General features: G+C 42.9%; 3 protein-coding genes across 3 annotated transcripts in view; 2 read left to right on the forward strand and 1 right to left on the reverse strand.

Moving 5' to 3' along the window:
• Positions 1-1942, forward strand: part of chst2b (carbohydrate (N-acetylglucosamine-6-O) sulfotransferase 2b) — a 2551-nt gene extending 609 nt beyond the window's left edge. The window contains exon 1 of the mRNA XM_036554228.1: positions 1-1942. This exon is cut by the window's left edge and continues 609 nt beyond it. Coding sequence (XP_036410121.1) covers positions 14-1408 — 1395 coding nt within the window. The 5' untranslated portion in view covers positions 1-13 and the 3' untranslated portion in view covers positions 1409-1942.
• A 1996-nt stretch (positions 1943-3938) lies between these two features.
• Positions 3939-68472, reverse strand: LOC118772614 (sodium/hydrogen exchanger 9-like). Its single transcript, XM_036521110.1, has 16 exons — positions 68241-68472; positions 67010-67212; positions 57760-57837; positions 57489-57565; positions 51705-51820; positions 46648-46753; positions 44165-44291; positions 42495-42600; positions 40189-40277; positions 37219-37332; positions 35036-35147; positions 34144-34297; positions 12693-12741; positions 11482-11567; positions 4396-4501; positions 3939-4208 (listed from the first exon to the last, which is right to left on the reverse strand). Exons 1-16 carry the CDS (start codon positions 68386-68388, stop codon positions 4026-4028), a joined length of 1854 nt encoding a protein of 617 aa, XP_036377003.1. The 5' UTR covers positions 68389-68472; the 3' UTR covers positions 3939-4025.
• Positions 68473-70954: 2482 nt separating this feature from the next.
• dipk2ab (divergent protein kinase domain 2Ab) lies at positions 70955-94649 on the forward strand. Its single transcript, XM_036521942.1, has 4 exons — positions 70955-71384; positions 76903-77750; positions 88605-88908; positions 93433-94649. Exons 2-4 carry the CDS (start codon positions 77097-77099, stop codon positions 93762-93764), a joined length of 1290 nt encoding a protein of 429 aa, XP_036377835.1. The 5' UTR covers positions 70955-71384; positions 76903-77096; the 3' UTR covers positions 93765-94649.
• Positions 94650-144179: the final 49530 nt, after the last annotated feature.

Below are 144179 nucleotides of genomic sequence, written 5' to 3' on the forward strand. Positions count from 1 at the left end.
ACTTCTGTTATAAATGAGAAGCAAACAATATCAGCAACTGAAGTTAACAGCGCCCTGGGAAAAGGATGCTGGCTTTGGAAGAAAGCTCAAAACGTACAGGAATCACACCAAAATAATCGCGCAACCAGGTATCGTGATGAAAGTGTTACGCAGAAAGAGGATTGTCTTGTTCATTGCCTATTTTTTACTGTTGGTTTTGACTATGCTCAACCTGGCAAACTACAAATGGACTAAAGAACCACAACAGTGCAACCACCAAATGAGGAGCACTCCTTATCAAAGCAGATCCGACATCCGCTTCCTTTACAGACCCTCGCTGGCTAAGAAGAGGCAGCTCGTTTATGTTCTGACGACTTGGCGATCGGGGTCGTCCTTTTTCGGAGAGCTCTTCAACCAAAACCCCGAAGTGTTCTTCTTATACGAGCCGATGTGGCACATCTGGCAAAAGCTCTACCCCGGGGATGCGGTGTCTCTTCAGGGGGCGGCCAGAGACATGTTAAGCTCTTTGTATCGTTGTGATCTCTCCGTATTCCAGTTGTACAACAGCCCAGGTGGCAAGAATTTCACCTCCCTCGGGCTCTTTGGGGCCACGCTCAATAAAGTCATTTGCTCGTATCCCCTTTGCTCGGCTTACAGAAAAGATGTCGTGGGGATGGTGGATGACAAGGTGTGTAAAAAGTGCCCGCCTCAGAGCCTGCGGCTGCTGGAAGAGGAGTGCCTCAAATACAACACCGTAGTGATAAAAGGGGTGCGCATTTTGGACGTTAACGTTTTAGCCCCGCTGATGGAGGACCCTTCTCTAGACCTAAAGGTGATCCATCTAGTGAGAGACCCGAGGGCCGTGGCGAATTCCAGGATCAAGTCCAGGCACGGGTTGATACGCGAAAATTTACAAGTGGTCCGGAGCAGGGACCCAAAACTTCGCCGGATACCCTTCGTGGACCCCAATCACAAGGCTAACAAAAAAGACGGCTCAGACTACCACTCAATTGGAGCTATGGAAGTGATATGCGACCGGACCTCCAAAACTTTGAGAACTGCCTTAAACCCACCCAGCTGGCTAAAGGGAAAGTACCTGGCGGTGCGCTACGAAGATCTTGTGGAGAACCCAATCAAAACATTACGGCTCGTTTATCGCTTTGTTAATCTCACAGCTAACCACGATATAGAATCTTTCGCTCTAAACATGACCAGTGGTACGAGCTCTTCGTCCAAGCCGTTCATAGTGTCGTCCAGGAATGCGACACAAGCCGCCAGTGCATGGAGAACTCTGCTAAGTATTCAACAGATAAAACAAGTGGAGGACTATTGTCACCACTCGATGTCTTTGCTTGGATACGAGCGCGTACGAACAGCTGGAGAAGCAAAAGACCTGAGCAAATCTTTACTGACGGTTCCAAAACTGTGACAGTGTTGCTACCAAAGACAATGACTTTTTGTTGTTGATTTTTGTCATTGAGTACATTTCAGTTCTATCGTGGGAGTTTGCCGAGTTAAAAGCTTTATTTCAGAGTCAGTGTTTCGATGAATTTCACAAGTCACATTGGAATGTATATTTGTTTTTTTTTTTATGTGGCACTGTGGCATTTGCTGGAAACACTACGCTTGAAAACGGACCACTGGATGCGTTCGACAGTGCCATGGCTATTTACTAAAACTTGAATGATTAACTACAAAGTAGGAAACAATTGTGTAAATCATTTATTTTTTCCTGTGACACTTCAAAGTGGACATTTTTTGAGGGTAACATTTCATGTTCCGACCTGTTACCCGAGACATGGTTTGGTTATACATAAACAGTTACCATCTGTTTAAACGAACATTTTAAAGATCAAAAAAAAATTAAATGGGTAAGAACTCCTCCTTGAGCAAGTTATGTTATATTGTAAGTATTGGGTCAACTCTACCAGAGACAATCAATCATTAAAGTGGTCTGTAATAATTGGTTTGCAATGACTGTGCCTTTTTAATAGATGGCTGCTCTCACAATGCCTGAGCTTATGTTATATTCCATCTCAGCCATTTGTTTTACATCACACTGAATTTGACATATTAGCCCTCTACACATCTACAGTGTTGTAGTCACTTAAAACCGATTGGAAAGGATTTCACTGCACAAAATTGGATTTAATGTGACTAATGTTGCTCAAAAGCAGATTTATGAATGGGAAAAAAACCTAATTTTCTATCTATGTGGGTTTTGGACATTTTTTTGTCACATAAAAATGTAAATGTTTGTTATTTCACAAGTAAGCATTGTTTAATTCATTGTTAAATGTACACATTTTAAACACAGCCATTATTGGTGACCTATTCACCATGTATTACTATATTTGACACTGTAAAAACGAAACACCACCAACAGAACATACTTGGAATAGTCATTTTCACTTAACCGGTTTTTGAAGAAGAAAAAAAAAATCAAATCTTAAAACGAATTTGAACGAGAAGGAAACAAAATGTAGGAAAAGAACAGGAGAGAAATGCTTGCATGTCTAGTGCTGTCTGTCTGAGAAACAACGATAACGGTGAGTGTATATTCATCTTGAGTTTATCAACATTACAGTTCCATTTGGACTTGAAACCCAGGGAAATCGTATACAGGGGTTTTGCTCATGCTGTTGTGATGGGTCTGTGCACTAGAACTGAAGCGAGAGTGTGTAGGTTTGTGGGCCCACTGACACAGAGCTGCTTGTCTTGTGGAGTAGGAATGTTGATACCTGCTTGAGTTGCACATTCTTAAACTTGGAACAAAACAGAACATGCTAAACCTTGGTCAGAAAAGAGAACGAGCCCTGCATGGGAAGCGTGTGAAATTTTTCTGTGGTGTTGAGTGAATATTCTGACTTAAGTGGAAAAAAAAAGATCTTGAATATGAATACGCTTTCTCGTGGGATACACCAAGAATAACACTGTAGGATTACACTGTTAGATTTAAACTTGTGAATGTGATGGTTGTTGACTATGCATGTACTTTGCAGGGGGAATAAATATGTTATATTTTAGTCAAAATTCCATGCTTGTGCCAACAGAAGGTGAAATCTGAAGAAAATGAATTGGCTTGTTTTAGTGTACAAAGGGGGGGCTGTTTTTCCTACAAGCACCGAGTTTCAGTAACAACAATAGCTCTGTGCTTCTAATTATCAGAGGGAGTTTGGCCAGTTTACAGTAGGGGAGTTGCCTTTCTTTGAAAATCATAGATAGTTGGGAAGGATTTGCCATTGCCAGGAGATATAAACAAGGCTTTGCAATTTTTAAGTCCACATTTATAAAACTGAAAGATAAAAGTAATTTTCAGAGCCTTTTTTCTTATTCTTTTATATGCTAAATCCTCCTCTCCATTATGTTGAAATACATTGTTGAAGTACATGGCAAATGACTGCAGTGTATTCACAATGTAACTATACTGACATTTTTGGAAGTAAGGGAAAAAGCTGTAAAAATGAAATCATCTTTACAAAATGTACTGAACACATTTTTTTACAAACATACAAAGTGATTAAGTTGTTCACGCGTTTGTAAAATGAAAACTGAGCAAACAAAAATAGTTTTGACTGATGTATGCAGTGAAAATTCAGCTGATATCTGATGTGATGACTGCAAACGCTACAAACGCTCTGAGCAAACTCTGCTAATACTAATAAACTCTACTGTGTCAAAGTGTTCTTGTCCAACGTAAGACAGAAAATGAGAGGGGTCTCTAAATTCAGTCGAATAGGGTATGAATCATTTAACAGAATCTGAGACTTGAGCAATACATATTTATCAAGAATTCTAAGAGCATGATAATTCCTCAAGCAGTAAGTTGGAAAATACAACACATTCTTTATCATGACTATAGAAAAGTACAAAAAGGGAAACTGCAAAAAAAAAAAAAAATCCCTGTTGTACGTCATTCTCTTTTAAATAAATACTGTTATGTTTAATGTGAGGCGCTCCAGAGTAAAAAGGCTCCTAGATCTCCCCGGTGCACTGTGACCCCACCTCGTGCAAGGGCCGGTGTTCTTGATTTTTGGGGGAAGGTATTACTCCGTCCATGCAGGGGTTGCGCTGGCTCCCAGCCCCAGGTCTCCTTCCAACAGGTCGTCCTGGGGTGCAGATTCGGTGACCCTCTCGGCATCATCCCCTGCTGAAGCTCTGTCCTCCTCCGCTGCACCCAGCTTCACTGAACTGCAGTCTGCCTCTGAGTCGCCAAGCCGCTCCTGGTTCTAGAATCAATGAATTAGAACTGGGTTCACTTGTCATCACACAGCGACGCAACTAGCATCACTCCACATCTGCAAGGCATACACCCTTTCTCAGAGTGACTTCTACAACATACTGAGGTTACTTGTGGGTGTAGAAACTAACCCAATGTATAAAAGGTCCTACTGGAAGCTGGGATTGGAGACTAACCTCATACGCGTGGAAACTGGTCAGCAGTTTGGCCAGCGGCTTACACCACAGTGGCAGTGTGGAGGTCAGCGGGGGGCCAGAGTGTGTCAGTGCCGGCCTGATATACCTATGGTAACGTTAAGGAAGGAGGGATAGGGGAAGATATAGAGGTGGGAGGGAAGTGGAAGAGCCTCACACTCCAGCAGATACTGTCTAAGTATCAGATCAGCTGTAGGGCTGTGGCTTTTAAGTTTGCTTCATATTCTGAGTACTAGCCCGCAGAGAGAAGCATGCGTAGGATATTGGAATTAGGCACAGAAATTCTCCAAGAGAATATTTATATTAATTCCCACAATCAAAGCAGAACAAATTAGTGTCTGTATGTAATAACCTACCACCTCAAAGGGAATAATGTGCGTATGAAGTAATAATGGTTGATGCAATTATTATTTTTTTCATCACCACTGCCTGCTGATCAAAATAAACAGCGATATACCATTTACTGTATTACAGCAAATGCAATTTTAAAAACGTAAATGCTAAATCATGGAGTTACACAAGCCTCCTTTACGTAGTGTGATTTCAGGAACTGAAAGTGAAGTACGTTTAATCTTCAAAGGCAGAATTTCTAAAAATTTAATTTATAAAACAGGTTTTATGCCACAGCTGATACATCACAGGTAGAGTACATTTGTAGCTGTCAGACTGTGAACCCGGGAGCAGTAGGCATCAGAATGGACAGTGAGAGAGTAATTGTTTAACAGTCATTGCTGTGATAGTAAGTGTTTCCTCCTGATGACACAGACAGGTGTGAGGGCATGCTGGGGGTGGGTGGGGGGCTTTGGGGGGGGGGGGGGTGGGGGGGGCAGGAACTGAGAGTCTGTCTCCATTTAGAATCATTCAGAGTCAGTGCTCTCACTGAATGTGATTAGCTTCATATTCTTCATACACTGTTTACAGGAATTTATTCAAGCCCCCCCCCCCCCCCTCCCACCCCACAGCTTGAAGTGGACGTGGTGTGCTTTAACACATAAACTATAAGGCAATGGTACATTTGCACATCCAGTGTTGACATCACAGGTTCTGAGTACCAAGACGCAACGTTTGATTCTTTAAAAGCATTTTCTGAATAAACTGCAGAGTAGCTGAAGATGAAAAATGTATTCTAAACATAACACAAAATAAAAATGAAGACAGGAATGCTCTTTTCAGAGCCATATTCAAAACTGTCTGTGCTTTTCCAGTATAGCCTGAAATAAACTGAAGAGAATAGAATACTTTACTGTCTTCACAGTCACACAGTTGAATACGTAATAATGTGAAGAATGTGAGGACGAAGCTAACATCTTATATCATTACACTGCAAAAAATCCAAATCTCACCAAGCATATTTGTCTCTTTTCAAGTCAAAATATCTCTTTACACTTAATATAAGACACAGTCACCAAACAAGCAAAATTTCCTTGAGCTACAAGGGCTTGTTTTTAGACGGTGCATCTTGAATATCTTGTGTGGTGAAAGTGTCTTGAAAACAGCTTACTTTGAGTGGTATATCAAATTAAGCAAGCCTTTTTGACAAGTCAGAAGGTTTTTAAACTGCATGACACAAAAACACTTCCTAATACCAGTTAAAAATGGATCAAAATTAGTTTTTTTCCACCTAATTTTAAGATCCCTTTCAAGAAATCTTAACAAGTGTATTTCCACTAGTTCCATTGGCAGATTTTTTCACTTATTACTAGCAAAAACACCTTGTATTAATTATTTTATTTCTTATTTCTGAAGGGCTATTTTTTGCAGTGTGGTGCTGATGCTAAGTGCAGCAATTTCCCATGTGTACTAATTCTACTTGGATATTTTCTGTTAGGTCAAAGTGTGTGTGTGTATATTTGCCTCAGGTCAGCCAAAAATACTTGGCTCGGGTCAGTCAAGTATATTTGGGGCTCTATATATATTATAACCCCAAAAATACTTGGCTGACATGAGCCAGATATCCTAACTATGAATGCTGACATTTTGTGAAAAACATGCAGTTAATGTTTTGTTTTACATTGTTTGACTGATTGATATCTCTTATTGTTCTAATTATAAACACACATTCCTGAGAATGGGCTTTAACCAAATTCTGCTTAGCAAGCTCATGCCTTGTAAGACAGTATGTGTAACTGCACACCTATATAGCTAACTACATGTAGAGAATCACACACACGTGTGTGTGCATACATGTACATACACAGACCAACATATACGCACAATAATGGGTAATCACCCATGCACGCAGAATCACACACACACACACATAAATACAGTGGTGGGTAACTACTCAAGTAGGTCCATACAAGCATACACACAGACACACACAGAGTCACCAGTGGTTAATTGCTTGCCCTCCTACCCAACTATGTACATGGGATTGCGCACGCACACACACACACACACACACATACACACACAATGCTGGGTAACTGCTCACCCGCCTACCCAACGATGTGCACTGAATAATACATAGACATTGACACTTGTACAGGCCCTGGTCTGAACACTGGGAGCTGCGTGTATTTATTCCACTGTGCCTCAGCAATGAAACAGTCATAGGAAAGACATAATAGAGAAATTGTGCTTTTGCTGATCAGGCTGGGCCCTTTAAAGGGCAAAGCCAGCCGCAGTGCAATGATCTCTGGGAAATTTCCTCTGAAATGCAAGCGATGACTCTGTATCTGTGGAATGCGGCTGACTCAGTGGTTTCCAAATCATTAAAAAATGTAATTCATGTTTGAGCCCCAGGGTTCAGACTCCGTGCATGGACATTCCCCTCCGATGGTACATTTGGTCAGAGAAGTGCATATGTCTATTAAGTAGCTGAAACAAAGCTTGGCCATTGTTTCTGATGAGGATGCATTCTGGTAGACTGCCATAATTAAGTGGAAGACAAGATGTTGATGCCTGACACTTGAACTTGAGGTACTGTATAAAATGTTCTTTTAAGCGAAACCGCACTGAATGGATTCTACCTGACTCAATCTGACATCCTGTCCTCCTTTTCTTCCCCGAGTCAGGTCGTTTCCAAACAGTAATTGGGATAAAGATGGTGGGGAAGGCAACAATAAATCAGGCTTCACCTGCATGCTAGTAGAGATACGGCCACAATCCAGGCTCTGTCCTTATCCCCATGAAGGTCAAGGATAAAGCAAACTGGGCTGAGCCTGTCATTTTTCTTCCAATGATATCAGTTTTGGAGACGGAGAATTGTGTGGATGTGTGTGTGTGTGTGTGTGTGCATATGTGTGTGTGCGCACCTGAGCAGCATAATCAGTGTGTGTAACCATCTGAAAATCCACCTGTGACAATTTCATTTGTAAGCAAGGATGGGCCCCAGACGGTCTGGTGCTGCTGTGTGCAGTTAAACAACCCGTCCCTCTTATCGCTATGAAGCAAGCAGAAATCACTGGAACCCTGCCACATGCTAATAGGATTTCCTCGAGCAGGCTGGAAAACGGGAGACGGGGAGGGCCTGCTGGGAAGCCTTTTGGCACGGAGAAGTCAAAATCATTGGTGAGCGATGGCCGTCTCCGAGCTGGCGGCATCACCGCAGTGACATCTGGAAATACCGAAGGGGGTTAGGGGCGCTTCACACTTGAACTGGCCTCCTTCAGCTCCCCAGCTCCTGAAATAACCACGGCTGAAGGGTTGGCTAAAATGCACCATACCCTCCTGGTGCTGCATTCAGGGCAGGGTGGTAGGATGTGGGATTGTGGGTGCACATGCAGAAAAAGGCTCTGGGAAAGTACTCTCTTGGCAGAAGACCTGCCGTCTCAGCTGGTTATGTACCCATCTTAACCACCTTGCCAAGATCCTTCTTTCATTCTGAGACACCCAGAAGCTCCAGTAAAAGCAACTGCATCAGCTGTCTTACACAAAGTCATACGCTGCACTTGACAGAAACACCAGAGGTTGTTTTTTCACCTAGTTTAAGAGGCCAGGTTGCTTTGAAAGTACGGGTAGGATAGAGGAAACAACCGCTGTAAAGGTCAGAGAATCTCATACTGTTTGTTCGGACACTTGTGCTTCAAGTTTTGAAGCATGAGCGCCTCACAAACTTTGAACACTTAAACACTGCTTCACTATGGTAAAACCATTGGCTGTCAAACAGTTTACCCTGCAAAGTTACACAGCATTTTCTCAGAGATAAATGGTCAAAGCACAGTGCTTATTATTGTCAAGTCAGGATGAAAGAGATTTGTGAATGTGGGTGGGACGCTTCTCAGATTGCTGATTCACCAAACAAGTACAAAAGATTAACGAGGACTCTTTTCAACAAAAGAGTATCCTACTTAAAACTGGAAATACCAGTGGCAAAATGAAGAAATGTGGCATGCGGTCTCAAATTACACGCAAAGAAATCACTGCCCTCATCAAACACAGTCACTGCACTGAGGGCAATAATTACTGTTGCTTATAAAGACTTAACCATCTGCATGTTCCTTAGTATGGCCTTGAATTAAATTCAGTGTGTTGATGCTTGCTGCAGTTACTATGGTTACCTAGATCGAAATGCCCCGTGATATGAATGGGGCCAAATCAATATGAACAGATGGTGGAAATGCAAACCTTTGGAGAGCACATGGAGGAGGTGGCAGAGCAAGCGATTCTCACACTGTAATGGAAGAGGGACGTGTAGCACTGCTCTGCCCACGTCAATACACCTGCCATCGGCTCTCAGCTAACTCCCTGTCCCACTCATAGCCTCATGGGTGGCACTCTCTCCCACTCAATAGTTCTTGGCCGTTGTTCCTCGGTTCGCTGCTGAAACCCCCCTCCCACTCATTACTTATTTGCTGGTACTCTTTCTCACACATTAGCTCTTAACTGGTGTGATCTCTTTATTTATTGGTTGTTGGATAACATCATCTTTCTCTCACTGGCTCTTGACCGGTACCCTTTCTCACTCACTGGAGCTGTTATAATACAGCACCTCACTCATGGGGTGAGCAGAACTGGCTGCTCAGGCACTGAGCAGAATCTATTTCATATTCACTGGCTCGCCAATGGAGATCTGCATTGGTCAAGTGGTTCACATATTTAGATAAGCTGTACTCATTCCACCAGGGGCAGCCAACACAGTCACGAAGCATCACCTTCAACCAAAGCCAAAATATAAGAAATAAGAATGTGAAAATGTCACCGAATATTTGTGACCCAGGCAGAGATGACTTCTGATGGCATCAACAACTAAACCAAAAAAAGTAGAGAAAACCAAAATTGTGACTCTGGCTATCAGTAATGCAACAGCTAACATTAGCTTGTGTGGGACAGTGTTGTTTCCCTCTGCACTAATTGGCTGTCGAACCCAATCTGAAATCAAATCGAAGGTCACATCCTTGGCTCGGTCAAGGCAGACCACTGATGCAACTGCAGGCCAAGCAGCAACAGAAGGAAACTCTTTAATACTGACACTGACTGATGGAGAATTGAAAATCCAGGAGCACCACATTCACTAAGAATAATGATCAAATACTCCATCTCGCCTGGTACCCATCTGAGCCACTGGATGCAGCAATAAAGATCTTATGAAGGAGGCTCAAAAGTAGGGGTAGGCGACACACAGACCACCCCTCAGCTGACAGAATGTTCTGGAAACATTGTTGTGACATTTTGACAAACGTGATAACCCTGTGCAATATTGCAGCACGTGACATGGGTTGGGGGAATCAAGCACATTTTCTGCCCTTGCTCGTTAAAGTTGAAATTGTGGGCTAATAATGATATGTTCCTAGTCCTCAAAAGGGACAGCAAAATTGCTTTGTCCTTTCCACTTCCGGAACTCTGTTGTAAAGCGAATTAGCATGCCTTCTGTTCTGAGAATAGCCATAAAGCAGCAGTGCTTTGAACTGAATACATGTGCCTACATGGTCATCAAAATTCATGATACTCCCACTTGTGTTCCAATTGCTATGCAATATGAAATTTCCACCTTGAGAACATGAAAATCGTTTGGTCTGTAGCTCTTAAGTCTTACAAGTTGCCTGGTGTTCAGCCGTGCACAGCATCTGCAAGGGAACTGTCTCTCTGTCTGACCTCAACGCTACGGCAAGTCAAACACAGCAATTACCACCCTCACACTTTATGCCACTTACAAATGGCAAATTCACTGTCTGGAGTATGAGTCCCACCTGTGCATTAGTCATCATTGCCTTTAGAGATTTATTCCCGCTCTCAGAAAACACCATGTGACTGACGGAGCCAGATTTAGCAGTTTATTCATTTGGCAAGTTTTTCCTATTATTTCCATTTTCTCAAGTGACGGCATCATCTGTTCCTCTCTCAAATCGCCTCAAAGTAGAGGAAGAGGAAGGAGAGTGGACTCGCCCCGCTGTCGTGCTGTCGCGTACGGCGTCGGCAGTGAAATCAACACGGCCGCCTATCTGCCAGGCAGATGGCGCAACGACTATGAATAGAGTTCCTCAGAGAGGTTAAAAAAAGACGTACTTACAGGATCGGAGATATTTAAAGATTCGCATATTCCTTATTTATGAATGTAATTTTACACGTTCTGAGTGTATTAACCTCTCTGTTGTAACAGATGGCCGGGAATAATTCGGTAACTGGTCCAGATGACCTGTGCTTTAAAAGCCGACAGCCCTTGTGGCCCGGCCATTACAGCGGTCTAAATTAAGTTTGCTTCCACCCATGGTACATATAATTCAGCCTTTGAGGACAATGCTGTTGTTTTTCAGTCTCCAGATCAAGTTACAGTCTCTGTATACAAATGCACATCCCATGCTGAAAGAAAAAGCTGAAAAAAAAATCTGAAAAGGGTCTCTCCTGCTTTGGTGACATATACAGGGCATGTGAGGTTACCTTAGGCCTGATTCAATTTGTCCTGGAATACCACAGGGACCACAGACAGGGTCTTTACAGGAGTGAAGGCCTTCAATGTCACTATAAATGCAACAGTGAATGCATTTCGCTCAGCTGCTGGTGTCTGCTTTTATAACTCCTCTTTTCTAATGGAACTGACACTTTTCAAACGCATATTAGATGGCGTATGGTTTTATCCACTCCACATCGTTCCATCTCGTAGTGGGAAGGCTGTATGCCGAAGGATACTTTTTGTCCAGGTTGTGCCAGACTCCGGATGCGTGGGAGGCCAGGGTCGGAGGCGCATGCGTTGGTGTTGGTCCCTCGGCGACCGCCTGAGAAGCATGAGAGAGAGCCGCTGTAAGAGACAATCACACAGAGGCCTTCGGGAGGCGGGTGTCTCAAGACCCCAGGAATGGAAATGAGTGTAAGCCAACCCCCCCAGAGGTCAGTAAGTGAAATCTAACGACCTTCCCTGAGAGACACCCAGGGCTGTGCCATTGGTGAGAACCAGGGGTTCTCAGGCGGGTCTGTGGGCGCACAGGAGAAGGCCTCTGTGGGGTCGGGGACCCTGCCAACCCCCAGTGGACGCTCTTCAGGGGCACGGTTACACGGCCAATTTACATTTAAAAAGTCTCGATACAGGGGCTAAAAAGGCCCCTCTATCTCTACGTAGATATTAAACCTGCCGACTCAATGCAAGCCAAAGAGAGCAGGAAGAGCTGGGCTGGAAGGTTGTGCCATTGGTGAGAACCAGGGGTTCTCAGGCGGGTCTGTGGGCGCACAGGAGAAGGCCTCTGTGGGGTCGGGGACCCTGCCAACCCCCAGTGGACGCTCTTCAGGGGCACGGTTACACGGCCAATTTACATTTAAAAAGTCTCGACACAGGGGCTAAAAAGGCCCCTCTATCTCTACGTAGATATTAAACCTGCCGACTCAATGCAAGCCAAAGAGAGCAGGAAGAGCTGGGCTGGAAGGTTTATCTGTTTGTGTCAGGGTCAGAATGAACTATCAAACGAAATGGATTTTGGAACAAAATGGAACATGCTTAACATAGATCCATTGAGAAAAGTACCACAGTTTAAATCAACCAATGACAACAGAAAGATTTGACTTAATTCCTCTGTGCTTTCCTATCATGTCCCTTTACAAAATCATGAAAGTGAAACAAAATGAGGACGACAATTATGTAAACCCATTTTGAGAACTGTGCTTTTCTAAATGCTTGCAGTGTAAACAGTGTTTTATAGTACATACCATATTTACATATTTACCACAGGGTGAGTTATAGCACAGTAGCTGACAAAAAGCAATGCAAATTACAAAACACAAATTAAATAACGCAAATATGACAGGTGACGGTCACAGGGGCAAAAAGTACAGTGCTCCCAGTGAAATCAATGTAATGCCTACAGTAAGAGCACAAATTAATGTAACTACACTAGCAGGTGCGAGGTTACCTTATCGGAGGGCTCGCCCATTGTGTCTTCATCAGGATCTAGTCCCACTCTGCGGAAAGGCCAGGAAACAGATGGACGACGGAATCACTCACTCAGACACAAATCAATGCATTACAGAGAGAATGGGAAAAAGAGAGAGAGAGAGAGAGAGAGAGAGAGAGAGAGAGAGAGCTGGGGGGGCAAGAGGGGGAGATCCCTTCAAAGCCCTTTTACTTACACACATAAGCCTTTTACAGACACATAATGCTGGTTAATAATGTATAAACAAAACCTATAAATAAAATGGAAGGAAATAAACCCAATAAAATAGCATTACAACTGGTAACATCTGTAGCTGCCCGCTCAGACACACAGACAGGTATGGTGCATTGGGGAGGGAAACAGAGATAAGGAGAGAGAGAGAGAGGTTGATAGAGGGAGAAAGAGCTTTAGATTCTTCAGGCGTAGAAGTTTTTTGAAAGTAGTGGGGTGAGGTTGAGAATAAGGGGTGGGGTGCAACACCATTATGATACAAACAACATGAAAGATAGATTGAGAATACATTGAGGCATATTGCTTTTTTCATTAGAGAGGGGAGATGGAGAGAGAGACAGAGACATTAAAAGAGGAAGACTTCATGATGACCTCTCCACACCTCAGTGACACAGCCCTGTCGAAAAGGCACACTGAAGTATGAAGACGTCAAACTGAAAGCGTGACCTTTGGCGACTGTTAGCTGTTATCTGCAACCAAGGTCTTACACTGCTAGTGTACTGGTGGAAAAGGCCACGCATAAAACTTTTGCAAATTAAAAAAAAAAAAAAAAAAAAACACAAATTACTCTTGATATTTCTCAGAGCGTGATTATTCTCTTGTTCAGAGCGCGGCGGTTGGTTTGCTCTGAATGCACACTCGAGCGGCGGGGCGGGTACACTGGGAAATTGAAACAAATGAACTAGTGGCCTGCCTGAGACAGCCCAGTGAACTATCTCATTTGGAAATGAGAAAATTATCGCTCTCCTCCACAGTCTCTCTCCTCACTGCAGAGCTGCATCCAGACTTTCGCTCTCTCCCCCTCTCTCTCTCTCTCTCCCCCTCTCTCTTTCTCTCGCTCCCTCTCTAGGATGAGAGCGATTATGACATCACTACCAAAAACAAGATTATGACATCACTACCTCACCTCCACCTCAAGATTTTGGGATTCCACACCCCAATCCCGGCACCCAAAGGTTCCTTCTTACTCCCCCTGTCACTCCATTTCTATATCACAGCTTGCACTATCTGTTCTGAATACCACGGTGGCTTCAGGCTAGTCAGTACATTTGACAAGTTATCATTTATCAGCAATTTCTATAACTCATTACTGCTCCTATGAGACACCCCTCTAGCAAGGATCATGATTTAGAAAAATTAAGCTTGCATAAAACACCTCTGTAAGCAGGACTGCAAAAACACCACAGAGAGATGATTCACACTCAGCCTCTTCATTGGTGCAGTTTCATTGCAGGGTATGTTGTAATTTTACTACGGTGTATGTTGTATTGCACTCATGTACTGGATTCACTCATATATGCCTGCTCTGCTTATCACAGCACAGTGTAAGGGGGCTGATGAAGGTTGGAACGTGGTTAGCGGTGTCCTGCATGTAGGTTTTTCACGCCATTGTACCAGACGCACTTTGCACGAATGACTTGCTTTGTACCATGAGGGTTCAAAAACACTGGCTCCGCTGTGCTTCGCTGTGACAGTGGGCAGGAAGTGAGCTTGCTTGAGATGCTACACCAAGCGACATATTAGGAACCTCACAGCTTGGGTGGCCTTACAGCCGTGTACGAGGATGTCGTTCTGCGCGACACGCTATGACAACAGATAGAAGCCCTGTGGTTCGGTTTGAACCATTTCCTGCAGCAGGCACACCACTTGACTGTCGCGTATCTGTGTCCCAGCCAGCAGAATTGGGGCTGAAACGACAGCCGTCACACAGAAGCTGCGTCTGCGAAACCTGATCGTAACGCTGTGAGCTCTCCAGCTTACGCTCCCTGTGTAGGACAGCAAAATGAAGTCTGTTTATACGGGTGTGTATGTGTGTGTGTGTGTGTGTATGTGTGTGTGTGTGTGTGTAAGTGTATGTACGAGGGTGTGGGTTCTTTTGAGAAGCATCTAAATGTGATCAAATATATCACTGAAATCCCTCTAGGATCTCCCCACCAAGGTGCATCTCTTGCTTGCTTTATTCTAGAATCAACCTAATTTCATTGTCTGTTAGTCAGATAATCAACCTCAAAAGCCTAACAGACAGGGGCTTACAACAGGGGGTAAACCAGCTGCTGGTCAGGTGCGTGTAGGAGGAGGTAAGGGAGGGGCAGTGGGAGCAACATTGAAAGGAAATAGCAGGGGGCAGAGTGCGTTCGGCTGATTATCTTAGCATACTCTGAGACAAGCATGTACGGACACTACAGCTGGAGCGTAATTAACAATGTGTAGTGGAGGTGTGATTCACACACACCAAAGGAATATAATTAACAATGAACGATTCGCACATGCCCAAAGAGCTCTCACTGCCACTCCGCAACAAATTCAACACAAAGAGGAGTGGTACACAGTGTACTTGCATCACATGTGAGTGCACTGTGTTTCTAATAGCATGTCACCCTCTTCTGATCCCACAGAAGCTGATTCAGATCCTTGCTATGAGTAGTCCATCAAAATTACAGTCGCTTCGCAGACACTCTTGTCCAGTGGTACTTACAGAGGTTAAAATTTGATCCATTTATACCGGTGGATATTTACCGAGGCAATTGTGGCTTAAGGACCTTGCCCAAGAGTACAACAGCAGTGCCCCTGCAAGAAATCTAGCTAGCAACCTTTCAGTTACTAGCCCCCCTCCTCCTTACTACTACACCACACTGCTACCCAAGCATCAATCCAATGGTTAATTAAACATCAAATGCAAAATACAAATGCTTTTCTCTTTGTATAAAGACATGTCCCAGGCCCTGGTTGGCCTTGGTAACCAGGTACAGACACATGGTATGTATCTGCTTTCCAGAAAAATCATATGATTTATGACAAATCTCACTGTAAATAAAAAGGTTTGCCCATCATTCAGAGTAATGCCAAGAGAAAACGAGCTTGACTTCCATTCATTGGCAAGTGATTGTGGATGTTTAACTGCTGCTCAGCTGGGCCTCGCCACAGATCCATTGTCAGCTGTGTTCCCAGTGTAACAGGATGATGCAATTTTGATCTTAGTCTGATCTCAATCAATAGGAGTGTCCTCATTCTGCCTGAATGGAAAGGTAACGGCAGAGGGTGTTGGCATGACCCATTGTCACGCCAGTGAGAAACAGCAAAACGGTGCAACCTCAGTGGAAGCAAGCCTTGTCCGAGCTTTAGTGTTAATTGAAAGTTCTTGCCACACATATCAAGCTCTGCACAGAAGTGATTTCTGGTGTTTTCTTTTTTTCAGTAGAAATGATATTCATTCAGTTGTCTTTGTCCTGCCAGGTCTTTACTTGAAACACAAAAAACCAAGAAGGTTTCCCAGGCACAGTTTATCAGTTAATTAATATTTACACATGCAGATCTTTCTTATCTTCTAAGAACACTGAGAAAGTTATCCATGCATTCATATCTTCTTCTTCCGTCTGCTGTGCAATGCTCTGCACCAACTGCTGCAAGAGTCTTAATCAAAACAAGCGAGAAGACACACATTACCCCAAACGTAACCTCCTTACACTGCTACCAGCTCGTTTCAGAATAGATTTATAGATTACTTTTAAGGCTTTGGATGGTCTAGCCCTCCATTACATTGTTAAGTTACTAAGCCCCTATGTACCTCAGCGGCTTCTTAGATAATTAGATAAGGGTTTTCTCTCTGTGCCCAAAACCCTGTGTAAACACAAAGGGTGACCTTGCCTTCTCTGTATAGGTCTCTAGACTGAGGAATTAAGCCTAGGGAACATAAGGGCTGTGCAGACAGTTCCTGCTTTTATGTCACTTCTAAAACCGATCTTTTCAAACTTGCTTTATAGCTCTTCTTAATTATATTTTATTTCCTGGTCTTTTACTTCATGTTGAACACCTGCATGTAGCGGTTTTATTGTGGCTGCTTTTTGTTTTCTTCTCGTGTTCATCATTCACATTTTCTTGTTATCGCCCTTTGCTGGAGAGCACTGTGAGCGCCTCGTATGATAAGCACTGTGTACATAAAGTTTATTATTATTACTCCCTACATGCATTTTCATCTGGCCTGACATTCAATACTGATGTTTAGAATTTCAATGCTCTTCCAAGTCATTTATTTTTCTAAAATTTTCCTTTGTAAAGGAGAGCACACATGTCAAAAGCCCATGTTGACTGAAAACTGCTGAGAGAAACTGAGGCACCACCCAGTCATATTTTTCATCCCTTTTGGTGGAACATTTAGAGATGTGGGGAAGCATGTGTAATGTAATATTCATATGCTGTATATATGCGTATGCATGTGTGCGTGTGTGTGTGCGTGCGCACAATGTGTGCATGTGTGTGTATGTTAAATGTGTGTGGGTGTGTGTGTGTGTTAAATGTATGTGCATATGTCTGTGTGTGTGTGTGTGTGTGTGTGTGTATGCACGCATAATATGTGCGTGTATACACTCGCGTGTACCCGCTGCCCTTGATCTCTGAACGTTGCTGTTAGAGGCGTCCGAGCGAGGGGAGAGGAAACACAGAGTTCAGAGCACTTCTTTCTGAGTGCTGCTTTGAATAAAAGGGGAAGGGTAGGGCAGTGAACTGAATTTATCAGCCTGACAAACCCCGTGACAGAGGGAGAAAACAGCCGGGTCCGGATTAAAGGAAGGGTGTTCGGCCTCTAGACGATCAACATTTAGAAACACCTTTGCATCTGAGGGTTCCTTTAATGTTTAAATGATGTCAATAAGCTTCAAAATATTTTTTTTTTAATCTGCAACTGACGGCGTGCCTATAGCATATCAATAGATTACGTGTGTGCAAATGCCACCAAGTCATTTACCCACCCCAGGAGAAAAGCCTTTTTTCTGTCCAATGCATTGAGGTGTGACATCAGGAGGCTGCTTTGAAACGCTTAGCTGTAGATCAGATTCAGTGCACTGATGTAGCAGCCTTTGTAATTTCTCAGTCTTCTCTGGACAAAGCCAGGAAGACGGAACTGTGATACAGAGAGCGTGAGGTCGTCGTGTGGTGACAGTGAACTGACAGATTTTATCATCTGTATCGACCTCTGCAGCGCCTTTTGCCTGTGACTGTGACTGGTGGATTTTTTTTCTCATCTGGGTGCTGAGTTGTGCGATCATGTTCTGCTGTGACTGTACTACATCTATGTGTGTGTGTGTGTGTGTGTGTACATTAGGGAGCTACATTTATTGACATTAAATTATTTATCTGTGGCTCTTGAATATTTCCTTTGGTAAAGACACCTGCCTGGATTCTGCAAGAACTAGTGCAGTAAATTGATTTGATAACAGTATTACGGATCCTCAAGTACAGTGCTATTACACATCCTGTACAGCATACTGTACTATGGGGGATCCGAATACATTACCTGATAATGGCACCTGATAACATTCATTAAAGCACAGCTATGAATACCAATGCAACTCAACACAGAACCTCTAGAGTGTCAAACTCCCACTCAATAAAAGTCCTAGATAAAAAGGTTGTGATGTTGCCGCAGTGCGCAAATATTTAATTCTTTGCCAGGTTTAACGCGTAGCGGGTAACGCTGGATGGAAAATATCTAATCTCATGATATTTCTTGGATATAACATGACAAATAAATGTGTCATGATATTTCTATGTCATAGATGATACCGCTATGCATCGTGATATTTTGTTTAATGTTCTTTCCGCTGACCTTAAAGGCGGGGTTCTAAATTAAAACATCAAAGATAACATCAAACATCAGCCCTGCATCACATAAGCATGTGCTGAAAGAAAAAAAAAAAAGAGAGCCAGGCAAAAAATTCTACACTTTAACGTCAGGTCTATCTTCAGTCAATAAACTAGAAGGAAGATAACTGATATAAAACACCACCAAGAACAGCATGCTTACAGCTGTCCTCTCTTCTGTCATGCAATCAATAATAAGAGGGGTAGTGTGTTCAGTTTTTTTTTTTTTTTTAAGAGAGTGTATCTCATTCAAGCAAAAAGGAGTCACTGGGATTACATTTGAGATCCCAGACTTACACGTCACAATGCACAATATCACTCAAATTCACAGCCTGCACAAAACAGCACAGCAACCTGTGGAGGTGGATCAATCAATATACCTCCCTTACAGATTTACCATCATCTATATAGCAGTTTATATGGAGAACAAAGAGTGTGCACAAAAGTAAGGTATTTAGTTTCTAATATATATTCTACACACACGTCAGCACACACTACTCTTTCACTAGAACACAAAAAACTGAACAATATATTGATGTCAACGCATACAGCACTTTTTTCACCACAGAGTGTTAATGCTGTACTATGTAGTCAGTTCAAAAACAAACAAAGACACAAAGCACCCTCCCACAGCTGCACAGGAGGTGCCTGGGGCTGTCAGGGAATGTGAGCTTTAAACACAAGTGTTCACAGGGAAAACGGAATGTGTTATCACTCTTGCTCCCCCAACCCCCCGACTGAGACCCGCTATATCTGGTGGAAGCAGTCTGACAGTGGCATCAACAGCTGATCTGAAAGCCCTTCATTTCCTCTCCTGGACTGCTCACCTGGAGCACTCAACCCCAAGGACTGCTGAGAAGGCCCAGCTGAGAACATGCAAGCACACACACACACACACATGCACATAAGCACACACGCACACGCACACACACACACACACACATCCATATGTGCACATGGTTGCACACAGAGACTCCGTACATACAGGCCAAATTTGGTCCAATATTTTCTTTTCACACCTTTTGCATCAGAGCTGGTTATGTTATTCCTGCTCAGATCAAGTATAGAACAGCTGCATTACTCAGGACAGGAACAGACTGCAGTGAATAGTAAGGACAGCAGAAAAAATCATTGGTGCTCCCCTGCCCACCCTCCAGGACTTGTACTCTTCAAGAACCAAAACCACCTGACACAGGAGCAGTTTCTTTCCTCGTGCCATCACCCTCATAAATAGCTGAGCAGTATCGTCTGCTATGCCATTATTGTTGCTTGCACCACCACACTTGCACTTTATGTATATTTTTTGTCTTTTATATTATCTGTATATTGCTTGTACATTGTGTATTTTTTTCTGTAAATAAGATGTACATTGTCTCTCTATATTGTCTCTGTATATTCTGTATATTGTCTGTACTGCTGAGAGACACCAACGGCCAGAACCAAATTCCTTGTGTGTGCTAACATACTTGGCCAATAAATCTGATTATGATTCTGATTTTGATTAACATGGACTCATTTCTTTGACCCGTGTTGACTGTTAGTGTGTATAATAGAGTTGGATTTCATGACACTGAAGATGTTTGGTACTGGCAGTTCTGCTACGCAGCATCAGGGAGGCACTATTCTTTCCCAGTATGTGCCACCCAGGGAACTGCTGTGACCTATGCGTGGGGCTCAGCCAAGCAATTGCTGAGAACCATGAACACGGCATCAAATTAGATCAAACCTCACATGACCCAATCAGCTGCAATGAACCACGAACACAGCATCAGCATGGATCAAACTGCGCATCGCTCACTCAATCAACCGCAAAGAATCACGCAGAACATTATCTTGGACCAAACCACTGTCACTGCATGCCAGGAAACATAGCCCAAAATAAAAAAAAAAAAACACTCAAGAATAGAATGAATAGAACATAACATGAAGCCCAGGTCTCTACTGTTTCAGCTGCATCCAGGGAATCTCTGCGCCCATGAAATGAATCATTGTGGTTAAAGCCTTGCCTGGGGGTTTCACTTTATGATGGATGAAGGAGGACATTACAGAGAGGTTACAAAATTCTTCAAAATTCTCTACAGTTATAGTTGTTCTCTACATATATTTCTATAAATATTTCATGTTCTCAAAACTGTTAACACAATGCTCAAAACAGCTTGTTGATTCACCAAAACCGCACAAATCCTGGGAAAAATGAATCACTGTTTAATTTTTCTCAAAACCCTTAAACCACTGTGTGCAACTATTCCAAGAATATGTTTTCCTGTATTTATTCATACTGCAATTCCAGTTCACTTGTATGGAAAACACTTCACACACAACTCCAGCTTACAGCACAGTTCTCGTAATTAAATCGGCCGTGCTCATGTGAAATGACCTCATCCACACTTCACCTGTACAAAGTCAAAGCTTCTTAACTGTTCAATTATCTTTCAGAGATTTAGCATGAATACAAGAGGTAGCTCTTCATTGTTGAAAAACAATAGAACCCAATAGAACGGCAAGGGGAAGAGGAAGAGGCTGGGGAAGAGGAAGATGGATGCATCCTGAAGTGGAATGGAATGAGGATGAAACTAAGTGTTTTGCATTTTGTTTTTCATTTTGGGTTGAGTATTTCCTCTGTCTGAAGAAAAAAAAACATTTGGAAAAAAATATTTTCAAGACATGATACAGTAGTATTTATGTTCATTCTGCAACTGAAAACATATGAAGATTATCCATAACGTAAACACATATAAATCCTCACAACAGTGTTTTTTACTTACCATTGTAGGGTGAGATTGGTGTTCAGTGAGAGCTATTCATATGATGATATGTGTGTATTATTCGGATGCAAATATTTGCATCATGGTTTTGAAGCAGGTGTTTCATTTTGCACAGGATTTGTGAGGTTTTGTGAGTCAACAAACAGCTTTGTGCTAACAGTCTTGAGAACATGAAATATTGTTTCTATAAATATGTGTAAACAACTGAGAAAACAATTACAATTACAAGGACCACATTACAATTTACGACATGAAGGTACAGGATAACAGGGGACCTGGGAAATCTGAAATTTTATCATTCTCACACAAAAAACTGAAAAGTTATCTTCATAAAAGAACATAAGTGCATGAGCCATCACACAGAGGCGCTAGCTATTCATTTAATCCAATCACTCGGGAAGCTTATTGTGCCATGCAGCACTTTTTCTGTGGGTATTGTATCTAGAAACGTCAGCGACAATCAGAGTACAAACACAACGCTCTGCCCTCACTGTGATTTCCAGGTGATAAAATTACTGTTTCTCTGCAGTGTGACAATGCCATTGCCTCGGCTGTTTCCACAGAGAGTAAAAATGATACGCCCTCTTTGATTTAATTTCTAAAGCCATTTCATTTCAAGCTACTTTAGCTTAGGCAATTTTTCTCTTTCAATCCCATCCTCATTGGGAAAATGGGCTTCTTTTTGGTAGACTTAATGAGCGGCGCAGTACAAAAATGAAAGCAAAACGGAAAAACTAAGGGCGATTTCAATAATCACAATACACTTTGGAGTGACGGTATGTCCTAATGAGAAAATGACAAACGGTCAACAGTCACAGTTTTAGTTCCCCCAAATATTTTTGTGAGCAGCATGTCATGAATTTGCTGGCAGTAGCTGGCAGAGGAGACAAAGTGAATACGGGGGGTGGGGGGGGGGGCAGAGGCAGAGAGAAAGGAAGGTTCTATCCCGCTGGATAACTGTCATATCAGATGATACTACACCTTTAAAGCCCTCCTTAATACACAGGATATACAACAACTGTTTATCACCCTAGGCACACACCTGGCTCCCAGGGAAAGGTATTTGCAATGTTCAGCTCTGTCAGCTGAAACCTGTGGCCTCCACCTTTCCCTCCTCACACTCTTTCCCTTTTTCTTAGGAGTGATTCAAATGCACACGAACCTCGGGAAACTGTCATGGCAACTCGTTATCTGGATTGGCAAAACCTTAGACAAAGCAATTTTCCTATTATGACAGGGTAGATTTCCCTAAATCATACGCTACTGAAAGATACCAGTCATGGAACTGTTCTTTCACCATATAAAAAACTCAAGTTCAAAACCTACACAGCCGACAAGGCATGAATTATGTTTAGCATGACATATTGTATCCTCTGTAATTCACTCTGGATCGCTACAAGCACTGAGCCAAGCACTGACTTCTTTTTCCTTTTTTTCCCCCCTTCCATACTCAGGCCGTTTGAAATGAAGTCCATCTGCCCAGCTTTCTCTTAACCTCAAACACATTCTGAGCCACACTGCCACACATGGCTGTGCTAGGTGCCAGACTGGCCTAGAAGACAAGGCAGAGACTGTGTGAGGGCTAGCCCAGCCTGACTGTACACACACAACAACAGATGTCCATGCTCAGGCTTGCCAAGTCTTTTTTTTTTTCCGCTGTTCTGTCTGGAGGGTCTTGTATTCCAAGTTTCAAGGGCTCACACACACACAGATGCGCTCACATGCACGTGCACACACACACACGCGCACACGCACACACACACACACACACACACCACAGATGTGTACTCACGCACGCACACGCTCAACAAGAAGCACAAATACATTACCGAAACTTTGCCTGCTGTGAGTCATACAGAATTCTGTCATTGTTCTATTGGTAACAATGCACATTTCACAAAACCACTTTAACAATACACAGGATCCTGACGTACTGTGTCACTTGAGCAGACAACACACTTTGACTACTATAAAACCTGGAACAATCAAAGTGGAAGTCGAGGCAGTCTGCACAACACACAGTGCTGTATTTATCCCAAAGTCCTTAATGAGACAACTGTCAAAGCCAATACCTTCATCCAGATATGTATGTGAGAAAGAAAGCTAAATCCCAACCTCTTACGAGCACCCCTGACAAAGAATATGAGATTCAGCAGAGACATGAGTGGATGCCAGCGAAATAAACAGTGTGTGTAGCAATCGTGGGAACACTGTTTCGACAAACAGGAAGTTTACACCCCCAGAGAGCGCCTCGCTGGGGCCTGTAAATGATGGAGGCGTCTCGTTTCTAAAAGAGTGGGAGGAGGGATACGGGGGAGGGGGGGGGAGAGACCCACGTTCATCTGATGTCAGCCTCAGCTGTTGACATCATTTCATAAACTGTAAACAGTGAACACAGCATGTGCAGGAGACTCGACTGTGCTTTTCAATCACACAGTCAATTCACAGGTCCTCACAAATGCACTATGCCAACAGGCACGCACTGACCCCATTAGCGGCCGTTCTGACAATCAGAGTGGCACCGGCTGGAGACACCCTTAGTGGCCAACAGACAGGCTGGGTGGAACAGTATCTGGCGTGCATTTCCTGCGCAGTCAGAACGAATGCCATGCTCAAATGCAGCGGCTGTCATCTGGGACAACGAGATGTCACAATGACTTGCCGTTGCTGATGTCCATTTGGCGCCTGGTTCCTCGAATGGCTTAGTGCTCAGGTTGACGGGTGGCGCTGGTCTAAACACCCATGTCGTGTGGAGGCTGCGGGCTGTGTGTGTGTGTGTGTGTGTGTTTGGGGGGGGGGGGGTGATGTCAGCCTGCTGCTCTTCTTGCATGGAAGCACCTCGCTGCACATGTCTGCACGAGATGGCTGTCTGTCAGCAAGTCGCCCGATCTCTCCCCCGTCTCCTCAGACCCAACACAAGGTTTTGCACACACGCACACATTTTCTATCACTTACCAGACCCAGGGTGCAGTGAAGGAAGAAAAAAAAAAGAAAACGTGAGTAGATTTCAAAATCAGAGAACCATTGTTTAATCGGTGTTGACCGCACAATAACAGGTTCTGTATGGGGTGTAACCTCTGAGAAGGAACTGAGAAAGATCGACCACAGTGGCGTGTCACTGACTAGAAGAATCAGGGCTTAAAAACAGCTGAAGCAAGGTGAAATTCTAACTGTGTAACTGTGAATAATAATATGAAAATGTTAACAATTACGCTCATATGGAATATGCTTCTTGTGGGATTTCTCTGTCAGCGCTACTGTACCCACACTTAATGTGTTAGCCGGTGTACAGCTGCTCACTTCAGACTTCTGAGAATCACATAGTGTGAAAAAAAAAAAAAAATCAAGGTCTGGTAAACTGTGTAGGAATGACATGTTTCATTAGAGTACGAAAATGTGAAATGCAATCTGATTAAACCAAGTGAGGTGAAAAATACAGATTTACACCCTGTAATAGTGCAGTGTACCACTGTCAGATCTGCCGTGTTGTGAGGCAAGAGTGTGCAGTCCCTCTGCAACAAAAACCTAATTAAAGTCTCCCCCACCACAATCACTTCCATATGTAAAAAGAGCAGCTTGATGAATGTGACGTATTTGTTTTCTCTGTTATGGAAAACAATTAGATGATGTGTTGGCTGGACATTACAAGGACTTTGGAAGGAGAACTGCGGCCGTTTCCCTGCTCTCCTCCACATGCTGCCTTCTCTCCTCCGATCTGTACCCCTTCTTGCGCCCGTCTCCGCCCACTCCCCCTCAAATCCCCACCCCTCTCTGCTCCTTACTGTACCCACTACTCTCATATCCACACCCCTCCCTCTTCCTCAGTCCCCCTCCGCCCCCTCCCCATTCCCCCCTGAGAGTTCGTAGCCCTCCGTCCCAATGCACCCCTCAGGGCCCTGCTCCTCTCTCCTGCTTTCCGCTCGTCAATTCTAAAAACACAGAGCACTGAAATTACCAGCAGCTAAAAATAAGGGGGGATATAAATAAAGGTGCCCATCAAGACGGGAGTGATTGTGGAGAGAGGAGCGTGGGCGCTGCTGCGACTCCTCAGTGCTGCTGCAGTGAGCACTGGTGGTCTGTCTCTGTCCCATCTGCCACACACACACACACACACACACACACACAGACACACACACACACACACACACACAGACTTTGACACACACACACACACATAGACTTTGACACACACACACACACACACACACACACACACACACACACACACATACGTACGCACACAGAGGCATACACACACACATACATGTGCATACACAGACACACACACACACACACATAGACTTTGACACACAAACACACACACAAACACAGGGATGTACACACACATACACAAACATGCACACAGGCACAGACACACACAGAAACGTGCACACGCACACAAAAACAGGTGCACACACATACACACACACACACACACACACACATGCACACGCACACGCACAAACACATAAATCTGCTTTCCACTAGCAGGAGTGTCCTGTATGTGAGAAATGAATGACTGAATGAATGAATCCAGTCACACTTCATTTATACAGTGCCTTTCATCTCTTCCAATGATGTAAAAGTGCTTTACAGTGAGGGGTGTAGCCACTCCGCCACAGGGAGCTATTTCCCCATGCGAAACACGTTCGATTCAAAAAAATGAATTGTACCCCTCAGCAGATGACATCCCGAGATTATACTGGAGAGATACTGGACTGTCTCGCCGCTGTTTATAAGAGCTTCATCACGGGAAAGCACACGGGACAAATACGCCGCACATAATCTTTACAAAGTTATAGGCTCACGTCCTGCTGTGCTCACCTTTCACACCCATGTGAAATCTGAATTGCGATCCAGATGTTGTCTCGCTGTTTTTCCCTGGAGTGCTTTTTTCAGCCATGTCTGAACTGAGAAGCAGACACGGGCCTGTCTCTTATTCACACCCATGCACAGAGCATTTTTATAGCCCGCAGATACATGTCATACGGACACATGCCTCATACTGATGTTCTAATTAGCTTCCGCAGGCACAGCAAGAAGTGAACCCCACATAAACCCCACAAACTCACATATACCCACATAATGCTTACTTGCAACCACTCGGAAACATATGCATACATACAAGCAGGCACACACAGAGCAATAAGCACACATTCACATACAGACACACATGCATATGCACACACATTTTCTGTCTCACTTAAACAAACACACACTTCCTCATTCACATGCGCACAAATGCACACATACTCACACAGGCACACATTTAGACACACCCACACACACATATATACACACACACACACACACACACACACGGTCACACAGTCATTCCCTTCAGCAGGTGAGAGAGTGTAGTCGGGCATCTTCTGCTAATTGGCCACCATTTCAGAATTGACATCACGTACACTTAACAGCCTGACTCTTTTAGGGACGCTCTGGGCCAATCTTTTGCTGATAAAAAGCCAGCCCTCTACATCACAGGCAACAAACCAATTTACCCACATATTTACACGGTATTACGGCTAAAAGGTATCCATTCCCTACAAGGAAAAAAAAATAAAGTAAAAAAAAAAAACACTAGCAGTGAGTGTTCTTTGCTCGAGAGCCTGTGACAAAGTCATGGATAGATATCTGAGACTATTCACATGACCAGCAGAGAGGTGTCAATTACTAGTGCAGAATCATGGATCCAACTGAGACGCATGACGTGACTGGTGACTGGTGGACTTACTGGAACGATGCGGCATTTTCAAAAAGGTCAAGACTTATTTTACAAAGCCGTCCTCCCAAGATGTCACCATCGACAGGAAAGCGCAATCAACACATTGATGCAGCAGTTTCCAGGGAGAGGGCTTTGTTAGAGACTGCGTGTTGTGTCACTTCACTGCCTGTTACTGTCATTTAATCCTGAACAACACGAAACCAAAGACAAGGCAGAGCAAATCTGTCTCAACGTGTTATTTACTCCTTTCACGCAGGGGGTGTGTTGAGTATGCCTCTGTGTTACGTGGAGTTGATTTTGAAACTGCATGCCTCTATGAGACACTAACACTCCCTGCCACGGTGCTCTGTTTCGAATGTATCGGGAAGACGGTTAACAACGGCGTGACTATGTTTTCATTTTTCAAACGAATGAGCACTGCGAGCCGAGATAAATAGCCCTGACAGCAATGCATTAGCCAAACCCAAAGCAGGAAAAAAAATGGACTCCATCACTTAGTGCATAATCAATACAGACTTGCAGTGGACTGATATTAACCTCATCTCTGAGTTACTACATTCAGTCCCTCCACAAGCCTTTGAGAGTCACTATTTCTTCAAATTGATTTGACGATAGATGAGAATTAAATGAGCTCAGACCCACGGAATGCACAAGAAGTAAAAAAAAAGAAAGGCAGCTTGTTTTGATGAAATGGAGGGAGTGCGGTCACAGAACAATATTAGGCCCACAAGACCTCACTGGAGCGTAAGATTACATCTACAATAAACGGCCTCAAATTCTATCCAGCAGTATTACCACTGCATGTCATAAAAGGGCTTTTGTTTGACATACTGCTGTGGCGAAATTTTCTGGAAAAGACAAAATTTTTTGAAGGACATTATCTTCCTCATAAATATAAAAATAAAGACGGTTCATTTCCAAGTTTCATGACTGGGCCCATGAAAGATATTAGGGAGGAAAATAGCTTTGAGAATCTCATTAACTTACCCGGCACATCCCTCTAGCAAGAGTGCATTTCAACATTTCAAAGCCAACAGCACCGTAAATTGCTTTTCTAATGCACATTTTTCAAACTTTTTCTGGAAGGAAATCCGTCCGAATGGGCAGAATAAAACACCCAGTGGGGAGAGGGCCTGTAATTTAACCTGTTCAGGGGCAGATTTACTCGGCCCATTACCCTCCCACTGGAGATATGGGGGGTTTTGAGAAAAGGAGGCGGGGGGGGGGGGGGCATTACTTGCTCCTCCGCTCCTCTGATGGGATCTTTTCCTCCATCACAGATGGCGTGAGGCTTTTACGATTCTGTCCATCTTCACGGCTCTCGAATGGCATTCCCGCGTCCTTCAGACGGCGCGGTAATGGATGTTCTGGCTATGAGCGAGGGATGGGGAGAAGAGAGGGGTTTATGTTTGGAACGTGCGTCTAAAGCTCCCAGCAACCGCGGACCATCACCCCCTACGGAGTCTTTGGTCTACGTTGTTTTTACAGCCCCACTCCGTGCCGGTCAAACATTGAACTAATACGCAGGTGATCGAAACCAAGCCATTAAACTGAAAAGGGAGGGCCATCCGCTAGAACATGGTTATCCACCCACAGCATCATTCAGAGTAATGATTCTGATGCGAGATCTCTAGGCTCGACCTGCTTTTGTTGGAGAGCGCCGACGTCAGACCTGGAGCAGAAGTCGCTAGCCATCCATTTCGGCGCACTGGCTCTCCCGGCACATCCTCTCACCGTTGCCCGGTCTGAGGTGCTGAAAAAACAGGGCTCCACCGAGAACATCTCAGAGGCGCAGCCACGGCTCAACCCAATGGAAAATTCAACACACACGGGCAAAAAAAAAAAAAAAAATCAGACGCGCAAACAAACAAGCACAAAGGAATCGGTGTCCCGACTGCAGTGCCGGGGTGAGGGGCCCGGGGACAGCGAGGCTGGCAGGGGCTTCACAGAGAGGGGGAGCGGTGGTTTTGGGGAGGGGGGGGGGGATACTGAGCAGCACGGGGTAGCCAGTGGGGCATGAAGGAGGGGGGAATGACATAACGGGAGGAGCCACGAGCCAGCCCATCTGTCTGCTCAAGATGCGCAAACAAACACCCCGCTTGTTATGCTCGTTAGCCGCCGCGCGGACGTGTCTAGCAGGGGATGGTGCAGCGAACGGCCCTCTGGGTCCCCGGAGCTGGCGAGCGCACATGCGCCTTGTCATCATCATCATTATTGTTTCACTTAGTGCATGCCCTTTGGTGCCGGGGAGGCTTGCGTGACTGATGTTTTGCATATTCTCCATTTACACTGCTGAATGTTTATGGAAGAGATTCAAGCTAGGCACCTTGCTCAAGGGTAGAATGTAACTGGGTACAACCTCACTTAGTCCTAAAAAAGGATCTGAACCCTTCACACTATGGTGTCAAGTCAGATTCCATTATCACACTGCCACACCATATAAAAAAAATTATATATTGAGAATATACATTTTAGAGCATATATATTTTTAGCTCAGTCAATATATTAAAAATATGTAAATTATTGCCACTTTGGGATATTGCAGTATTTTTCTGCTTAGCATTAATATATTTTAAATGTGTTTGCAATATATTCTTGGGCTGAACATCTTTTTCGGTATATTACAATGCATTTGATTTTCATATGGGAGAGCTGCACTCATGTGATCCCCACACACATACTACCAAAAGCCTCAGTAATAATGTAAAAAGTGAAGTACAGAAAGAAAGAAAGTATAAGGAATGATTATTTATGGTGAGGTGCCATACTTTGAGCCCTGTTGGTAAGGATGGAGGAAAGGCAGATGGAGAGAGAGGGAGAGACAGGAGAAGGAGAGGCACAAAAAGAGTGATCAAGTAAAGCAGCAACGAGCTCCTGAAATAGTTTTCATTTCCACTGAGCTAAAATTCAATAAATGTCAAACAATTAGCAATCAAATGAAGAATAATGGCAAAGCAAGGACTGCACTAGTGATTTTTTAATTGTGTTTCGGTTTATTGCCATTTCCTCATTCGCCTGCTGCCTTTCCCCATCACTGGGTGTTTGCGGTGTCATCTTTTGCTTTCTGATTTCTATTAATTTTTTTCGCAACACTTTCACATCGCGTGCCGTGAAAGTCGCATGAAACCAAGAAACGAGAGGGAGAAAGGCAAAGGTGACACAGTGTTGTTAAATGGCATGACAAGTTAAAGCGTCAAGGCTTGTGATGCTTTTAAGTCAGAGGGAACAGAGAGTGACATTGCGGTGTGTGTGTATGTTGTTGAATCACCAAACCCCTTCTTCCCTAATAGGCTGACAATACCGCAGTGTGGCCGGGTGGGGTGACTCCTCTCTTATAACTGACAAATGCACCCTAGAGTGGTGCATTATGGGATCTTCCTTTTATTAGCCCCATTCTCTGTCTTCTGGCCCATTGTCACTCTCTTTGTTGGCACACAATATTGTTAGAGTGATTCGAGGTCTGCCATAATAACAATTTGAAAATCTCTGTTTTGACGCAGAATGAAGCCTGCAGATATATACAGACATATGTTTTCTGTTTAAAAATAAATCCTGTTTTTTTTCCAGCCCCCCCCCGAAACTAACAGGATCATCTCTTTTGCTGATCCTCCGAGCTTTTAACAATGAATCCTACCACAGTCTTCAGAGGGATCCATCACTGGTTGTGTGAGGGATAATTCATTGTGTTAAAAGTGTTACAGTAGAGATATTTCCTCCATGGAGCTGCTGGTGCTGCTGAACTCAGACACTGCAGTGAAGTTACACATTGTGGGACTATCTTGCAGTTGGCGAGGAGCTACTAGTTCACTGTGCAAATGAGCCTCTTCAAGGTGAAACGGTGCACAGGCACAGTAATGCACCAATGTAGCCATGACTGCGCAGGACCTAAATACACAGCTTCCAGCACAGATGACTAAATCACAACAAAGCACAGTGCTCTAAAGGTCTTCTGTCCCCTTTAGAGCACCAGTATCTACAGTAGCTCCTCAAAGACAACCTCTCTCTCTCTCTCCCTCTCCCTCTCTCTCTGTCTCACACTCTCTCCGTCTCACACATGCACAGACACACAATCACACACAGGCACTAAAGAGTCCCAAGTCATACCTGCTTTCTCACAATTTCAGAGCTTTTATTCCTATCTCCATTCCGACACTGACATATACGGTGCCGAGAGAATTGTAAAATTGTGTTTACCCCATTTAACTTTAAGACAGTGACACAAAAGCAGAGCATTGAGGAAAGCCAAATAAATAAAAAAAGAGTAGAGAAAAGTAAGCTATCTATTGCTGCAGTGCTCTATTATCAGCTCAAATTGAGTCTCAGAACTGTTGCCTGTTGCCTCTCTGTCACACCCAAATGCACAGAAGTCTTTGACAGGGGAAGAAAGATTTGGAAGGGCCCACTGCTCTGAGTGTGAGAGAAAAATGCAGCCTAATGAGGTTTAAAGAGGGGTAACACTGACAGGCACATACAGACACATATATATGAGTGTGCATGTGAGCACACACACGCACACACACACACACACACACACACACACACACACACACACACACAGATCCACATATGTAAAAGCACCACACACAAACACAATCACATTCATATACAGCCAAACACACACACACACACACACACACACACACACACACACACACACACACACACACGCACACACGCGCACACAGACAAATACAGATAAACATGTGCACATGTGAACAGCAAACTCTACGCACATACATACACAACAAACACAATCCTACACAACAGTAAGGAGCTCAAACTTCGTCGAGAGTCAGCCAGCCCGACACAGACCATGCATATCTCTTCTGATTAATAAATATATAAATAGACTCCTAATTACTGTCTTAGATTCTTGCCGCCCCCTCTGCACACCCCAATCATAATTATCTAACTGGCCTGAAATGATGTAATACGTTCAGATGTGCTTTTAATGTAATGACTGCTCTCTGCTCCCTGATCTAATCATAAAACACAGCTCAATTTTTTTGTTCAAATCTAATCTTTAATAGCTACTTTAAACCTGTAAAACACTGTCCCGTGTCCCCGCAGAGTGTTTAATTAGTCATTTAATTCAACAATGGAAAAAAAAAAGTGCTGCCATGGAGTACATTTCAGCCTTGGGTATCATCTTCAAACTTCTAAGCTCATACATACATGAAAATAAATCACACAATATACTTTAAATGGATGTAAAGTCATGCTACATAGTATAGTGTGTGTGGCCTCCAAGGTTATCTTAAGCCCAGATGTAGAAGCAAGGGTCGGTAACAAGGGATTGCCGTCGGAGAACATTTATTCCCTGTTGTTACAGGCTAACTGTTGGGTTGTGCAGGTCGCCAAACACAATAAAGTGGCCAATGGCCTCCTAAGGATAGTAGCAACTTATAGAGCAAGAAGGAAATAACACTGCTCATAGCATGGGATAGGGAACCTGCTCCCCTCTCAAATGACATGAGGCACCAACTGACACAATATCAAAATGTTGCAACACTTTAATTAGATGTCCCCGTCTGACAAACCTTAACTCTCCACTGGTGACTGTGCACCCCTTAAAATTTGGAAAAGCAGCCCCATAGTTTGCATGCTGCACCCCCCCCCCCCCCCCTCCCCCGTCCTTTCTGGCATCCTCACTGCAGAAGGGTGGAGGGACACTGAAATGAAATACCAAACTGGTGCGTGTCAGAACGTTACCTTGGAACACTACAATTTATTGCAATATATCAGAATACACGATAATTGTCAACACTGCATAAAAACTGCACCCATCAAGATGTATTTGCATGGATCATATCGCATGTAGGGCCTCTTGGCTCAGACATGAGCATGTTTGAAGAACAGCATGCGTAATGAGCTAGAGGAAAATGATTACACCGCTCAGCGTTCTCACCTTGGGCTCAGGCTAATTCTCACCATTTATTCCGACTCAGCCCAACACACAGACACGCTGCTCAAACATCATCCTAATAACTCCACTCAAAAAACGTTCTGCTCTCCGTATCATTACCATTATCAATGGAAGAAGAAAAAAACAAAGATTAAGGATGAGCTGTCGGGCCCTCCGTCTCAGCTGCAGACAGATGAGGGGTGTTTTCATCAGAGCCCACCTACAGGATGATCTGAGATAAGCGCTCGGGACCCTGCTGAGTGATGAGCTAAATATGCCTGTCTGTGCCGATCCCACTCAACGGAACACCCTTAGACCAGGGTGGTGCCGACAGTTTTCAATGAAAAAGCAACCCCCGCCCTTTCGGCTCAACTTACTTGCAATCAAATTAGAGGCTTTTTCTGGGGTGTTAGTCCTCTCCCTGGCCCACAGGAAGTCCTGCTGAGGTCTTATGACACAGTGATGATGACATTGTGCAAGATTATCCTCTTTTTATTACAGTTCACCCACCCTACCCCCACCCATTCTTTACTTAAATTCATCGCTCCATGTGATGTGCTTGTGTTCTCAATGCTGATTAGCCACATTCATATAACAGTTGCTGTGTCTTCATGAAAAGCTTTGCCAATGGGAATTCCACCCACAAACTACACAGTAATCCTTTCAGGACACTGGACGTCAGTAGTCTCATCTATTGCCTCCAGAAAACTTACCATCATTACTATGTTCTATGTACTATGTAAACACCCTGGGACACATTTTTGTTTCACCTACCCTCATGGTTATGAAGAGCACCTGTAGCATAATTTGCATACTGAATGTCCTAAGGCTATCCAAATAGCAAGTCCTCCAGAGCTTCATTTGAAAATATGAATCAAGCACAGAAGCCTTCATAGCTTACTGATGACCAGATTGGGTTGAAATTACTGCCGTTGGACAGGTAACAAATACATTTTGCACACACTGCCAAATTCATACTGTGTTTGTTTGCAAAGGCCCACCTTCACATGGCATAGGAGGAGATTGCAAACAACAAAAGACCCCCCAAAGAGATCAGAGACTCTTTAACCCAGAAGGAAATCAGTGCAGTCTGGTTAGTGATTACCGGTCTGTATTTGAGCCCTGTATTTGAGCCCTGTATTTGAGCCTAGACAGGTCACTGACCTGATGTTCAGCCAGGCCAGCATCGGAGAGGTCCCCCCTCCCAGCACCCAGACGGTGAAAAAGACCAGCAGCAGGGTGGTGGTCAGCATGGTCCGACGGGCCTCGGTGGAGGTGTCCCGCACCGCCAGGGCAAACGCCACCGCCCCTCGCAGACCTGACGGGGAAATTGTTCATCTGTCAGAAACACCTGAGCCACTTAGACTGAATAAAGGCAAGCAATAAACAAGCTGAACTGCCTTTGTGTCAGTGGTGCTATAAGCCAACTGCAGTGATTAGTGAAGAACACGTCTGTTCTAATTTGGTAATTTGTAACTACACAAATTCCTAACAAGTGATGCAGATCATGCAAAACATGCACAGCGAGTTATTTTGTTACAACAAAACATATTACTTGACTTCTTCCCTGCATATTTTTCTGAACAAAAGGAGTAGCAACTGTTGAAGACTCACTTTTCAGTTCATTTCCAGTACAGGTATAATACATTTCATACGATACACACATTCCATTCATTGCCTGGAGAGACATATGAGTTGCCTGCACTGGCGCTGAACTGTACAAGTGCACTGGAATTAACAGTAAAAGTATATGCGGTGCAGAGGACCTGAACATCTGCCAGATGCGGTTACTCTCAGGCATTTGCTGCGTTTGCCTCTTTTGAGCCGGGGAAACATTCTTTCCGTGCCTTCGCTAACATCAATAGCCGGAGGGAGTTTGGAATAATAGTATAATTAATGGCTTAATACGGGCGCTCGTTGTGGAACTATTAAACTTAATGGAATAAGAAGTGCGAGGCTGTGAGATGTGCCCCGCTTTGCCGGCCCTGGGGGGGGGGGTGTCGCAGGTGTGCACGTGCGCGGTGACCCGCGGCGCAGGGGGTAGTCTGTTCCGTACCTGCAAACGCCATCATGTGCTGGACGTTGGTGGGGATCTTGCTCCTGCGGCCCAGGTTGAGCAGGAAGGACAGCGGGTAGATGTTGCACGCCCTCGAGACGAGGACGGAGAGCTGTGGGGGGGGGGATTAAGCGCTTAAGGAGAAATGCGCTGCACGTTCGTTCCGGGACGGGGTGCCGTCTCTACCTCGCCCGCTGCCTTCCCGCCACCCGCACTTTGATGTTCCGCACGAGGGGGAACAGAATGCTAAGCGTCTGACAGGCTACATTTGCATACCCTGTACGCCGGCAGATCCGTGATAAAAAGGAGCCATTTCAGAGATGCACGGCAGGCAGCCCAACACCGAACTAACTGCAGATGCGTGCCCTTTGTCTTATTAATTTCCATGTTAGCTCCAACTGCATCTGCACTGGGGACTTAATGGATTTATCAAGCCTCCTCTGATTAGGGTAAACAATACGCGTTATGGTGGTGGCTAAGAGCCGGTCCGGCACTGTCTATGTGTGAAGAGCTCTGTTGGATCGTTGTCTTACGCCATTGCCGATGGCTGGTGGCTGATGAGAGGGGTGTGGCAGTACCATTGCCGTTTTATGTGTCTTTTTTCGAGTGCTTCTGAAAGGATCAGAGGAACGTGAATGGAGATTCCGACGTGTTCGCACACAGACATGTTCACTGCTCCTACTTCCAAACATATCCCGTGGCTTTAATGAGCAATATGCCGCTCCATAAAACAGACATTTTTTTATTTGTATCTCTGAAGTCCTGACTTGACCGTAACTAATTAGGGTCTCAAGAAAAAAAATGCTTGCTCTTTAAAAAAAGCACATCTGTAATGGGATGTACAGTTTAAGATCAGGTACAACATTGGGAACAGGAAAATGCTGCAGAAAAATACCAAGACATTAGATTATTACTAGAACGAGTCATTTTTTTCCAGATTTTTTTTTTTTGCTCTTTATTGCCAGATTTAGTTCTTGGTGAGGGGGATTTAATTTATCCTCACAGTATTCGTGTCGAACCCACATTTTTAGCAATTGAATTTTTTTTTTTTTATTAAGGCCTTTTGTAGTATTACAATAAGAAACAGAATCAGACGTAATACAAGTGTAAGCACAGCCAAATATTTGTCTCGTCGGCGGTACTTGTAATTTAATGAGCATTCTAACAAACATAAGGTCAAACTATCTAAAAAAACAGTAATTCCCCTCTGGCTTGGGAAGAAAAAAAGTGACTGAGATAATTGCTGACTGCCTGGGCATTGCTCTTGAAAATAAAGCCTTTTTGGAGGATGGCCACATTAGACTGTCAGGAGACAAAGTGGTACTATGCACACTATACAACAGCAATAAAGGCCAAAGGCAGGCAATTTTTCCTCACATAAAATTGAGCATTCTAGTGCAGCCTCAGCCAGCTGTCAGCCGAAACACCACTAGAGGACCTATTAATGCTGAAGAGTATAATGATGTCATGACAATGGAGTTACATTCTAAAAGTAAAATGGAATTGCTTCATAAATAAAGTTAAAGGTTTATGATGGATTAGCTAAACGGTTTGTCGGTTTAGGAATAAGCACACACTAAGGCACACATTAATGTCATCTGGTCACAGTATACATTCATACCCCCTTGCCTTTCCTAATCTCTTAAAGTAATAAATAACATTAGTGAAACAGTATAATAGTGTAACAGTATAATTTTGATACAACATCATAATAATGCCCAATGGTCCTTCAAAGGCCTAGGCCAAGATATTGATGTGTAAAATTAAAAAGATTACGACTGAAGATATGTCCATGTCTGTTTTATCTGGATTCCTATTACAATTCAAGTTCTTTATGATCAGAACACAAAGATGCAAAAAGTGATCTGAATAATTCTGAGAAATGTACAAACTGACTGTAAAGCTACTCCTCTGCTATTTACAATCAGGCTTTGCAGAATTAGAAACAAAAGACCAGGGAATTTCCAGAGGGATTATAACAAATGGAGAGAAGTGCAAAAAAATCACACTGAAATTAATTAAACAACACTTGAAACAGATTACATAATGTCAAGCCTTCTCTTTATGTATTATGCATACGCCTGAAAACAAGAGTTGCGGGGAAGGCTGGTGGTGTGCTCAGATCAGTGGATTGACTTCACAGCAGGACGCGAAAAATAATGCACGCGCCTCAGAAAGGATACAAAGGCCCCCGATATGAAGACACCTTTGAAGATGTGATTCTGAAATGTAAATAACGCCAGGCCCATGTAACAGAAAATGAAGTTTTCTCCAAGGAAGTTCAAGAATTCAAAGAGCTGCGGAGACAAGAAAAGAGATGAGCGGGCATCATGGAAAGGTTATTACGAACATGAAAGTGTTTTAACTTAACCGTTCAGGAAAAAAACAAAGCACGCATTAATAATGCTCCAGCTTTCCTGGCAGAACAAGCAGAGCTTCACTGAAGTGTGTATGTATGTGTGTTGGGAGAGGTTCATTTTAGAAACGGATATATGCTGTGAAATAAGTGGTCTTTTGTAAATTGTTAACAGCAATTTACAGTGCTAAGTCAACAAAAGAGTAAAAATACTAAAGAATCAGTGAGCAACTAGTACAAATTGAGATCACATGGCACGTATGCTACTGAAATCTCAAAAAACTAAGTCTTTCTTGCAATTGGGGTTAATGGCGATTAACAACAATAAAAACTCTTCTTTTGTATTTACAGGAGGCAGGCAAAGGAGAGTGAAGCATCATGATTCCCATATAGCTATGCCATGCTGTCAGTCACAGCCTTGTATGAGCCAATTATTTACAGCATGTGATAGCTCCTCCCACGCTGGGGTTCATGAAGCAGTATCTGTGTGGAAATGATGACCTTATCATCCACAGAACTGCCAGGGACAGAGTGTCTGACCACTTCCTGCAGCCTGTGCCATCTATAACGCATTCTCAGTGTGACTGCACATAACACTGACCACACTTCCCAAACACTGACCGTTACTTCACACAATCTATTTTTGTGACAATGAGAACTTTCAGGGACTGAGAGAGAGAGTGTTCCCTTCAGCAGAAAACCCCACCCTGGACAGTAATGCAGTGCCTCCCACAGAGATGCCCCCACCTTCTCTTTCCTCATCCCACTTTTTCATCTTTTCTCCATCCTTCATTCCAAAAGCCCAATGACAAAGTCCACTAGCATTTGCTGTGCGATAGCAACAGTGAAAATGCAGCATATCTGTTTAGGCCCTGAAACATGACCTTACAGTATCTACAGACAATAACAGAGGAGAGCCGTTTGTGAATCACACACTGTTCAGTTTCCCAGATGTATTTCTGTGATAAAGAAAGCAGGCCTGCTGCATCCAGTCCTAGAGCTGAGTAATAAATGCAAGCAAAGATCTCCCTTTTCCCCTCTTCTTTGAAGCAGAAAAAGTGTGACATTTCTCCAGTGTCCATCTGTGGATCATTTCATGCCAGATATCTGGGGACTCTCATGCCTGTACGAGCACAGCACAGTAGCACACTGGTAGAAATTACCTCCACCCGCATCCATAGCCAAAGTTAATCAACTCCATTTTGAAGTAAAGTAAACTTGAAAAAAAGTATAACTAGAGGAAATTTAAGTAAGCAGAAAAAATATTGAGCAATTTCTTATTAATGAGGTGCCATGAAAGCAGAGCAGTGATCGCCGGTGAGCTGCAAGAGGGTGAGAGCTTACTCACTCTCCATGTATTTCAAACCCATTTTAAACTGTTTCACATGGTTAATAAGACGATTAATATAGCATCACGTTTTTCTTGATTGCATCTAATCCGGTAATATTACTTTTGTGTGTGTGAAAATTTTATTACAATGAAACAAAAAGTGAGTGCAGGTTACACAGCGATCTCTGGTCTTGTGGTTGTAATCATAATTTATTTAATATAACACAATCACTTTGATACGATTAAAACTATTAATTGTAAAGATAATGCTCTCACATTGAAAATGATCAAGGGAAACGGAGCAAGCTACAGATTGGTGAGGACTAAACTTGGCAAGCTTGTTAATCATAAGGAAACAACGGATCATTTTAAGGGTGGGGTTAAAAGGCAAATTTAAAGGCCTTGCCTATCTGTAGCTCAATAGCTGTGACTGCAGTACATGAATAATGTATAAGGTCAATAATAATGCCATAAATTAGTTTATGTGAAAAGGGACATATATATATATATATATATATATATATATATATTTAAAATATGGGGCCTCAGTAGATTTTCAAAATGGGAATTTTGATTTGTGATTGTAATTTGTCTCCCCACACAAAAGAAGAATGTTAATGCCTCACTACACAGAACAAATGCAGGAAACCACACAGCATGAAATGCTTAATGGTGAAAGGGTAGAAAAGCAGGTGCTGAATACTTTGTATAACACTGCATTTGTCCATTTTGTGAAAAAGAAGCACTGCATGTTTCTGTTTAATAGACTCCCTTTCTGAGACTCAAAGCAATTTCTAATCTTAATGGTTAAATTCCCTTTAGTTCTTTTCTTTCCCTCAAAAAGTGAACAGTTAATCTATCAAGAAAATAATTGAAAAAGCTTTTTTTCCCCTTCTGAGAATGGAAAAAGGGAAAGAAATCCATTTCAGATTTTAACACTACTAATTTAATCACTGTTACTATTTATGAAAGAGTTGAGGAATAAATGTGCTTGGCCCAAGTTGTCAAAACTGAAGAAAATGCCAACAGGCATTAAACCTGTGTCTGTAGCAGGACTGATCTGAAATGCACACTTTATTTTTTTTTTGTCCATCAAAAAGCCTGAGACCCACTCAAAAGCAGCAGCCATGAAAGGGAACTTTGGGGACTGGCATAACAAAGGAGGAGGAAACCTGATCCCATTTCTCACAAACTGATAAAAATGTAGGTTACAGGAAGGAGAAGAAAAACAGGCAGTGTATCACCATGTGCTAGTCTTAAGCGCAGACATAGGGAGGTGCTGATGCTATCTATTGTGTAGGGCACGTTATGGTGAGCAGTACCGTTATCTTCAACCTGAATGCATTCAATACAGACATATACCTAAGTAAAGTGTTCATAAACATTTAAATCACCCTGGATTAGGGTATTCATCAAGCAAGTAAATAAAACATGTGCCTAAAAGCTTTTTGTGTGGAATTCGCCCACCTGTTTGGTTCTGGTTTTAGACTCCGTGGATAGGTTGTGGAAGGTGTACCGGGCTTGTGTGATCCCGCAAAAGAGCACAGCCACAATGCCTGTGGGCACAAAAACATGACATAAAGACGTAACTGAGCAGGGCTTTCCAGTACGGTCCAGCATGCACTGCGCTAAAGCGAGGCATACTGGATTCCGGGCCACAAAGTGGGTGACCTGGCACGTGTCAGGAAGTCAATTTTCATGAGTAGTACCAATGTGGGTGTAACCGTCTGTTTCAGCTTCTAAAATCACTGATACCCTGAAACACTGTGTTCCACAGCTGTGTGACTGTAAGTGCTGATGTGTTCAAATCCTCTAAGGGGGCGCCCCCACACCAGACATGGTACTTTCCTCCAGTAATGAATAAAAAATGTATATATCTACATATATCTGTTCTCTCTGTGGGCACTGATGAAAAAGACAGTCTAGCACAAAGTCTGAATTTCATGATATTAAAATAGTTGCTGCTTAAGACCTAAACTTCCATGAGTTTTTTTTCCTCAAAAAAAAAGGCACTGTTCTAAGGGCAGACACTGAAATAATGACTCAAATACACTTAACAGTGAGACCTAAAGAGAGAAAAGAAGAGGGCTGAATCAAAGAAGACTACTCATCTCACAGCTCTACCAGGAACACTCATTAAGCTCATGCTCCTTATCTACCTTAAAAAAAAGGAACGCTGATTAATAGAAAGGTGTAATTAAGCGAAGCTCCACGCTGTCTTATAAAATGTCACAGATACCTCCGTCAGAGCCGAACTCATTATGCCATCACTCAGGTCGACTGGCTGTTTTGACTGCACTCCACTCTCTGTTTTATTGTGTTAGTTTATAGACTGTGCACTACCTTGTAACAGACAAAGGTCAGGCCGCTTCGTTTTATTGGCTTTGGAGATCTCGTAAGCCGGGACAGGAAGGGGACGCAGGTAGAGTTTGTCACAGTGTTATCACTGTGAACAACAGTACCTCAAACCTGAGAGATATGATTTTCTGTTATGATTTAAAATATTTTATTTTTCAGCATGCCATGTGATAAAAATCCTAAAGAGGCTAAATTTTAACCCAGGAAAAGTGATGCTTTAGACATATTACACATATCTAAAGGAATCTACCTACCTAGTTTGTTAGGCTTTCAGTCTTACAGTAATATAAAATGTACATAAAATGTGATGTGTGTATATATATATATATATATATATATATATATATATATATATATATATATATATATATATATGCACTCCGTGGTTTTGCACTACAGTATATCTCTACATAAAGACTAATAAAGACCAATATGTTAGCTAGATGTTCCAACCATGCACCAAGAAGCTATTTTTTGTGATAATAACAACAACTCAATTAATCACAAGTAGTGATTAATCCATGATATAATAAATTCCCTCATGGTTCTGAAGGGGAATGAATCAAATGAAAGTGTACCTTGGAAAAAAAAAAAACATTTGTAGAAATAATAGCTTTTCTAAGCATTGGGTTGGAAATATTGATGGAGAAATGCATGGAAAAAGCAGTCCAAACTGGCAGTTTATTACAGGGGAATGGAGAGCTCTGTGGAGTCTTGCTTTCCTGTAGGCCAGAACCAACAATACATTGCAGTGAAGGGTCTGTGGGGGAATTCAATACCACTACTTACTGAAAACACACACACAAGGTGAGGGCCACATTAACCTGACTGATGTTGATGGAAATTGGAATGCCCCTAGCACTGATCTGCTGAAGTCCACCTGTTCCTAACCCTTACAACACACACACACAGACACACACACACACACACACACACACACACACACTCATACCCACACATACACTCATACCCACACATACACCCACACACAGACACACGCATGCAAGCACACACACACTCATACCCACAAATACAAACACACACACACACTCATACACTTGCAAGTGCACACACAAGCACACAAACACACAAGTACACGCACACACACATGCAGGCACACACATGCATGGACATGCACACACACAAGCCCCCCCACCCCCCCCCCACACACACACGCACGCACGCACGTACGCACGCACGCACGCGCACACACACAGACACACAGACACACACACACACACACACACACACACACACACACACACACACATTCAGTGCAGCAGGCTGAAAACTGATCATTGATCTTATACTCATTTAACAGCTTTACCAACTCCAGCATGCATAAGCCTGTGATTTGGAGCAGGCCGAGGTTCTGTTCGTATGGGGCAGAGCCGGGAGGGGAGATGAACACTCACCTGTCAGCCCACAGGCCTCTGCTGACAGGAAGGTGCTCCAGGACAGCAGGAAGAACAGCCCTGTCTCCAGCAGCGGGAACTCACACAGCCTGGTGAACTTTGTCATGTGAGCCCCGCTGGGTGGGTTAAGGCAATCTCACTGCACACATAACATCTGTCTGTATCCATCTGTGTTACTACAGTGTTAATATTCCTCTCCCGACAGAATATGAGAGGTGTTCTCCATATAAAACATAGACATGATATACTGTAGATATAAACATTTCAGCTTTGGAATCACAGCAGATGGGACGTTTAGAAGAGAAACGCACACAAAATCCTACATTTGCTGGACAGGGGCTGCACTGTTCTCTTTTTTTCCATGAAAGGGAATCAGTAGCTGCACAGTTACGTAAACAATGCATATGCTAACATTTCCATGCAACATTTCTCACATTTAGTGCAAAATCATCTGTGTTACAAAGTGATGAAAAGAACTGAACTTGTAACGAGAAATGCGTAGGTTTGGGTGCTGCCATTGCAACCTTGAGAAAGGTCCTTAATTTCAACTAAATGCAGAGCCATTCAAATGCTTTTAAATATTTATGCTTTTAAATGTTCACAGATATGCACATCTGTTAAGCGGATCATTGTAATAATTAGTGTATCATATCAGAATACTAATGCGCTGCACTTTTGAGAATTATGGCGTGTACACCCGGCTACACAGCTGTCTTGACATTTTTTTAATCTTTAAAGGAACCTAACAAATGTAACTCAATGCAAATTTTGAAAGTAATTTATGTCTGTGATCTTCTGTCACCATTGTCCCCCTTGAGACAATCTGAGACACAGTCTTTCCCCAGGGCCCTCACAGCCCACCTTATCGTTTCTGGGACTTTCTGTGATTCATAATTAACTCCAGATTTCACACTACCCCGGGTGGAGACGGAGCGCATTCTTGTAATCTAATGGCCAACTTTAAAAACCAAACAAAGGCACAACCAAATTCCTACAGTTCTTTTACGGCTAGCACAACTGTGGATTGAGAGAGAGAGAGAGAGAGAGAGAGAGAGAGAGAGAGAGAAGCAGAGAGGCACTGGGTCCAGCGTTATGAGCTATTGTTTGTTTTAGCATCGCAGTTCCCTCATTTCCTCCTGTTTTCTCTGTCTGTCGCACTTTGTCTTCGAATATTACCTGGCAATGCAGTCTGGCTTGAAAGCCTGAATATAAACAACCCTTGAGATCACGTTTGGCAGGGAAATTGTGCGCGAACATTCTATTGTCAAAGGTAACTGACAGGTCGTGAGTGCTTGCTGGACTAAGAAAAAAAAAAAACCCCTCCATAACAGCCCTCTGAAACAAGGATGAATAAGTTAGACAATGACTTGCTGGAAGATCTATAACAGTATGTACACTGTGCTTAAGAACTCATGAGTAATCTACTGGGTCATGAACAATAAAGAATAGACCATTATATTTCAATTCTCTGGATATTAGAAACAAATTGAGAGAACGTTACTAGACTATAGGCTGACTGTGCTTTCTGCATTAGTCATTAGCGAAATGAGAATGTTTTCTTTTTTCGAGTGTACCACTATTTTTACCATTGTTTAGTTGTTTAATAAGAGCAATGACAAATGGCAGCGCTTTTAACGTTGAACTGAAAGGGTGGAATGGCGAAAGGATATGAGGGCGGTCACGATGGTGAAGAAGAAGCCGATGGAGAGAGAGCCAATGAACACCGCCACGAAATGACCGATGGAGAGAAAGAAAGCGGAGACGTCGAAGGTGTGCAAACTGTAGGTCGATATGGCGCTGGAAAACAAAACAAAACAAAACGAAGCAAAGCAAAAAATCCAAACGTCAAAATAAATAGAGATTAATGTTATTTGTTGGGGGAAAAATACATCTGGAGAGGTTTACACTGAGATGGTTTGGAGTTGTGAAACTAATTAAAGCAAGTCTCAAGAACGGAAACCGAGCTTTGGGTGCCAGTGCATTGCAAAAAAGAGGTGATTAATCTTTTTCTGCTATTGCTGCGGTAAGCCTTTTTAATAGAAATTGATTAAACAGTTATTTGTTAAAAAAATAACAAGTATAAAGGATTTCAGATAAGGCCAAGATTTTCCCCCAGCTGTTCATTTATTCCCAGTGTTTTATTTGAAAGTGAAAGACTCATAAACTCATAAATATTTACTGTGTAGGAATGGAAGTTTGCCACACGGAAGCGTGGATGCCGTTTCGAGACAAGCTCTCGGAGGGAGAAATGAAAGAGGGGTTTGACGTACTGTGTTTCAACATCACGGGGGCTCTTTATCTGTACGGGGTGGTGTTCCCTACCTTGGGAAATGACAGGAGTTGTTTTTGAGATAACTTTTTTTCCCCACCCCCCCAGCCCCCATTTACTGACTTTGGTTTAAAACTCTTTCAAACTGATGTTAAACAGTTGAGTCTGCAAAAGGCAAGCCCGTATCCACCTTTGTACTGTCATCTGTTCTGACAGGGTGTCAGGTAACACAGAAATCCGGGGGGAGCGAACTTTACCACTGTGATTTGTTTTTTTTTTCCGATTCCAAAGAAAATACATTGCAAGATGACATATGAGGCCACGGGACGCGGAGTGATGGAGGAAACAAGATTTCATTTAAGAAGTATCACATGCGACACAATTTCTTCCGAGGCCCAGAAGCATTCAATTCACATTAAGCAGTACTTTAGTTTCTTTGCTGTGATAGACAGCGTGTGTCAATCTGCTCAGTTTTCATCACTATAACACTCGTGTTCCCACTGGGATAACTACAACACAAAATCTAGCCTAGATCCTTCCGTCAGGATGATTTCAAAAAACGTCTGGTGGGGCCTTTAAATTGACATAGCGGATAACCCCCCTCTCCACCCAAAATGTGTAATATTCAGTCATCCTGAGTGTTCAGGCTAGATACACTGCAGGCAAATGGATGGATACGGGGTAAAACCTGTGTAAACAGCCATGGACCCTTCTCTCTGCTGGGTGGGACAGAGAGCTTCTTCTGGGGTCACGATGCTCGTTTTTCTCATTGCATCTCAGCGGTGGCCTAAACGGTCGCACTCCAAGCCGACTGCGGTCAGGGATGACATTGAGGGAGATGCGCTCCCCGCGTAGGCGGCGAATGAAATGTAGCGGGGATTTAATGAGGCACACTTTCAGCTGCGCAGCCAGAGAGGCCCGGGGGGGGGGAGAGTCGGCTGCAGCACTGGCCCTCTGAAAAGGGTCAGCGCGTTCTTTCATTACAGCAAACGGGACAGCGCTCTGGGACTCCAGCAGAGTCAGGACAGGACATGTCACCGCAAGGCGCTGCTGACCTGGAGCTCATTAACACCACCCCCCCACCCCCCCACAGATGGCCCAGAGATGCCACATTAATAACACGCTGCATTGTGCGCATAACCAGGAAACGGACAACGCGCTGCTTGTGTTTCCCATCACGCTGTCTCTGTGGTGTCCACGTGTGTGGCTGCGCCGGTCGCCTCTCCTCTCTCCACTTTTCGCTCTCTCCATCTGCCGATCCCTTTCGCTTGCTCCACTTTGTTTGCTCAACGCGTCTCTGCTGTGGCGTAAATAAGATGGAGTCCAAGTGTGTGCCTGTCTGTGTGTGTGTGAGTGCGTGTGAAACAGTCAGAGAGAAAGAGATGGAGTCCAAGTGTGTGCCTGTCTGTGTGTGTGAGTGCGTGCGAAACAGGCAGAGAGAGAGAGACAGAGAGAGAGAGAGAGAGAGAGAGAGAGAGAGAGAGAGAGTGTGAGGGGGGAGAGAGACACACACACACAGACAGAGAGAGAGGAGGAGGGAGGGAAAAAGGGGGAGAGAGGGGGGGAGAGTGTATATATGTTTTGTAAGTGTGTGTGTGTGTGTGTGTGTGTGTGCGCGTGTGTGTGTGTGTAACACAGAGAATGCATGTGTGTTTTGTGTCATGCTGACAGGAATGCCGAGCTCTCTTAACTCGTGGCTCTAGTTTCATGATTACCAACCTCTACAAGGCCCTGCCCTTTGCCAGGGAGAAAGCAGCGTGTGTGTGGAGCGCACTTAGAGAGGCCGCTCGGAGCGCGACCTTCCACCACGACCACAGCAAGACATTCGATTTACCCCCGGCCCCAGCATTTCCCCGACATTGGCCCTGATGGAGCGTGACTCACTAGGTCAGGACGATGGCCACAGCGTCGTTCAGCACACTCTCCCCGAACAGCAGGATGTAGAGGTCGGAGTCCACACGCAGCTCTGTGAAAATGGCCAGCACGGTCACTACAACCACAAAGAAAAAGAAGAAAAATTAAAAATCACATTATTATTATTGGCATTTAGCCGATGGTCTTACCCAGAGCAATGTACATCACTTACAGTTTATTTATTTTGCAATGTTATCCATTTATACAGCTGGATATTTTACTGAGGCAATTGCGTATCCAAAGGTACAGCGGGGAATTGAGCCAGCAACCTTGCAGTTACGAGTCCCGCTCCTTACCCACCATGCTACACTGCTGCCCAAATAAATAAATAAATAAATAAATAAATAAAATCAAAATGAAATAAATGAGGGAGCCTCAACGTCAGTGTCATTCTGTGAACTTGAGTGAGGCAGAGGCATTCACTCCTTCCCTGGAGACACCCCCCGATAAATAGCAGTGGCGGTGAAGTACAGCCAGGCAGATTAGCAGAGAGAGAGATGTGGCAGCAGATTAAAACATCTAAAAGAAGAAGCAATTAAAAGTGTGAAGAAATCCAGGCAGAGTGCAGCGTGGGGTCCAATCTATACCTCGCAGCAGGGGCCGCTTGGCCGGGAGCAATCCTACCGGATTTGCTCTTTTAACTGTCGGGCTGATAAATACGTACATGCATTTCAACGTACATGAAAAATATACATTCTAACTCAGGTTCTACGACCATGTGCCTGGTGGAAGGTGTGGGATTTTTGTTATATACTCAAACCGTAAATAATTGAACGCTTCAGATCTGCAGGGCACTTTGCCTTTTGCAATTCAAACGCAGAACAAATGCGCTGTGCGGGTACTCGGCGCATGCCTCGGCAGAAGATTAAAGCCGCGCTGAGGCTCAGCTGAGAGCTGAGAAGCCGAGCCCCGCTGTGAGGGGAGAGCACTGGCCACATGTTTTTCGCAGCGGTTACGAAAGACCCAATTTAATTACAGCGTTCTGAACAAAACGTTTAATGACTGGCACATATACTTTCCTCCTTCCAGGACTCCTCTCTCTGCATTGCGCGCTCCCTCTACCTAAACTACCAGAATGCATTAAATCTATCAATGTTCTGGAAACAATGTGATGCATTGGGTGGGCAGCTGGGGTAGTGAGCTCTGGTTAATAAATAAATGTTTTTCCGAGGATTACCCAGAACTACACATAAAAGCAGCGGTGGGGCGGCAGTGTAACACAACGGTAAGGAGCAAGACCCGTAACCAAAAGGTTGCCAGTTCAGTTCCCCAGTGGGGCGCTGCTGTTGTACCCTTGGGAAAGGTACTTAACCTAGAATTGCCTCAGTGCAACATCCAGCTGTATGAATGGCAAACATGTAAAAATTGTAACCTATGTAATTCGCTCTGGATAAGAGCGTCTGCTAAATGCCAATACTGTAATGTAATGTTAAAGCATCTCTAAAGCCCTGACAAACACAGCCTACTCTAAAGCCAAGTCAGCTCACAGGGACCTTCAAAAGCGAGGAGAGAGGCCAGTTTCCTCCCCTTTTTATTTGAAAGGCTGCAGCAGCATTCCTCATTGGGTGGGACCAATAATGCATATTCCAGCAATGTCCTCATTCCACAATCAGCCATTTCTTTGACAGTGACTTCTGGAGACATAAGTGTTTCCCAACCCAACACAAATAACACAAAATGAATGGGAGACATGGGCTTAGGGACATGTTGGAGGGGCTGTCACTCTGAGCTGGAATGGCTGCCAGCGCTGAGTGTGAATGAACTAAAGCAGAGACAGAGCCATGCTCCCAGCTCTTTATGCGCATGGGGATTTTTACATTTAACCCCACTCTTGTTTTGGTATTAAAAATGAAATGCATCACCTTAAAGACAGGGGTGAGAAAAATGTGAAATGAATGATTAGTACCTCTGACTGGCAGCTTGGTTTTTGGTATAAAGTAAAATGATACTCCATTTAAAGAATGAATAATATGAAATACAATAAAAAATAAATCCAATGTTTATCAATGACCAAAAACCTCAAAATGAGAACTCACTGTTTGCCTAGTTGGCATTCAACAAAAGCTGGAGGATTGTGTTAATGGCTCTAGTATAGACATTATCCTGCCCAGGGCATGCATTTTTACATCAAGGTGCTTCAGACCTCAAAAATCTGCATACCAATTTGATGATATGGGTTATCCACACTCAGGGCATCGTTTCCATTATCGGCCAAAGACATTCAGGCCATTCCCTGAGTAGACAAATACACAGAGAGATCTCTCATCTATAGATTCCAGTTAATTCCACTTTTGCACAATTGAAATTCATGACGCGTACAGCCACAGATACAGCACAGAATACCCGGGCTAATTAATCATTAGGAATCTACAAGCTAACGACGTGCCCAGAGATTCATCATGGATTCAAGGCCTGAGACCTAACACAATTAAAATTCAATTTCAACTCCATTTTAATTCAGTTACATCATACCACAACATCAAACTTTGCTGGCATGAAGCGACCAAGCACTCCGTAGCTGGAGCCTATTGTCAGCTCTCCACTGTCCACTGATTCGTTGTTCCCTGCCAAAAACCCTTGTTATATCTGCCGGTATTTGAATTCCCACAGCTGACCAGGCTACTGTGCTGCATCTGCCCAGAGAGGATTCTCACCACAGCCGAGTCCCCAGTCAGGAGGCCAGACCTGCAGCCTGTCTGCTGTGAGCTTTCCACAGCCGCACTGATTCAAGGAGGGCTCTGGTGACTGCATGCTGTGCTCGGCTTGCACTGAAAATCCCCCCGTAACTCTGACAGCAGGGTTTGATGATCCTGTTCCCATGGCAACATCATCCGATGGCTGTCATAAATTCATCAGTTTCCACAGTAACACTATAAGGAGTGGAGAGTAGATCCTCTATTTTTCAGAGACACTGCATCTGAAGGATTTTGGCAAAATTTCACAGTGTGCAAAAAAATGTATAAAATTTCTTATGTACACAGGTCCTATGAAATATACACCTAAATTACTTCAGAACAAAGAATGCGGTATTTTTTTTCCATTACTCTGATGGTAATTTTCAGATGAAGGAGAGTTGGATTTGTTTATCTCATGTTTATAAGTAATAGCTATGCTTATGAAACCTTAACTTCGAAACCACCATCTAAATGCAGAACTTGTCACCGTGGGTCCAAGCCATTAAATGTCAATGTTTTCTTTTTTTTTTCTTGCTGTGCTACACCCCTGTATTCCCTCTGATTCTTGCCTCTGTGTTTTGCAATGCTAATGCAGCCCCATCTGTAGCAAAAACTGGAGGGACGCTGCACTCACTCTGCATTAGCGTCTCTGCAAAACCCAAAAGCTCAGGCCCGGCTCCCAGATTCAATTAAACCCCCGAGGGGTCAACTATTTCCTCCTGGCTTCAAGAGCAAACGCGTTCCTTAGGATCATTGCGCATTGTGAAACAGTGGCTTCCTGACCATGTTCCGAGAGTTCGCCCGCATTGGTTTGTGTGGACTCTGGTTCGGTCTCCACTTTGTGCTGTCTGTTCGGGAAGGGAAGGGTTACTGTAAATATCCCCTCCTGTCCATCACAGCATGGCGAAGGGCGGTGGGGGCACCGAGGGGGGATTGTACTGGTGACCACTCTCGCTGAATGGCTCCAGGAGGTGGAAAGAGCTGGAGATGTACGTCACGTGACCACCTCCAGCAGGGACCTCCTAATTCTACAGCCTTAAGAGCAACAGAATAAGGGAACACCAAAGCGACAGTCGCCTGTGTGCATCTGGCTGTATCGTTCTTGCTCCTTTGACTTGACTGCACAAGAACCCTTTTACACAAACTCTGCATGCACGACTCAGTAAATATGTGCTGTACTCCCCACAAGCAGATCACCTGTGTCAGATTACTCACCTGCAATTTTTCAGGAGGGGGATATGGAGAATGCATTACATGTTACATACGATCCACGCAGAGCGCCTTATTAGGAATTGTATTTGTTGTTCATCTTTAACCTGAGTTAGACTGCAGTGCGAGTACAGCATTCCTTTCCTTCGACACAGAATGACTACAGCAGGGGAATATTAATCATTCTTTCCTGCCTTGTTTGGCATTGTAAATATGAGGCCCTGAAAAGACAGAGCCGGTTCTCCTTCACCATCCAGTCAAGATCAAAATCAACAGGACACGGGAGTGATAGCCAGCTGCGAACGCTCCCCACAGAGAGCATTCACATTAGCAGGATAAGGCGCTGTTCCCGCCTTTATTTTTAGAGCTCTCTGACCTAACATGTTAGCTGATTATTACACCCATTAACAGAAAAAAAAACAAGAAAAGCCACACTGCTGTTGTTGCTCGGCGGTCTTAAGTGGCCTTCAGAACAGCTTCTAATCATTCCACAAAGGAAGCAGCTGGCTCTTGTGTGGCGCGTTACCAAGGAACAAAAAGAGGGTCTATTTAGGAAGCGGGTACAGAGAGTCTGCCCATCAGCTCTGCCCTGTTGGCTTCGCGCGTTTTGGCAAAAGTCACATGGGTTACACACAGGGTGCTGCTGTTTCGCACCTCAGCATAACACTGACCTTGCATGTTGTATTGAGATTCTGATGCGTTTAATTGTAAGAATTGCAAATAACTACAGTATGGAGCATAAGTGTTGGGGATCTAAGCTTCTAGCCAGAGGGTCATCGCTTTGGATCCCACTTAAAGACTGCTGTGCCCTTAAGTAAGGTACTTAAGCTAAATTGCTTCAGTTAATACTCAGATGTATTAATGTATTATATTTGAGCTGGCCTGCATAAAAACATATTTTAAGCAACTGAATAAAGTCACTCTGGTTAGTGGCATCTGTGGAGTTGCTGTGTGATAAAGGTAGGTTATGCTGCTGAACACGTCTGGGCATAGCAGGTTCAGAGTTTTACCAGGTGAGTGTGAACATGGTGTACCCCAGCAGGCTTGAACACAGCCTGTACATGCGAACATGTAGCAGACCTGAGAGAGCGCTGACGGTGCGCACTCAAGCGAGCGCGGTGCACGCGGTCTTGGAGGGAGTACCTGGATCAGTGGCTGACATCAGCGCCCCGAAGAGGAGGCAGTCTTTCAGGTGGAAATCCCCGTCTCTCGCCTGACCCAGGCGCACCATTAGCTTGACGAAGCCGTACATGCTGGCCCTGTGGGGAAGGACATGGTCAGCTCAGCCGGGAGTGGGCGGCCAGGTGGCCATTACTCACTCCCATTACCCAGAGGCCTGGGCAGCCCTCCGCACAGCGGGGTCTTCGCCCGAGCAGTCGGAGCGGAGCACCGGTCAGCAAGCGGAGTGAACCCACCAGGAATGCGACCTTTGGATGCCCTGGTGACCAGCGTGGAGCTGCCTGGCAATCCTGGGCAGGGAAGGGCCTGACTGCAGGGGGGGGGTAACTCTGCCCACAGTCAGCCCGCTCCAGGAAATGTCAGCTTGTGGCATAAATAGCGAGCAAGCTAACGCTACCTCCAAGCGAGAGTGACAGGTTTCTCCTCCGGGCAATGTAGACATGCTGTAAACAGGCCCTAATGATTAGGCCACAACATATTAAACCATAGCTTATTAAGAGCGAAATTCATTTTCAAACTGACAATTTCATTTGACTGCATTTTCTCAAACAGGACAAATGAGAAAACATTGTAAGTCTTCCATTTCTGATTTACTATAATTCAGGGTAATTCAATTTTATGTTGATGCTCTAGTTTGTATTGTAAATATTCACAAAACAGTGAACTCAGGACTTTTTAATTAGATCTCGGATCTAGCAATGGCATGAATAGACCTCTGAGTATGTGGGGACCATTACTAGAACAAAGAAAGCAATTTGTTGGATCAACACCGGGTATTAAATCACCTGTATATTCACATTTGTAAAACAACTTACTAAGCATATTCACTGAAGTTTCTAGTTTTTCTTGTTTCAGGTCCATGGTAACTTAATTATCTTGCTATACAAGCTGTGACATTAACCAACATGCTGTACAAGGACACATATACCCTACATGTGAGAAACAGGAATAAAACCAAAACAGAAACACACATTATAATAGATTATTCCTATTTGTACATGCTCTGATGAGAAGACAATGTTTGTATGTCTGCTCATACTGATAAAACAAAACAAAGCAAAAACAGATTCCCCCTTTTAGATGTTTCCTTAACTGTCATTGTTACATGGGGGGATCTTGAGGTCTCAGATATCAAAAAAGAAAATTAAATTGATGCATGTGACATTATCACAGACCTCTAAATTAATAGCCTGGCATATTACTGTTCACCAGAGACTCTGTCAAGGGTGCAGTGATTATAAATAAGTACCTCTGATAATAACCTCAAGTCATGACCACATCCTATATATAATCGCGGCACAGCCTATGAAATACTCAGATGTAATGGATATGACATCTTCACAATGATTTCCATATACTGCACTGACAGACTAGCTATTCTACCGTCGATATCCGATATATTTGAAGAAGTTTCCCTGTATAAAAATGGATATTAAAACAACCAGTCCCGGGCAGAGCGGTCCAGTAATGATCCACAGGCTTGTGTTCAAACTCCAGGGAGGCCCTCCCACTTGATTGACCTTGCTGCCACGGCAACGCCGTCACGCCCACGCCTCTGGGCTTGCAAAGCAAATCTGGGCTGAATTAAAGAAGAACTGGGCTGAGAGTGCATAACAAAAGTGTAATATTATTTTTAAAGGGTGGGAGGAATTTTAGTACTGCAGATGTCTTAAGTGTGTCTGCGTGTGTGAGCGTACACGTGCCTGGGTGTGTGCGCTTTCATTCGCACCTACTTGGGGGAAAGCATCTCACGTCTGCTAAACTGCATTCCAGTGAACATTTTGGCACCTGGAGCAGACCACTGTTTCTGCATTGCAGTATTTAAAAAAATGAGAGGTGGAGCCCAGGGAGTCTTGGTCGTTGCAGAAGATGATGAGACCAGTTAAAGGAGATTCTGACCATCGGTTACTGACCTGACAAAGTAATGGAGAGTTAAATGAGTTTTTTGGTGTATATATGTGTGTGGGTGTGTTGGGGAGGGGGTGGACCAAAACCTCTGAGGGAACATGCTTAACACCAGTGACCCTGCTGGCTAACTCTGCAGCACCTGTGGGGAACTCTGTAGGCTGGGGATGGGTAGGGCAGGACCAGCTGCTCTGTAAACTGAAAACCAGCACTGTCCGCTGATGTCACCGTTGTAGCGAAAGCTGAAAATGAAATGGCCTGATGAACTTGTGTTCCATTTCATCTAATTATATCTGAGCAAAATCTGTACTCTTTCTGCACAATCTGCAGGATGGCTTCACAGTGCAGACAGATCTTTCAAAGATGTTTTTCAAGATTATTTAGAGCATCTGTAAATGGCACATCATACATATATATATATATATATATATATATATACACACACACACACACACACACACACACACATAAATGTATGTCTGTATATATACACCTCTTAGATGTACCATGTATATATATAATTCTAAAACAATAGTTCCACAAATGAGGAAGCTGCTCCCACGCAGAACTCTTACTTGACAATATTTTCATACCAAGGTATGTGTCAACCGTGTGGGAGTGACATTTGAACATGTGTCAGTGTATTATTTTCAACTGACTACCTGATAGGTGATGGCTGCAATATTCATGTCGACATAAAACAAACAATTTTGCTATGAGTTCATTCCTATTCATCGAGAAATGGAAAGGTGGCAAGTATCTTGCAAAGATTATCAGCGCCACCTAGTGTGTGTTGTCGGCAGAGGAAGTAGGAAGCAGATATGAGAGCGTTTTGTAATAAGGCCCCAGTAAGAACGATTTGTTCCAAGGACAAAGCGTCTCATGGGTTTTAATGAAACTGCACATCAAGGATATGTTTCAAATACCAGTATCCTTCACAGTAGCAGTGAAACTAAAGCAATTAGCATAAACAAGAAAACAATTTCTGCTGATATAATGACCCTTTCAGCAGGAACAGAAATGTTACCGAACACTGAATTGTACAGAACCCAAACTGTCAGTTCTTTAAAAAAAAGGTACCATAATTGGCTGACACACTATCATACATCCCAAAGAGACCATTCTAGTTTCATTTTGAAGGCAGACGAGAGCAAACAGACACCACAAACATTCCTGTGACTAGCATTACCCCAGGGTCTGAGATATAAGCAAACAGCAAAGATGCAATCAGCAAAGATGCAATCTTTGGTTCATCTCAGGACTGCATTTAACAAAGCTCCTTTTTCTGTTGCTTACAAAAGAGAGATCCGTCCTGACTATTTCATCCTTCCAGTAGGTGTTTTTCCAGCTAGTCATTATTTCCACCTCCTGCTGCTTTAAGGCCACCTGCCAGCTTTCAAGCTCGGGGAAAAAAAAGTGAGGTCACGCCGTGGGAAAGGTATTTTAACTACGCTACCACGCTGAATATTTCCAGCAGAATTTGTTCCTCCTGCTCTGATATAATCATAGCGTGAGGAAATCCGGCAAAGAATCATCACCCAGTGCTGGATCATGCGCTCTTAATGCCGTTTCACATGTACACTGAACAGGGGTAAAGCTGCGTCCTCTGGCAGCAGCAGCAAAGTGTCATTTGCTCTGCAGTCACATTCAGTTTGAAACTTGCTTGGTGCCAAATTCGGTTATGCAATAAATGTTTGGTGTTTGCAACAATATGTATGTGTGCATACATGCCAATTATGGCATGAAGCACCACCAGCCCCCCCCCACCCCCCCACAAAACCAAAACACATTCTCTGCAATGGTTGTCAACTATCCTAACAGGTACATCTACAAGCCTACCTACTTAATCCCCGGCAGTTATTGCAGAATATGATTGCGGTGGAACAACAATCCCCGACTGGACTAAAAGGAAGTCATGAACAGTCATAGGCCGTGCGAGGCTCTGTGCCCCCCCCCCCTTTAAAAAAATGGCTGACGGAAACCAGGCAGGCTGGCTGGAGCTGCACACTCTGACTCAGGCTCAGATCCCAGTCTGCACAAAGTGTAGAACTGGACTGTCTGGCACATCTCCGGGGAGCCCATGTTCCAGAGGCGCTAGGCTTACAGCACAGTGCTCTCAATTGCAAAACTAGACATGCGAGAGTGAAATTTATACCGGCTTAAGGGATGCTAACCACACATCAACTCTGGCGCAAGAGCACGGATTTTAACTGAAGACTGAACTTGGGGATGATGAAATATCCAGACTGTTCAGAATTTTATTATTACACCAGCGTAATGCTCAAAGAATTTACAGTAAGCATGTTAAAGGTACCTTCAATGACCAAGGTATTCCGGGATCTAACTGAATTCTTTCACTGGAAAAGGGTACCTCCTGAAGCACAAAGTTCTCATTGCTGTGCCTCTTTCCACCACAGATGATTCTATATACTGACCAGCTATACAGCTCTGTTTGCTAAATATTCAAAGTTTTACCTCTGCCATTATTAAATGCAGCATTCAAAGCACAAAATGAAGTGTTCTAATTTGCTGGCCAAAAACAAGTATTAAAAAGGGGCACGATTAAAGACATCAACAGCTAGCAGAACAATGGGGTCAGCAGTGGAATCTCCCGGTATCTACTAGAGCATCCTTAATGCCAAAGTGTAGATCATGGAAGGGAAGCAGAAACTGAGAATCTGGTTAGTATATACAAAATCTGTACTTCTCTTTAGTATGTGAGCGCCTTCTTCTGGTCCATCATATTCCTGCAGTAACCATGTCTTCCACAGGTCTACTGGTAGGAATCCCTATGACTCTGCTGTTCCAACTTTGGGCGAGGCACACAAGTAATGTAAAAATCCAAATGCCAATAAGCAATGGCAATAAGCAATGCACATAATTCTGAAAAGCCTTGCCTAAAGCTGTCAGCAAAGAAAAAAAATATGAGGCTGCAACACCTACTGCCATACCTCAGTTCGAACTAGGGATAAACCCAAGCAATTACAGTGGGAAATGACAGGTGTGTATTAACAGTACTGCTGTAGGAGGTAGAACACATTTGAGGCATCCATCTTGTATCATTAGGAAGAGTCAGGGGAGAGACATTGTATGAGTGGTGATGTGCTGGAGAGGAGATGGGCAGACTCAGGCGCAGACCCCCGCTTTCAATGAGCGATGATAATGGCCCATAATGGATACAAAACTGAACTAAGATGCACAGCTCTTGGTGGACATCTCTTACAGGATGTGGAAGAGGAAGGTCAGCTGTGCATATTACCATTCTTGAGTACAGCTTCATCTTTGTCAAATAATAATAATTCAGTAAGTGTCCCATGGAGGGAGGGAAAACAACACGTGTGGGTTGAGCAAAGGGTTAAAGCCCTTCCAATTCTGCTTTCATGGACTCAACAGAAACAAAAACTGTTGTCCTTTTCCACTAAAGTGACATTTTCCCTTAAGGCATACTGGCAGTGGGTGACACAACCCAGCAGTTACTCTACTGTAAATGTAATGTTAGTGTCCAGGGGTGTATGCTGAAACACAATAGATAGTGCACTATGACACACTGGGTTTATTCTGACATGCAGCTGGACTCATCAGGAAATGGTTCAGTTTTTGAATAACAGTCTCTGTGATGATAACTTGAAGGTTATTATTGAATCCATTGGATGGCCTACCCAAAGCATTTTGGGGCATCCCACGACTGTAGGCAGAGAGGGAAAGCACTGCCTATTTTTCTGCGTATTAGTTTCAAGTAAACATCACTTGTAAAATGGAAAGTGTGTGTGTATGTGTGTGTGCGTGTGCGTGTGTGTATATGCGTGTGTGTGTGTGTAGAGAGGGCACACTTTAGTTACTCACCCAATAACCGCGCAGGTGATGATGGTCCCCAGGAAGGCAAAGGTTAACACTGAGCCAAAGTTACGGAAGAAATGTCTCTAGGATAGAGGAGAAGAATCACGGTGAGACTGACTGAAGGGACAGCAGATAACTGAAAAGGGTAAACACAACGCTTCAGACAATAGGCAGCAAAGCTTTGAGATTTCAAAGAGCAGAGCAATGCATCAAAAGATAATACGGCCATAAAATGGTTTGTACTCTGCCTGCTAGGAAATACATTACACGGTCTCACCTGGTTTAAGCTGTAAGCTCCGTGAAATATGATGGGCGGGAGAATCAGATTGAAGAAGACTTCTGGGTCAAAGGTCATCTGCCACAAGAGAGGAAAGGCTGTATGGATCGCAATGAATAATAAACAACTGCACAGGCTCCTGGTGTGAATGCCTCGTACCATGTGTCAGAATGCGATGGACAGTGATCCAGAAACATATTCTGGCAGTTCAAGGGTTCTATTTCCATAAGAAACCCATCTTTTATTAAAAAACACACCATACAGCAGTTGTGAATAATGCTTTTATCTATCTGGCTATAGTCTGGGTTCTGATGACCTTGAGTGTTATCTTCACCCCGTCTTTATATGTATTTTCATGGCTGGCATCAGAAATTTTTATCAAAACATATTCATCATGAGCGTCTCTTTAAATTCTTGTAACTGTTATCTTGCAACTTGAGCCATTACCTTTATAATATGTACAGTATATTACTGTATATACATCAGAAATGCTACCTTAAAGTTGAGGCGGTTTGTTTCCAACGATGAACCAACTCTGAAAGTTACAACATTTAAGTAATGCAACCGAAAAAGAGGTGAATATGAGGTGGATTATTTATAAGGCATTTGTTGTTCTGTGTTCATCATAGCATAACGGCAATATGTCATGCCGTGTGATTGCCACTCCAGTGCTATAAAAAAGTGAACAAGTGGGATCAATGATACAGCAAATCTAAAATACACTGTGGGAGAAAAAAAAGCTGGCAGTTGTGTAGTTCGTTTTGGGGTGGATACATTTTTCATTACAATTGATCCTGGGAATATTGTAGATTCATCTACGAGATCCAAGAATGGATGAGTTTCAATAAAGCATTCAAGCTCTCACGCTCAGCAAGTCATAGCTGTTCTAGAGCATGAAATTCTTGTATTTCTTGCAGAAATACAGTTTATATTCTTTGAGCATGAAATCATTTGAGTACAAGGGGCAATCTCAACGATATAGAGGATACTCCGCATTTATGCAAATTCAGACAGCCTAAAATTCAATCAAGTCTAAAATTCTCTGGCTATAATCTCAAAACCTTCATGTAACCCCTACTGCCATTGCTGCATTCAAACCTTTCCAAAAATGCAGTCATTTGATTCATACTGATAATGATCATCACTGAACATGCTTGAATTTGGAAGTATTGCCTATATAATTGGCACCTTTGTTTAATGCATTAATGTTTAATGCTCCATGAGGACGTTTAATGCACTTCCTCACTGTACGATCGGCCAATTAATTAAATACATATCAGTTGTATATTATGTAGGAATGGATTAATTGGCTAAATGTAACAACAGTGGGGTAGCAGAATCATGGCTTTAAGAGGCTGTCTTCAATCTCATATGCATTTTTACAGTGGCATATGTCAACAAGCCTCAGACAATAAGGAGGACAATAGATGTTTTGCATCTGGTGTCACATGAGATTTAATAAGCCACATAAAATATTTACAAAATGACAATTACATTGCCTTGTCATGCAGCAATTGCAAATAAACATGATGCACTCCAATTGTGTTTGTGTTTACATGCCGTTCATAAATATTCATGCTACGCTGTTACTTCATTCTTGGCCTTTCAGCATATCTCCCCCTCCATGTGCTTGTTACCATGGCAACCACTTCAAAACAGCTCATCTGACAGGCTTTTGTTTTAATGCGAAATTATTCAGCTGAGGATTTGAAAGTGTAAACCATGCAATCTGGAAGTTGCATAACACTCCAACAATACTTGACATTCCACAACTGTACGCTGACTTGGAAAAGTGAAACCTAAAGTCCTCATCTATAACAGCTCCTTTTGAAACAATGAAAACGAGTCAAGAGACTATTTGCAAAAGGCTCTGGGAGGAGAGGGCTGTGTCACCCTTGCAACACACACTTTCTACAAATGGTCTTGATGACTGGACAAATTTGCTGGTGATGCTGCACTTAGAAGTTATTTAAATGACACATGCTGTGCGTGACTGTGGAATGATGTAAGCAGCTGCACCTTGTATTTCGGTTCTAAAAGAAAGTTGTGTCCTGTTGAACTGGACCTGATCAACGGCATGAGCAGTTCCATCTTTTCTTAGCATAGCCTGAATGTGTAAAGTCATCCTATCTATTTTTATCAGGAGTATTTTAATGTTCAGTATCATTGTCTGGTATTGAAATCTAAGTACGTCAAATAAATAGCTGGGGAAATTGTTAAAGCAGAAAGATTATGTATTTTTCCTGTTCTTCCAATTCTAATGTCTGATTGACTTCCCTTGCCTAAGTGAAATGATTGTACATAAAGTCATAAATTCAAAATATTACTTACTACAGTGAACAGTGTTAACACATATTTGTCTTTATTTAATGCTATTTTTGCCACAGACAAATCCCCCTTGGGGATAGTAAGCTTTTCACTAATTCATTCAAGAACTGCTGTTATGAAACTGCTCAGACTCTGTGGTTTGACATCTGTTGGAAATCAAAAGTGCACACTAAAAAATAAATCATATCTCTACGAACAGAATTAGTGCAAATTTTATTTTTCTTAACACTGTGCTCTGACCTAACTGTTCAGGGGGAGAAGCCTCCCAGTGCTAAAAATGGATCCTTTTGTCATAACAATGTTATTCAATTCAATACAAATTACTTTTCACAATGACAATTATTCACATGGCAAACGGTGTTTCATATTTTTGTTGCCCCTGTGCAAGAAATGGAACAGAAACTAATAGCGCACAGCAAATTATGCAAACTGCAGCGGTTTTATTTTAGTAACTGCATAACAGAGTGCGTAAGGTTGGGGTGTGCTGTGTAGTCTAATTGCCTCTTCAACAGAGCAGCACTAAATTTAATCAGACCACAAATTTTAGTGTCCTGCTCCCCAATGAACAGTGTCTAATGGACTCGGTAATGCAATGAAGCCCTTATCGTTCTCAGCTAGAACCCATCTGTATCAAGGCATAATGACTTGAAGGCCATCTCCAACACACCAGCTTCAACTAATGGCCTTTGTGCTGGTCTCCATTGGATTGTTAATAAGACCTCTCCATTCTGTAAGGTTGGGGAGAGATTAGGCTATTAAGGGAAACTTACGTTCTCCCCGGGGACCGGTCCGGGGTTCATTGTCTTCACCCCTCTATAACAGAATAAATGAAGAATGCTTACTGGTGCAAAGTAATAGCTAGAGGAAATCTGAGCTTGCTAGAATGTGATGTAGAACAGGCCAATTGCAAATTTGCCCATTGAGAAAGACAGATAGGGGAGGCAGCACAAAAATAATTGAACCCATACAAAAGATGAGATCAGTTCTACCACAGGTCATGTTGCCATTTAGTACGCGACAACAGTGTGCGCAGTGTCCAGTTTTAGAAGACATGCACAATGTGGAAAACCCTCAGCGAAGACATGCATTGTTATACCATAAGACTGAAAGCAACTCTAACCACAAAACAATGCCCCCACTCTAATGTAGGGCCATTAGTTCATAATATCATTCAATGTTGGGGTGCCGCAGGTCAGGGAAAGTGATTGTCAGACATTTGCATCCTGTTACAATTATAATCAATGCTCTACAATCCCCAGACTATTCACTCCACTACTTGCATGGATTTCACACCAATTAAAGCTCAAACACTTCAGGGGGCATTCACTTATGCCAACCCAAATTGCAAATTACTTAATAGTGCTGCGCAGTGGCTGTAGCTGAGGTCAATTTAATCCCTTCTGATGCCAAGGATGGATTACAGATGGAATTCAAATCAATCTTCGTAGGGACTGTATTATACCAAGAATGAAATCTACTGCTAGAAATACAGAATATCAGGTCATGGATGAAATACTGGATTGTTATTCTTTTTTTTCCCCAAGCACTACCTCATGTGTTGTTGTAGCAGTGTGGTGCAGTAGTAAGGTACAAGGCTGTTAACCCTGTTGCTGGTCTGATACTCGGGTGGGGACTGCAGTTGTACACTTGGGCAAAGTACATAACCAAAATTGTCTCTGTAAATATTCAGCTGTTTAAATGGAGGAGGAAAGTACATAAATTGGTGTGGATAAGGATATCTGCTAGCATAATGTAATGTAAACTTGTTTAAAGACTCCCTGGAAACATCTCATTAGTTGGCTATGACAATAGTGGAAATTTTCTGAAGCAGCCCCATTAATGCTTTTCAATCTCCTGATTCTCACAGGTGCCGAATAACATAAGAAGCGCTCCTTTTGCCATGTGGGGTGGAAAACCTAGTACTGGAACCACAGATTCAAAATGTTTCAATATTGTTGCCAATGTAAAGAATAGAACAGAAACATAAACACATACCTGTCCACTGAGATGATGATGCTTAGGTTACTGATAGTTTCACTACTCTATTCTTGAAGGCCTACTTCAGTTATTTTTGGTCTTTAATATCACAAATAGCACATCATTTTTATTACAAGGCACATTTTCAGACATGATAATCTGTTTTCATTACTGAATTTCCACAACAAAGGAGAAAAACAGACAATCAGATCGAAACACTCTGCTGCTCACTGGAATTTGTATGGATGTTGAAAAGGTGTGCCTGTTTGATGTCAAATTTTGTCATTAGTAATTCAAAGCCTCCAATTCCAACTGGCAAAAAATACAATGAGACACCATGCATGGTACTGCAGAATTCTGATCTATAAATTGTATCAAAAGTCAAAGGTCATGGCAAATAATGAAAGAGGGCAATACTTTATAGGGGAATATTTTTAATTGTACGAACATGTTTAACATGAACCATTTTTTGAGGAAACGGTTGACATTCTGCAGCCTAACTCTTACCATCTGTCCAAAAATAATGATAAAAATAGAATAATTCACCAAAATACACATTTATACACCAACTACATACTGCTGGGGTTGATGAATTATGACCACTCTAAACCTGAATTAATTGTTTGACAGCCTTTTCATCTATAATCCACAGACCACTTAAAAATCACACACCCAAAGATCCCAAAGAGAAATGGTTGCTGGATATGATACAATCAAAGCATTATTCATTAGTACAAAATTGATTAAATATAGGGGTCAGAGATATGGGCATGTCTACCAGTGAGGTCATGTTCCTCAAATGAAACAGTATTTCTTCGTCTGTTCAAACAAAAAAAGTTTCCAGTTGAAAGAAGGAAATTCTTCCTTCTTTCAAATAACATTCAGTTATTGGAGCCATGGGGCGGCAGTGTAGCATAGTGGTTAAGGAGCTGGACTTATAACCGAAATGTTGCTGGTTCAATTCCCTGCCTAACCCACAATTGCCTCTGTAAATATCCAACCGTATAAATGAATAACATTGTAAAAAAAAAAAAAAAAAAAAACACGATGCAAGTCACTCTGGATAAGAGTGTCTGCTAAATGCCAGTAATGTAATGGGTCAATTTCTCCTGGTGTTTGACCATAAAATATCTGCTCCACTGATATAACCTACTGCTTTGTAGTGGGAAACATCCCCCTTTAATCCCAAAATTAAACATGAGCTGAATTTTCCACTAGCTTGTACAATACAACAGCTCCCTCTGCAAAGACTCAGGGCTGGTTGTCGTGGCTTTACTGAGTGTGGTCTGCTTTCCCTCAGTCTAACCCTGTGACAGGACAAGGATGACACACAGATCTGCACTGCCCCAATGGAGCTCAAACAGAAGCAGAGGAAAGTGGTGAGCACATTTTATGGCAAATGGAAAGTCTGTCATTTTTCACTCCTTCTGACTGTTCTCTTTCCCCTTGACCTTTCTGAGGTCAGCCTCAAAGCTCAGCCTTGCTGTGGTACCAGCTGAGAACAGTGTAATGACATTTAAGATGCCATGGATGACGAAAACCAACAGGTTCAGACACCAAGCAAGCAAGAGAGAGAGAGAGATCTGCCAGTAGGAGTTCCATTACTGGCATTTCGTCACAAGACATCCAATTTAAAGACCGTCCAAAAGGCACAAGACTTTCACCATAACTAACAGATTAAGAAAACTGTGGAAATTACAGTGAGGAAATGAAGATCAGATTTGGCAACAAAATAGGATGTGCTGAAAAACAGGGATGTTAAAGAGGTCTAAAGTCTGCCAGAGCTGTCATGATGCATGGGCTGGTGATCGAGGCCTGTGCCATACCAGAATTCTAGGTCTGACACCAATGTTTTTTGAGGTCAAGCCCACCCACCATCCATACATCTGCCGTTACTCTCATCTGATAAGCGGCAATGAAATTCCAAACAACTTCAAATGTATTAAATGTGTACCATTTCTGAGGATTTAACCTAAAATTTTGACAAAAAAACAAGAACATACAAATAACTTTACTGAATTGAATGATAACTAACAGTTACTGACAGCATATGTTCTGAGGTCAGCCAGCATTAAAACTTGTTATGTTAATGTAAATGTAATGCAAATGTTTTACAAGACATCATTGTTCAATGTTTGCATTCTTTTCTAGTGCTCAGATCAGTTTTAAGTAATGCTATTGAATAACAACAAAAATTATTATCAGCATTTACAGTGGTAATACTACAGAAAATAGTGAAGAATTTGTAAAACTGCACAACAGCTACCAAAGTATGAGGGATTCCTCCTCGTTGACTTTTATTAAATTAATGTTCTTTCAGTAATGTCAAGAGAAGGGCGATAAGCGTTTGATTTTGGCATAATAATAATTTCCTTCCAATAAAACCCTCAAATATTTGCAATAATGAATGGAACGGCTTGTAGGGTAGCTGTTTAATAGAACAATTGAACTGAGTTAATTTAACAAGCTACATAACTCCTACCACTCAGATCCACTTATTGCATGTTGATGAGAGGGAGAAATGGTTCCTAAAAAAGAAGATCCCAGGACAACATGCTCTTTATGGTTGTGTATAATTTATGTAGGCATAGCGCCTAATTTGCACTCCCTACCCTCAGTCCATTTTAACTTAGCTTGCAAAAAAGTACAACCGTACAGTGTGCTTTCAAAAAGGGCACATTGGATTATTGCCAAGGTGTTTCCTAACAACTGTTGTAACAATTACTAAACTGTGAGTACACTAACCACTAACACTGTAGAGTGAACGTAGACATTATACCTGAAAATAGGATTCTAATGAACGGCTAACTTGGCTACAGTGGGTTACTTGTACTGGCAAGAATTTGATGAACCAGTCAATTTACACGTTTAGTACATGTTGCCCAAATAGTTCTCAAATGTACAGGTACAGCACTAGGCCTAAACCAAAGTTTAGTTGAGGGAAAATGCTTGATGCACATCACATTAATATATACTTGATATGTGTCACATTGCATGCATGAATTAACTTTTGATTTAATACACTGATATATTATAGGTTGGTGTTTCTTCCGCTTGATCACAGCAGATCAACTGCCAGTCTATGCCAAGGTACAATCTGCAAACATGACTCATTCATTTTCAGACCCTAAGTAATCTGACAACAAATCTGTGTGAATACAACTTAACACTGGGATAAAACGCAAGAGAGAACAGCGGTAGATAACGTAACTATGTATGCATTTTTATAGCAAAGTTATAACAGTAAATATTGAGCAACAGTATTTTTGTACACCAGTTATGTATTGGCCAGCCAACATACTTAGCAGATCAATCTATGACAAATCTATCTACCAAATCACTGCACAGTCATTTTGCAAACTACAAACCAGATCTCTATGAGCACACATTTAGATTTCCAGGAATGAGCAGAGGATGTTTTTTTTTTTTGCATTATAACAGCCTGAAAAAAATCAATGTTTGATAGCTGGTAAAAAGACAGACTATTTCAGTGAAACAATATATTGATAGGGTTCTAGTGATGACATCGATACCTTTGGTGAAGATGGAGTGGGTAAACTGGTACAGGGACATTTTTTAAAATGTGGATGTAATATTGAAGTGGTACAAACAAAATGGAGAATGCCTACCTTTCAAATCAAATGTTATTTTAAGGACAAGCCATGTGTCTATGAGAGGTTATGCTAGTAAAATTAACCATATTACATACAAAAAACATTTATTGATCTGTATGTCTACTTTGGACATACAGATCAGTATGAGCAAAGGCCCTTCACTTGAAATATTTCATCCAGAACCATAAGTCGAGCAAAAAGAGATGAGAACGAAACTATATCGGCTGAGTAGTGAGATGAATACAAAGCTATCGTATTTCACACTTTTCACACTGATCACGAAGGTGTTGAATAGAACTACCTAAATTACATGCCATTGTTTTTCTGAAACTTTCAGCCAACTAAAACAACACAGGAAGAGTAAGTAAGGAAGAGGGACAACGCAGTGAGCTAAGTTGATAGTGACAGCATGATGAGGAGAAGCCAAGTCGAATGCAAGCCGAACAGTAGAATACAACGCAGCCTTCTGTTGCCTCACAGCTGTGGCTGTAATCTTTGTAGATTACACAGAAGCTGGTGAGGCAGAGTGATTTCCTCTTTTAAACTCTCGCAGGGACAAAACAGGAAGTGCACAGCCCTTTGTCCTGTCACTTGTGATGCTCTAAACCCCTCAGTTTCGCTATGTTCTTAAGTTTGAAAATTGTGAAAGATACGAGATGGATAAACCCAACAACCTGAAATTAAAAATCGTGTAAATATAACAGCTACCACACTACAGACATATACCACACACCTGGGTTGCATTTACTAAATTCTGACTCAGGTTCCTGGATCACAGTCAGACATTTTGAAAGAACTCGGTAAGAAGAACTACCCTGTAAAGACACTTCAAAGCAATGAGTGAGTTACCTGTTCCTCCAATAACCATGAAACTAATGGAGTGACTTTCTAAAAGTCAGTAGCAAAAAGGAAACTGTGTTTAAAACATACGTTCTGTCAAGGACAGAAAAAATATTGCACAAATACAGTAACAGAGTGCGCCTTGGAACAACTTCACCCAAATAAAATTAAAGTGTTGCAGGCCTTGTCTGGCCCCCGGTCTAGTAAAACATGACAAACTGTCCCCCAAAGACCCACTTGTAAACAAAAACGTTTGTAAAAGTCATGAAGCTGCCAGTAAGAAAACCACCAAAATTATATTTCAGCTTGTAGGAGCCCTTGGTTGTGAGTGTGTGTGTGTGTGTGTAACCTCCAGAACATGCACTGCCAAACGGACAACCGTTGACATGTGATGCTATGCAACTATATGTCACAGTGCTATATATTTGTTGCCTGAACTTAGGTGGAGATGGGGGTGGGGGTGGAGGGGGGGTTGAGTGGGAGTGGGTTACCTTATGCAGGATTGCGTTCATGAGAGATCCTTGGACACTGTGAGTGCTGACCTCTCCTGTGTGTTTGTACTGGTGGATGTGTGCTGAGATGTTGACCATCAGCAGGTGTGGGGTGTGGTTCAGATTCTCGCAGTGGTGAATCTCCTCAGTCTCGTTCCTCCACAGTTGAGTAGTATATCGCAGAATTAGACCCAGAATCAAACCTACATGTGATAAACAATGGATATTAACCATCACCCCTACAATCAATGTGCTTTAAACACCAAATGAACAGGGGTGGATTTTAGAATGAACGTCATCAGCCAGATTCACTTCTGGTCACTCTTCAGACAAACTTAGTCCACTTGCTTTGCCACTTGTTTTCAAATTTAAATAAAATACTTTTAAAATTTACTTTCTAATGAAAGAAAAAAAACATTTTACACTGTCTGGTCATTGATGAATCACACTTTATTGCTGTAAGACAACATGCATGCAGAAAAATGTCTTCAAAAAAAAAAAAAAAAACAATATTATGTTGTCATCATGTTGGAAAAATAACACTGTAGGAAGTGTACATATTTTGAAGTTAAAAACTGGGCTTCCTGCTCACACAGATGTAAGCTCAAGATAGATCTAAGACTAAATACCCAACCCCCTCCCTTTGACCAGGAGGCCAGGGATGTTGCTAGTGTCAATCTCTGTCAGGTGCAACGCATTCGTTGACAGTCCTACTTTAAAATTAAACCCCTGCATAATAAAACATATGAAAGGATCTTGGCTTTAGTTTCAGTTTCAGAAATTGTCTGAGGAAACTTGCAAGAAAATAGGAAGCACTGACACTTACAAAAACGGAAGTCTTGCCATTAAGCATACACAAGCAACAACACATAAAGTAATGCTCTTTCAGCTTTAGGTAACTGAATTAAATAACTAATCTAATTAGGAAGGCCATCGTATATTCCTGTGATCAATCTAGTTTCAATAATTTTTTTGTTCATTACTGAAAATTGTTCATCACTCACTTTTCATCACACAACCTCAAATGTCTCATTGTGAAGACGAAAACAAAAAACCCATAAAAGCAACAAAGACCGGTTTTGCACAATTTGTGTGTCATGTCCGTTTATTTTAAAAAGTGGCACAATTTCTTCCAACTACTTTGTATAAACGTGCAAGAAGCGAACATACGACGACCAGGAAAGATACTTTCACACGTCAAACTTAACTATGCAAAAAATATTTTTCTTACCATAAAGCATTGCTGCGCCAGTTTCGTGCATACATCTTATTTGACGTTGTCTAAACAACCACATTGTTAAAATGGTTAAAATCAACAATAAAGCTAGTGCGAGCAATTCAGTGCTCTCTTGTCGGTGTTTCTGTAGTCCTGTTAACATTTCTTTTTTTTTCAAAAAAAAGAAAAGAAATTATTTTAAAATGTTTGCATTAACAACGTCTCGACCAAAACCCCCATGCACCTCTTGTAGCATGCACCGCAGTATGATACACCCGCATCTATTGTAAATGCATTAGTTTCCTTTCAAATTTCAAGCCCGCAACAACCTGAGCGTGGGATGGTTGCAAAGGCTTTCGGGAGTTGTAGTCAGAGTGTACACGATTTTCCGGTATAAAAAGGACAACTAAAGACTGATCATGAGTTAAACTTTGAGCTTAAATATTAACATTTTCCACTGGGAACATTTTAAAAGCACAATGTGGAGCATAATATATGTTAAATAATAAACTGAGTACACAGATTACACTTCAAACAGAATTTCATTCGGTTGCAAAAAAATCCCAAACACAAAACCCATTCAATATGATGTTGAGAACATTGTAATGTTCCATGTCAATTCATATAAGTTATACATCATATGTGCTTACTTCAAGAAATTCAACAAGGAACCGGGAAACTATAAGAACGTCGAGTTTGAAACAGTAACACAGAGTACGATGTTTCTCAAAACAGAGAAAATGATTTCACACCGCGACCGTTGAGACTAGAGGTAGAATGCCTACTTCGAGTCACAGTACGCTAACAAGAATCCCAAGACAATGTTTCAATAAATAAAAGGTCACACAAAGTAGTGCATCGCCTAGAAAAGAATTTTATCCTCCTTAGTTTATATGTAGCTCTAAATGGCTACGCATCCGTCTTAAATGACAACATGCCTGAAATAACAAAAATAGATAGTAGTTTGCACAATTACGTGCTTGAAATGGAAAGGCGACGCTGTGTTAAAACACATTTTGACTTATTTGTTTAGGACTGAATCAAATCGCTTACAGCCTCTTAAGTGTAATTCGTTACTCTCAAAAAACATTTTCATAGAGCACCACTAGAGGTCACTAAGTGCATATAGGATAAAGTCAGAATGACGTGTTCTGCTTCTCAGATACAGTATTGGGAAAATACTAACAAACGTTTACTTCTTCTGATTAAATACATTATACATTTTGTCTTAAAGTATAAAACAAACATACAACATTAACCAAACTAAATGGTTCAAAGAGAAATGTGAGGTTAAAATCAGCTTTCTCAGAACTGAGTTGAGATTTAAACACCTTGAGAAATTCTAGATTTCTCTGCTTCGTGAAGAGGCGCCAATAGGCTGAAGCTATAGTAACAGCTTAGTAGAACCGTAAACCTCTTCACCTGAAAGTATATTGCCATCAAATATATCACCAGAATTGGATAATTCAAACATTTATTCAACATAATAACAATAATCTGAGATCAAGGGGATGCGGAGTTGGTACCTTTGCGTGAAAAAAAACTAAAATCTTGAAAAATACCTCGGGCTATATTTACCTAGGCAAATACCATGATCCATAATGTACCTAGCCCTATGATGTGTGACACATATTTAATGAGTTTGGTATAGGTAATTCCATCTTTTAAAGCTACGGGATCTAACTGGCCTGGGGCTGACAGGCTTATAAAATATTCATAGGTGATTCTCTCTGCATTCCCCCTCTGCCACAGATGTTACTATTTTTGCAGGACGGTCTCTCTTTATTTGGGAATCTGTCCAATTTTGCTTTTGCCACTCCCGGCTCTTCTCGCTCCATCCTTCTGGGATGTGCTCTGTGGCAGTGCTCGCACAGCCGGTCGGGTTGAATCGGAATGTCGTTCGGAAAAATGCGTACGAATTAAACCAGAAAAAAAGAAGGAACGACTTCTCTCGTGTCCCACCATGTAAGGCAAACGTTTGAGCTAGCTCTCTCATCCAAATGCCTTGCGATACAGAGCCACTGCTGTGGCATGCATGAAAGCTTGCCCAGGCAAATGTCTAAATAATTCGTGGTTATCACTGTGATTATTTAAAAGAATAAAGTGTAAATTCAGCTTCTCTTCTTGGCCGAGACACTCTAGAGACAAGATGAGGTATTCCAGATTGCACTTTACCAACTGCGACCACATCAGCAACAACCAGCGCAAAAACTAAATAAATAAAACCAAAACTTGACAACATCAACATTTATTACCTGCTTGAATGATCAAACATTGTGTATTGTGTCTTGACTAAACTAAAGTGAAAATTCTGTCTGAAATGCCTCAAAGTTATTCTTTTTAAAGGTGGTGGGTCTGAAACATTTTACAGTTATGCCAATTACTATTGCAGTGATGCTAACTGCATGGTTCAATTACAAGCTTTTGCTTCGCGTGCAGGTGGTCAGATAGCATACTATACATTCAAAGCAGCGCACTGCTTGTGCCCAAAATTTCCATGGGTTAAGAAAATGAAAATATAAAAAGCTTCAGAAACGGCATCAAAAAGTATTTTAATTTTCAAAACCAGTTTATTAAAGCTCGACCACTGACCTGCCAATTTAGCATTAGGAGGCGGAGTTGGATCCCCAACAATGATGAACATATCGCCTAGAAACCACTACCGTAAAGCAACTAGGAGGGTCGTGAATACTATTCGAGCGGTGTTGAAAAAGTCGGAGTAGGTTCCATTGTGGCGCTTTGGAGGAGTGAGCTTGAGAGACGGGAGGAAAAAAATGATCTCTACCCGCAGGAGGAGGACGAGAAATTGGAATGACAAAATGGAACATTAACGTGCAAAATAAATCATTTCTGCAAACCGGACCCAAACGGTGACTAATCGTCAGAAAACCCGGTGGATGAAGAGTTAAGAAACGACGTCGCAAATGTTGATTTCAATATAGCTACAAAGGAGCTCACAGTATGAACCCTCTTAGTAATTTTGACGATTTACACAGTCCGTGGATAGCCTGCCGTAATATAACAGGGTTGTTTTCATTTTAGTCGTTTCTGTTACAAAGTATTTAGCTAGCTTGTCAACTGTATTTTGAAGAACAGTTACACATTGTGAAGCGCCGTTGCGTTACTCCTCACGACGAAGAGTCAAGAAAGTCGAAACAGGTTTGTTGTGTAGATATTGTTTCTCGAGATCCCTTCTCGATAAACCCGTGGATCCAGTTACCACTTAAAAACATTCTTTATTTGTGTCAGATATTTTGCTTAATTATATTGATGATGCACTGAAGTGCACCTTTGCTACACATCCATGTGGAGGTGGAACTGGATGCTTTAGCAAAGGTGACGAAGTTGAGATTAACTGTTTTGTCCGTGTTAGGAAATAACATTATATAGCTAGAACTTTAACTCGTAATTTTTATTCATAAATATGGGCAATAGCTATGGTATATTTCTGCAGCGTCGTGTTAGAGTCGTGGTTTCGAATGTCGCTATTTGCAAAAACGAAAAAAGTTGCACTCAGGCAAGAAGCGAATATTTCAGTCTCAACATAATAAAATTACGTTTCGTATTTTCAAGAAACAGCTTTTAAATGTTTTGTAACGTAGCAGATATGTAGATAGGATTTGCAGTGCTAAACAGCATTACCGTGAACACCAAGGTTATGTTACCAATCAACATGTTTAAGTTGTAAGAGTGTCGTTTAAGACCAGAGTTGAAACTTATTCTTGATTGATTTTAATTGAAGTTCAGAATTATACCTGTTTTAGTTGTACAAGAAGGTCTGGGTTGCCCAGAACTCAACTGGCTTTGGCGAACGTGGTCACTGGTTTTGTTAAACGTATGCAGCAAGGAGACCTCGTTAATTTGTCTTAACAGGCAAACAGCCCCGAGTTAAGATAAGTAATATTGCATGCTTGCCATTTGATAGATACAACTATTTTAATGGGGGAAAAGGTCAGTGAATCTGTTTTGGTGCTTAATGAAGATTATGTAAAGTCGGAATTACCGTTATGTTGAGTTCAGCAGTCTATCAAACCAACAAAACGCATTCTGTGGCTTTGATAGTGGATATGCCTGGCCAAGACTCAGAGGTAACGCGCCTGCACATCCTCGCAATGGAGACGGTGTCATATTTCGTGGCCACAGTTTCCAGACATTTGAAACACAATGTAGTACCCTGGGTGTACCACCAATTCGACGCAGGATTGTGTGTGTGTGTGTGTGCGTGTGTATTGGGGGGGGGGGGGGGGGGTTGTCTCTTCGTTTACAGCAAAGGTTTAGACAATGGAAAGTTTTCACATGGAGCATGACACAGTTCTTCAGCTTTTCAATGAACAGTACTGTGTCTATTCACAGCCTCTGCCAGTGTCCCACATATCAAAGGTCAGGGCTGTGTTTCCTGTCCAGGTTCTGGGTCTCCAGCTTATGCCAGTGCCTCAGATGTGGATAAAAAGACTGGTTTGCCAGTTTCCTGTTTGAATTTCAGATGGATGGTTTGTGTAGGGGTGCATTTGTCCCTGGTTCCACACCAGCAACTTTTTTCACAACCGGACACCGAGGCCTTTTCTAATGGTCTGTAAGGCCTGTGAAAGCAGTCCACGCAGTAATGTTTTTAGTGAGCCTGTGATATAGGTGAAATTAATTGCTTTATGAAGAAAATAGAAGATTTGTTAGTTGGGCAGTGTCAATAGGAAATTAATACACTTGACTTTGGGGGCAATAATATGTAAAAAGATATGTGTTGTCTGTACAAGTAAAGCTATTTTTGCATAAATATTTTAAGCCAGACGAGCTTTGAAGGAATTTGTGCTGATGCCATGCTGCTGTGTTTATGAGGATGATACTTTATATTCCGTTTAAAATGCCAGTGAGCCATTTGGCATTGTCTTATGTTCTACAGCAAATGCTTCTCAATAATTATTGCAGAAAGCTTTCTTTAACCCTGGAACTGAGAATGTAAGCTTTTGTATCCAGCTACAGAACACTTTGAAAATGGTATTTCCTTGAGTTGCAGTTCTTCTCTATTGAATGTGGGGGTATGGATAGCATGGATACAGACATTATTGCACTCTGACAATATTGAGCACAGTGAGAATTGCATTCTGTTATCACAAAGAGTTTCTGGATTGGCAGGAGAATAGCATGCATTGCAAAGCTCAAAAATAAGTAATTGGACTGTTGGTAATTAGATTTAATACGGTTGGCCAAGCAGGGAAATATAATGAATTTGAATGTTTGTTTAATTTGAAGCAGCGACAGCCCACAACAAATTGACATTTATTGATATTCCCATTGAAAAGGCGAGTATTTTTTTTCAGTATGTGGCAAATTCAAAGTCTAATATTTACAGGGATGTCACTAATTGGTATTTGTAATTTGAGGACTTAATTTACCATTTTTTGTCAACAAATTGTAGCTTGACTGGTGTTTTCAGCATTTTTCTGTCCAGTTGTTGGGCTGAAGTGGTCTGGATGTGGTCGAAAGGTTTTGTGATCAAACATTGATTCCCCTAGCCGATAACGCTGAAAACTGTAATTCTTCATTCTTGCTCTTGCAGCACAATGTGAGTGAAGGTGGTGTGGACATGCTGTGGGATTGTTAGTTCTAAAAAAAAAAAGAAATGAAAAACACACTTTTCCTGGCTCTGGTAGGTTCTTCGTTTTGTGACTCAGCACAAGGTGATGCACTCAGAAGATTTGCTGGCATTAATTTAAGCATTTTTAGTTTGGCCGTGTTTCTATTTCTGCTCCTCTCCTCCCGGCATAATCACGATTCAAATCATCTCTCCCATTAACATGAGAATTTGTGTCCAGATTTGCATGTATTTGTTTACAATGCAGATTTGAATGGGTGAGCCGGGTTATGGCTGAGACTTAATATAGTTTGGTGGCGGCATGAAGGAGCGGGACAATGCAGACGTGGAGAGGACAAAAGACGATATTGTCTGAATCATCTCTACAGATGATGCTCTCAGAAAAGGGTCAAAGGCAAAGGGCTGAGTATTGGCAGTCGCTCCCAGCTTAAAGTTTACTTTGCCTATAACTGCAGCAAGTAGCTTTATAGCTGTTGTAACTGCATTAGCCGACCTCTTCCATTCACTTCCATTATTTGTTGACCAGGCTTTCCCATTTTGTGCTCAGGAAAAAGTCTTTTCCCTTCACCTTGGCACCACATCTGAGGCAATGAAAATTAATTTGGCACAGTTTTCAATGGCTGACCCTCATAGTAAAGATGAACTCTGGCAAAGACATCCATTCTCCAACCTTGGATAGGTGCCTGTCTCACCTAGCAAATAGGGAAGGGAGTTTCCAGGGATTGTGAGTATATAACAAACAGGAATGTGTTAGATGTATACATATTTTTGGTACAGTTATTATTTCACAGTTTCCCTAGATGTACAGGCTTGGCCTGCCCTCTAGGTCTGTATTATCCTCAGCTTCAAAGGGAAGAGGTTATTTTGAACTGTTTGCTATTTTAACTCTGTGACCCTTAGTCTCCCCATGAGTGATTGATGTGTCAAAAAAAAGTATGCAGTATTTTTGCCTCCAGTGGGCAAAAATCGGTGGGAGGTTAGATATGAGATGTGATGCAAGTATTCTCGCTTTGGGCAGGTGATAGCCATTAACACCTGGGGAGCAGTGCTGAACCTCAGCAGTGTTAGTGTGATCACCTGCTCTATGACATTTGTCTACAGCACTTGGCATGGTGTCTCCGCCTGCTGCGGTTTGCCATAGCTCACCTGAACAGCCGCACCGGGTTGCAGGTGAACCCAGGTTCCTGCCAGATGGTTGCACTCTGCCGGTGACTCTTCCGCTGAACATTAACTCCCATTGACGGCCTTTCATCTGGTGGGCCTGTGCGGCGGGCGAGCATGTGTGTCAGGTGCTAAATGACACTTGTACATACTTCATGCCATGTTCGGGCTGTTCAGCCGTTCCGCACGCGCCCAGTCATTCTCCGGCTTTCATCGGGCTTATTCGCCTCATTGTGAATGAGATTTGGTCCTCTCCCTGACACATTTTAATCAAGCATACAAAGTGAGTTGCGTTTTGTCTGCAAGCAGCCTTTCCAGCATATCAGATTTTGTGTAGAGGGGGAAAAAAAAAAATCAGTGTCAGTAGGCAGAAAGCGTTAACCATTTCCCACCATTCCATTTTGTAAAGACATGCTGAGGTAACTGAAATCATTTAAAATGGAAAAATTAAACCAAGTAGTATGATATTCATAATTGCTTGAATCAGTTTTTTTTTTTTTTTTGCCAGGCAGCAAGCTCTGCATTTTTGAAACGTTGAGATAAAAAGACCCAAGGGTCAAATTTTCAAATCTTTCAAAGTACATTAAGTTCATCTTGTATAATCAGCCCTATGCTTAAGGCTTTGCTTGGAGAACAAATATTCAAATGGTGGGAAGAGCTGTGGTCGTGAGTATACTTTTGCTGCCAGATTCTTAAACCACTCTCCTTTGAGGGGACTCCTGTCTTTCTAGCCCTGGCCAGTATTGATCCACATCTGGTGGATGTTCATTAAACACATGCGACATTTGCACACATACAACCCTCATACACTTTTCTTTGTGAGGAGGGCCTTCTACATTCATTGTTTTTAATTTGCATTACCTAATGAGCGTTAATGGGGAAAGGGTAATTTGCATGGTCCGGAGTAGTTCATTTATAAGGAACATAATGTTGAAAGTTTGTGGTGTGGGAGAGCAGGTGGTCATTATCTGGACGGCTCTTGGCTCCAGAGATGTTTGAGACATTTTGTGGCATTTTAATTCAGGCATTATAATGCTTGGCCATATCTGCTCCCAGCAGAACTCTCAAGCACTTATCATTCCCCCTGTCCCCGCTGCACCGAGTCCCTGCAGGACAGCAGAAGTACATGTGCCACACCTCATAAAGAGCCTACACTTCTTCTTTAATTCCTTTTTGTGACATGAGACCCTTTTCAAAAGGACAGCTTCAAAGTAAGAGTACAATCAACCAGAGCGGCTCTGATCAAAGGTTAAACTTCAGCCTGTGAAATTGCTTTTTCTTTTTTTTTTTTTTTTAACCGTATTGTGGACCCTCAGATTGAAGGTTATTGGATGAAAATGACTGGACTTTCATGGTGTCTTGTGCATTGTAGATTTGTTTTTGAAACAATATGGCAACAGAAATGTAATGAGATTACATAGCTTATATCTGGTAAATGAGTTCTTGCCAGTCGTGTTTACCCATACCGAGTTTGCGTGGCGTAAGCCGTGTCCACTTGTTGAAGTCTGTGACCGGCTGTCTTTAAATTTGCAGGCTGAAAGAATTGTGATTTCACAGAGTAAGCTGGGCATTGAGCTTCAGATCAGATTTTTTTTTTTTGGACAAGATCCATCTTGTTCCAGCTCAGAAAGAATTGAATTCTCTCAAATGACCCGAGCGATTCCAATTTGTAAAAGGATTTGAAAGGCCGTAAACGTGCCTTTTGTTTTAGGAGTGTGTGAATTGGCCCGTGTCTTTAAAGTACATGTTGGGCCAGTGGAAGGAGGGGGGGGGCGGTGTATGGTGGGGGAGAGCAAGAGAGATGCTTGCGGCTTTTGGTTATTCGTAAGCAGAAACCTGCCTGTTTTGGTGTTCTGACACCGAAGCCGATTTTATTCCCTTTTTGCATGCTGAATAAAGGTGTTCCATCTTTCCGCTTCTTTGCAGGCTCGATTGTGGAAGTCTCCTGTGGTGGGCATGCAGAGAACCTGAGAGCATGGGCCGCAGGGCATTCTGGGAGCTTGGCACTGGGACTCCCTTGACAAGTTGTAGACGATGACGGGGCACATTATGACGGCAGAGCAGTGAGGCCTGGCTGGACGTTACCCACAATCCCCCTCCTCCCTGTGTTATGTGAGACCATGCTGCGCTTCCTACCCCTCAAGCTGGGCCGTCTGTACCGCTGCCTGAAACTGCTGCTGGTGGTGGGCCTGTTCGTCATCCTGCTGATGAACACGCACAACCTCTTCGCCTCCTTCCAGAAGAACGAACTGACCGACCGACGCTTCATCAACCTCAACAAGTGCCCGGCCTGCTTCGGCACCAGCTGGTGCCGCAAGTTCATGAACGGGCAGGTCTCCTTCGAGACGTGGGGGCGGCTGCGCTTCCTGGACGTCTTCAATGTCAAAAACGTCTATTTTGCACAGTACGGGGAGCCGAGGGAAGGCACCAGGAGGATAGTTCTCAAGCGCCTGGGCTCCAACCAGGAGCTGGCCGACATCGACCAGAAGATCTGCAAGCGGGCCACCGGCCGCCCGCGCTGCGACCTCATACAGGCCATGTACAAGACGGAGTTTGCGCGTCTGAACGGGGACGTGCGGTTGCTGACCCCCGAAGTGGTGGAGGGGTGGTCCGACCTCGTGCAGTGCCCTTCCCAGAGGCTGCTGGACCGGGTGGTGAGGAGGTACGCCGAGACTAAAGACTCGGGGAGCTTCCTGCTCAAGAACCTAAAGGACACGGAACGCATGCAGCTGCTGATGACCTTGGCTTTCAATCCCGAGCCCTTAGTGCTACAGGTATGTTTGGATGTAATTCTCCCGGCCTCCTGTTTGACGAGAGGCCCGGAGCCTGTGATCTATGGTAGTTCTCAGCCCTGATCGTTTCGTTCGCACTTGAATTGCCCTTGATAATACCACCAGTAGAATGGAACCCGTTGGTTTGTGGTGCTCGGTAAATAGGCCAGCACAGCCTCTGTGAAATACGGGGGGGTGGCTCCCCCTCCTCTCCCTTTATCACGGTTTCTCTTTTGAGCCAGACGTGCCATTTCATAGGCAAGACATTAAATCTCCTGCAAAACCAACGTCGTTTTCGAAAATGTTTTGCCGTCCCTTTTGGAAAGGTTTAAGTGCCAGTGCCTCCTTTAAGCAGTGGGATTTATCTGTCGGCTCTGCATATTTAAGTGTGTATTTATGGCACTTTTAATTATTTATGCTCTGCATCTGTTAATGGTTGCTAAGAATTTTCTCCAGCCAGCTTCTTTTCTGAGAGATTGGAACAATCCTATGGAAATTGACTATGAAGTAGCTAGGTGATTGAATTTGTTCACATTGTGAAGAAAGAGGTGTGGTCGGTCCCTTGTAATTCCACAAGCCACTTACCACATTTAAAATATATGAATTATGATGAGCCATATTTTGCTTTAAGTTTACTTTTCAAAATGCCTGGGAGGTGCATTGTACAGCAATACAAGCAGATGCCTTTTGTACACAGTACGAATATGCTTGGTTTTGTTCAATGTACAGCGCTAAATTTACCCGTGGGAAACGCTGACATAATTTTAAAGTGTCCTGGTTGGTGTGTGTTACAGTTAAGGAAAAAAAAACTACAGCATTCTGTGAAGGTAATGATTCCAGATATATTTTGTCTTCATATTCAGATAACATAGTTCTGCCATGCATGGTGATATTATTTTATATTATGTGGGTTTTTTTTTGCCAATTCCCTAAGTAAACATACTATGAGTCGCCTCACTGGTACATACATTCTGTTCTTATTTACATGTAACATGCATTTCATGAAATTTAAATTGACCTTAAATATTGTGTTCGATATCCTAACGGACGTAATCACCTACAAAACTGTGTAGAAATGATAATTTCTGTTAAACACTACTTTCCACCAGCAATTCCAGCATCGACTCGCTGTTGACCAATCAATTCCAATTTCATTTGGAATTGACCTCTGCTCTCGAAGGGTCATCCAAACAAAAGGACAACTGTGTACAGACATTCAATATCTGAACTGACCTCTAATTTTTCAATCAGGGGCCCTGACACTCTGGGTGTTTTGGGAGACAAAGGCAAGATCAGCCCTTTAGAAGAGCAATCTATAAAATCTGATTAGCCCTGTGGTTTTTCTTCCCCCCCCCCGCCCCTCCACAAGCGCGTCAGGTTAATTCCATCAACACTTAAATGTCATTACGTCTGGGGCTCTGATGAATTGCCTCGTCCACCCCCCTCTGACTTTTTTTTTTTTTTTTCTTGACTTGGGAGTGTGTGTTTACGGGATTCATGAATTGTTTATTTCGTCCTGAACTTGTGAACCATGAGCACTGGGAGGTCTGGAACCTGCTGTGAAAGAGAGGGGAAGTGTGGGATTTCAGTTAAGGTAATGGTGCACATCCGGGGGGGCTGGGGGGGGGGGGGCTGGGAGTAACACCGGGAGAGTGTCTGAGTGCCTTTAGCTGTTCCTTGCGCTTCGGGGTGGGGGAAAGTGACGTTTTTTTTTTTTTTTACATGAAACAAGGGGAATTCGTGCGAGCCCATTAAGAATTAATCTGGTCCGTGGAGACGCGGTACAGAGAGAGGCTTGGCAGTGTTCTGGGAGGTGCCGTTTTCAAAAGTCCTTTGTCCTATTGTTTCGCTCGAAAAACGTTCCGCCGTCGGAGCCGAAATCGACCGCGTTCGTGACGGGTGGATCGGCAAAACTTGGCATCCCGCCGCACTGTCTCTTGTGGGCCGCACTTTGACTCCCACAGCTTTGGAATAATTTCCCTTTGAGGTGACTTAAAGACATTCAGCTTGATTTCTTTTTGCTGAGTGAAAGATTCATGCAAAAGCTGGAAATATTCAAGCAAAGTCAGCAGCAATAATTTTTATACCTCTCAGAATGAGAAACCTTTGTCCGTGGAAAACAATCCCTTGTGGTGTGTTATGGGTGGCCAACAGTGTTGTCAGTGTGAGCTCTTTGGAGTGCATTTTGTGACATAGGGACCACAAAAGCATGTTACCTTCAGGGGATCAATGTTTTTGTCAGACAAATTGAATGGAAACGCAGGAAAATCCTTGCTGATAGTTAATCAGATGTCTCTTTTTTTCCTGCCTGTCTTCCTGACTTCTCAGAAGCTCTGGTTTTAGCCAAAACTAGTCTAATGTAACAATGCAGTTCACTAATGCATTGCAAACAAATATATTAAAATAACACACGTTGTCCTTATTCATAAGCCTATACCATCTTCATTTGTCTGGTTTTCTTTGAAAAAACATGGTGCCTTGTCAAAAGACAACAAAAGTGTAAACTGACATGTGTCAGTTTATTTGGCATGTGTTTATTTGGTCAATATGAAATCACACCCAGAATAAGCTACACGTTTAAACATTTTGTTGGTTTCTGACCAGATGAAAATAAGGTGGTGCTTTGTGAAGTTGTGAACCCGCCCTCCAATCCCCAAAGTCCTCTTAACTTTTTATCCCGCGATTGACTTTCTGCTTACACATCTTGTACCACCTCTTTTTTTTGAGCTGTGGTCCCATCTGTTCAGTCAGGCTGAGAATAGAACATGACAAGCCTTTAAGGGTCATACCAGTTCAGGATACTTTCTCCAGACTAAATCTGCATGTGGAGCCGACCTCCTTCCACCCGACGTTGAGTTTGCTATCAGAGCCTGGTCATAAAAAGCCTGTAGTTTTTATTTGAGAAACGTGGAAAGATTCACAAAACCCCTTCTATAATCAATCTGAACACTGCCAAGACTTTTTTTGCTTTCAAAATACATGCAAGTCTGTGCAATCTTTTTTTATATACTGCCTGTAAAGTTGGTTTCATGAGTCTAGATTAAATTTCAAACGTATGTATGTAAAATGGGCATATGTCAAGGAATGGAAGTGTGCAAGAAGGAAGGATCTGAGAATTGGAACTGGTGTGTTTCGTGGTTGGACCACACATCATTGAGTTGCTGTTTTTGCGTGGCTATTGGCGTCATTATTTGATACGTACTTCAGGTGGTGCAGAGAGATTCATCAGTTGGCAATGTTTAATTATTTTCCCTTTAGAATCAGGATGAAGGCACATTGTACGTGTGAAATTGCTTGTGCTGCAGCACTTTGCCATAGCCGGGCACTTCAATACCCCCTCATTATTCTGGAGAGGGCTTTGTTTACAGACAGAATCCTGTTAGTACAAGACGGGGGGGTTATCTGTGGCTGTTTCCTCGACTTTGGCCTCTCTCCCTGATTGCAGGAGGGGGCCACTGGCCGCAGCAGAGCGTTCCCCATGAATGGGCCCAGCCGCTCGTGAACTCTAATCCACTCGGCACACAGACACCAGCTGTGTTTGCTTAGGTAAATGCCCGTGGCCGCTCTCGCCCGCTTTTGTCTGTCTGCCGCTGTCCGCCGCGTGGGAGTCTCCGAAGATGCTCTGCCGCTGCCGTCCTGGCGCTCTTAAAACCACGGACACCAGGGATGTGCAGGTCCACCACTGTCTGCAAACCTTTGGGTCTGTGTTAGATTTAGACTTTTGCAAGTCTGCTCTCCTGAGAGATGCATTTTCTCTTGGTTTTATATAACAGGGTTTGCGGACGAACTGAAGGTGTGTCAGGATCCAGGTAAAGGGTCTGGCGTGTTGTGCCGAGAAGAGGATCAAACGCAGTCATAACTAAGAAGAATCAAGTTCACTTTTTGCCTTGTTCAGCGTGCAATTTTTTAACCATGCATAATACTCATTCGTTACATTAGCCGAGTGAGTGATTTCCTCACTACAGCAGGACTTTACCGGATCAGTTAAGGTGAATTAAACTGGTTCAGTTATTTTAAAAGGTCATACACCGGTATTCAGGTGCCGTTTGAATCTGAAAACGAGGCCAGCGGGCTGAAACTTCCCAGGAAGGGACTTTTAATCATTCATCACAGCAGCTTGAAGCAGGCTGTGTTTCTATACTTGTGCCAGGCCCGGTTTTTAAGCAGGTTCCTTCAGCCCCGCTCTTTCTTCCCAGATCTCCCCCTCTCTCTCTCTCTCACACGGTGATCTCATGACTTCACCATTACACGGCCTAACCGCCTTCTTCCTCTGGCACCTTCCTGCGTCAGTCCTCTTCCTCCCGGTCCTCCCGGTGGAGTGGCTCAGACGCTGAAGCATCCGCATCCACGATTCAAGGGCTGCCTGCTGGGGTGGCTGCCAGGAAGAGGAGGCGAAAGTCCCCCACGGGGGCTCTGCGCTCGCTGCGGACCGACTGCGGTTAAACTTTAATGGGCAGGAAAACGGCAGACGCAGGCTGCGAATCAGACGAGTAGCGGAGGAAAGGGGGGTGGCGGTGGGGGGGGGGGGGGGGGGGGTAGGATTGGTCAGCGGAGAGGCCCGAAATAAAGTACGACCACCTAAAGTGGAGCAGGGGCAGACGCACATTCCCCCAGTCGCTCTCCGCTAGACTGGATGTGAAGTCCCCAGATTTTTAAAAAACATATTTTTAGACATGCTAATTAGCTCGTCGGGCCGTGTGATGTGTGTTGCACAGACGTCGCTCGATAGCGGCGCAGTTCCGCTCCGATCTGCCGCGCCAGCTGCATTTCTGCAGGTTGCTGTTCTCTTCGACACACCGACACTCAGCTCGTCCGTGGACTCGTTCTGCGGTTAGGGAAAGAAAAGACGAGGGCCAGCGATTCCTAGAATTTCACCGTGCCCTTAGTGGCTTGCGCAGAACAACATTAGCTTGCTTAATGGTCGTGTGGCTGTCGGCTGATTACCGAGCCTGCCTGCATTTGATGTCTTCAAAGGAGCCAATATTACTGTCAAAGTGCGGCCTTTTTTTCCCCTCCCACCTCAGCACAACAGCGTGTTCCGACTCCAGCTAAGAGACTGCGTCTGTCTCCAGGGCCGCGGCATCCTGGGTGTGCGCTCGCAAGCCAGCCACGCTGCATTTTTTGGCTTCCATTTGGGTGTCATCGGTCTGGCCTGGTTGCGGTCACACGGTTAAAAACTCGCCCCCCCTGAGAGCCGCAGAGCAAGGAGGCACCCACGGTCAGCGTGCGCACGGCCACAGCTGTGTGTTTTTTCCTGCATTTTGCTCTGCTCGTTTGATCCTCTCCGGAGGCCCTCTGTCCGATTCTCCGGTTCATTTGCAGCGCTCTGGAACCTCTCTGATGAGGTATGCTTCCAGTGCTGCGTATCGGACTGTGTGTCTCTGACAGAAAACGACCCATATGCAGCCTGGTCTCAATTCGCTTTGCCAAAATGAAATTTTGCCTTGCAAATGCTTTTCTTGTATGTTAGACTTTTTTTGGAGGGGTGGGTGGGCTAAACAAAAACTGCAGTGAGCGGTGTGAGCTTTCAGACAGGCTTTGAGTAAAAGCATCCTCTGTATTTTTACTGAGTCAAAGTATTGAATCCAGGGATGTTATAAAATGAAAAAGCAAGACGCGCTTGTGGTCGAGAGAAGTGTTTCAGTCATTACACCAGAATTCCACAGAAAAGGCTTTGGAAAATGGGTTTGGAAATGTGCTCATCAGCATTTCTGAGTGTCGAAGCCCTGTTTTCAAGGAGAAGTGAAATCGCACACTCTGACCGCTCCGCGAAAGTGTGTTTTTCTGAGAAGTGAAGCTGCACGTTAAAGAACACTGAAACAAAGTTGGCAAACAGGAAACCAAAACGGCACTGTTCAGCTCTGGCTCCAGTGAACTCAGTTTCATACAGGGTAGAAAGGATGCAGTGACAAAAAAAGCCATGCTCATGAATTGAGCCATGTCAGAGCCCTCTTTCATAAGTGTACTTGAAGTGTAAGGACTGTGGTGTAAGTGTGCTCTTCCACACAAACGCGTTTCATTAGCAGCATATTATCTCCAAAGTAGCTGTTAGCTGTATCTGCATGTCATATCTCCATAGTGCAGTTTCCCTCACCAACCTGCTTGCATTTAAGGCTGCCTGTTACATTGCTCAGAGCTAGGGAAGGAACGAGAGCCATTAGATAAATCAGAGCTTTTTTGACAAAACCTCTAAGCCCTAGTGCTTTTCCACTGTCTTATACAAAGAGAGCTCTGATATCACACATGATCTCCTCCAAGGAGATGCGCAATATGACCACCTGCTGTAATGACACAGCAGATTCATTCAAAACGCACAGGCACAGAGGGTGAAAAATATCAGCGTTTCATAGAAAGAAAAAGAAATTTTTGTTCAGGCAGTTCATGATGTATTTTGTCGCTGATATGTCGTGCAAGGCATTTTCATAAAATCAGCATGTATTGTTTTAACCTGCATTGTCAGGAAATGAAGACTGCCTGTGCTAACTGGCCTGCTTTCGTCCAAAGCCTCAGACATGTCATGCCTCAACTTTCAGTCAGTTGGCAACCACTGATGTTGTTACGCACAAGAAAAACAGGATTTCATTTCATTTCCATTGTAAGGATTTCCATGCATCACATTTGACTTGACTTGAATCTGTAGGGTGGGCTAAGAAACCGTTGCAGTGTTGGAAAGTGAATTGTAAAGTAGTTATCACTATTGTTTTAGCTGTCCGTTCTCCATCATTGCAGAGAGGAACATATATTTGTAAATGTTTTGTTTTTCTTAGCAATATAAATCCTAAATCTCCATACATAGCTAAATCAACCATTAGACGTATGAGTGAAATGCATATGGGGATTGTACTTATTCTCCAGCCCTCACAGTATTCTCTTTGCTCATGTTGTACTGAAATAATCTTCTGCAGCAAGACCTTGAGTGGTTTCAGTTTCGTCGTTGTTCAGCGCTTCCAGCCCCCGTTCACACAAGCCGCGCTGCAGTTCCTTCTTTTGTGTCCGGTTGCTGGCTGAGAATCGGTCACTCTGAAAGGTGCTTGTGTCTCGGGTCTCCATGGCAATCACGTAGGCCGAACAGCGGCGGTTTCTTGCCGTGCGCTGCATCTCAGCCCGCAATGGCAGTACTCCAGGAACCAGCTGAATCGATGTGAAAATGGTCGTTTTTTTAATGCTCGTTTAGCTTGATTGTACTATTGAAAGTAACCCTAGGTGCTCATGAAGGATGTGTGAAGTGTGGGCCAAAGGTTTTTTAGATTTTTACTCTATTTTTCATGTTAAGCAGTGTGTTCTGGTTTAGAAGGGGAAGGTTTTGGCTTTTTTATCCCCCCTCCTTGATCCCTGTTCAGCCTTGCCTTGTCCAGACTCTTTATCGGGATCGTGCACATGGAACAAACCAGCGACCTGCTGGAAGTGAACAAAGCCCTCTGTCTCAGAGCGCCCGTATTGATTGATTCTCTTTTGTTATTGACAGGCACAAGTATCGACAAGGGCCCTGCGTCTCCGCCAGGCTTGGTCTTTATAAAAAAAAAAAAAAAAAAAAGATGAATTGCACAATGGCGTCTTGTCTGTGGCTGCCAAAATGTAAACTGTTTTCTTACTGTGTGGATTTTGGTGGGGTGATTCCTTCCCAGTTCACCACACATAAATTACTCTTAAGGTAATTAAGGCTTTCAAACCAGAATGGACAGAACCCTGTTGTTTTTGCTCATCTCTTTTGCTCTCCTGTGTAATTCTTTACTGCATTAGCTGACTTTGCTCAGACTTTGAACACTGACTGGTCACAGTCTGTAGACGTGTGTCATTCCCTCCTCTGCCTTAGTTCCAAGGCCACCTCAAAGGTGACCCATAGACCCTTCATCCCCCCCCCCCCCCCCCCCCCCCAACAGAATTTCCTTCTTCATCTCCCATTGGTGCATTCTTCAATCACGGACAGTGTATATAAGTCTGAATTCTTGTCATGGCCCAGTACAGTCCTAAAGCATGCTTTTCACATGAGATTTCACAGCATTGCTTGACGTAACCATTATGACCAGGCTCAAATATGGCACATTTTTTGTGCGTATTTTGTGTGTGTGTGTGTGCATGTATGTGTATGTATGTGTATGTGTATGTATGTGTATGTGCACGCATGTGTGCCAAACCCATTTTAAACATGTTGGTAATGTCTGACAGTATTTATTCATTCTCACATTTGGCATGTTTTTCAGGCATCTGCTGCAGGTCTGTGCTCTTGTTCCCTTGCCACATACATTCAGAACCAACACACTTGCAAACTATTTTTCGTGTCGATTTGCTCATTGCCTGATAAGAGAGAGAATTTGTGTGGTGTTCAGGTCTGTGTGCACGGGTATGCATTGTAAATGAGCTCAAGCTGATGGTCATGGCACTGGGTCTCGGGTCATGTTAAGCCATGCCCAATATGATTGTAAACCATGATATTTGCATACCGTTTTATAGCATGTTTTATAGGCAACCTAATTTAGCATGTCAATGCATATGTGTAAGTGGGTTTTACTTCCTAAGGGCCATATGCGGTATGACTAATGCTTGTTTAACTTGTATGAGTTCATTCATTCATCAAATACAGTACTTGCACATTCACATGATGTGCTGTTAGCCATCAACTAAGTCAACATCTATTCACCTATTTTGTCTGTATGTCCAATTTAGCAGTGCAGGTTTAAACTCTGCAAGGAATTTGATAGCCCTGTAGCAAATGAATCCCTGCTACAGGACCACATCAGACTTTGTGCAATGAAGTTTTTTCTTTATAAAGCATTTGTAACCGGTATACTCTTAACAATTACATTCCTTTTTTTAATTTACCTACTGATCATACTGGCATGATCTAATCTGAATAGCCCCAGCATCCCAAAGGGCTTGAGATCATAGAGACCCCGACAGGATGGTCCACGCGTCTGCTGACACCTTAACAATTTGGTCAAGTGAGGTGGCAAACAACTATAGAATGGGACCGGGAGTGGGCAATCAAGAACTATCTCAGACAAAGGGGTATCCTGGCTTACTCAAAACCAATGCGGTGACTTCATTATCATACTAGCGACAGGTCCGGTTTATTTACGTTAAGAACAACCTAAACTGTATATGAGAATTAGTCCGAACGTTTGGGGTTCACTCCGACACCGCTGAACCTGAAGTCTGTGTTTTTTCACATGCTTCGATACTGTTTTTCTGCTGAATTGAAGACTTCCATTGCAACACGCATTCTTCTTCTCCATCCTCTTTTTTTCTTATACTACACAAAGATTGATGTTTACCAGGAAATTGCAGTGTGCTGCTTTCCTCATTTGGTCTTCTTGTGGGCTCTCTGAAGTGTTTGTCAAGTGCAGACATGTCTTGAGTTTATTCCTGTCTACCTCTACTCTGGCCTGCATCCCATGGTTTACAGTTCTACCTTTTCCCCAGGACCTTAGACAGACAGACAGTGGAGACCTTCTGCAATACACAACCTGGGGTCTGTTTCACATTTTATCTTCTCCAAGCACCATGGAGAATGGCTCTCAATGTCCCCCGTGTGGAAACTGGTAGTCAACATGAAGTGGTGTTGTGTGATCCTTCTGGAACGCACACGGTCGCACACGGTCGTGCCACAAGCCCAGAGGACCAGAACGTGGCCAGGCACCAGCTGCTCGAGCTGATTGAGAAGGGAAGGGATTGTGCGGCATCAATTTTTTTAAATGAATGTTTTTAAATAATTTGGGTCGCATTAAAATTTAACAGCAACAGTCCAATGCATATTTAATCCTCCTCACTACAATTGAAAAGGGATATTGGATTTCTATGACTGCCAACTGAAACTGAATTAAAACTCCCTCACACCTTGGGTTGCATAATGCAAAGCCTTTATCTTCCGTTTAGCGTTCTTCGGTCTCGGGGTTTTGTTTCGCCAAGTTGAAATTTTATTCCTTAATTTATCCCTTCAATACAACCGGGGGACCAGAATGATATGAAGGATTTATCTTCTCAAAATGTATCATAAAGGGTACACAGTGGCATGCTAATATAATAATTGGAACGGCTCCGCTTATCATTTCATACGCAGGTAGGTTGCTTTGAACATGTTTGTTTTTGAGTGTAAGTTTTTTTTTTTTTTTTTCTTTTCTTAATTTGCTGCTTTCATCTCTAATTGCCTTGGCTTTGCGGAGCTCGTTATTAAAACGAGGAGTGGCATTAACGAAGCGCGCGCACCACAGGCCTCAGCGGCCTGTTTGAATCGCAGGAGTGCAGTTTCCCTGCGAGCCAGCTCATTTGCGTGGAGCACGGCAAGAGAGACTGGCGCGTGTGACTGCGTGCCATCTGAAGCTTCGCCACGCGCAGAGATTATTTTCCATTATACCGCAATGTGTGTGAGCGCGTGTGCGTGCGTGTCTGTCTGTGTGGCTGCACGGGTGTGCTACATTATGCTAATGCTAAGTCTTTCAAAAGAAGCTTTACTGTGACAACTCGTGGAAAATGGCTGTAATTTGGAGTGTCGTCTTTTCGGGAGTCTGGCGGGGAGGGAGGGAGCGTTGCTCTGATGTTTCTCTAATGCCTACTTCCGCAAATGACAAAGCAGTGCGGTGGGCAAGCCACTATTCTGTCCACTGTTCACTTACAAAGCAGCTCCTGTCTGTGCTGTTATTCTCTGAATTTGGAGTACACTTTACTGCGTGAGAACAATGTGACCCTGTTAAAAAAAAAAAAAAAAAAAAAAAAAAGCGGGGGGGGGGAGGATTCAAGTCACTCCTGAGAGTGTGAAAATTTGATACCTGCAGCAGTGGACCAAAGCCATAGTAGGAAGTGTACCTGGGCTTTTAATGCGGTCTGTAATTAACAGGTTCCCCTGCTGTCTCCTCTCCGCAGAGCTTTCCGTCGGACGAGGGCTGGCCGTTCGCGAAGTACCTGGGGGCGTGTGGGCGGATGGTGGCAGTGAACTATGTGGGGGAGGAGCTCTGGAGCTTCTACAACGCCCCCTGGGGGAAGCGCGTGGACCTGGCCAAGCAGCTGATGGACATCGCGGAGCAGCTCACCAACAACGACTTCGACTTCGCGCTTTACCTCCTAGATGTCAGCTTCGACAACTTCGCCGTCGGGCCCCGGGACGGGAAGGTCATCATCGTGGATGCGGAGAATGTTGTCGTGGCAGATAAAAGATTAATAAAACAAAGTAAGTATTTTTTTCCCCTCCTCAGGCTAGTGTTTTTTTGCATCTCAGTATTTATTGGACAGGTTTTTTTTTTTTTTTTTTTTTTTTGCATGCCAGACTTTGTAAGCTTCTTCATAGGAGCAGTAAAAATAAAGTCTGCTCTGTCTCGCAGTCTTATCATTCTTCAGTGTTTTTATCACACAGAAGATTTCGCTGCTTCAGGACGAGGCGTGTATTTCAGCATGCACTTTGCAGACGTACCTTTGGTATGAGTACAGTCGTTCAGATATATCTTGTCTAGATAATAAGGAATGATTTGTTCCCAGTCATTGGTTTCTCTCTGAGAATGATGTTCTGTCAGACTGACTGATCAGTTAATAACTGACAACTGCATCACTGTCAGCAGTGCGCCAGTCCCCCTGATAACTCAGTCTGTTTGCAGATTACAGTGTCCCCTTTTCGTGGTCTGCCATCAGAGATCCTATGACGTAAGAAGTGAGCAGGCATCCACTGCCGATAATGGCTTCATTAGTTTGTTTTGAGGGACAGCGTGTCATAGACTGTAATGCTTTGTGCGACGGCTGACAAACGATGGAAGAAGTAGCAGTATAAAAAAAGTAACTGAAACGGTATCCGGGAGAAATGTGGGCACCGGAGCCTGTGGCGGAGTCCTGGTGCTGTGAGAGAGGGAAGAGATAAAAGGACACACATTCAGTCAGTTGGCCAAAGTACAAGATCGGTGTCTGCGGACTGCAGATGGACTCTCTCTCACTGTGTGTGTGCGCGTGTGTGTGCGCGTGTGTGTGCGGGTGTGTGTGTGAGAGAGAGAAAGAGACAGAAAGGGAGAGAGAGAGAGAGAGAGAGAGACACCTTGCCCCTGCAGGGGCCTGGCTGTCCAACTCTCAGAAGCAGCATTGTCATTTGTCAGCCAGCTCAGAATAGAGGGGGGGAGATGTGTTGGCGTAGTCATGCATAACTCCCTCTGTGAAGGGGTACACTATGTATTAATGCTTCAGAACACCTACGTAAGCACTGTGACAACTCTGGCAACTGTTACTGACGTTGACATTAATTTGCACATCCGTCTGTTCCAGTTGACAGAAGTTATCATTTAAGTTCAGTATGTCGCTTTCCATGTCAGTGGCTGTGTCAAATGACTAGTGGTACAATATGACATGTCTGACTGTCAAACTGACATTATGCACACCTCTTCAAAGAAACTTTTACCAGTCATGCATTGCACTTTTTCATGGGTGTGGAACGCTTTTATTGGCTTTAGGCCAGTTGCAACCTTGTCCTGTTGATGATAGATTTTTGACTCAAAGATAGCCGATTTATGAATAGCAGACACGGTCTGCGGTCTGAATGCAGTGCAAAAGGGCTGACTTGAAGGACTGGCTTTGTGTGCTGAAATGGATAAGGATAGGTGATTAGCTTGACACACTGTGTTTAAAAATGCCAGTGTAACAATTATACCAGTTGAACGCTCTCCTAAAATTAATATTTCATCAAACTGACCCAAGTGCAGTTTGACACTAAAATCCGTCCACTGAGAAATGTGATGCCAATCTCTCATTTTTTACTCAGAAGCCCAGGCACAGACAAACAGCTCCAAGAAAGCGTGGGAAAAAGAGAAAATGAATTGTCCCCTTAAACGGTCTAGATTAATAGTTGGTGTGCGTGCGATGCTGCCATGAGCTGAAGTGTGAAGTTTCATATTTTGTCTGTTAATGAGATAATATTGCATGACAAAGTGGAGTTTCTCAGTGCGTGTGCAGAACAAAGGCAGTGTGAAATGCATATGAGATCAAACAAACCGCCGTGTGCGGTAATACCGGGTGGGGAGAGGGTGGGCTGTGTTAACAATTTTTTTAAAATATAATTGTTTCTCTTTTCCTTGTAGATTTTCAAAGGGTTAGCGATTTAAAGTTTTGACCTGTTTTGAAATGGGTTACATGTAGGTAAAATATGTTCACGTGTAGGCTATATAACACACAGGCACTGTTCTTATTTAACATGCTTTGATAATGTATCGGACTATGATCAGGTCACTCCCGTTTTTTCCCCTTTTTCCCCTCAGTGCAGTTTGTATTTTGTCAGAAGAACCTGGCACGTCTATTGTCTGTAGTTGGGACAGAGCTATGGTACAGTGAAGTCGCTTCTCTTGTGCTGAAAACTCACTCTTAAGGCTGTGCGGGGGCAGGAACATATATGCTATATAACATGGAGCTGAGTTTCATTATTACTTAACATACCCTCCATCAGTTACCTGCTCTTCCAAATAATTGAAACCTTTGGAGTGAGTTGCAGACACATTTATTGCGATCTCACAGTGTAGTAGTGGCTCCCAAGTGAGGGGGGGGAGAGTCTCAGTAACTGTGCTTTACAAATCATACGCTCTGCCCCTAGGAGTGTTGTGTGTGATGGAAGAAAGGGCATAGGAAGGAGTCAGCTATACAGCTTCCATAACCCAGAATTCCTAATGACTGGATTGCGTATGTTTTAACTCATGATACACCAGTTTGGTGTGGCATTGCACTTTGTGAATATTGATCGTAATTGCCACTGTAGGTTGTAATGATACTAAATGAATATATATTGAACTGATTTAAGAGCCATTTTAATGTGCAGGTATTGATGCATTTAGTGCCTACATTCTAAAGGAGACTTACTGGAGTTACGTTACGTTACTGGGACGTTGTATATTTCAGAGCTGCTGAGAAGTTCTTTGTTTCAAGGCATCAGACCCATTAGCTAATGCGTCTCCGAGTGTTCTGGTGAATTTGAATAGCCCCTGCCGTTTTGGTTGCCTGACTGTTCAGACGCTTGCGGGTGGTCTTTACCAAGTACACAGAAGTTAAGTGAAGGAACAAACGGATGTGGGAGAAGCTTAAACTGAGAAGCGTTTGCTCTTGGGGGGGAAAAAAAGGCAAGAATAACCCAGCTTGATGACCTTGCTGGCATTTGCAGTGCTATCTTGAATCAAGAATTAACCTTTTTTTTTCTTCCTCTTCATTGTAATAGCGGAACTATCAGTATCGCCGTTACGTCTCTCCACTCTGAGAAATGAAATTTTATGGAGATGGTGGCGTATCACCCTCTCCGTCATTGTCCCCTGTGGTGGCTTTTTTTTTTTGGTCGCCGTTTCCTCCCAAATTGGAAGATTTATTAGGGATAAGGGAAGGCCCTCTGTGTGAGCACGCAGCTTCCCGTTGTGGAATGTCATTCTGTCTGACGCACAGAGTTGCCGCAGACAAACATTAATTGCGTTCACCTCACCCAATTTTTCCACAAACGCGAGGAGATCCGTCTTCATCACGGGTATTGATTGAGTCAGAAGGAGCTGCTGAGGTGGACTGCCGGCGAAGGAGGCGGAACAATTTTGATTGAACTGTTTGGATGCTGGAGGAGGACTGCGTTAAATTGCTAAAGCGCCGATTGTGTTTTTCGCTCAGATTTTCCACCATTGATCTCCTTGTAGAGGAGGCAACTCCAAAGGGCTTCTAATAATTGAAATGATTTTTTTTTTCTTTCTCTCCAGTGTGCAAATCCCTAAAAACTAGATCAAAAGCTGGTGTCTGGGGAGTGTCTGGGAATCAATAATCTCAGCGAGAAAACAAACAAACTGTCCATTCTGTTCAATGATGGATATGAAGCCGGGATTCTGATATTGTCATTATGAGTTTCTTTTCAGTCACCCATGCTAACCCTTGCATACACTGTTTGTGGTAAATGCTGCCTTTACTTATTCATTAAGGTTTGTTTAGTTCCATTTTTTCAATGATATTTTATTCATGTGCACCTGCTGGTTGTAAACCGCGGGTTGTATAAAAGGCAAAAGAGGATGCTAGAGTATATAGCAAATAAGTAAAAGGGGTTAAGTAAAAAGGAGGTTATATTAGCATTGTGTAATCCCATAAAGCCGTAAAAAGAATGCTGCGTTCACTTTAAGGTGCCATAGAAACAAATGAAAAGGGATGGTGTTCTGGGTTTGGAATGCTCGAAGGGACCCTTTTGTTTGTTATCTGGGGGTAAAGCATTAGCACCATTGTTAGGATGGGGGAGCCATTCAGGTCAGTGGTTCAATGAAAGACACTGCCTTTTTATGACAGCCTAGGTTTCCTCCAAAGATGCTGAATCAGAAGTACAGAGAAGGGCAAAAAGAGTAGTTCTCGGTCTTAAACAAATTGCTTGAATAGAGACTTAAGGCTAATATCTTCAGTCTCAGCAGGAGATGACTTGATGGGATGCCATTTAAGTATTTAATGTCTTAAAAGCAGTTATTAAGTCTGACAAAGAAATTTCAAAGTTCTGTGTATAGGACCAGAACTCGGAACTAGTGGAAAATTTGTTAAAAATTGCATTTCTCATTAACACTTCACACATCAGCATTTCTAAAGAGTGATGAGGATGATCCGTTATTTCATTTTCTTAAGACTTCATTAGCTGCAATGAATTTGAATGAAGGAAACTGCCACACTAATCTGCTAGTCACAATACGAATCATTTGACGTGAGCTCTACCTGCTTCTCCCTCTTCCCGCAGACAAACCGGAGAACTACGACGTCTGGTACGAGAGCAAGTTCGAGGAATGCGACAAGGAGGCATGCCTCTCCTTCTCCAAGGACATCCTGTGCTCCCGCGTCACCGTCGACCACAACTACTACGCCGTCTGCCAGAACCTGCTGTCCAAATACGCCACGTGGCGCGGCACCACCGGCGGGCTGCTCCACGACCCCCCCGCCGACATAGCCAAAGACGGACATCTCGAAGCCTTATTGGACGAGTGCGCCAACCCCAAGAAGCGCTACGGCCGGTTTCAGGCAGCTAAAGAACTGCGCGAATACCTCGCGCAGCTGAGTGGCGCCACGAGGTAATGAACGGGGCGGGTGCGCGTCGGTAGCTCCTTTATCCTCTCCTGCTTCTCAGCGCGGCGGCGGCAGCGAAGGCCGTGGCGGCAGCGTTCGTTTCACATCGGAAACCGTATGTCGGAACTGGAATCCTTTGATCCTTCGAACTGAGTTCATAAACCGTCTCTTTCGTTTACATCATGTCACTTACCTTTTTTTTTTTTGTTGTAATTTATTATTATTTTTTTTTTTTGCAATGTGAATCACTCCATTGGATTTCTATGATCAGAGCAGGGCAGTGATGAACTGGTTACGTTTGCACTTACGCCAGGGCTCCGCTGTTTTCCAAAGGGGCCGGTGGAGCTGTGATCAGGGCACTGCAGTCGGAACTTAAATGGCTGTATGAATCTCAACGCGTCCACCTGATAAAGGGCACACAGACATCATCCTTATAGAGGTTTATTGTTGATAATGTCCCGGGTTGTTGTAGTTCGCTCCCCTCTGAAAAGGGATTTTATCAGGACCCTGTTATGTTTTGAATAATTCATTTTCAATGATCACTTGCAATGTGCTGAGCATATCTGTCTTAGCTTTTGTTTTTCTTAATTCGGTGTAAAGATAAACTCTTGATAGGGTGTATCGTAGCCCACCGGGGCACTGCGGTGAGTCTAGGTGTAACTCCCTCAGTCTGGCACTGGGATGACCCTTTCTGTACAGGGAGACGGGGCTGGAAGAACCCCCCTCCGCCCTTAGAGGCTGGAAGAGTGTTTTTGGCTGTGTTCAGTAGCCCCTTTCCCATCTTTTAGGGCCAGAATGATAACCGCTAATGGAAATTTTAGGATTCCTTCTGGATTCCTTCGGGGTTCTGGATCTCGTTTCTATTACAATTCCTTTCACAGACTCCCATCACCCCCCCCCCCCCCCCCCCCCCCCCAGTGCTTGGGGCTGATGTGAAACCTTAGCAAGTTGAAGGCAAGGAATTGTAGGAAAAGGGATTAATGACTGTGTTTACAATGCCCTGGAAATTGGCAATCAACACATCAGAGGAGGTAAACTTTAGGCGGTAGACGTCACGGGATCGAGTGCCCGTGGCAATGTTGCAATTGATGTGCATATACCAAAGAATCTGGCTATATGTAACACTAACTCCCATTTTGCTAAGCTGTGCCTGTTTTGTTTACTGTCGAAATCCATTGTGACTGACCAAGGAAACCTCTGCTTTTGCCTGTTCAGTGTGACCCCCGAAGGCTTTGCATGTATCAGGCAAAACCTGAAGGAGGCTGATATGAGGGAGCGAAATTGTGTATTTCTGTCGCGGCACGCTTACAAGACTCTAATTGGCTTTGATAAATGACTTCAGTTGCCCAGCTCTCTGTCAATTCTACAGTTAGACAGGATGAACATTTGAAAAGGGAAATGTGTAACCCACACAGAAGCTCAGAGTGACTTACACTTCAGTTCTGTCCTCTCTTTAAGGCTGTAGTTTATTTTTGATAATTTAGCAGAATTTTTTTTGACCTTGTACATGGTGGACCAATGCATAAAGGACAAAAAATGCAGCAAACATATGATGGAAGTGTGAAGCGTTTATAATGCTAAACAAATTCCTGGTCTCATTTGTTTTCTCTGAAACCACCGTGTGTGACACCATGTGCGAGGGGCTTATGGCTTAATGAAGTGCACTACATGGTCTGCAATCATTCTGATGACCACTGGAAGTCAATAGCAACCCAACTGTCCCCCCCCCCCCCGCCCCCTCCTCCTACCCCCCCCCCCCCCCCCTCTCGATCAAGCACACACGTCATGGGAATAGAAGTTGCTTTTTTAATCCTTTTTGAGGGTACAGTGAACTTATCCATGCTGGTTTGGAAAAGCAATAAAAATCTGAGTTTGACCATTTCATTCTAAATACTCTCATTATTTTTACTGCTACAGCTGTCAGTCCACTACTCTTTAATCCTGTTTGCCAGCCTTATGGTCCTTTAGTCTGAGGGGAGGGGGGGGGGGGGGGGATTTGTATGTGCATAAATAACTGTCTGCTTTTGTACTGTAATTTTTGATTTGAGTATTATATCAGCAATGTCTGATTTTACTGTGCCTTTCATTCAAAAGTTGTATTTACAACTTTTAGTGGGTTTAAATATTAAAATATATAAATATATAAAAGTATATATATACTAACATGGTGTGTACAGACTTTTATTGCTGACATGGTTCATGTTGTGTTTTGTGTATATATATATATATATATATATATATATATGTATTATTTCTCCGAAGGCCATGTTTTATACCTCCATCACACCATCATAGCTCCTCTGCCTTGAATGGTACTAAGCAGATTTGAGTGAACACACACCACTGTATGAAATGCAACTGGCCCTTCAAAGATGTCAGCGCTTCTGTGATTGGGTTTTTCTGGCCCATTTTACACATTTCTTTTTTCCTCCTGCCTTAATCGCGCAATTCCCCGGCAGAATAATGATTCCGGCACTCTCTCCTCTTTGGCTGAGGCGTTGTTGGATGAGAGCCCTTGTGAGTGAGCACGGGTGACTGCTCCAGGAAATGATGCACATGCTCTTGTACTGCTGCTGAGAGAAAGATTAAAGGGTTTTAACGGATGGAGGGGGGAAATAAAAGCGTACGTCTTACCCTTGTACCTGGCCGCTGAATCCGAGAAGCACACCTGTGTGAAGTTGAGGCCGGGTACGTAACACTGTCCTCACCAAGTCAGCACTCGCTACCTCTGCGCATGGAGCCGATGCTCTGTTAAAGCTGGCTGTCCAGTCACTGCTTAAATTGAAAGCTTCTGTGGATCCGTATCTGGGAACAAAGTCTGTCGCACGCGCGCACACACACACACACACACGCGCTTGTTCTGTGCTAAACGTTTGCGTCACACTGGCATTGAGCGCAGAACTTCCTGCTGCTGCAGTTAGCAGGGTTGATTAATGGGCTCTACGCGGGCCGACTGGAGAACGCGGAGGAAAATGAGTCTGATTCCGGAGGCCCCCCGTCTGTCCTCTTATTTTAAATAAACACCAGGCCGTGCCAGCCCGAACCTCACGTACGTTTATTGGTGGCGCATCACAAATAGAAACTGACGAGGTTCTAAAAGGAATACTTTTTCCTTTGACCGAAGGCAGGCGGCGTAGAGATGGGGGAAAGAGCGGAGGGGAAAACTCCAGATAGAGGGACCGTCGCAGAACTTCCACCTCCCCTCTCCCGGGATTAGATGCGCAGTTATGATTTGTCTCTCTCAGTGAGGGGAAGCGTTTTCAGAGCTGTGAAAATGCGTATGACTGCATTTTCTTCCCTCTGTCGTTTGATCCTGCCATTGCCGTATCAGGGCCGCATTTTACACCAGCAGCCTTTGAAACTGCCTCACAGTTATCAGTACCGAAAGGCACATATACATTTTTTGTAAAACCAAGGTGTCATACGCTGTTTCCGAAGCCACATTATCTTAAGCTGAGCACGACTTCGGCCTCGCCTGTCGGATCGTCGGGTCCGCTCCTGCCACGGATATCTTATTTAGGCCATAAATGCCCTACCTCCCCGCCTTCGATTACAGGAGGGAGAGAGAGAGAAGGAGGGAAGAAAAATGAACAGAGACAAAGGGAAGTTTCCAGGGTGCTGTTGTTCTGCTAACTTGATGTAAAGTCTATTTCATGCTCTGTCAGGCCCAGCTAAAGAAAGCCATTTTTAGAAATGGAATAACCTATATTTTCAGAGGGAAATAAATCTGGCCGCTGTTGCGTTTGGTTTATAAATAAAGATGTGTGGATGCATCCTCGTTTGTGGAGCATGTCGTTGGGTTTCCCCCCAGCCCCCCCCCACCCCCAACTTTCTGTTGCTTATGTAACGTAGCAGAGAATGAGAGGAAATGTGGATGGAAAGGGGGCAGCCAAATGCTGACTGACAGAAAAGTTGAGGGAACTGAAGGAATGTTTTGTTTGCCCCGTGAGAAGATGGAAAATGGCTGGGGGCCGAGGTCGGGCTGGTCACACGGCGCCTTTTTAAACGGCCGGCTGTAAAAGGATGGAAAGAAATTGGTTGCCGGTCCTCGCCAATCCGCGGAGCTCTTGCAGAAGATGATGGATCGTCTCACCTTGTATCGGTGGGTTGAATTGCAGGCTGTGGAGTCACTTGCAATTTCCCCTACCCCCCCTTTCCCTCTTTCCATCTCCCTGCTTCACTTCCCCCTCGCTGGGGTCAGACGGGGGCTCTGCACAGCTTACTTTGTGGGAGGGCCAGGCATCGCCAATCCCATTACCAACTCGCTCCACTGTTTAAACACATATGACCATCGCCTACGGGGGGGGGGGTGCATTGGACAGACTGATTATTTAATAACCATTGAACAGGGTGGTAGGAGGAGGGGGAGCCGGGCAGCCGGTCGGCACGGTGACCCTACGCGTCTGCTTGCTGACTGCGCCATGTTTGCGCAGCTCCCACAGAGACCAAACCGCCCACGACGCCGCTGCCACGCACCACCGGGCCCCTGACGCTACCCTTCAGTCTGCAGCTCGGAGGTTTGATGCGCCCGGAGGGAGAGAGAGAGAGAGGCCCGTTCATGTTAGTCTTTTCTCTTCCGGGGTGCTTTTGTGAAAGCGGCAGCCCATTGATACAGATGGTGGGCGGGTTGCTCATTTGCTCTGTGTTTACCAAATGGCGACCTCGTAGCGGCATCTTCTTTGGCGGCCTGTCTCCAGCGCTCAGTGCGTAAATGTTCTTTTCACAACCGATTCACAGCCAGTTCAAGCATGCGCAAATGTCCCTGTCCTTGGTGAGGTTCACCCGTGCATTAGTGCCTGTTCGGAGGACAAAAAGGAGCGTTTGCTGAATAGGCCCTTCTCCCGGAACAAGATGCATTACAAGTGTTTCGTGCCGCACACCCGTCATAATTCACTGCTACATGTTTGAGAAAATGGCATGCATTTGTGAGGTGAGAATTTCTTGCTGCATGCTAATGTCGAAAGGTTGCCGCCGCTTCTTGCTATGTGATAGGATCTGACACGTCGGAGTTCGCCGGTGCCCTGGGAGGTCACCTTGGCTGTTCTCTTCCCGTTATCGCCTGTTGAATCTCAGGTGTGAGATGAGGTGACGCTGGTGCTGTCTCGCCCGCTCTCAGAAACCGTCAAATCCGTCGAACGTTCATTCTTTTGCGCTTCAGTGGCGGAATAACTGCTGTAAAAGTCACGCAGCAGCGGGGCTGAGCACTCTCACGTCATGTCGTATCCTGCCATGGTGTGGAAGGCTCGTAACAACTCTGTCAGGGTGCTGCAGAACGGGACATGCTCGCAGTCAAAGGGAGCGACGCGGGGAACGCCAGCCAAACATTAATGCGGTGTAATTACTTCCACGTGCCAGTCAGCCGTCTCTGAGCATCGACGCGCTTGTGAAGGCGTGCTTGGGACGGACGTGCGGTACAAACAGCCGAATATGATGTCCGCTGAAACAAAAGCGCGTGTTGCGAGCGGAGGGAAAATTAGATCAGACTTCGTTTCATATGTAGAGCTGCCAGGTACGGCAGATCCGCGAGACGCCTTCGTTCTGCTGGATCGCTCTCGTTCAGAGATCGTATTTTTAACTTCAAAACACGCTGCTCGGCTGGGTGCAGGCTCCGCCTGGGGGGATCTTATCACCTTTTCTGTTTTCAATTTATGTGTGTTTTTTGATTTCAACAGCAGAAACGGCAGACTCACAAAAGGCCCAAAGTAAAGCAAGCGAAGGTAGACGGGGGGAGGGGGAGGGGGAGGGGCACAGGGGTAGTGGGCCGAAAACCAAAATAAAACAACTCAAGGGATCAGGTCTGGAAAGGTGCGGCGAAATCCCTGGAACAAAAGGATTAAGAGGCAACGAGATGTGGGTCACACCCAATGGAGAATGAAGCCAGCCAGCCATAGGCTATCCGCCCCTAATCCCATCTCAGAGAGTCAGCGCGCGATACGCTTGCCTCGGGCTAGAGGGGATGTTGGGGTGAAATGGGGGTCCAGGCTCCTGTTTCACAGAGACCATCTGTCTATTAAAAGAAAGAAAGAAAGAAAGAAAGAAAGAAAAAAAAAAACGCATCTTGTAGTTTTGTCTGTTTTCCCACCTATCAAAAGCAACTTCACCAAAAAAGTGCCTTGAGGTGAAGCATGCTCAGTGCAACATTTTTGGACACCCACTCCTTCACTTGACCTTTGACCTTTGGTGGAAGCAAAGGAAGAGAGCAGCAATAGTGTTCCAACAATGAACAAGGAGACGATGAGGAAAGCACACCTGACAAATCAGAACATGTAAGAAATATCTAAAGATGTGGTTAAGGTTAGAGTTAATTTGGACATTTTGTAAAGCCTTTGCATTACACCTTAGTATAACCACATAATGAGCAAGACAGTTTTTCTAATGTGTAATCTATCACCATTATCATACATTTAAAATGCCATCTTTTATTTTTTATAGTGTCATTGTGACTTTTCTTTGATGTGATGTACGCACATTATTTTGACACTGACTGCAAATACGGTTCGTGCCAAAGAAGCATCTTTGAATTTGAATTTAAATTTAACAGAGGCAGGATAGCAACTGAGAGCCACAATTTTCGCTGACATCGTATCATCTCAGGGAGCTGAACACCTTCGTTTTTTATTAAACCACCAGGAAGTGAGACTGGAGAGACATCTCAGATAAAAATGCATCGAGCCGCTGACTCTAAATGAGACATAAATTATTGTCGAATCTCCGATTTGAGATAGGATCAGTCAAGCGGCACGATGCACATGACCCTCCGTATATACCCTCATGCCAGCATCCGTTTATATAGGAGAGTAAAATACAGCTGACAAACCTTACATGCACAATAGAAAAACTTTACATTATTGTCATTTAGCAGGCGCTCTTATCCAGAGACACTTCCATAAGTTACAGCTTGGTCCACTTATAGAACTGGATATTTATGTGGGCAATTGTGGGTTAAGCACCCTACTCGAGGGTAGAACAGTTCCCCAGCGGGGAATCAAACCAACAACCTTTGATTTATGAGCCCTACTCCTTACCCTACGCCATACTGCTGTCCTTTTTAATAAGCAGTGATTCTTCTCAAGGTAAAGCATCTGTGTTCTGTTCCCATTGTACCATATATCATTATTTTGTATTAATAATTGCAACACTAAGATGATAAATACCACATGATCATGTTCATGCTCTTTGTGTTATGAAGGGTACTGTTCAATTATCACTGTTGATATTACAAGCCTGGTTACTACTGCTACGGTCCATACCACCATCATTGCCACTGGTAGCTGTAATCATTATCATTATTTCATCAGAATGCTATCACTGTGTGCAGTCTTGTATTGTAAGCCTCATGGGTCAGGGTTTGTGCAAGAGGATTACACACTCAGCTCAAGAAGATTAAACAGCAGTTATACCATTTACACTCGCCCCCTCCATGCATTTTTACTGTATTACACAAGACCTTCTGCATAATGGGGTGCAAAGGGTTTACAAAGAGGGAAAAAAAAAACTCCACAATCATCCGCATTAATGCTCTTCCTTTGTAGAGGAAACAGAGAAACCTCTGTTAAAGATCCGGCCAGCAGTTCGAGTGCCCTAGTTTAATTCCTCACACAGCGCCTACACCACACTTTCTCCCTCTGATCCCTAATCCTGCAATACAAACGATTACATGAGCTAAAAAAAGGGGTTGATTGATTCAACCCACAACTCCCCCACTGTCACCAAGCCCTACCGCCACCAAGCCCCGCCCTCAGCCCTTCCACGGCTTGATTTCTGTGGCGTGTCATTGGTAAAATTCAATTTGCACGGGCTAAATTAGTGCCATACACGCTGAGCGGGGCAACGCAGACATGCACAGAAGTGCATGGCGTGCAATTTGAATGTCAATTCCAGTTCATGTCTAATGTATGTGTCCTGTAAAACTGGGAGAAAACGAGAGGAAGATTAACGCTGGCCGTCACGGTGCAAAGGGATACACACATGAAAATCAAGGATGCAAGCGTAATTATGAGCTGATTACAAATTTAGCGATTTAAGAAAGAGTGGCAAGAATTAATATTGCAAAGAGAGCGCTTATATATGTGGAAGAACAGACTAGCTGGGCAATTTCTGGCCTTGCTTCAAAACCGATTTCCAAAAATGTTAAACAGCCAATTAAAATGGGGAAAAAATGGGCGCCAGCAATAGGAAGCTCTGTAAAATGAACCGTTGTTTCCAAATTTGCATAAACATTTAAAATTGTAGGTCACGCTGCATAATTCAAAGAACAAACTCTGCTCATGGCTTTGCAGTCAATGGAGAAATTCTAGCTCACTAAGCTCACTAGTCCAGAAAAAAGTACTGATGTTCAGAGCTTTGGAGACAGGTGGTAAACTCCCAATATGTTCGCATTTCATTTTATTTTGTTTGGGCTCGGCACAGAATGGCTTGGAGGACAGTGAAATTAGAATACAGAGTAGACCACAGGGATGTCTCTCAAGGAGCTATGAAACTCAGGCCTGGCTTCTTCACGGTTAGGAAAGGCTACATTTCACCGTGATGGAACAGCAACTGGCAAATGAATGCGTCTAATTGCCAGCTTAAAAAACATTCTTCAGATTCTGTGTACCCTCTTTTAATTGCCTCCCACTTCATAAAATGTGGTTTATTGTGCTAATTATGTATGCAGTGAATGAGACACAGAGCAATCTTTCTGTATCTCCTTGCTGAAGTGAAGCATCTCTCCCGCTTCAGTGGAGACGAACGTGCTTTCACCCTCTGGAGATGTGTTCCATATGACAGCCCCCCCCCCCCCCCCCCAACAATTTACTCTATGGTTCGACAATGCCATGGTATTGGAAAAATTCAATAACCGATTGTTTTAATTGCATGCTTTAACCGATCACGTCTATGTGAGTCATGGGTGAGGTGGGATTTTTATAGAATAATGCCCAGCAAGCAATATAACATCAACAATCAGCAATGTTGTGTTTTGGCCATACAGTGAAGGATGGTGATAATGAATCAAACATGTTTTTTTTCCCCTTCAGATAGTACAACATGAAAAAACTAAGCCCTCAAATCCATTATGAAATAGCAACCTTTCTGTAGTTGTACAGTGGTAGTGTGCACATGGGCGTCAGTTTGTTTTGAAAAGTCCTGGGGACAACAACAGGTTTGACACGTTCACACCTTTTTAAAGTGGGGGGGGGACAAAATGGGCCATGACAAAAAGTGGTGGGGACATGTCCCCAGCGTCCCCAGCGTAAATGATGCCTATGAGTGTGCAAGTAAAGATCAATGGATATGGATCAACTGCATATGATATATCCTTATATGACTATTTATGGTTAAAAAACTATTTTGGTGACTGTTCATAGTTAAAAAGTGCTGGGACTGTATTGCTGAAAAATCAATGCCTTTCAAGGTTATCTTACCACAACATTACTGCCTAAGTTTGAAACAATGCCTAGAAACCACCAGCCATTCACATCCTCACAAGGTCTGAATATCAGTGGCAACCATTCCGCAGTGTTTTGATGTGCAACGGTTGTGTTTCTATGCACTTCTTTTTGGTTATTTGGACAGGAGTCTATGGCAGTTTCCCTGCCAGGAATGCCTGAGACATGCAGAGCAGCTCATGCACAGGTGTGATTATGACAGATTTAAACAGCAGGACTCCTAATCTGGGAAGAGCAGACATCGGCAATAAACAGGAGCAGAGTCACAAAGGAGGCATTGATCACAGGTTCTCTTCTCGGCTCGGCCTTTCCACGGTGTTCGGTGACAGCGCGAACCCCCGGTTTTCTGTTGAGCGAACGCTCCGCCGAGACCTCAACAATAGCGGGATCAGGGTCAGGCTGCTGACGCATGCAAAGCCTATTACAGGAATCCAAAACATCACATGATACAGAGACGACCGGAGGCATCCGATGTGTTGGGATTTGTACAAACCCTGATTTCGCCACAACAGAGGGGATAATTTCCAAGCTTATTACAACACAAATTGGTTAGACATGTCACCTGAAACCACAGCACACAGGTGTTACAAGTCTCATTTCTGTTCCAGGACCGCATGCGCTGACATCTTGGCTGTTGTGGTGTCTCTCCAAAAGCTAGCCATTGTGATTTATTCAGGATATGAGAATGCTTCAGGACAAAACGTTGCAATGCATCTTTTAAGACAAACTTTCAAGTAGACTTGAGTGCATCTCCTCATGAAAATAAGAGGAGCAATCTGGAGCATGGATTCAAAGCAGTCTGAAATGGAATTGCCCAAGGTGTCAGTTCAGCAGGCTGTGTTAAGACCTGGTCTGTGTGCACTTGTATTGACTCAAGAAACTGCAGCTGGACTCACATCTGTTGTGTTCCATCTTTAAGACTTCTTGCTCTTCTTTTCCATCTTTGATTTTAGGTGAGGAGAGTGAGATTGGTGTTAAACTTGTGTCTGAATGATCGCAAACCAAATCACTGCCATAAAATAGTGCACAAAGCATAAAACTTCTCTTCTCTAACCTGTTTTTTTTTTACGTTAGCATGCTATATTATACCTACAATTAACAGAAGGAGGCTCTTGTAATATTCATTCTGGGTTATAGAGTCTGAAGCTTTGAAATTTATAATGAGCAGCTCCTATTGAACAATAACAAAAGCACATAATTAGCCTGTTTTCAAGTTCTACATGTATATATGTCAGTGATATTGTTTCCAACTACCCATAATGCATTCATGCATTAATTAACTCAATGTTTATTTATTTATTTATTTATTCTCAAATATTCTTTTCTTGACATAGGGAAGAAGAGACTTTAAAATGATACCAGTTTTGGCTTCTGCTTAGTTGTCTAACTACACTGTGGTTTTATCACTGGGTGTCCATAGATAAACAGCGTGTTAGGAAAGATACTGGACATTTCCCATCATCCTTGCCTGCCACCATTAATTTGATGATCCTAGGTAGTCTGAGCTGACGTTATTGCACCTTTGAGACACTGTGGGAAGCCCAGACTGACGGGAGACATTCCCTTTTCATCTCTGCAGCGATTCACAAATCACAGGGAGATCTGAGATGGAAATCAACAACAACATTGCAAAAGTGAAGCGCCAATGAATTAATGAGAGTTTGCCCATGGTGCACTGCATTTAGCAGACATTAAAGATCATGAGACAACCATGTATTTAGAACTACCAGCGCAATTAGACTTGCTCAGTATATGTTATCAGACACAGAACTGACAATTAAATCAGTATGTTGTCAAACTGTTTTACAGTTTGTCTTTTTTATATAATCAGGTGACATTCACTTTAAGGACACCTCCACAGTCTGAACACCTTTGGGGTAAAATGAACACCGACAGCCCCTATTTTACAATGATTCATGCTGATTATATTAAAAATGAAATCAAATCAAAATTTATCACAAGGGACTGGGGAGTGAGAACAAAAGCAAGAAAAAGAGCGACAGCGATGTAAATAAAAAGATTAAGAACAAAACAAACAAAAAAAAAAAAATCCAAAAACGCCTAAAACATTAACACATTTTATCCCCGTCTTTCTTTATTAGTTTTTTTTTTCTTTTGGTAAACTCACTTGGAGAAGCTGAAGAAAATGTATTCATTTAATGAATGTGTGTGCTGCCTCGCTTGCCCTGTAGCAAAATAAACACCTGTCCGAAGACTGCGATTGGCCTCTCGCTGCTCTCTCCATGTGCTGTCGTTCCCAAACCATCACCCAGCGCGTGTCACAGTGCTGAATATTTATACTGCACTTTGTGTGTAAGTATATTTAAATGTATAAATATTTATAGCGAATTAATATCTTATGAATATTTGACGTAATCCCATATTTATGTGGCCTTTTTTGTGAGAAAATTCTGTATTTAGCCCGTGCTCAGCAACATAACTCCCGCTTACAACATAGTGTCTATGGAAAAGTAAAATTTTAATTCCCGGCGTTTTTGGTTTATGATGTGACAAGGTTTCCAGGAAAGTATTGTGTTGTAAAAACAGGGACTGTCTGTGTGATGACAGTTTTGAAATCAATGATTATACTTGCTAGAAGATTGGATTTTATAGCCTTGTTTGCAATACTTGAAAAATACAAGACAGAATAAGTAATCTACACCAATTATATATATATAAAAATCAGCCTAAAATAAACAGTAGAAAGACTGGAGCTTGCATACCAGCTGCAGCACAACTGAAGCCCCAGATTTCCTCTGTGAAGAGAACGCTCATCAAAAGAACCTTATGCTTCACTACTGGGTTATGCAGGTCATTCCTGTTTGCTTCTGTTTATGCCTCTCGGTGCGAGTCTAATTCAGGGTCCTTGTCACTTAATGTGGCAAATATTGCTCACAAATCATGCTAAATTTGTTTGGCAGTGCCAAGAAGCACCAGGCTGTGACCACCCGAAGGCCCAAAGCCTGGCTGTCTGTGGAGAGGGCACGCACAAGCTGTGCAAACCATGTCAGCCTGTCAGGACCAGGCTTGTGTGGGGTGGTGACAGGGCCTGGTGGGGTGACAGATGGACACCACTGTAAGATGTTATAACCTTCCACTTCTAATCGAAGGAACCACGGGAAGGGTAGGCTGCACAGGATAAGAGGCTTACTGCGAATGCCGTGGCTTACTTCTGGGGAAAGTAAAGGGGGGGTGGGGTGGCGGTGGAGGAGGAGGACACACCCTCAAGGGCTTATAATCCATAAGCGAGGGAATTATGACTCTGAGGCACTCCATCTGACAAGATGCATTACAGCAGAGAATGGGCTGCTTTTTTTCAAAAAGGGAAGCGATCAGTTTAAGATGTGATGAAAAAGATTTCCCTTAAAACCAAGGAATTAAGGAACAATGGCTAGTGCTGGCTCCCGATGAGAGAGGAGCAGGTTCCGCATGTAAATCAATACTCTGTCCATACATCCTGTCTTGCAAATGTTTTCCCCGTGAGTGCACACAGCATACACTTCTTAGCTGACCAGTATGCGCAGAACAAAGAAGACCTCCTGTAACCTGGTTTTGCACAGCAAATATCCTCCAGTGGTCACGTGTCAAGCATTGTGATGCTCTCAGTTGATAGTCCTGGGAACTGAACATTCACAGGCACTATGTATTCACAGCCTCCATTCTCCCTCAAACAAGCATATGAACTTGCCTTTTTTTTTTCATCTTTCCATTCTCACAAGTAGGTAGGTTGTCTTGGAATTCAGGACCTTTGTGGGAAGTCAAAAAAAAAAAAAAACCCAAGACCAAACCAAAAAAGCATTTGTACCATTTTCAAACATTCCTTTCCAGAGCAGTGAGGTCTGGTGAAGCATTATCGCTGACTCTACCACATAGTACTTAACTTTAAATTGTTATCCCTGTCCAGGGTTGGGCTTACTGTTAGTCACTAAGGGTACTGGGTATTAAAATGGATGGATTTTATTTGTGTTGAAATAATTGAAAAAATTATCACTATCAATAGTCACAACAATGGCAGAAAATGACTAATTATTTAAAAAACAGCACAGAAAGGAACATCTTGACCGTATGTTACTCATGTGCCCTTTCATTTTCAGTGCGGTCACCCGGTTTTCCTGAGTGAGTTTCTGGAAAATGTTGTTGATGATTGCATCTGAAAATGATTACGAACATTAGTCTTCATTGAAAGTATTTTTTTGGGATGGTGGTGGTGAAAAGGAGGGAAGGGGAGGGGGTACTTCAAAGGCTCAGAAACAGCAGGCAGGCATTCAAACAAATTCATTGCTGAAACAACCAAAATTGTCCAAAATATTTTAATGAAGGCACCATAATGATTGAGTCAAGAGGGCAATTTCTGCCATTTACAACATCCCACACACAAGGCTTTGTCTCTAGTGATCTATTGTTTCTCCCAAAAAGTGATTTTAAAGCTTCTCACTGATCAAAGACTCAATCAGTCAAATTCAATTTTATTTGAAGCAGCACACAAGGAAAATTTCACAGAGCACTTTACCTTATCCATGTCATAGAAATAATGTATAATAATGTAAATAATGTATTGTGGTGGATATGCAACAACTTGAAAGGAAAAACAATGCAGCTTTTGCAACGAAATCAACATCACTACATGGCTACAATGATTATAGTGGAGGCATTGATATCAGAAAAAAACTAGGCTAGGTCTAAGATAGGGAGACGTCATTATGCAAATGTATCATATAAGCTATTTGCTCTTCAGAGGAATAAAAAAAGAAAACCTCCTGTGTTAGGAAACAAATCCCCTCGCTCCCCTAATAGCAACCGAAGATAAACTTTTGTAGCAATTCCAACGTCTGTTTCGGTAGATTGTAGACTTGCGTGCTCCGGAAAAAAAGTTAAACTATTCCACAACAGATGCGGGGAAGTGACAGCATTATCAGTTTCCAGCAGCCGAAGCAGAGGAACAGAGGCCCAGGTTTAGGAGTAAAACTTTGCCCCTGAGCTGATCAGGGCTTGACATGCCTGGCTGAGATCCATAGCAACGTAGGTGTTGAGGTGAGTGAGCGAGGGAATGTGCTGGCATCCAGAGCAGGACCTGTGCTTAATTCGTTAGGATTAAAACCATTAACCATACTACCAGGAGAAGGAAGGCCCACTCAAGAGACGTACGAGGGCGGCGGTAAAGCAAGACAAAGCAATTCAGGTGAGATTTCACTGGGGGAGGGAATGGGAGCGGCTCTTTGCCTTCTGTTCGCAGAGCATAACTACTTTAAGTGTGTAAAAATCTGAACCGCAAAAAAAAGCACAGCTACATGGCCTGGAGAGTTATGTCTGTTTATTCCCGATAAATTTCAGCTCTGGCTCCCAGCAATATTTTGTATTAATATCTACTGAAAAAGTTGCTAAGAGAAAAAAAAACTCAATTAAGTTGCTGAATATTTCATTTTATTCTTTGGGTTCTTGCAGCACATTTTAATTTATATGATTAAGTGCATAACATTTTCTTTTTTAAAGCTGTGCCATTTTTTCCTATAAGGATATATCCAATTATGGTCTCCAAGCCCTTTCTCTGTCTCTCTCCAATCCCATCTCTCCCATTTCACCAGGGAATAGAGCTCAACTGTGTGGTGCAGGGAGGCCTTAATTACAGGGAAACATATTTTATGACATGGCTGGATGAAACAAAAGAGACACATGGAGAGATCTGTACAATGCAGGGACGAAACGGACAGAGAAAGTGAGAGAGAGATAGAGAGCAATCTGCAAGGTATCTCATAGCTATTGAATAACCCAGTGCCAGAGGCCTTTTATGCATGTCTCCATGGAACTTAAGTCATTCATCTTTTTTTTGCTCTATATTAGTATTGACTGCAAACATCAATCAGTGATTTCTCTCCCCTCGCATACAGAAACCTGATGGGGTTGGAATTCCTCTCCCACTGAGGCTGTGGCCGTCCAGCTGGAGGTATGTGATAACCTCCACAAACAGCGGAGCAACCAGGAGGAGAAGCTCCTGGGGTGAGGCATTATGATCCCACAATATTTATGTAATGTTGAGGGAACGCAAGAACATTGCGGCAATGTTACAGAGGCATTACAGCCATGTTGTGTGTTATCTTAGCCGAACACTGCCAGGGGGGGATGAGTTTTTGGTTCCTCTGGGAGTCAGTGGCTCTCAGTTTCACCTGCCTCTCCCTCCCATGAATAAATCACCAATTTGTTGGCAGAATTTTACTATATCATTATAATAACCTCACCAGCATCATAGCTACTTTATGTTTCATCTGCGGAATGCCTTCTTGGTCCCACTTTATAATAATGCCTGTTGATTTACACTGTACATACTTAGGTGCAGTGTAAAAACTGTGTAAAAGCACAAGGTTACTGAGTACTCGGAATTGCTAAACCTGTCTGAGGCTTGTGTAGTTAAACTTGTGTAGTAACTACACTGTGTACACATACAGCATTGGGTGTGTAGGTACAGTGTACATTTGTAGGTTTTAGACTCAGTCATAGCAAACTGGGACCACTCTCTCTATTATCTGTTCTATGATTACTCCATCTGGTTTACGCTCACAGTTGAACAGGGCTCTCTGACTCATAAGCACTCAAAATAATGTATAATACATATTTTGCAGCTAGATTCTTCTATTGTTTCGTTAAGATCTTGAGTCATAGTGAGCATAATTGAAAAAAAAAATCAGGTTTTACAGCAAAATACATTGTAATGTAAAAAAAAGAGAAATCCTCTAATCGTTAAAAAACAAAGAGAACTGTATAACAAGTGCCTATTTATCAAGATGCGCCAATGCATAAATACATAGAGTCCTCATTAATCATTCTGAAAATAGTTCTCATCTGAGGGTTTATAGCTGATTAATTTCACCATCTGTCTGCCTCTGGAGCTTGACTAAAAAAAAACTTCGGTATATTTAATTATTCATACAGGTGACATAAATTATGTGTGGCATTTCTCAAAATCTGTGTGTCTCCCAAACACATATTATTCAGCCCTCTTTTTTGATTCAGTTATACAGAGAAGGGAGTGCATTATTTTCTTGCGGTAGAAGTGGTTAGCACAGAGCCAGGCAGCACCAGCAGTATGTCGCTGAGCCCAGCACGGTGAACTCTGAACCCTGAGACACACTAAGACCAGGCTGAGAATGGCAGGTCTCCCGGTGCACCTGCCGTCTCATGGAGAAGGGCTGTGCCTCACAGGGTCAGTCCCAGCTGACCCCAGGACAGCTTGCTGTCATCGGGTGCCAGTCATCATCCCCATCAGAGCAGGTCAATGTGTTCCCTGCCTGACCTGGGGTCATTCTTGTCCAAACCGGCCAAGTGTCTTGGTGTCTGGGTACAGACTCTGTGGATTTGCCCGTATTGATGCATGCTCCTGATTTAGGATTAATTGTATCTGACATCAGCTTGTTGGACTGTTGGGAATTGAATGCTTTATTTCACAGACGCTACACATTACTTAAGATGACAGGAATCCTTGCAGCAAGCGTTTGCTATTCCCTTTGTACCGAGCGTCTCCCTGCACGCCAGAACTACATGCAATCTTTCAGAAATGGAAATTCTTTCCTATTAAAGCCAGCTATGTTGGATGTGGACATATTTATGGAAATACATACTTAAAAAAATATCAGAGTGAAACACGGATTGGGGGAAGAGAAGCAAAATGAGAGAAAGGAACTCTTAAAGAAGAATAAAAATGATGGCATTATCATTGCATTCCCAATGTCTAAATGCACTCTGAAGTCAATGGGGAGACAGTTCTTTTAAGTGATGGCAGACAATGCTGCAGGGAGATAATTACTTCCCACAATTTACTCTGCTGAATACAAAGGTATTAACATAATTCAGTTCTCACTTTGGTATGGACAAATGTCATTGGTGGCAATAAAAAACCACTTATTATTGTTAAATCATTTAAGATATCTTAAACTAATGAAAGGCTACGGAATGAAGGATATATTATTTTTCATCTTTTCACCCTTACAACATCAAGCACTTCAGTCCAGTGGAAACTGGCTGGGGAATTAAGACTAGGAATCACTTGACAATTAAATTTAACGAGGCTTTGGTATACAAGCATTGCATAAAATTGTGTGTATTTAAAGCGAGGTTCTCCCACCTAATCTGGAAGGTACTATATCTGGGTGGTGTGAGAACAGCCCTGCTACCTTCATCGAGGGTGATTGTAATGATATACTGTAATTAAATCAGGTCCCGAGTGAAGGCAGCTCATTTCGCACTACACTTAATGAGAAATGGAAATTAAGCTGTTCCGATCAAAAGCCAGTAAAATTGAATATACACCAAATTAACAGGATACTTAAAGCCTGGACACAACATTATGAAGTTAATTATTTGTAGACTTAGGCTAAATAAATAAATAAATAAATAAATAAATAAGTAAAGGTTCACAAATATATAAATGAAATACTCACTAATTATATAAAAAATTCATTATTTTCATAATTTCCTAGAAATCAATTAATCAATCTCGAAAAACTAATTTTGTTCACTTTCCAACTTCTAACAATATCTGTAACAAATGTAAAATATTTGGAAAGGAAAAACTGGATCAAGTATGACTCGAGAAAAAAAAAAATCAATCAGAATGTTGAGGTAAGGGTTTCCAGATGTGTGCACGAGCAAGCACATCTTCAATCGTGACACATCCAGATGGACTGAACTCTTGGCCAGCAACAGCCAGGGCTGAAGTGTGCGAGACCAGTATAATGAGATAGAGGCTTCTCTGCAATGGCATCTTCCTGCATGCCAAAGTGCTGCAGAAACACCTGGACATCACTGAGGCACAGTGAGGCGTTGGCTCCAGGATGAAACCATCACAGTCTATCTAACATGCTGGCTTGGTCCTAAATGACCAGTGTAAGACGGTGTACAGACATTCCAGCAGAAACTGACCAAACTGGTACATTGTTACATTCAGTGATGAGTCAAGTCTCAATCCATTCACGCCTGGCAGGGGGCGGAGATGGTTTTGCAGACATGGGCTGAGGTAATGTCTGTGCTGTGCAAGTCGACCGGTTGGAGGTGTGATTATACTGTATGACCTGCAATACAGCATGGATGGAGATTACAGATGTTGGCAGTGTAGCATAGTGGTTAAGGCGCAGGACTTATAACTGAAAGGTTGCCGGTTCGATCCCCGCTGGGCTGCTGTACCCTTGGGCAAGGTACTTAACCCACAATTGCCTCAGTAAATATCCAGCTGTATAAATGAATAACATTGTAAAGAACTGTAACCTATGTAAGTTGCTTTGTAAATGTAAATATTGTTTGTTGTTGTGGTAGTATCTGAGAGGGATAAGGAGCAGTGCCTGTAACTGAAAGGTTGCTGGTTCGATTCCCCACTGGGGCACGGCAGGTGTACTCTTAGGCAACGTAATTAACTCACAATTGCCTCAGTAAATATCCAGCTGTATAAATGGACAATATGCAAAAATTGTAACCCATATAAGTCAGCCTGGATTAGAGTGTCTGCGAAACAGCAATAATGTAATGTAACGATGCTCACACTTTGCACCTTCATTTGTGCCAATTAATACCCTCATGCTTACACATGCCACGCGCAGCTACAAGTGTCCTGCTTATGTCAGACTTTGATGGCATGAGCAACGCGCTCGCGGTGAGCTGGCCACCCTATTCACCCAGCATGAACCCAGGCAGAGCAACTCTGGGATGCTCTGGGTTGGGAGGAGCGCTGCTGTGACCACAGCCAGCTCCACTCGCTGAGCTGAGTGCGGCACTTCCTGCTGAGTGCAGGACGATTTCTGAGAGAGAGATAAAAGCCCGTGCCAATAGCATGTCGAGTGCGAGCGTTATTAGCTCAAAACAGAGCGCACACGGGACAGTGAACCCATTCGCTGAAAAATTGCAGCCCCTTGCCATTTCGCCCCCTTTTACCTTGAATATGGGCTTCGGAACGAATGTCTCATGAGTGCTCCATCACAGTAAAAATTTGAGCCAGAATCATCTCTTGCATTTTCGTTGCCTTTCAGTGAACATTTCAAACATAAAGAAGAACACAAAGATGGCGGTGTGAAATATTGACCAAAACATAAGCCAAGAATGAAAACGACAAAAAAACATTGTGCAACCATTTTAACACACAGAACCAGTCTAGCTGTTACATGTGACGGCTGTTTGCTGACATATAGCTGACCGTTACAGGCTAATCGGTTCAGGGGCCTGCCATGGGCACTGGACGGCTGTGAATTCAATTTCCATCCGAGTCTTAACTGAAGACTTCAAAAGTTCCCCTTTCCTATCCCCTCCAGCCCCCCCCACTGCCAGCTGCCTGTGTGCTTGTCACTCAGCATTACAGCGACGGATTGGGCTAATGGTCCTGTGATGGACCAGCGGCCCTGTCCAGGAACCGTAATGAGCTCTGACCCTGTGAGCCGCCCAGGACTGGGCGCCTCTTCCATTAAATCCAATACCACAGAGCCGCGAGACAGCGGCACCTTCTGATTGCAGGTCTGTGACCGACGGTTCGCCAGGCTAATTGAGAAATGAAAGCACTGGCTGAGAAGAAACTTCTCCACGCCCCTGCTTGTCCTCTGAGAGGACCTGTACGCGGATGGGAAAGCGCTCCTGCCCAGACCACTGTGGGCTGCGGTGACACGGACACTGAGAAGCTCACCCAAGTGATGGGAAATGACCAGGCTGGCCCTATGCTTGGTGACACACAAATAACTGTATAAATGCATGGAATAATTTGCTGTGATTTGAAGTGGAGACAGGGAATCCAGGATCCTTCAAGACTGAGCTTGATGCTGTAGATTCACTCCAGATTGCTTTGCAAAGGTAGGTAGGCTGGGGCTAAAGATAGGCTAAGATGGACTGAATGTCCTGTATCCTATAATTTCCTGGGTTCTTATGGCCGCATTACTGTTTTTTTGGATGTTTTTTTGCCAGATATGAAAGGAGCCAGTGTGTTGTGATTCTCCTCACGCTGGGCCTTCATTATAGGCACTAAAGGAGATAGGACCCCTGAGGAAGCCTTTGATGAGTATCGAACAGAGCTCCGTAATTCACCACTCCACTGGGGCACTAGGACTGAGAAGGAGGAAGTACCACAGTACTGCAGGGCAGGAGTGTACCTTTTACACACCGCTGGCCCTCAGTAATGAACAAAGGCAATGCATTGCCACTCAGTCACTCCGAGGATGTCCAGACTTACCAAAGCAAATGCACAGTGAATCCCCTCTGTGGGAGTGCAGTGATTTGGACGCCTTTTGAGTGTCACAGCATGTGGGTTGTAATCTCAGCATGCAAGTTTGGTAGATGTAAATGGGAGCTCGACTGTGTGGGATTTTCAATGATCACTATCATCACCATGATAATGATCATGATAATGACAATGATAATGATAATGACATACACACACGCGCGCACACACACACACATCCAACCCATAAACTCTAACAAAGAGATGATTTAAATGCAAGAGCGTAAATGAATTTGATGAGCATGTTTTTTTGTTTTTTGAAAGACAAAACAACTCCCATGGCTCCGTGCAGATTTGGTAGGATTACAATTTTTACATATTTTCGATTTTCACAAGCACTCACATTTCCTCTTTTAATCTTTTTATTAGATTTTATCAATGATATGAATATGCTTTGCTGCACTTACATAGCACCCACTGTTTATGCAACAACTTTGTGCAGGTTTGCAAAATCAACTCAAAATAAATGCACTCCACATGGCAACAAAAAGGTATTTTAAAAAAAATCGAGAAACCGATTGATAACCTGACTACTTCTCCCTGGGATATGCTGTCAGTATCAATGATTGCAGAATAAACAAAAGGAGTGTCTGTGGTATACATAAAAATAGTCTTTCTAACCTCAGTGTACAACAGCTCCATGTTGGAGACAAACTCTTCAAAGAGTGAAGAACTCTGTCGTTCATTTTAAAGCCAGCAAAGATTCACATTATGGTCGGCATGACCCATGAACCAGAATCTTAATTATTGTCAATGTCAAACTTAAGTGCGTTTAAGAGATGAAAAAAGAAAGTGAATTAGTCTCTTTTAACTTTTCCTGACAGTTAATTAAACATAAAATCTCTAAAGCTGGAAACAATGTGGATCAGATACTTCAGCTTCATGTCAGCTGAGCTCTAACATCTATTAAAATCTTCATTTAAAAATAAAATACTAAAATGAGAAGAACTGTCCTCTCTGTATCATGTTATAGGGCCCAGAATGCCTCCATTGGCACTGTAAATAAGGGAAAACTATTTCAGTGTCCATTGATTGGGAATAGCTCATGCGGTATTGAGGCCTTGAGCCTCATATGTATATAGTTCATCTTGGGATAGTGTATGAGTTAAGGTCAAGGTATGGCAAATATATGGCAGTATATTGAAATACTGATGAATTAATGAATTCATTACAATTGGCCCTTTAATTTGTTCCATCACATATTCTCGGATCAATCAACCAATAAATCAATCAATCAGTTTGTCTGTCTATCTATTTGTATATACCTAGGTCTATTTATAAACAACTGTATTAGAAATTAGACAATATAGCATGACAGACTTCTAAAAATGTTGCTTTTTAATATTATAAAGCATTTATGAATGCTAACATTGCATACTGTAATTCTTCCCTGCTCATGAAAAAAGAATAAATCTCTTTAATGGAACAGATTTTCCTCACATTCTTGTCAGATGCTCAGTATGTGTAATTATGGAAACCAGAGAACAGAATGCGTTTTGGGGGGGGGGGGGGGGGGGTCGGGGCTGAGCAGCGGCCACTCCACCTGGCTGTCTGTCCACTGCACTTTCCAGACCAGTCTGGCTACCAGACCTATATTCATTGGTGAAGCAGGAGCCAGGCACTGGAGAATGAGTGGCCAATTCATTTTGCAGTCCGCCAGAGAAGGCGTGCAGCTCTGTGTCAGGGTACGAGCTGCAATAACGTGGTAGTCTGCATTGGCACAAACAAATGAGGGCGCACACATATCTGGCACCTATCCAGACGACAGCATGACAGACGCAGACGCAGAACATGTGTCGCGCCACAACGTCTATATCTGGCTCAGAAGCAGCTAAGGCTGTGGATCCTTGTGACAGCACAATAATGTGTTTAATTATTCGTAAAAAGGATGCTTTGCGAATGATGTATTAGAATCTTATCGAAGACAGGGAGAACTCTCAGCGCTGCAGTTTCGGAGGGAGGACGCTTTGACAGGAGTTTCAGAAGAGCCGGGTTCATGGTGTGTCTGGCTCCGCTAAATTCTCATTACAGCCATGTGTTTGCACTGGGGGAATCTTAAAGAAATTTTCCTGTTATTAAACTCCTCCATCTCTTTAACTCCGAGCCATCCAACTGATTCTTCGAGCTATATAGAATTACATAACAAATTAGAATTATATAACCTCAGTCACACCTGTCCCCTCTGAAAATGCAAAACTTATACTGGCGTGCCCCTGGATGAGGAGTTTTATATTCATTAGGACTAATCCTAATACCCTGAAAAGTATAAACCACTTATTGTATAGATATCTTGTGAAATAACTGTGTAACACTGCATTAAATGCAGTATTTCTCTATCATAAAGCTAAAAGTAAGCATTATTGTCTGGACAAACCATCAGGGATCAAACCTGAAGTCCTAAAGCTTTCAGTTTTCTTTTGTTACAATCAAAAAAGTATAATATTACAGTAGCATGGACAGATGTGAGTATCTCCTTCCTATATTTATTCAGAAATTTTGAAATACATCACCTGCACTCTAAAAGCAGGTGAAACACAGCTGAAGGGCAGATCAGTGCATTGAGCATGATATTCATTTTTACATGCTGTAAACCTGCCCCCGCATGACCAATCATTTCCAATCATTTGCTTTCTGACTTAACATCCTCTCCACAGTCTCTACAGCATGCAGAGATAGCCTTTTGTTGCTATGTAACCTCACTACATATCTTGCATTTACAGTTGTTTTGCAGAAAAGTATCGGCAAAACACATAGCACAACTGTGTTTCCATTTTATAATACTGCTGATTGTGTACAACACAATAGTACATTGCTCGGTTTCAATTCAAAATCATTGCTCCTTTATATTATGTAGCTGACATGTACACCATGTGCATCACAATACTGAATATTTACACTTGTCTTTAAATTAAGAAGTATAATTAAATATACATATAGTTATACAGTATTGATATCTTATATACTTGATTAAATTTCATATTGATCTACCTGTCTTGTGAAAAATCTTATTTGTAGCCCTTGTGCAGGGACTGCATTTTATTACATTTGATCTATGGGAAAACAGGATCCATTTAACAACAATTCGGGTTAATACATGCAGTGTTGATAAAGCAGGTACCACCTGCAAATCACATTCAACCTCTGAATGGGAAGTCTGGTCTTTACAGATTCTATTCTATTCTGTCTCCAGTCTCTTCAAAGATTTATTCCTTCAGCAGAATCTATATAGTCTCACTCCATACCGATCACAGAAGTCAGTGAACAATGTTGCAAAACGGCATCACAATACGTTATGGAGTGCACATTAAAATGTATGGAAGAGGGATGGCTTGTTGCCAGCGTAGAAACAGAAATAAGATTTGCTGCACACGCGTGCCAAACTATGTCTTCAAGAGTACATTACTTATTTACTTTGCAGACTGCTTTTATCCAACGTGACATGCATACAGTAGGTTTCAGTTGCACATTGTCCGTGAAAACAGCTGTATATTTCCTGAAGGAGAGAGAATTCAGCTCATGTACAGTGCTATGCATATTCAGGACATGATAGCAATGCCACACCTAGGACTCAAAGCTGCAATCCGCTGGGTCAAATCTGGCTCCCCATTCGCTACAGTACATTGCACAGCTGGCTGGTTATGTAGCATATACATGCAAACATGTCTTACTTACCCCTGATGTGGTGACTAGTGACGTAGCCTGTCTTACATTTACATTTACATTTATTTATTTAGCAGACGCTTTTATCCAAAGCGACTTACAAAAGTGCATACAGTAAGTACAGCGACAGTACAGGGACAGGATGTGTACAGTTCCACAATGAGACAGTTCTCAGCTGAGAGCAAGGTCTGTTTGAGGACGCAGTACTATCAGATTTGTACAATTACAGCCTATAGGGCAACTAATATGATACACTTTCAAACGGCAAACTTCAACAACTTCAAACGGCACAATGAGCGTCAGGGTAAAGGCGGCTGTCTTGACTTCTTAGTACATATACCTTATACCTATCCCCTTTTTTGATATTTAATCACAATTTATGAGAAGTAATGAGAGGATACTGTAAAAACTGCCACAAACTCTTTATTTAGAAAATATGCTATACATGCCTACATGACAAAATCCAGCATGTACACGCCCTAGTGCCATCCACTATAGATTTCATACATTTTTTAATTGTTCACTGTGTTCATTTTTCACTTTTTCCCTTGTGTATAATGTTGGAAAAAACCTGAATTTATTCGCAAAGACCCTCTGATACTCGAATCACCTGACTAAAAAGAACAAATATCAAAAGTGCAACTAAATGCACATTTATGATAAATGTTCGGTGAAATATTAATTTCAGAGAAAGTGGCTGAGCAAGTGGGAAAATGAATTAGACTAAAAGCCTCTTTAAAGTGCTGCTCAAGCTGACACAGAGTAAGGAGATTAATCTATTTCCTTTCATGACTCACTAGAAGCCAGGTCCCTATACACCTGTAAGCAATGCAGTGCTGACTTTCAAGTATTCATATGCAACACACACTTGCCTCTTGCCTTTTAAAGTGTGAAAGGGGCTGTATTGCTTCAGGTATTGATAGATCAACCATTCTTAGAGGTAATAATGAACTTAAGACAGCGTACATCTTGTTAAACACATCTCAGATAGTACTTATATCAGTCTTTTTAATGAAGATGAATACACCATATACCTCGTAAAACTTAATGATGTTGGTAATAATTCTCAAGCTAAAGTTTTCACATATTAAATGTTTCATTATTAATTACCTTGCATTATTTGAATGCACATGCATTATCGATCTCCAGAGGCATTAAAAGGAGCAGCACCGGATGAGACAGTACAAAAAGCAAGCATCAATACCACTTCTTCTGCGATGACTGCATCGCTTGATAAATTCCCACTCACACTGAATAGAATTTATAGATGCTGATTCACTTCTGCTGTGAGTGCTGGCTGGTCACATTTGCACCTACAGTACATAAACTGTACAAAAAACTACAGTGGCACAAATATAAAAAGAACTGTTTCAAGTGACAGATCAGAAGTGGGTCATTTGAATGTATTTATACTGCACTGAATGTGAACCTGCAGAATGTTATAAAAGCCAGTGGTTTTTCATGTGTCTCACACACACACACACACACACACACACACACACACCTGAGCCACATTCCAACTCATCTTCCCCAGCTAGACACAACATGTCTTTGTGTTTCCCCCATTTTCCCAGCTCTGTTATTTCCCTGCTGAACAAATCAAGAACTGCACACCTCGTCACATGACAGGTAAAAAGGAGTCCTCCGGAAGGAACGCCTTCCCCTGTAAAGGGGTGGTTCGAGCCGAGCCGTGACATGGGGAGGGCCCCCTGTGGGCGGAATGGATCGGCAGCGCGTCTGAGGAGATGACACGCGGCACGGCTGAACTTGCCGGTGGTGCGCTGCTCTCGGAGTAAACGGGGGTCTCCGGGGCCCTGCCGCTACTCCTCTGATCTCTGCACTTTGTCAGCTTTGCATGGGAGAAACGCTTCTCACTCACAACAGTCCACAAAGGCCGTGTGTGTGTTTGTGTGTGCGCGTGTGCGTGTGTATGTGTGTGTGAGTGTTTGTGTGTGTATGTGTGTGAGTGAGTGTGTGAGCGTGTGTGTGTGTGTGTGTGTGTGTGTGTGTGTGTGAGTGAGGGAGTGTGTGTGTGTGTGTGTGTGTGTGTGTGTGTTTGTGTGAGCTGTGTTGCATATCTACATTGGACACAATCTTTCCCTGCCCTGGTAAGTTCTCAGCAGGAGCTGAGGGGAGGGAGATCATTAGAGGCTCTTGCTGAGATGACTCATTTGCTCCATTATGTGGCATTTGATGCAGTTACTTGATTACGTGGCTGTTGATCCTCCAAAGGGTTTGGGCCACACTGACGAATTCACGCAGGCAGACAGCATCTCACTGCAGCGTGGATCCAACAGAGACTTGTTAGGAGTGCACACAGTCACAATCTAGTCTTGGCAGCTGATTTGTTCAACAAGTGATTCTGAGAGAGAGAGATAGAGTGTGTGAGAGAGAAAGAGAGAGAGAGAGAGAGAGAGAGAGAGTGTGAGAGAAAAAGTGAGGGAAAGAAAGTGTGAGTGAGAGAGCGCCACACAGATCGCATGTGCCTCACATAATACCTACAGCTTCAATATGTGCGCAAGAAAAAAAAACAGGTTTTCTTAGAAGTGAACTACGGGCAGCTTTAGAAAATGAGGATCCATGACTACACGGAGGAGCCAATTATTCTGGGCCTTGCTGAGGCAAACTGATGAGCTGGGGGGTATGTCCACAGGGCTGCTAATTAAAAAGCAGCAAAGCTCGACCCTCCTTGACAGGCAGAGCGCTCGAGATGCAGTCTGGCCTTATGTCACAGCGCAGAACTTGCAGACCGCACCGAACTCAGCGGAGTAAAGAGGCCCTGTTGCAAGGTTTGTGTGCGAGGATACGAGCATAAGGAGACAGCGTAAATATAATAAATGGTTTAATGGAAATTCTTCACCAGGCGTGTTGATCACAATAACACCGAACATCTGGGCGAAGCTCTTTGAAGAAGAAAGCTATTATGAAAGTATCTTGAGGCTGAGCCGCTATGAATTCAGTCGGAAAAGCTTTAATCTCAAGGAAGATATGCAAATTTCAATGGCTTTGGCAGCGCTGTTTAAGTGACTCTCTTTTGAGTGTTTCCTTTTATCCAAACTACTCTAGCAGCGATGGCCAGCACGCACTTTACTGTTGATAGCTTTATTGATGTGAGTTTCATTTTTCTGAGCAAATCGTCCCAGTCTTGATCACCCTGTTAGACCCCATAGAGTAAACAAAGGACTTTGGGTACCTGACTGCTCCTTCAGTGTCTGATGGCTTCCCATATATGTTTTTACCGCTGTGATTGAAATACATTTTCCAGCCCTCTCTACGGAAACCAAAGCAGGCTCTACTTTTTTAAATTGTTTTTTTTTTTCCCTGTGGCTAAATAATGAAACTATAGCCTGTGACGAACTGCATCTGCGGGGAGCCAGAGTACATTTGGACTTGATTTACATGCCCTTCATTAAGGTGATTCTGTGCTGTTGTTGTTTTTTTTCCCAAGGTTATGGAGGCTCAGGCAGGATTTACTGCCAGAACATATCATGATCCGCACGGCCTGACGCTTATATGTACCCCCACTTGATCAAACGGCGATGTAAGCTCTCCACAAGGCCATCAATCTCCACGCAGTCCCCCATCCTGGGAAGGGGGAGAAGGGGACCGGTGAGGGGCGATGGTGGGGGTGGGGCTGGGGCTGAGATCAGAGACTGGGACTCAGAAGCAGCCTATTACATAACATTACTTTACATTACATGCATTTAGCAGATGCTCTCATCCAGAGCGACTTCCAGCACAATAGAACATAAGTGTATCCATTCAAGTTCAAATGAGCAACAGTGTCAGACCAGGCTAACAACACTCCTGGACCAGTGAGTGTGAGTTTAACACCATTCTAGCTCTGTTAGAGCACTGCTCTCAAAAATGTGGGTTGGAAACCAGCAGGGGGGTGGTAAGGGTTGGTGGTGAGATACATATGACAAACACATATTGTGCCCCTTCTAGAGCTATTCTTATTAATCACTATTCCACTAAACTCTGCACTGCCTAGTGCACATGCATGTCTGATGTTTATTACTCCGATATTTGAACATATGGTTGGGTATGTTTTTGCAGGGGGGTAGGAAAATGTAGCTTAACATATGGTGCCTTAAGCACCTCGGTACCTTTGCTTTGTAAGTCCCTCTGGTTAAGAGCATCTGCCGAATGTGTAAATGTAAATGTGTAGTCATGTCGTGTAATGCAATGCAATGCAATGCAATGGGGAGGTCACAGAGAATGCATCTACACGTTTATTGGGATGGATCCTGTGCTAGCGCTCTGCTGATTCACTGTCATGGCAGAGTCATGGTAATCTCCTGTACAGTCCTAAAGCTCTCAACCCTCATATTGCTCTCACTGAGTACATCTATGGGTCAGATCCCCTATAAGCTCCACCATGGATTTTCTGCATGCTCTTTCCTTTGAGGTACCACAGGAAACACTACATTACATTACATTACTGTCATTTAGCAGACGCTTTAATCCAGAGCGACTTACATGGGGTACAGTTTTATCCATTTATACAGCTGGATATTTACTGAGGCACTTGCCCAGGGGTGTTCCAGCAATGCCCAGGGGTGTTCCAGCAATGCCCCAAGAGGGAATTGAACCAACAACCTTTCAGTTATAAGCCCTGGTCCTTACCACTATGCTACACTGCTGCCCAAACAAACACTTAATTTTCATTTCCAGTATAGTGAAGGTTGTGTCGCATGACATCATGGCCGCAACTGAGCAGACGATAGAAGCCAGAAATATCACTCTACCATCTACTATCCGCCTCTCTGTGTATCCATCCCCACTCAGTATTCCCTTTGGACATTACAGACCCCAACCTATTTACCTGAACATACCTGGCAGTAGAAAACAGCACTGGCTTTGAGACACCCACACAGAGGGTCAGCGAATGGAGACTGCTCCGATTCAAAGTACCACAACCTCATTTTCCTTTCAGATTTTTCTGAAAAATCTGGGCTCAAGCAACCACCACAGAACCACTCCTTGTCTGCAGGGGAGAAGCTGCAGCCATGAGAACTCACAATCATCTCAATGCTGGCACCGGGTGAGCAGTTTTAGATACAGCCAGGCTAACTAACAAGTGATTCGGATAGAGAGAGTCTTGCTCATGCATTTGTGAGTGAAAGAGGCACATCCAGCTATTTACCATCTTGCACAGGAGATTTCCATATTAACATCTACTCTCCCATCACCCACAGGGAGCTCCGCGAGCCACTGAGCCCACCTGTCAATATTTACTGATATGACAAAATGCATCATTCAAAGCCATCTGCTCCAGGCTTCGGCTAAATTAATGATAGCCACAATTCTCACTTTCTAACGGGCATGATCTATTATATAGATCCTCCACAACCCTCTGCAGCCTTATATCCCAAAGTTTATAAGTTCAAAGTCATTCTTTTTTTTTCATAGCGAATGCGCTGAATGGAGAATTCGCAATGTGATCTTCATTTCGTATCTACAAACACAGCCGAATGTGCATCGCATCTTAAAGTATTTATGCAACCTTACTTTTGGTGTGACTGCACATAAAGATACAAATAAAGATTCAAAAAATGTTAATATGCAGCAATGACTGAGAAGCGGTGGTGATCATGCGTTCGGTGTCCGTGTTTTGACCTCTCTTTCATGCATTTGCTCCGGCAGGATGAGCAAAACTGGTGTTTGACATGAAAGGCAAGAATCCGGGTCCTTCACAGTCTGAAGTGTCACCCATGGTTAAACTGACTGTGGAGATCCATCGAATACTTGTCTCCCCTCATCAACGGCCTTTGGATTTACAAACTAAAAACTGCAACGGTTATTAATGACTTGTCAACAAGTGGCCGGTGATCAGTGCCTGTGGTCATTATCGGCTAATTCGAACTTCATGCCTAGGAGGAAGGACGTGACTCATCTCCCTGGCCAGAAATTGAGATTTTCTGCACATATGACTCCACAAGGTGCAAAAGCAAACAGGCAGGGGATTAGTGCATGTATAGGAAACTGTCATTTCTGACATGGCTGACAGGATGTGAATTTCAGCTGGACCTCAATGCGTCAGACCAGACAGCATAATGATTTGAGTGAATCCACTCTGCTATACGTTCTGGAGGAGAAATGTGGTTTTAACAGTTTTAAAATGTCCCCTGCGTGAGTGAGTGGTGTAACAGTTGTAACCAGTGTCTCAGGCTGTGTTGCTCATGTTCTACTGTTGACATAGCCTCTTGGGTGATACAGTGTTAAGCCCACAGCTTAAGAATGTAAGTACTGCAAACATCAATCAATGCAAACTAATAAAGAGGTATTAGTAGGTGTGTAAGTGCAGAAGTAGGCAACCTTCATAGAGGCATGAGTACACTGATGGTGGATGTCTGCTCCCCCCTGCGTAAGATTGGTTATTTTTACCAGCTGATCTATCGCTGGGGCTGTGACATTGGCTCAGACTTCAAGTCAATTTTCCACATTTTTCCAAGCTGGTCTTCTTCGGGCATGTCTGCTTTGATGGATCACCAGGAGAGCAGGATGGATGAGCTTCCCTAACATGCTTGCCTCAAGCCATTTTGTCCTTTCCTGGAAGCTCAAAAGAATTTTCCACATTGTGAGACTCTGTATGTATTTGTATGCGTATGAGCGTATGAGCGTGTGTGCGTGTGTGTGTGCGTGTGCGTGCGTATGTGCATGTGTGCGTGTGAGACAATTGAATGACCCTGCACAATCACTCAATCCAATTATATTACTGCCTGACACATGCCAATAACCATCTTCTGCCAGAACAACTGCTGTCATGTAGACTCTCACTGAGAGTCTGTACAGCTACAACCAAGTGTGCCCACCCTGTCAGTCACTGTGTTCCTAACCTGCACAGAGCTGCTTGGCAACCCTCTGAAAGCACACGATTTGTGAAGAAATAGGTGCATTTTTAGTGCACAGTTAATGCAGTATAACACAGCACAGATATTGCAAGGCAGCCGAGGGCCATGGTGTAATGACAACCAATCAGAGCCCTATCAGAATGGGAAGATGCCCTGCCCCTCTCTTCTGCTGGGAGCTGCACCAAAAACCTCAGATTTCTGCCTCTAATCAGATTTCTGTCAAACTAAGCCTTGGAAAAGAAGACATCGAGTACTGTCCTCACATAGTGCTGTGCTGTATAGGCCCTGCATGAATACGACAAGGATGACCGACCTCTTGTCCTCTACACAACATCTGAAAGAGTTTTCATTCTCTGACTTAATATCTGAGATGTGGTAAAGGGATATTAGAGCTGCCCCATTGTTACTTTAAAAGTCAAAAGAGGCTTTTGAAAAAAAATGACCCCTAAGAAATGTAAAATATATGTTAGCAAATTGTATACCTCTTTTTCACATTTGAAGGTCAGGGAACTTGTGAAGATCGACTAAAACCAATTCTATTGCTTCTGCGTATCTAATTAGATAAAACCACACCGTATGTAAGAGCACTGTCCAGACTTGCTTTCAGTGGTTGTGCCATCTAAATCACTTCTTTAACACAAAGGTAGAGAGAGCAAAGGAAGGTGGAGAATACACTCTGTACTACTACACTCTTTGTTGAGAAAAAAAGAATTCTTCTCCCTTTGTTTTCCTTTCTTTATTCACACCCGGGCTTCCAGGGGTAAAAATCACGGACAGACAGAGGGAATCAATATTCACTGAAATCGGTTAAGTACCCTGGTCCCCCCTGAGAGACCTCTAAACGCAGCTTGTGACAAACATTGCAGGAACGACCCCAAAATATTTACTGCTCTCCTGACTTATCCAGGCTTGCACTCCCTACATTAGTCAGACCTTGCTCAATGCTGAGAGTTATGCACAGTCCCAGACCCAAAGACAACTGTTATTTTAACTGTCCCTTTCAGCAATTCGACTTCATTACAGCCCGCTCTGTATTTATGGCAATGAAATGGAAACCATAGACTACAGCATTATTCTGCACCGCAGATCTGGTGTTAGCAAATGTGTTTATTTTCTCTTTGGCTTTGTGCCCTCTTGTTTCTCTGTGTCTGGTGATGCGATGAAATTGAGCAATGAAGTCGTCTGAGGTATAAACATAGACAGACGTGTTTCACACCAATGTGAAGGGTTATTGTTTTTTTTTTAAAAATGTGTTCCTTCTGTGTAAAAGACAAATGAAAAAAAAAACAAAAAATATTTCCAGGTATAGCAAGTAGCCACATTTATTTTTCCCTAGTTCATCATTTTAAGTAAAGAGGTATAGAAGAAGTATTCAATCCACAAAAAAATCTTACTGTAAAGGAGAAAGTACTACAGAATATTTAGCTAAAGGTAACTAGCCTGAAGGCACCTTTCTCCTACCAGTATAGGTCTTTATTATCTATAATTCTAGTTTTATTATGATAATTACCTTGTGGGTAAGGTCAAATACAATAAAAGCAAAGAAACATGCACTTAATGAGAAAGCACCAACTTCACCACGATCGCCCCAAGCTATTGAGAAATGTCAATATAGGTTTACACTTATATACACAATATAGGTTGACAGCGTGTTTAAATTATGCCTGGAGAGCCATATCACCCCTCCAACATCTGAAATACACCATTCTGTAGACAAGTGTGAATTAAAAAATAAAAGTAATAAAAGTAATAAAACTGGATGAACAATAAAAAAGTGATGAGGCAATCAAACTGTTACATGTCATCCTCCCAACAGATTGGCGTGGTTTATGGTCGCTCCCGATTGGCTTAGCAGATGGAGACTGACCCAGCATGGGAGAGAAAGCACCCAAAGTGACTCTTATCAGTAACCACAAGTAGTAACAGGCAGCTCACACCAAATCACTTTTCTCCAGAGCTTTAGGGAGACTGCTTAGAAGCCCATTTGTAATTCTTCGTCTTGCCAGTGTGAGCTATCCATTATACGAAGTTCTTGAATGAGTGAAAAGAGAATTCCTATCCTGACATTGGCTTTATGGACAAGCAATGAACATTTCCTACAAAGATGGCTTGAGTAAGTTTTGAATGAGCTGTTAATTGAATGCTGAAAGAAGTATACTTCTTCATGATTACTGAAACTATAACCATGATCCCAGAGAGCACAGCTGTGCAAGTATGGCAGCCTCTCAATATTCTCACTCCATGCTTTCCAGATGTCATGTTTTTTCACCTTTTTGATATCACCAGTTTTACCTTAGGCTTATCTCACTGCAGAAATCTCTGTAATGAAGTGCAGGGTGTAGTGAGTGCAATTGTTCATTACATTTGCGCATCATCCAGTGCAAGGACAGGACTCTGGCCAACATACATTGCCTGTTGCCTGTAAGTTGTCTTCTACTGGAACAGGTGTGGCAGCAGCTTGAATGCCCTGCAGAAAGGTGAATGAGCAGAAAGATGAACAAGCTCAATTATCTGTGGGCCATTTCAATATACTATAAAATCATTTTAGAGACTCAGCTAATCATGTGGTCAGTATTCCTTACAAAATGTTTTTATCCATTTTCATTAGGTGTAGACATCTGATGCACTGAAAAAGGTATAGCTGAACTTATGTAAAACTCAACTCATGTAAAAAAAAATCTCATATCATATTAATAATAGCACTTGAAACAGCATGAAATCTTCAACAGAGGGTGGAAACTTACAACTCTTGCAGTTTATTTCGATTTCCTCCTCTGATGTCAACTGACAAACTGTTTTTGCACCTCTGGTGAGGACCTGCAACAGCTTTCCTGGACTCCTTTGGCTCTTCTTGCATAGTCTCCTCCAATCTGACTCAAAAGTAATACTGTGAAAATTGGTTTTGATTCAAAATATGGCACTGTCTTATTCTCACCTGAATTAAGGATGGGGATTTTTGCAGCTTTATTAGTCTTGGGGTTTTGCCCTCAAAAAATATATATCCACAATATTGTTGTGGAATCCATTTCCTATTTTAAACACAGCAGGGACTTTGAGCGGCAGAGCACCAGATTCAGCCTCAGGTTGCCTTATATCATAACAGGCTCTCAAAATTTTCAATGCACCTCATCCCGGTTTACCTGTGATTGACACATGCATGCCTGCAGACAGTCTACTAAACAAAAAAGTGGGGCTTGTTGCTATGAGTGACAACAGCGACACTTAACCACTTCTAGACGCTTGGCTGTTTTTTGGTAACACAATAGAGGCAATCTTCATTTGTGAGGCAGTGTGGCAGCAAACTGTGATTCTGGCTTTTTCCTCAGTATGCTGCCCGCAACCATTAATCACCATGCAACACCTCCTGTCGAGAGAGAGATATATCGGGAGATATAATGGCAGATGTAGAACCGCATATCTAAACACACTGCACTTCCCTGGCTGATAACATAGACTCAGACTTCACACCACTGGCTGCCATCAATCGAGCGGATGGAGTTCGTTCTCATTGGCTTTGAGATGCTAAAATCCACACACCTGAATGTTCACTAAATGTAGCGAATGCCAAGTTTCTGGTACATGGTGGCAAAATCACATTGATTTAAACACTTTTTGCAAGTACTTGCACTGTATATTTAAACATACAAGCACCCTGAAAAATAACCCTGATTTCATGATTCTTTTTTTAACAAACTTAGCAGCACTACAATTCCCTGGATGACATCCATTTTTACCCCTTTGTTGCTGATAGCTGCTTTACAGAGTGATTCCATAGGTTACTTTTGAAAAAGAAAAAAAGCCCAGAACGAATGTGACACATGTAAGAGAAGGATGGACTGTGTCAGTCTTTGATTTAGATTTTCTTCAACTGGAAATTATTTAATCTCTCTGAAATCCAGACTTTTGTCTCCATTTCAGTTTTGGCTGGAGAGACACGTAACTTGTCCAGTTTACCACACAGAAGGAAAAAAGTATTCTTTTGTGTGAGAGAAGACAGTGTAAAATGGCAGCCCATGCAACTCAGAGTTTTTCTTCTCGCTCCCTCCGCTCTCTTCCAGAGGGGAACAGGTTGAAAGGGATTCAGAATCAACCACACTTGGAGGGTGGGGTGTGCTTCCAAACACCCCCGAGTGAAATGCAAGTGTGGCACATAGAGAGCGTAAGATTTAGCCCCACGTTGTTAGGAGGTGGTAAAGACTGTTCCCTATGGGGAGGAGGGGAAGGGGGGGGGGTTGGGCTGGGCTCAAATCTGGCAGAACTAAGACTCGGGAGATGAAGCTCCTGATACAGACAATCACCGCTCCACCAGCGTGTGACGTGTTTTAGCTCCTTGCACAGTTTATTGAAAAGGTGTCCATGGTGAGTGCACCACTTTCTCACCAAAAAAATAAAAAGAAAGCAAACCTGATGCTTTTATACAGGGAGTAAACAAATGCTTAATGTATTTTACTCACAATGCAAAGAAGTTAATAAATACAGACATAAACTCAAAAAAATACAAAGGGTGATTATTTAATAACCTAATATCAAGCAAAAACCTACATCTTCCATCTATATGGCAAGTGTTAATCAAATAAATAAATAAGTGATGGGTATCAGCAAAAAAAAAAAAAAAAGAACAAAAAAACAGGTTTACAAACACTTCAGTGAAATACACATTCTGCAACTACCTGAGGATATACAGTATGTCTTATTTTGGTTCAGTTTATTCATAAGATGGACTGTCTTCACTGGAAAAGTTTGATTGAAAATGCAAATGGATACTACATTTCTTATAAAATGTCATTCACAATATCATAAAAATGGTTGACAAGAAAATCAACAAATACACATGATTATCACAGCTACTACTGCAGACACAGTAAGGGTGCCTAACCGTTTCTATGTGAAATTGAATTGTTGGAAGTGTGATCTCAGTGGCTTGTGGACTAGATTGCCTGAAATGTCAACCGTCACTTCTGTGAGTCACTGATTGTTTCTGTTTGCTGTGAGTTTTTCCTGAAAATTATTAAGACCAAAACCAAAATAAAACAAAAGCAAATATGTTCAGTAGCTGTAAATGTCAAGTAAATGAAGGGAATTTCGGATCAAATTGAACAAACAGGACAGTAACCATCCCCACTGTGGCCAGCTGTCTTCTCTGAAGTTATCTAGTTCTAGATCACTCTATCCTCCTTCAGTAAAAAAAAAAAACTTAAAATAGCTCGAGACTATTTTTCATGATTGTTAAGCAAACTTAATTTGCACTTGTCTCACTTTGACGCATGTGGGCAGGAACTTTGCAGAAATGCAATTTTCGAGGCAGAGACGCAAGTGGAAAACTCCTTCACAAAGTGGAAAAGTGGATAGACATTACTGGCAAACAAGGAGGAGGTGTGAAGAAGGTTTGACTGAAGTTAAACAACAGACAGGGCACATATTGTGAACTCACCGGGGCAAACTGTGTTCGTTTTTCCTTTACTCATAATGCACACCCTGCTCCAGTTGGTCTAGAGGCTCCATTTGACACATTTGTGTCCTTCACAGACAAGCGTGGGGTGTGTAAAGAGAGAAGCCGCGCGCCTCTGCCGATTAAGGTCACCATGCTTTACTTCAAGTCCTCAGCCATTTTATTATATTAAACATTACATAAACATTTTACCAAAAGATTGAAAATAAAATATATATATATCATATATCTATCAATCAGATTTTATTTGTTATGCTGCATTGTTACAATTGATTGTCACAAAGTGCTGTACATGTGTGTGCTGTGCATTTTTCAGAGGGAATAAAAAAAAAAACCCAGCCTAATTGGGAAAAAAATTGGAACATTATTCCCTGACCCCAGGAAAAGGTGGTTGAGAGACTCTTAGAAAACAATAACTGAAAAAATAACATCGGTACAATGCAGGACATCAGTTCATCTCATATAAATACAGAAATACTGATTGTCAGCTAGTAAAAAACTGTCTATAACTGCTTCCTCAGCAAAAAAGCAGGAAGAAAACAAGTCAATGAAGTGGATTAATTACTCCTGATAATAATGGTACAGTTAGGGTTAATAACGATGTTTTTTTTTTCTTCATTATATGTTCCTCCATTTTTACAATGGATTAGACTTGCTTTGAAAAGTTCTGATTATTATGGCCTCACACTGAGGAAATCATAAGGTGCTCAGGGCTACAGGTTGCCAAGCAATGTTGTCTTGGTTACGAGTGTCTCCTTTTTTTCTACATAAATATCATGATTAAAAACAGGTGAGCTCCTGTCAAACTACAGTCATTTCCTTCTTTACAGGTAAGATGAGCTAAAATGATGTTTTATTTATTTTAACTGTGTACTTGAATCACAGGAAGAACATTGTAAGGAAGAAAATTTGTAAACAAATTGTTTGCTAGCTACCTAAACTGCATCAATTTTATTGTGAGTATACCAGTCAGTCAGCTGTCACATTGTAGCAATCAGATCCTTTCTCTGATGTTATCTTTCCCGTTTTGCTGTTCTTGACTAACTATCACTCCAGTATCTACTGTAGAGTGATTTTCATAGCTAAATTCCCAAGCTAATATTAGAGATGAAAGCTATTATAACTGCTGTGTTGCCAGGTTGCTAGCCTACACATCTTACTCGCAGGCTTTACCAACAAATTCATAATGGTCCTCAGCAACCCATCCCACTAAGGTGTGTGTGCTGGAAAGCATAACAAACTGAATTGAGTGTCATGGAGCTCTTTTTTGAATTCCCCAAACTTTCTTGGCTTCATGCCCTCATACTCTGATGCTAAACATAGTTTTTATTGTTTGGAATGATGCACATTTTCACAACATCCTTGTGCCTGTAGCAGTTCTGTGCTCAGACCGGAGAGGTCTCAGTTGTCTGAATGTCTGGCAGATCCTTGCTGTTGATTCTCCTTTGTACTGTATCATTAAGGGGCATTGTGTTGTCTGAGGAGCGTGCATTCAGTCTGCATTTCCCAATCAGCAATATTGTGTAGCCATGGGGCTGTCGGAGTCCCAGCAGCTGAGAATGGCACCATTTACTTTTGTCAAAGCTTGTTTTGTCGTAGGGGAAACATGCAGTGCCCTCAGGTAATATCTTGGCTGAGGGGGGAAAGGGTGTAAGGAATCGTAGTGCCCCAATTTCAGCAAATAATTGAATGAAAAAACAAAACAAAATAAAATAAAAAAAAACAGCTGACCTCCACACATTTTCTGAGAATGTCACAATAATAATAAAACAGACCCGGGGATACTTTTGCACACTTACAAATTACATTTTATGAATCTAAGAACCAACACAATGCAACCTAGTAGCATCATTTATTCATGGAAGCCTCTCAAGACAGCCATGTCAGCCAGAGCAAGGAAAAAAAAACAAAAAAACAAAGAATGAATCCAATTTGAACAAAACAAATGTGACAATGGCTCGGAAGGAAGCGGTGACAGGAGATATGACAGATGAAAAGCTGATTTTGCCACATGGACTTAATGAAGCCCTGCATGATGGGCAGGTTACCCGTTCTGTGCAACATATTCTCACAATGTTCTGTTACTCACATTTCAATGCACTTTCTAATCTAGTGCACTACAGAATCAAAGCTGTCATCAGGAGCACCTATACCATCAGATGCAATCAGAGTAGATGTGGTGATGGGCAAGCAATCTGGTAGCAATCTCTGTGTTTTCCCTCCCGATTCCCGTGTCATGTTGCTTGTAAACAGTAGCCTGCTGGTAAAACTGAAGTTATGAATTAAAACAAGGTATGGAAAATGTAAATCTGTAGAGCTAATGTTTGCATGAAAATCACTTACTAAAGCAGGCAAAGCATTCAAGAAAGGAACCCTATAGATGGAACACAGTAAAATACAGTGCCATTCGTGTACTGTTCTTTATATGGACATTCTAGGGCACTTTACAACTAAATAAAAACAAACACTGAAATAAGTCCAACCAAGTGGAGTAACTACACAGAACTAGATAATCTGGAGTCCCCTTTTCTACCGCCACAGGCAGTCTGTTACCATCCATTGCACCAACTTGATTGATGATTTTAAGCAGAAAATTCATCAGTGTGATTGATGTAGAAACACTAATATTCATGCCTGTTGAACAGTATCACTATGCTAAATGCTACATATCATTTTTTTGAGCCTCCCTATCCTGGAGCACAGGAATTTTATTTTGCTTTCCTTATTTTTGCGAGAAAAAAAAAAAAAAAAAGTGCACACTGAATTGCTGTAGCAATTGTGTAAGTTCTCACCCCTTAGTAATTCGTATTAGTAATGCAGATGGCTAACAGGGTAAATCATTCATAATCCCTGGTCTTTGTTCTTCTGTATTAAGACCCAAAGTAGCCAGTTAGCAGCATGCGACACTCATGCATGGCAGACTTACATTGAATGGCTGGGGGAGAATGACATGTCTTAGCCAGTATACATGACTTCTGCTGCTGGATTTTAAAGGCTTGCTGCAGGAAAATGCAGCCTTTCTCTGGAAATATCATTTCATGAAATTCTGTAGGGAATCAAATTTTTTTTTTATGTTTTATGACATTTCATCATGTTGCAGACGACTTACAAAGAGCAGTGTGATCATGTGCATTATTGTTTAACTACACATTAATGCTTAATAACATAAAATATATTAGCAATTACCAAAGGTATTTAAGTTATAACAGCAATGATAAATCCTTGACAGTTGTTGGCAATGAATTTATTACTATTTTGCCATGTAATAAAAAAATTGGAAATGTTAAATTTACTGCGTGCATTGTCAGTGGACCATATCACAATGGGAAATTTGGCATTGACTTTTGTGAGTTTAAATTTCAGACGAGTCTAAATAATTTTATGTCTGAGAGTATACAAATGATGCTTCTATGATGCCTGTAAGGATTTCAGATTTTGTGAGAAGGTAAAAATAGGAGTCCACTACCCACTATTATTCACAGCAAGATGTTGACAAGCCAAACACTATTTCCCAGGATAGATTAAGCCTTGAGTGATGTTATTTGTTTTGTCAATCACATCAAACCCAATGCACTGACTTCACATTCATTTTAATTGCTTCAAATGTTCAACACCTGCCTGACGCAGCCGGTTTCTGCTGCATTAAAAACGTTCACTGGCTATCAAGATGGTGGACCACTCCTTACCTAAGTGTTTGAATATTTAGATGTCTCGATATCCCAGATGCAACATAAGCAAACCAACAGAAACAAATTGGCTGTTCCTTTCACTCACAAAAATAAGCTCACCACACTTGCTTTATTGCTCTGTACACAAGAGGGAAATTGGTGAGAAAGAAATTGCTGCATTGAAAATAATCCTGGATGAATCTGGGGAAATCGTTGTATAGAGGTTGTCTTTGGCGTGCTGCATAATTTCTATTTCTTGGGAATAGCCCTGCACCATTGCTATATTAGTCTGAGTTTCTATGGTTGTAGGTCTGTTGGGTTCTAGTTCTGAAAGTGAAAGAGGGGTTTATGTGAGCAATATTAAATGGCTTGATTTTATTTGGGGCCTTGATTTTATTTGGCAATTCATTTCGAACCATGTCCTTGGCGACTGCTGAGAAAGGTCTCTTTTACTGCAAAGCAACATTTTGCCCATTCAGAGGAAAGTTTTCGAATGGTTAGAAATGTTTGAGGGTAGTGTAAAGAGGCGCTCCAGGTATATTCAAGGACGTTCACTCCGATAAACTCTGATCAAATCTATTCAGTGCAGATTGTTGAAATTTTTAATTTGACGAGAGCTATTTACAGATTTCTCTTGGTTTAAGAGGAGCGTTAACAAAATTAATTGCAATAAGTGAGAAAATAATTAAACATGATTATTTTGTAAAGATTTCATTTGACTCTATTTACAATGGGAAACTGTGCAAGAGTTTCTTTATTAATGCCAAGGAGGTTACAAGGACCACATGTCCTTTATCCCAGTACCTATATGGGCATTACAGTTTTTCAGTGCGGTCAATATGTCTTCAGGTCTTCAGTCACTAGCCACATTAAAACTGAACAATCCTTCACGTAAAATATGGTTGAGACTGTTAAAGACATGAATAAATGAAGCCTTTTTTTAACTCTTTAGCTTCTTTGGGACATTTTAGACATATATGTGAATGTCTTTTTTCTGTATATTTCCTAACTACATAAATATAGTATGTTCTTTAATTATTCAATGTACTTACATACCCCCTCCCTCTTTTTTATTTTTTAGATGAAGTTATTTGGGATCAGTGATGCTAGTACATGACTCAGTGAATGGAGTTGGGTTTTACCACTAACTTGATTGTAAATGTCTGTAAAACATATTGCCTCTGTGGCTGGACTCTGCAGCAAAACAGGCAGTTTTGGCCCTCTCCAATACCTCAGGAGCTCTTTAGATTATACTTCACTTTAAAATGCGCTATACCAATGTAGTTATACCATAGTTAACATTTATAATGTAGTTACTGTGTAATGGCATGTAGTTACATTTTTGTTGCATAATTATTTACAGTACATTAATATCTTGTTACAGCCTATAAATGGCAATTACAATGTAATTAATGCGTGATGGCATGTAGTTGTAATTTTACCATATTAGTTGCTGTAAATATGCTGGCATACTTCATGCAAAGTCTTCCCACTCTTTTAGTACCCTCCTGCTGCTCTGTCTCTGGAAGCACCTGAAGGTGTGATCTGTTTCTCCGCACATCCCCCCTGGCAGTCAACAGGAGCTGGGTGTACTGGCACTTTTTATTAATGTGACAATGTCACATACAGTGATCCAAACGTACTGCCCTGAGCTCAGCACCAGTTTGTCTTTCGTGCAGTGAAGTCTTTTTATTGAAGTCCCGAGCTTGCTGACTTTACATTACTTTGGATTTGGTCATTTTGTGCTCAGTTTTGTGTGTGTGTGTGTGTGTGTGTGTGTGCGCGCGCGCGTGCGCGAGTGTGTGTCGAAGGCAGTGAAGAGCACAGTGTCGTTCCCATTCAGTGGTGGGTTACCCAGTTTGCAAAAAGGGGCTCTGCACGGAGTCATCATTGTTCTTCCAAAGCATCTTTTCATGGCTCTATCAGCATCCCCATTGCTTTTTGGGTAGTGTGGGCTACTGGTGACATGGAAAAGCTAATACTCTGATGCTAAATGTTGGACTCAGACAGTGAAACTGAGGTCCATTGCCTGTTACCAGCACCACCGGGATACTGTGAGTGGCATTTCAGCCCATGTATGACATTCTTTGGTGAAGTGAGTGGGGGGGGGGGGGGGGGGGGGGTTTCAAAACCTCAAAGTAACAAGAGTAATAGTCCATAGCAGGTAGGAATCATTCTGTCAAAAAAAAAAAAAAACATCTGCTCTTCCTGCCACGGCCTTTTGTGCAATTGTGTGGGCAGCAGTGTGAGGAATGTGTAAAACCCATTCCTTACACTGTGCCAGTAGGTTTCCAATTTCACTGCTGGGCTCAAGCCACCAAACTGGCTCTGTGTTGCACAGAACATTTGTTTTCTTTCATCTTTCATGTAGTCAAACCACCGTTGCCTTTTTCATCCTCTCACCGATCACAGTTCTTCTCAGCTCAAATCACCAACACAGCACTGGTGAGTGTGGTATGTCCAGTAAAGTTTAATCATTTGGGGTGACCCCTCTTGTCTTGTCCCATCCTTTCCAGCACAGCTTATCCAATCGAGCCCCTCTTCTGCTCCTTCTTGATTTACGTTAGTTTAGATGGAGAGGCTGGCATTGCTGCACTGCTGCCGTAAATATGCATACCTCCTCAGCTCCTTTTATTCATTAATCAGAGTGCGCACCACAGGGGCTCGGGAGATGAGTCTGCTGTGATTAGGGCTTTCCCTGGCACGTGGACACCCTCGTAATCATACCTGAGTAATCTTAAGCGAGAGCCCTGTATTCTGGGTGGTAGCTAATCCAATGCTGTCTCCCAAAAGAGCAGTTGATATGATCAGTTTATAGTGTGAAAGAGAGGGCCGGCAGAGAGCAGCTCAGCCTCTCACAGGCCTTAGCTGCAGCCAGTGCCTCTCTCTCTCAGTGTGTGCATACCTCTGCTTTGGACAAGCTCCATGAAATGTATGCAGTCCTTCGCACATCATACTCTTGCAGCTGTGTGAGAACTACTCCCACACCAAAGAGCAATGCATGAGCAGACAATCTTTTTTTTTTTTTTTTTACCCCTGCATTGAACTGCACCAGCACTGATAATGGTCCTAAGTCAGTTTTAATTCTGTGGGATGCCTCCTGTCGTTTGACATTACCCCACACCCACTCATTTTCCATGGTGAGCAGGTCCCTCGGGGGTTTTGGCTGTGTCAGCAAAGCATGATGAAAATTTACAGGCACACGTAGCACATTTCGCAGCAACAATTTGTCGGTCTGCTGTTTTCTGGTTACATCCCTGATTTTGTGATCGCCAAAGGTGACCTCAGATCAGATAAATTCAAGACTGTGCAAGTGTGACATGTGACACTGCCCAGTCCCTCCAATACCTGTGACATCTGCCTCTGTCGTTCAGAGGCAATTCCAAAGAGCAGAACATTATAACAAAATCTGCCAAAAGGGGTCAGAAAAGTAGCACATTCCCTACTTTTTGGGGCTAATGGTATCTGCCAAAAGCCTGGTCATGCATCTAATCCTGTAAACTTTGGAGCCACTCTGCTGAGCCAAAGACTGTTTCACTGATGGCAAGATGTGACATTCTCTGCATACTGTGGAACTGAGGTTTGTTAGATCTACTCATATTCATATCTTGACACTGATTTTTGACACTACATCGACTCCATCCACTCACAACAATCCGTGTCCTTCTATACAGGTGAAATGACCTCCATGTCCTTACAAGTTACATTAAATTACATTATTGTCATTAAACGGATGCTTTTATCCAGAGCGACTTACATAGGTTACAGTTTTTGCATGTGACCCATATATACCTCTGGATGTTTACTGAGGCAGTTCTGGGCTAAGTACCTTGCCCAAGGGTACAGCAGCAACGCCCAGCGGGGAATTGAACCAGCAACCTTTGGGTTATAAGCCCTGCTCCTTACCACTATGCTACATTGCCACATCGTTCATCTTTATCCTGTATTCCCTCTCCAAGTTGCCAAGGCCAATAAAACCTTTTGGAAATTACTTTTTTTACAAAATTCTCCAGGCCCAGAGATCTCCACCTCTGTTTGCACCAGGTGCACCGGAAGCCCGAGTTAACGAATTGTCCACAAAAACTAGTTAATGTGTGACCTCAGATTCATACGCCAGCTTGCATGTCTTGGCCTAGCCTTTGTCGTTTGGCCATCATAGATTTGTCTTGGTGGTAGCAGCCAATTTGCCTTGTAGCTGTACAGTAAATGCACCCCCTGTGTCTAGTTTGAATGACACTATCCTGTCCCCATTAAGCTGAACCTCACTGTACCAACCTGTGTCACTTCTCTGCACCTCTCTAAGGAAAATACTATCCTGCTGTAATGACATGTCCTCTATTACATGTGCTGTCCGTCTCCAGCAAATCACTACACAGTGCCCTTGTTTCTTTCATTTTTGAGAATCACATCTTTTGCTGGACACTCACACCATGCATGAGAGAGACTTTTCCCACATGTACTGCATGGATATGCAATGTCTACTTCTACTGGAATGAAACGGTAGGTTTTGTCTCTTTGTTTCCTATTGGGCATTGTGTGCAGTGTTTTGAAGGGAAACGCTGCTTCTCATAAACGCCTGTTGATTTTTTTTCCATCGCGCAGGAAGCCTATACTAATGTTAGCTGTAAATCCACCTGTGATTTCTCTGACAAAACACTGTCTCTTATCACCACTGCAATATTACAGCAGACCAGCTCTTCCTTCAGTTGGCCGAACTGACAGGGCATGGTTAACTTGTGCATTGCCATAATAAAACTGTCAGCTGGCTTGCCAAGTTCTTACTGTCTGACATTAAATCTTGCTCTTTCAAAAATCGTCTTACGATACCCCACAAAATATATGTCAAAGTAGGCTGTAACCTCACTGTAAACTAGTTATTCAGCTTCTGATAGAGGAGAAGCTCTGAGGACATCCTCTGCATCATCTCCTATGGGATACATTAACCTAATGTGCATCATTTTTTTTCAGATTGAGGCCATAGTATGGCTTAGGTACTATTCAAATCTCTGATCACACTTGGGCCACTTTTCCACAACTACAAAGTTCATTTTCTCCAGGGGGACAATGTAGATGTACTCACTACCTGGTAGGTTAGTGGTATCCTGGTGTCCGAAGGATTTTTTCATACCAGCCCAGCCTAGGTAATTAATAGCCTATGAACTAGCGAAGTAGGTAGCTAGTAGCTAGTAGTAGCTAATTAGCTAAAGGGCAGCAGTGTGGCTTAGTGGTAAGGCACAGGACTCATAACTTAAAGGTTGCCGTTTTGATACCCTGGTGCAGCACTGCTGTTGTACCCTTGGGAAAGGTACTTAACCCAGAATTGCCTCAGTAAACATCCAGCTGTATGATGTAATGGGTAACGTAAAAAATCGTAACCTATGTAAGTCACTCTGGACAAGAGCATATGCCAGATGCCACTAATGTAAGTAATTCTTTGTTGAACTGTTTCTGAACACATGAGTGAACTTTGGAAGTTTGTAAAGTCAGTCATTACAGACTTTTCAAGTATCTAGTGGCGATATTTAAAGTCCAATCACTTGTGACAGCATGAATAAATACATCTTGACACACAACTTAGGAGCCGTTTATGTGTGCTGTTCTGTTTCCACTCAGTTCACTCATTGAATACTGCACACGCAGATGTGACAGTACATGTGAATTTCAAGGACACACAGAGCTGTCACTACAAGGACCATAGAGGTTAAAATAGCAATTTGCAGGTTAATCGCAATGAAATGAAACAAATACATAGATACATGCTGTATGCAGAGGGCCTGCATTTCCATTTCATGTTGCTTTAAACGCAAGACAAAGGTTACGTAAGCAGTGCTGGTATTCAATTAGCCAAGCTCAGGAAACTAAACGGCTTTTTCAGCTTTGGAGGCTATGTAAATGACAGATATAAAAAGACAAGGGAAGAAAGACATAGAAAGAAAAGAGTGTCTTTACAGACTTCTCACAGGAAGCATAGGCTAAAATCACCCCGAAACGATGAAGACAAGAAAAAAAGAAAAAGAAAAACTGCTGACAGTGAGAAGGAACAAACAAAACAGGATGCAGGGGTCAGAAGGCTGGAATCTCAGAGCTTCTCTCTGGAATGGCCAGTGAGGTGCAAGAGACCTCTGCTTTCCTCTGCCTTTGCCAAACAGACATGTCTCCAAGGAAACAGAGACAACGACCAGCAGTGACCATAGCTGGGGAAATGATAAAGAGAGAGACAGAGAGAGCAAGAGCGAGGGAGAGAAAGACTGGTGATTGGCAAAGGTTACACAGAGATCCAGACCACAAAGCTCTCAGTGCTTTTGGGGACACTTTGACCAGCCTCAAAGCAAACAACCATATATAAGTGCACTGCTGCTCTACCTTGCCTATCACTAAGCACACAGTCTCTCTCCTGGCGGGAGGGAAGTCTTGGTGTGCTTTTGGTCATAATATGTTTGTGAATTCAGGGTGCCAGGAGATCTCAATGGCACTGTTATTATATGCTTGGTTACTGCAGGAGTGGATTCTACCCTATATTAAAATCACCTCAGTTACAGAGAGGGTCGTGTTTGCCTTTTTTGGTGGAAAATTGGGTAGCTCTATAAATAAAGTCTGTTTATTTGTCGCCCCCAGTTATGCTATGTAGTGTTGTTGTGTTGCCCCAGGGGATGGAGGAGGGGTGGGATGGGGGGAAGAGCTGGTTATGGGTTATTATTTCACAATAAACAAGGCAGAGAGAGGGGGACAATGAAATTGTTCCCATAGGTTATGGGGGAGAGATATTTTTGAGTGTTTATTGTAAACATTGGAACTTTATGGTCAATATTTCAAAGTGAGACAAAGACAAAAACCCCTAGCAAACTATCAATGAAAAGTAACAAAAAAAAAAAAGGTCAACGTGATACTAATACGACTACCCTCTGGTCTGCAGCCGCAGAGATGTCCAGATGCAGTCAGATTCATTTCACAGAATCTGAGCTCATTTAGTCAGGGCATCTTATCTGAAGGGACTGCTCACAGGAGTCCCATGCCAAAGAGGTCTGAGTGTATTAGCATGTCTGGGGGAGGGGGGTGGGTAGTGGTGGTGGTGGTGGTGGTGGGGGGGGGGGGCAAATCTTGTTATAGGGAGACAAGATTTTTATGTCCAACGAACCCTTTTAATTTTCCACTTCATTAACAGTTCAAATGCAAGTGCTGTCGGCTCAGAGGCAGTGGCCCAGCTCCGAATGGCCTTTAATAGCATGTTTATAACTAGACAGGAAAAAAGAACAAATGGAGGAATAATACTTGTTAACGGCTTAATGGCCTTCATGACCGAGAGCAGCCTTCAAATGGGCAGAGAGGTCAGATATATTAGCGGCTCTTCAAAGACAACCGGCTAGAACACTCGTGGTGTTATTAAAGATTTAAACACTCAGACGTGCAAGTGTGGACCTTAGACAGCTGTGGTGTGCTTCACATGGAGACAAACAAATATCTTGAGAATCCTAATAAATTTCAAGGTTCAATCTCTTTCTGAGTCACACGCGAGCTGGAATACTAATATGCTGAAATTGTTCTACAGCACCAACTCCTAACAAGGTTGTTTGTCTGCCATCGGGTCAAAAAAGTTTGGAATCATTAAAGAAATGCCTCAATGCACAAGGCTATTGAGAATGAACCTTGCATGAACTCAAAATCTGACAGAATAATAGTTTCACACCACATCAACCACATTACATTCAACAAAACACTGCTCCATCTTTCTGAATTTGCATTATTTACAGAAGACTAGATTTAAACTGAACTTAATACTATTATACAGCTCTCAAATTATGTGAGTATATTGTATCTGTGGGAAGAGTCAATGAGTATAACATATGACATACAGGTACACATCATACATTAGAAACACAGTCTGTTGAAAATATGACACTCATTTACTAGCACCCTGGGAGGGAGGGAGGAAGGAAGGAAGGAAGGAATGAAGCAGACTTGTTAAAATTTCAACATATTATAATGACTTGAGGACCATTGCATTGGAAGAAAGGGAAGAACAAAATCAGAGGCTAATCGCACTGCTCATGGTTTGTTCTGATTAGTCACATATAATTTCCTGTAATGTTGAGCGATGTGATGCACTCTCCTCTTGTCTATCAAAACAGCAAAGATGAATAAGTGCCAGACATCTTAGGATTCACATATTTGTCGTACTGAGCAGGGCTATGTCCTCATGGTATCTTTTTATGAAATGATAAATTGACTTTTTTGCTTCGATGTTTGTATGATCACAGCACTGAATATTCCATCCTTTATTATGTGGACACATTCACAGGCACTATTCAGATTTGGGATATTCAAGTGAATCACATACAGCATGTTATCTCCTGTTTCAACTGTCGGTCCATGAGCAAGATTGGAATGAAGATTTGGACACAGTAATTCCAGTCAGCTGTTGGATGGATGACATAAAAGATAAAAGCTGTAAACTTTTGATAGCTGATTTCCTTTTTCAGTCCTTTCCAGTCTAAAGGAAAGCATGTGAAAAGCAGTGTGCATTCCTGTGCCAAACTGGAGTTAAAATGTCTCTGGACTGCAATTGCCAGGCTTTGCTGAAAGCACAGACAATGTCATGGATGGAGTCCATAAGAGAAAGCAAGCCTGGGTTGGATCCGAAAGCCCTGAAACATAACACTGAGGTGTGAGTCAGTGTAAGCTGTTAGTTTAGTTTATATGTGTGTTACCTGCAGGGTCAATGCTGGCAGGGTCATTAACATCAACATGAGAGTGCATTAAGGAGGACAGGACAAAAGGCAGGATTGGGTGGTGGGTGACCTTGACTGTTGGTCCAATGGCGAAGGTGCCTGGGAGCTTGTCTGTCCAGGTCTGTCAACATTACCCTCCAGGCCAGACCCTTCCTTCCACTCCGCTTTGCATTAGGCCTAACAGGTGCTGTCAGATGAATTAATGTTGCTCGTTCACACTAAGGCACCCATTTGACCGACCTGAAAGGTGAGAATGAGGGCCGGAGAGGGGTCTGCAGTGTTTTCGGTTGTTCTTGTTCTGTGTGTCTACTTGTTTCTTTTTTGTTTGGGTTAGGGCATGGCTCCAGCCCCTCGAGACCCTCCAGATGCAGCAGGCTGGCATCTGAGCCTCTTCCGAATCACTGGCTGTGGTCGTCCTCACAGGACCCTCTCCCGCCGCTGCCGGATGGCCCCTGTGGCTCCCTGGCTCTTTGGCTGCCATTGCCTGGGCCAGCAGCTGGCCTTTGTGGGTCCCAGTTCACAGACTCCACACAGAGGAGTGCAAGTAGCAGGCTGCCTCGGGCTCCCCTATATGGGTGCAAGCATGTATGTATCTGTGTGTGTGTGTGGTTTGTAGGAGGGGATGGGCGAGTGTGTGTATTTGCGTGTGGGTGGTAAGGTGCTCTAGTGATTGGGTTTGGGTATGTGTATGTGTGTGTCTGTGGTTGCCTCTCTGTGTTGTATGTTTATGTCTGTGTGTGTGTACAGTATGAGTGTGTGGGTGTCTGTGACTATCTGTATATATGTGTTTGTATGAGTGTATGGGTGTGTTTGTGTGTGGAAGGAAGTGTGTATGGCAGCTGGAGGTTCTTTCTCTATCTCTCCTTTAAGCTCTTGTTCCCAGTAGAGGGCTGGGGTGTACCAGGGGACCATATGTGCATGAGCCGCTTCAGGAGAATACCACACATTCCCCTGCATCATGAGCATGAGCTCAACACCACCCTCTTCCATTATTTCTGTTTGCTAAGGCTCCTTATGTCAGTGCGGTACTGGGGTATATGGAGGGTACTCCTCAAAGCCCTATCTGCAATTCTCTCAATTCTCAATTTTCTGGATGAGGTCCAAAGGTCCGTGCGGATACCACGCAAATGCAAAAAGAATTGTGTATTAGAATGGTGGAAACTTGTTGCATAAATCTTTAATGTGTGAACAATATGCAGGCAAGCAGGCAAACAAGGGAAATATATTTTTTCATGTTCTGATTTCTCCCCTCTATCATAAAATGTCACAAAGTAATACACAGCAGTAGGAAGTCTTTGATCTGTTGTCGCCGAACACATTCATATTCATTAATAGGCTTCTGCATGCAAGCAACAAAGCAGTTTGCAGTTCTAGTTAGATAACTCATTATCACAGAT

This window comes from Megalops cyprinoides, chromosome 2 (assembly GCF_013368585.1).
Source record: "Megalops cyprinoides isolate fMegCyp1 chromosome 2, fMegCyp1.pri, whole genome shotgun sequence".
Taxonomy (NCBI): domain Eukaryota; kingdom Metazoa; phylum Chordata; class Actinopteri; order Elopiformes; family Megalopidae; genus Megalops; species Megalops cyprinoides.

What these genes read in the sequence shown, in the direction of transcription:
- LOC118772614 (XM_036521110.1), bottom strand. Translation starts at nt 68,388, where the DNA reads ATGTTAACAGGACTACAGAAACACCGACAAGAGAGCACTGAATTGCTC. An exon ending in TCTTCATATCGGGGGCCTTT is followed by an intron (nt 35,148 to 37,218) that starts GTATCCTTTCTG and finishes CCCCCCCCACAG; the next exon opens with CTCTCCGTCCTCGTCTCGAG. An exon ending in CTGGCCTGGCTGAACATCAG is followed by an intron (nt 12,742 to 34,143) that starts GTCAGTGACCTG and finishes GCCTTTCCGCAG; the next exon opens with AGTGGGACTAGATCCTGATG.
- dipk2ab (XM_036521942.1), top strand. Translation starts at nt 77,097, where the DNA reads ATGCTGCGCTTCCTACCCCTCAAGCTGGGCCGTCTGTACCGCTGCCTG. An exon ending in CCGAGCCCTTAGTGCTACAG is followed by an intron (nt 77,751 to 88,604) that starts GTATGTTTGGAT and finishes TCCTCTCCGCAG; the next exon opens with AGCTTTCCGTCGGACGAGGG. An exon ending in TAAAAGATTAATAAAACAAA is followed by an intron (nt 88,909 to 93,432) that starts GTAAGTATTTTT and finishes CTCTTCCCGCAG; the next exon opens with ACAAACCGGAGAACTACGAC.